At 41.2% G+C, this 109,072-nt stretch overlaps 8 protein-coding genes and 1 pseudogene across 13 annotated transcripts in view; 6 read left to right on the top strand and 3 right to left on the bottom strand.

Moving 5' to 3' along the window:
• Nucleotides 1–3,938: 3,938 nt before the first annotated feature.
• LOC147327993 (sialidase-4-like) lies at nt 3,939–14,566 on the top strand (annotated as a pseudogene).
• A 2,799-nt stretch (nt 14,567–17,365) lies between these two features.
• LOC147327992 (sialidase-3-like) lies at nt 17,366–23,311 on the top strand. Of its 2 annotated transcripts, XM_086297621.1 has the most exons (3): nt 17,366–17,435; nt 21,833–21,924; nt 22,027–23,311. In XM_086297621.1, the coding sequence occupies exons 2-3, from the start codon at nt 21,877–21,879 to the stop codon at nt 22,951–22,953; spliced, it is 975 nt and encodes a 324-aa protein (XP_086153747.1). In that variant the 5' UTR covers nt 17,366–17,435; nt 21,833–21,876; the 3' UTR covers nt 22,954–23,311. The 2 variants fall into 2 exon arrangements, with proteins under 2 accessions (XP_086153747.1, XP_086153746.1); XM_086297620.1 differs by lacking the exon at nt 17,366–17,435 and having other exon boundaries at nt 21,642–21,924.
• A 6,944-nt stretch (nt 23,312–30,255) lies between these two features.
• Nucleotides 30,256–31,742, top strand: LOC147327991 (sialidase-3-like). The gene is made up of 2 exons (XM_086297618.1): nt 30,256–30,538; nt 30,641–31,742. The coding sequence occupies exons 1-2, from the start codon at nt 30,311–30,313 to the stop codon at nt 31,565–31,567; spliced, it is 1,155 nt and encodes a 384-aa protein (XP_086153744.1). The 5' UTR covers nt 30,256–30,310; the 3' UTR covers nt 31,568–31,742.
• A 9,820-nt stretch (nt 31,743–41,562) lies between these two features.
• LOC147327990 (sialidase-3-like) lies at nt 41,563–44,027 on the top strand. 2 transcript variants are annotated; one of them, XM_086297617.1, is made up of 3 exons: nt 41,563–41,631; nt 42,622–42,710; nt 42,813–44,027. In XM_086297617.1, exons 2-3 carry the CDS (start codon nt 42,666–42,668, stop codon nt 43,773–43,775), a joined length of 1,008 nt encoding a protein of 335 aa, XP_086153743.1. In that variant the 5' UTR covers nt 41,563–41,631; nt 42,622–42,665; the 3' UTR covers nt 43,776–44,027. The 2 variants fall into 2 exon arrangements, with proteins under 2 accessions (XP_086153743.1, XP_086153742.1); XM_086297616.1 differs by lacking the exon at nt 41,563–41,631 and having other exon boundaries at nt 42,393–42,710.
• A 7,067-nt stretch (nt 44,028–51,094) lies between these two features.
• On the top strand, nt 51,095–52,045 carry LOC147327989 (sialidase-3-like). Its single transcript, XM_086297416.1, has 2 exons — nt 51,095–51,322; nt 51,425–52,045. The coding sequence occupies exons 1-2, from the start codon at nt 51,095–51,097 to the stop codon at nt 52,043–52,045; spliced, it is 849 nt and encodes a 282-aa protein (XP_086153542.1).
• A 3,194-nt stretch (nt 52,046–55,239) lies between these two features.
• LOC147327988 (forkhead box protein D2-like) lies at nt 55,240–56,351 on the bottom strand. Its single transcript, XM_086297615.1, has one exon. The coding sequence runs from the start codon at nt 56,270–56,272 to the stop codon at nt 55,358–55,360; it is 915 nt and encodes a 304-aa protein (XP_086153741.1). The 5' UTR covers nt 56,273–56,351; the 3' UTR covers nt 55,240–55,357.
• A 1,352-nt stretch (nt 56,352–57,703) lies between these two features.
• On the bottom strand, nt 57,704–65,043 carry zglp1 (zinc finger GATA like protein 1). 4 transcript variants are annotated; one of them, XM_086296057.1, is made up of 5 exons: nt 64,831–65,043; nt 61,413–62,888; nt 61,193–61,305; nt 59,445–59,538; nt 57,704–58,766 (listed from the first exon to the last, which is right to left on the bottom strand). In XM_086296057.1, the coding sequence occupies exons 2-5, from the start codon at nt 62,873–62,875 to the stop codon at nt 58,634–58,636; spliced, it is 1,803 nt and encodes a 600-aa protein (XP_086152183.1). In that variant the 5' UTR covers nt 62,876–62,888; nt 64,831–65,043; the 3' UTR covers nt 57,704–58,633. The 4 variants fall into 4 exon arrangements, with proteins under 4 accessions (XP_086152183.1, XP_086152181.1, XP_086152182.1 ...); XM_086296055.1 differs by having other exon boundaries at nt 64,795–65,042; XM_086296056.1 differs by lacking the exon at nt 64,831–65,043 and adding an exon at nt 64,229–64,351.
• Nucleotides 65,044–65,686: 643 nt separating this feature from the next.
• Nucleotides 65,687–68,422, bottom strand: fdx2 (ferredoxin 2). Its single transcript, XM_086297614.1, has 5 exons — nt 68,218–68,422; nt 67,831–67,882; nt 67,145–67,251; nt 66,971–67,058; nt 65,687–66,857 (listed from the first exon to the last, which is right to left on the bottom strand). Exons 1-5 carry the CDS (start codon nt 68,402–68,404, stop codon nt 66,701–66,703), a joined length of 591 nt encoding a protein of 196 aa, XP_086153740.1. The 5' UTR covers nt 68,405–68,422; the 3' UTR covers nt 65,687–66,700.
• Nucleotides 68,423–108,686: 40,264 nt separating this feature from the next.
• The window catches only part of s1pr5b (sphingosine-1-phosphate receptor 5b), a 4,291-nt gene continuing 3,905 nt past the window's right edge, over nt 108,687–109,072 (top strand). Inside the window, exon 1 of the mRNA XM_086296053.1 lies at nt 108,687–108,830. The gene's annotated coding sequence lies outside the window, so the exon portion shown is untranslated. The remainder of the gene's footprint in view (nt 108,831–109,072) is intronic.

Raw genomic sequence — 109,072 nt, 5'->3', positions numbered from 1 at the left:
ATGTATGGCTATCATTAACACTAATTTGCCAACTGTCTGGCACACTTTCACATGTGAAAACTTTTTTAGATAATTAGTTCACTTTGCAATCAGCCTAAGCACTATAATACAGGTAAGCTGTGTGTGCGGAGTACAATGGAGGGAGTAGAAAGAGTGAGAAGTAGAGGAGGCCGAGGAAGAGGACGTGGAGGTGAAGAAGTAGGACGAAGAGGACGACAAGGACAAGGAGGAGCAAGAGGAAGACGAGGAGGGGGGAGAGGAAGATGAGGAGGGGGGAGAGGAAGGGTAGGAAGAGTAAGAAATAGAATTGCTGATGACATCAGAGCTACAATAGTGGACCATGTAATCAACCGTGGAATGACCCTGAGGGTAGCTGGCCAACGGGTCCAGCCTAACTCGAGCCGCTACACTGTAGCAAGCACCATAAGGACATCTTGAAATGAGAATCGGTGAGTATAGTCACTTCGCACAAAGATTTGTAGCACTGCCATATGCCAATGAGAAACACACCAATACCATTGATGTAAAAATACTGAAATTGTTACTTTACAGAATTGCTAGATGACCAGATGCTGGGGGCAGAGGAAGCATGTTCACTGCAGACCAAGTAACCCATAGAGTCATTATGGCGATTGCAAATAATCCTATACTTGGAAATAAACACTTGTGTTTGTTTTGATGTGTTTGAATAAACACCAGTACTTGAAGTTTGGATCCCTCTATGCTTATGGATCTATGACAGAAGTATGAGCTCAAACTGACATAGCCTACCTTGTGCACAGAGAAAGCAAAAGCCAGATGTGTTTTGTATTCATACCATCAGTGTGCAGTTGGCGCATTGTGTGCTTAGTAGATGATGGCTTGTGTGTACTGTTTGATACGGAAACACCATTTTTACGAAGGTGTGAAGAGTTAATCTAGCTGTGTTTGCTTTTGCAAGAGAACTACAATGTTTTGATGATTGGGTGACAGGTTTTCTTATTTGTGTGAAGAGTTTTGCAAAATTAGCCAATAGTTACAAAAAATGTGCTTAAGCAATCAGAAAAAACTGTAATAGAGAGAAGGTCATTTAAAGCAGTCTTCCAAGAACGCATTGCTTAACTGTTCAGAGATTTTTATAGTTGGAACAAACACAGGAAAGCGTAAACTTGGGGTGTGGCATAAAGTCATGCTGGAGTCACAAAAAGCAGTGATCAGAATCATTTGGAGATCCAGTTGTCATCTATATAAGTTCCCCCAGTTTTGCAAGCTGTTCATTCTCGTTTACGTGCCCCACCCTCCCTCCCTTATTTTCAATTCTTTAACTTCTTCATTTCTACTTAGTCCATGGCGATCTGCCAGGCCCGGGAGCCGTCGCCAGTCCCCTTTGAGGCCTTCCCCAAACCGCGGCTCAATTCATGTCCAAGCATTCACCTTTACCTACTAAAACGCTGTCAAACCTAAAATGAGGACGTGGGCCCAACTAGTGAAATAAAGGTTATTGTATCTCATTTATAGTTTTAAAGTGTTACTGGGAGCATGGTAGGATGTCTTTGCAAGAGTCTTTTTAATTGAATTCACATCATGCAAAAAAACAAAGCAAACAAACCTAACTTGGGTGCTTTAAGGAGATGCAGTTGTGTTGCGTTGTATTTTTTTTTTTTGACTTAACATAAATTTTGGCAGTGTGAAGCATGAGGGAGGGATAGCAGAGTTCACTTTCTTTTTTTATCCCTTCCTTGTTATTTCCCTTTTCAGAAAAGGGAAGCAAAACTTGGCCTGATGGCTGTGAGATAGACAAAGGTCAAACCAGATGCCAGGGAGTTCTTCAACTTCACTTATGTTCATAAAGCAGATAAATATACGTGTATGTAAATATACCACAAGTGGGGACTTAAAAAAGGCAGATTTAAAAAAGGTTCAATAATAATAATTATTATTAATAACAATTAACAATCAATAATTGTTTATGAGCGCTGGAGGTAGGAACGGAAACGGAGCAGCGTGGAGAAAGGCAATGTGCAGAGGAGAGAAAAGCTGTGAATGTGGACATTTTATGGGCTTCAGGGCAGCACAGAGTTGTGCAGCTGGTACAGATTTGTCTTTCAGGTATTACAAACTACCGCAACTTCTTGTTAGTCTTTTTCATGTCACAATCTAGCTAGGATTGAGTTAATGACAGTTATTCATTGTCCTACATCAGTTTGTAGTCTGGACCACAAAACTCCAGCGTGAACAGCAGGATGGATTTTCTCCTTCTTTAAACACTTAGGTGGCCGGTTATTCGATTTAATCGATTTAACCTAGTCAACTAATTTTTACAAGGGGTTAGATTTGATGGTGGGACTGTTGTGGAAGGCTCTATTAATAAGTTTATAAAGATATACAACTGATATTGAGCAGAACTGAATTCCACTTCCACAAGAGTCCCACTTTCTCACATTGTCATCTGGCAAAAATTAATAGCCAACGCCTGCTATGAGTTTTGAGCTGAACAAGGTATTTTTCAAGTTATAAAAAACAGAACAAAAAAATCTGCTTGCCTCAGCATATTGCACAATATTCTATATATTATTGTGCAAGATGATGAGAGCCTTTTGTAAAAATATGCAGTGTTCAGGGTATAATGTAAACAGGTTCCATAGGCAAGCTTAATTTTTAGCATGATTAAAAACATATTTATAAATTTAAATGTATTTAATTTATTTAAGAAACCATGGGCTGAATCCATCGCTGAGCCAGGCCATGGGCTCCAAATAGAGGACACCAGATTGATAGCTTCACTTTATGCTTATGATGACGATAACGATTGTTGGCACACACTGGTGGAAAGCTTGCAGAAACAGGTCCAGAGCAGGAGGTCAGAGAAGTGTGTTTTCCTTTCCAGATCAAAATTAAACTGGAAATAAAAAGTGATCCACACATAAACAAGTGGCTGCATAAACAAGTCAAAGTGATATCTAGTTATCTGTCTGAACAATCCAAAATCATGGACCAAACCCTGGACCCAGTGGGTAGACTAGGTTTATATTGATGATGGTTGGTTTGCATGTTCATTGTGTGGGAAGCAAACTGAAATTAAACAGATAACCTGTGATGTTTTTAGCTGCAGTGAATTCAGGAAGGCTACTGGAGAGTTAACATCCAGTGATTTGGCCCAGCATTAATATTTTGTTCACAGCTTTCAGTGTGTGTTTCTCCAGAACACAGCTGTAGTGTACACAATAATTAAAGAGGGGTTTCATTGTTACTACTTAGGAAGGTACAGCACAAAGTCAATAAAAGTGTGTGTCTTCCTTGAGAAGGGAAGCTGGAGACTTTGGTGAAGGCTAATAAAAATACAAGTAATCTGACTTTCACTGTATATTTATTATTAATAAGGGACTTGTAAGTGTGAGCCTTTCTCCTCAGAAAGAAAAGGTTACCCTCAAAACTAATGATAAATTATTACTGTGTAATACACACTCTCCAAACTGTGCCCATTTTTTCCTTGCTTGAACACATCAGTACTGAGTTTGGTTACAGCACAATCAACTGACATGACAAACATCCTCATCCATCATCTTCACTACATGTTCTGTAACATTAAGACTTATAATCAGTGAGTTTTCTCCAGTTCCATAGATGCATAGGAAATTATATATTTACTTCTTTGTGCAGCTTTCAATAAACATCCAGATATCCATGCATTCATAATAACATGCCTGAAAGGCAAAGTTCACCTTTTGCACAAATTCAAACATGCAAAGCCTCGATCATTGGTGCTTTTTGCTTCAATATCAGTTTGAGTATTAACCACAAACAAGTAACTCTGTACAAGTGTGTACTGGAATGCTAGTACAAAAATATTTATATTAAAAGGGGAATTGGGAATTAGGACCCATTTAAGGGGAGAATGATCAGTAGATAATTCCAAAGCAACTATTATTTGTCCAACCAACAGCAATACCTGTGCAGTTATGCTTATAGTCCTGAAAAACAGTGCAGTTGTCAAAGGAGCCCGGAGGCCAGTACGTGAGTGTGGACCCAAGCGCAGACCAGACACAGAGACAACTGGTAGATTTAACACAAGCTTTATTTATAAGGCAAACGTGAACTTGAAAAATGCAAGGAAGGGATTCTTGGTGAGGTGTTTTGACATAGCATGACTGCAAACAGCTCATGAAGGCCTGTTACCAACTTGACTTAGCTGATAAACTGACAGAGAAGAGATTTACCATCTTAAATACTGTCTCACTGATTGCCAGGGATCAGGTTCAGGTGAGCTGTTCAGGTGAGATGAGGAGGACGGGGTGGATGCGAATGAGAACATGGGAACACTGGAAACCTACGGGCAGCTCACTCAGACCATCATAGCAGTAGATTGATTGTTTCAGTGAGTGTCTTTCTGAAGCTTGTGCTGTGTTTAGTGTTTTCATATGAAAGGTCTCTGATCCATATGTAATCTCTCAGAGCAGAGGAGGACTCCAGATGATGTCAGCGGGAAAAAGCTGGTTATGAGAACAGTAAAGATAAAGGAGGAATCATCGAAGATGATGGTTGAGGTAATAGTGATAATCACCCATTTCAGTTCTAAATTACTTGTTAATTACAGTCCTGTTTTGAACTGTTCTGTTTTATTTACTTATGAACATTTAATTATTTTTACTTATGAACTTATTTACTTATCTTTTTTAGTGGTCAAAGCTCAAACTGGTGGAAAAGGCACTTATTAAAGGACACCGTCCAATGAACCCCTGCCCGGTGTATGACAAGGCCAACAAGAAACTTTTCCTGTGTTGAACACAATATCACTGAAATGTACCAAAGAAAATGCTATGACAACAGGACCCGTCTCTGCTACATCACAAGGTACGATCTTGGAGAAACCTGGAGCAATGTGACCGATTTGACAGACAAACTGAGTGAAATAAAACACTGGTCCACATTTGCTGTTGGGCCAGGCCATGGTATTCCAGCAGAGAGTGATAGACTGATTATCCCAGTTTATGCTCAAACTTGTCGCAGTAGTGCTTCCCTCTCGCGTTGCTGTTGTAAACTAATTACATGTTTTGTTCAGTTCCCATTGTAAATCGTATGCACTCTCACTGTATAGTGGTAGTCATGGTGAAAACTGGAAATTTGGGGAACTGTTTAATACGGTATCAGTTGAGTGTGAAATGGCTGAACTTTCCAAAGACCACATCTACTGCAAAGCCTGTAATGAAAATGGCTATCGAGTGGAAGCAGTCAGTGATGATAATGGACATATCTTTACCATTCCCCAACCTGGAAACAAGCTGGACGGATCAATCGGTGGCCGCGTTACAGGACGCACTCGATGACGCAGACTGGGACATGTTCAGAAACAGCTCCGATGATGATGTCAACGTGTTTACGGAAGCGGTTGTGGGATTCATCGGGAAACTAGCGGATGATACCGTGGAGACAAAGACTATCACAACGTTTCCCAACCAGAAGCCGTGGGTGGATAAAACCATCCGCGACGCTCTGAGATCCCGCACCGCTGCCTACAACACGGGACTCACGACGGGGGACATGGACCCGTACAAAGCCACGTCATATAACGTGCGGAGGGCGGTGAAAGAGGCGAAGCAGCGCTACGGGAGGAAACTAGAGTCACAACTCCAACAGAGTGACTCTAGGAGCCTGTGGCGGGGACTAAGGACAATAACGGACTATAAAGCACCAACAACCGGTATGACAAACGCGGCCGTGACTCTGGCAGACGAGCTGAACACTTTCTATGCTCACTTCGAGGCTGCAGCTAAGGACTCCAACGATGCTAGTGCTAGCGGCGCTAACGGCTGCAGACAGGAAGATACTGCCAGCACCGGAAACGTGCTCGTCATCTCCGAGCATGAAGTAAGGAGAGCCTTCAAGAGAGTGAACACCAGGAAAGCAGCAGGACCAGACGGCATCCCAGGTCGTATCCTCAGAGACTGCGCATACCAGCTAGCTCCTGTGTTCACTGAGATATTCAACATCGCTTTATCTCAGTCGGTCATCCCCACATGCTTTAATCAATCAAACCTTTATTCGTCACATGCAGGTTGCCCTGCAGTGAAATGGGACCCCCCCCGACCTTACACATATAGCACAAACATTACATGGGGATACAGGTCGGAGATTGGTAGAATCAGAGAAAAAAACATTGAAATTTACACTACAGTGGGGAAAGTGCAAGAGGAAAAAAGAGACCCCTACTCATGCTGTGCTTCCATGGTAGGACAGCATGAGAACAGGAAACAAAAAAACTCCTTTGCACAAAAAGCACATAAATGTCCACAGCACAACATTGTGAAGACATGACAAGCCACAGGGGTGGGTGGGGGGTGAGGAGTAATCCGAAGCGAACACAGCAGCCACCCTGCACAGCGCTACCATTCCAGCACGGCACACAGCCCGCCGCATTCCCTCGCAGGAAACAAGCATCGAAGGCGTTGGAAGGGGAGGGGGGATGAGTGAGTGCCTATCAGTGTAAGTGTGTGTGTGTGTGCGCGTGTCCATAGTTCAGCTGAGACAGTGTCCTTCGGCCTATCAGGCTAAGTAAACAGTCCTCCAGCCAATCCAGGTGTCCTTGCATGGGATGGGAAGAATAGCCGTAACACAGTCGTTATCAGGGAGTGATTGTTTGGCTCCAGCCTTGGGCCTGCAGCTGGCGTGTTATGGGGGTCCGCAATGTTCATGTTGATTTTGTTAATTTCCATGCGAGCAGCCCAGGAGAATTTTCAGGCTGCTCTTTAACACTCTGACACTGGCCTCTCGATCTCCCGTTGGAGAGTCGCGAGCCTCCCCATGATGGTATCAAACTTCTGTTCCATGGTGTTATCATTCTTTTGATTCTGAGACCTCACAACTGCAATGATCCGTTCCGCGATGTTTTCCAACTGTCGCTCAAGGGTCTCATTTTGAGCAGGCCTCTCTCTGATGTTTCCCCTCATACGCTCAATGGTGTTGTTTTGAGCCTTCACAGCAGCTGCAAGCGTCTCCAAGGTGTTGACCATATTACGTTCGTTGTGAGAGGTCGCGCCTCGTTCCTTTCCGATTCCAGCGGGCAGCCTTGGGGGGGGTTTGAACAGCCGGTTCCGCTCTCTTATTTCTCCGATAAACCAGGGCTAAGCCAACTCCGATTAGCATGAACCCTGTTATCATGGTTCCGAATAGATAGATATCTTCAGCGTCCTCGATCGACAGTCCCGTCAGGCACATGATCCTCCAGTTCTGCCACCCGTCCATCGTGTATCCGGCAGGGAAAGTCCCTCCAGGGCACTCAGGCTCTCCCGAGCCCAGATTTCTCGTTGAGAAAAGGGTGTCAATAGCATTCAGAGACCAGTTGATCAAATCCATAGTTCTCTTTTAGGTTTTAGAGAACGACAGTGGGAGGCTATTCCAGGGAAAGTAAAGAGTCCATCATTGTTCCTGTCCCGAAGAAACCCCACCCTGCTTCTCTCAATGACTATCGCCCTGTAGCCCTCACCTCAGTAGTGATGAAGTGCTTTGAACGCCTGGTCAGAGACTTCATCATTTCTTCACTACCAGACACACTGGACCCACTACAGTTCGCTTACCGTCCAAATCGTTCCACAGACGATGCCATCTCTCATCTCCTCCACACATCACTCACTCACTTGGACACTAGAAGGGGGAATTATGTTAAAATGCTCTTCATAGACTACAGCTCTGCATTTAATACCATAATTCCCTCCACACTCACCACCAAGCTGGAGCATCTGGGACTCAGCTCATCTATGTGTCAGTGGATCTCCACCTTCCTAACTGGTAGACCACAGGCAGTAAGGATGGGGGGACATGTCTCAGCCTCCACCACTCTCAGCACTGGAGCCGCCCAGGGGTGTGTTCTGAGCCCCTGAGCCAAGACGGCCTACCTGAAGGAGATTAGGAATCTAGAGAACTGGTGCCAGAGGAACAACCTCCTTCTAAACGTCAGTAAGACAAAGGAGCTGATAGTGGACTTCAGCACTAAGCAGGAGAGGAACTACCAGACCCCTGTCATCAACGAGTGCCCAGTGGAGAGAGTGGACAGCTTCAAATACCTCGGAGTTCACATCACGCAGGACCTGTCATGGTCCTGTCACATCAACACCGTGGTGAAAAAGGCCCGTCAGCGTTTCTACCACCTCAGACGCTTGAGAGACTTCCAACTGCCCTCCAAGGTGCTCTGGAACTTTTACTCGTGCACCATAGAGAGCATCCTGACGGGAAACATCTTAACCTGGTTCGGGAACAGCACCATGCAGGACAGACGAGCTCTACAGAGGGTTGTGCGGTCAGCTGAGCGCACCATCCGCTCCGAGCTCCCTGACCTGCACTCAATCTACAGCAGGCGGTGCTGGACCAAGGCCAGGAAGATCGTGAAGGACCTCAGTCATCCCAACAACAGACTGTTCTCTCTGTTGAGGTCAGGAAAGCGATTCCGCTCCCTGAAGACCAACACAGAGAGACTGAGGAGGAGCTTCTTCCTGCAGGCGATACAGTCTCTCAATCACACCACCACACAGTACTGACCCACACATATAGTTCTTACACACACACTGGACATTCTGGACATTGTTTTCACTTCATCACTTAAATCACTTTAAGCATATTTGCACTGCACAAGACATAATGTGGATTGCACAACACTGGTCACTATATTCTTCATTTCCAGTTAATACTTGTACAGCTGCTGTTATTGTGTGTATATGTGTATATATATATATATATATATATATATATATAAACACCCAGCACGCCCCTGCGGGCGGTTTATCCTTCAAGCTCGGGTCCTCTACCAGAGGCCTGGGAGCTTGAGGGTCCTGCGCAGTATCTTAGCTGTTCCCAGGACTGCGCTCTTCTGGACAGAGATTTCCGATGTTGTTCCCGGGATCTGCTGGAGCCACTCGCCTAGCTTGGGAGTCACCGCACCTAGTGCTCCGATTACCACGGGGACCACCGTTACCTTCACCCTCCACATCCTCTCGAGCTCTTCTCTGAGCCCTTGGTATTTCTCCGGCTTCTCGTGTTCCTTCTTCCTGATATTGCTGTCATTCGGAACCGCTACATCGATCACTACGGCCGCCTTCTTCTGTTTGTCTACCACCACTATGTCCGGTTGGTTAGCCACCACCATTTTGTCCGTCTGTATCTGGAAGTCCCACAGGATCTTAGCTCGGTCATTCTCCACCACCCTTGGGGGCATCTCCCATTTTGACCTCGGGACTTCCAGGTTGTACTCAGCACAGATGTTCCTGTACACTATGCCGGCCACTTGGTTATGGCGTTCCATGTATGCCTTGCCTGCTAGCATCTTGCACCCTGCTGTTATGTGCTGGATTGTCTCTGGGGCATCTTTACACAGCCTGCACCTGGGGTCTTGCCTGGTGTGATAGACCCCAGCCTCTATGGATCTTGTGCTCAGAGCTTGTTCTTGTGCTGCCATGATTAGTGCCTCTGTGCTGTCTTTCAGTCCAGCTTTGTCCAGCCACTGGTAGGATTTCTGGATATCAGCCACCTCCTCTATCTGCCGGTGGTACATACCGTGCAGGGGCCTGTCCTTCCATGATGGTTCCTCGTCTCCCTCCTCTTTCTTGGGTTTCTGCTGCCTGAGGTATTCACTGAGCACTCGGTCAGTTGGGGCCATCTTCCCAATGTATTCTTGGATGTTCCTTGTCTCATCCTGGACTGTGGTGCTGACACTCACCAGTCCCCGGCCCCCTTCCTTCCGCTCAGCGTACAGCCTCAGGGTGCTGGACTTGGGGTGAAACCCTCCATGCATGGTAAGGAGCTTTCTTGTCTTTATGTCAGTGGTTTCTATCTCCTCCTTTGGCCAGCTTATTACCCCAGCAGGGTATCTGATCACGGGCAGGGCGTATGTGTTGATGGCCCGGATCTTGTTCTTACCATTCAGCTGACTCCTCAGGACTTGCCTGACCCTCTGCAGGTACTTGGTGGTTGCAGCCTTTCTAGCGGCCTCTTCATGGTTCCCATTTGCCTGCGGGATCCCCAGGTACTTGTAACTGTCCTCTATGTCTGCAATGTTGCCTTCTGGTAGTTCAATCCCCTCAGTTCTGACTACCTTCCCTCTCTTTGTTACCATCCGACTACACTTCTCCAGTCCGAACGACATTCCAATGTCATTGCTGTATAGCCTGGTAGTGTGGATCAGTGAATCGATGTCTCGTTCACTCTTGGCATACAGCTTGATGTCATCCATGTACAGGAGGTGGCTGACAACTGCTCCGTTCCGTAGTCGGTATCCGTAGCCAGTCTTGTTAATGATCTCACTGAGGGGGTTCAGGCCTATGCAGAACAGCAGTGGGGACAGAGCATCTCCTTGGTAGATCCCGCACTTGATGGTAACTTGTGCTATGGGCTTGGAGTTGGCCTCTAGTGTTGTACGCCACATCCCCATTGAGTTCCTGATGAAGGCTCTTAGGGTCCCATTGATCTTGTACAATTCTAGGCATTCCAGTATCCAGCTGTGGGGCATTGAGTCATAGGCCTTCTTGTAATCAATCCAGGCAGTGCACAGGTTGGTCAGTCTGGTCTTGCAGTCTCGGCTGATTGTTCTGTCTACCAGTAGCTGGTGTTTTGCACCTCTGGTATTCTTGCCAATTCCTTTCTGTGTCCCGCTCATGTATTGAGCCATGTGCCTGTTCATCTTAGCCGATATGATACCTGACAGGAGCTTCCATGTAGTACTGAGGCAGGTTATTGGTCGGTAGTTGGAGGGGACCGGTCCCTTCTTGGGGTCCTTGGGGATCAGGACCGTCCGGCCTTCGGTTAGCCATTCCGGGTGTCTTTCGTTAACTAGCAGCTGGTTCATTTGTGCTGCCAGACGCTCGTGGAGTGCAGTCAGCTTCTTCAGCCAGTAGGTGTGAACCATGTCGGGCCCTGGTGCTGTCCAACTCTTATATATATATATATCTATATATATATATATATATATATATATATTTATATTTCTTCATACATTCTTATATAGTTCTATACTGTGTATTGTGTATTTTGTTGTACAGTTATTTTATTTTCAACTTTAATTTATATATTTTATCTTATTCTTTCCCAGTTAAATTTACCCTTCATTCTAATTTGTGTTGTACAGTTATTTCATTTTTAACCTTAATTTTTTATATTTTATTCCTTCCTAGTTAAATTTACCCTTTTTAATTTTTCATATTTATTTCCTATCTTATTCATAGCCTTTTCCTTTTTTTTCTTTAGGTCACGAGCAGTTGTCTAAACATTTCACTGCATATCGTACTGTGTATGACTGTGTACATGACGAATAAAATTTGAAATTGAATTTGAATTTGTTCCTTCCCATTCCATGCAAGGCCACCTGGATTGGCTGGAAGACTGTTTACTTAGCCTGGCGGGGCGAAGGACACTGTCTCAGCTGAACTATGGACACGCACACACATACATATACTGATACTGATAAGCACTCACTGACGCATCACCCTCCCTATCCAACGCCACCTCCAACGCTTACCTCCCCCATGATGTGGACATCGGGTCAGCTGGAGGCGCAGTCGAAAGATTACAGCGGTCCCACATCAGATGTACACACTGGAACACTTTCCCATGTTGCTTGTGTTACACCACTCCAGGACAACTTGGTGTAAACAGCAGAACCGAGTTTATTTGGGGTACTTCAGAACCGTGGCTTTCACATACAGAGCCCAAGAATACACTCTTCTCTCTTTTCTTCTCTTTTCTTTTTTTTTTTTTTTAAATAGTTTTTCTTTTTCCGTGACTGCCCCCTACTGGTGGAAAAACATGTAGCAGCCAAAAATCCAAACATATAGTTGAATAACACAAATACCAACAGATTCGTGCAATGTTTTGGACATATTTTAGCTTTACACTTTACCAAGTGCTACATTCCTCCCCTGCTAAATAAATGTTGTCCCAACATTGAGAAAACATGACAATAAGAAACAGAAATAAACAAATATACTTCTCTCTTCCTTGTGACAATGTAGAGATGACGTAAGTCGGCATAGGGTTTAGCAGTGCTCTAAGATCACTTTTCTAAGATCACAAAACAAATTTCCCACGTGTGGGACTAATAAAGGTTATCTTATCAGAATCAGAATCAGAATCAGAAACTTTATTGTCATTGTCATGAGAACAACGAAATTAAGAATGGTCCCCGATCATTGCATCATCCCTAGCAATATCAAAATATAAATAAAACAATAAAATTCAATAAATAAAATAGATAGAATACTTAAAATACTAATAAGATATAACAGTAAAACATTCACATACATTCCCACACACATGCTTCAGACCGTGCATAGATTAACACAAGAGTGGCGTGATGGACATTTTTTTGTAGTATTCAGATGTGTTATTGCAGTTGGATAACAGCTGTGTTTGAGTCTATTAGTCCTTGCTCTGATTGCCCTGTACCGTCTGCCTGAGGGCAACAGTTCGAACAGGGAGTGGCCAGGATGTGAGGTGTCTTTTATGATGTTTTGGGCCTTTTTAAAACAGTGGGCGTTGTGTAGAACTTCCAGTGTGGGGAGAGGGCAGCCAGTGATCTTTTGGGCGGTGTTAATGATCCCTTGGAGTGCTTTCCTCTGAGCCCCTGTGCAGCTAGTGTACCAGATGCATATGCAGTAAGTTAGAACACTCTCAATGGTGGCTCTGTAGAAGGACACCAGCAGTCTCTGTGTGATGTTATTCCTCCTGAGAATTCTCAGGAAGTACAGTCTCTGTTGGGCCTTTTTCAGCAGCTCGGAGGTGTTCACACTCCAGGAAAGGTTCTCCTCTATATTGACTCCCAGGAAGCGGAAGCTTGCCACCCTTTCTACACAGTCCCCATTTATGAATAGTGGTTGGATCTCTGCCTTTTTCCTTCTGAAGTCTATTATGAGTTCTTTGGTTTTTGAAGTGTTGAGGAGGAGGTTATTGGCCTTACACCATGACGTCAGCTGCTCCACCTCGTCTCTGTACGTAGACTCGTCTCCCTTGGAAATGAGCCCCACCACTGTGGTGTCATCTGCAAATTTCACAAAGATGTTGCTGTGGTGGCGAGGAGTGCAGTCGTGTGTGTAGAGAGAGTAGAGCAGTGGACTGAGCACACAGCCCTGGGGTGAGCCAGTGCTGAGACTCAGGGCTGAGGATGTGTGATGGCCAACTCTGACTCTCTGTCTACGGCCCGAGAGGAAGCTATTGATCCACATGCAGGTGCTGTATGGAAGCCCCAGGTCTTGTAGCTTGGCCACCAGTTTGTGTGGAAGGATGGTGTTAAAAGCTGAGCAGTAATCCACGAAGAGCATCCGCACATAGCTACCATGCTCTTCCAGGTGAGTTAATGCAGCATGGAGTGCTGTGGCTACAGCGTCTTCCATGGATCGGTTTGCTCTGTAGGCAAACTGGTGTGGATCCAGGCTGCGGGGCAGGGCTGCTGTGATGTGTCTGCGGACCAGCTTCTCAAAGCATTTCATTACCACTGGGGTGAGTGCCACCGGTCTGTAGTCATTCAGGCCGGTGATGTGGGGCTTCTTAGGCAAGGGGACTATGGTGGAGGACTTCAGGCAGAGTGGGACAGTCGCCTGTGCGAGGGATATCTTATCTTATCTTACTTTCACGATGCACTATTGGACCTCAGGTGACAGAATCACATGTTACTCTCTTACCAGATAAGCATCGGCTTACAACAGTGCTGAGTTGTTTCCGACAGTCCACATACAAATATTACCCTCTAAGACGTTACTATCACTTTACCACGTGCTCCGGAGCTTGTCAACTTAGATAGTAACCATTTAATCACAATTTACCTCATCAAACATAATGATCCAATGTCTTACGCTACCATCCCCAAAAGTATCAAATATTTGTGTCACCATATTGGTAAGGCCTTGTAAGTCCCCATACATTTTTGAAAAATAACATCATTTAAATTCAGAAAAACTCTTTCACAGTTCAATAATAACTAACTGGTACATAAGCTGCATAGTAAGGCATTTGTAGAGCTGCCCAAGGTACTCCAAACTGGTCATAGAATGGCGGTGCTGCTGCAATGGCATACAATGGGTTAACACTGTGACCAATTGCTCTTTGAACTGGTTGGCCAAACGCATCATAAGTCAATATTTTCCGTGGACATCTCTTCCTCTGAGATCTTCTCGGCTGCGGTTCCGACAGTTCTGGGTTCATTTCACTGGGCTGACCTGACGAAGCAACAGTGTCTGGTGATGCTGAGGTGTCATGTTTAGCGTTACCTTGTCCATTCACCATATCTACTTGAAATTCTTCAGCATCCACTCTAAGCTCCGTGCTCTTTCGCTGAAGGTCCTGGTCCAGTTCAGTAGCAGGTGCAGACACCATTAAATCCCCTTGAGGCTGACAGTGGTGGTGCCTCACTCTCTGAGACCAATACTGCTCTTCATCATCTGAGCTCTCTATATGGTTCGATGCGTCTTGTAGGTCTCTTTGTTTTTGTGTCTGTGTAGTGTGGCTTCGTTCAGTTCTTGTTATTGTGGGAAGCGGTAATGCATTACAGGGCATTAACATGTTGCGGTGGAGGATACGGCCTCGCCCAGCACCACGCTCCGGCTTAACCTCATAGACAGGGCTGTTTTCCCCCTTTTGAGAGATCACTATGTGAACTTGATCCTCCCAATAGGAGTGTAAATTTCCCGGGCCTCCCCTCTCTGACATGTTCCTGACAAGTACCCTGTCCCCAGGTGAGAGTACAGCACTTTGTCTCTTCAGGTCATAATGTGATTTCCCTCTTGCCAGAGTCTTTTTAATGTTTCTGGATGCAATGTCATATGCTTCTTTCATTTGTTGTTGCCATTTGTGAGCATAATCCTCATATGATTTGCATTTGTTCGTCTCACTCAGTCCAAAAATTACATCAATAGGGAGATGTGGATGTCTAAGAGTAAATAAAAGGGCGAGTATCCTGTCGAGTCACTAGTTGTGCAATTATAGGCATGCACAACTTTGTTTACGTAGTCACTCCAGTTTCCTTTCTTTTCCTCATCCAGGGTCCGCAGCATTCACAGCAAAGTGCGATTAAACCTTTCCACCGGGTTCCCCTGTGGATGGTAGGGTGTAGTCTTTGAATTGGCTATTCCTGTGTACTTCTGCAGCTGTTTGAATAAATGGTTTTCAAATTCTCTGCCTTGATCGTGATGTAATTTACCAGGAAAACCAAATTTCAAGGAAAAGTCATTAAAAATTTTATCTGCTGCTGGTTTGCCAGCTTTGTTGCGTGTAGGGTAGGCTTGAGCAAACTTGGTGAAGTTGTCCTGTAACACTAAAATATACTCATACCCTCCCCTGCTCTTTTCGAGATGGACATAGTCTATTGAGACCATTTCAAAGGGTACAGTAGCTGGCACATGACACATGGGGGCCCTACACTGAACTGTAGGTTTTTTCTGAATATTACATTTGCACACCTGTGTAATGAAAAACTCAATATCTTTGTACATATTCGGCCAATAAAACCTACTCCTTGCCAAATTCATCACACGGTCCACCCCCAAGTGACCCATTTCGCAGTGAAGGTGTTTGTACACCAGTTCTTTGTGCGATTCCGGAATCACAATCTGAGTGTAAGTCACAGTCTTTCGTATCAGCAACCCGTCATCTGAGATAAACAGCTTTTTCCACTCGTGTAGTAGCTGTTTTCCTTTAGGGGTTGTGAGCGCTGATGTCTTGTCAAAACTCGCACCAGTACTCTTTAAGTTGAGAACATAAGCTATGGCAGGGTCCTGCTTTTGAGCTTGCAATAGCTCCTGCGTTGTGATCCTCACATCTGGCGGATTTTCTGTAAGTATTTTGTTTACTTCTGGATTGCATGTTATGGCTGATATCCAATCCAGTTGTTTGTCTTCCTGTGTTTCAATGGCATTCAGTACTGCGCTTAACACTTCAGGCGAACACAGCTCAGTACATTCTGACATGTATGAATCCATACTAGAAGGTGTTCTGGACAAAAAGTCTGCATCAACGTTACTTTTTCCGGGTCGGTATTTCAGTGTTATGTTAAAATCAGCCAGCTCGGAAACCCATCTGTGTCCTGTTGCATTCAGTTTAGCTGTGCCTAAAACATAGGTTAAAGGGTTGTTATCACTGTACACTGTCACTGAGGGAGCATAGAACAAATAGTCTCTAAAGCGCTCAGTCACAGCCCATTTTAGTGCCAAAAACTCAAGTTTCCCTGAGTGCCACCTGTAATTCCTCTCAGCTTGTGTTAATGTTCTTGACCCATATCCATTGACTCTTAATTTACTGTCCTGCCTCTGATACAAGACTGCACCAAGGCCTTCTTCTGAAGCATCGATGTGCAGAATGAAGGGTTCCTCAAACTTAGGATAAGCCATCACAGGTGGATTAGTCAAAACATCCACCAAATAGTCTAGAGTCTAGTGCTTTTTGGTGGCTGTCACTCCATATGATTTTTTGGGTGGGTGCAGCATGCCCCGCCTTGGCTGACCGCGCTGGTGTTTGCGTGTGGTCAACTGAGAGTAAATCATATAGGCACTTTGCATGTCTTGAAAAATCTTGTACATAGCTTCGGTAGTATCCTAAAAATCCTAAAAGCTTTCTCAGCTCTTTAATGTTTGTTGGTGGGTTGTCCTTCAAAGCTCGTACTGCTTGTACCTCTTTCTCATCCATTTTGTAGCCGTCTGCTGAAATGATTTTGCCCACATAGCGGACCTCATTTTTAAACAAGTCACATTTATCAGGTCTTAGTTTTACTCCCCAAGCCCGCTGACGTTTGAGAACTGATCTCAAATCTTCAATATGCTGTTCAAATGTTTGACTGTACACCAAAACATCATCTAAATATGGAGTGCATATTTTGTCCCTCAAGCCTTCCAAACTTTCCTCCATGCTCCGCTGGAAAGCTGCAGGTGCATTGGTGAGTCCAAATGGGATCCTATTCCATTCGTACAGCCCCCAGGGTGTTGTGAAGGCGGTATATTTTTTCGAGTCTTCGCTGATTTCACCTTGATAGTACGCTTTGCCTTGGTCATGCACACTAAACCACCTATTGCCGCCAAGTCCATCAAGGATTTCCTGTATTCGTGGAATAGGGTGTCTGTCTGGAATGGTCTTTTTATTGAGGCCCCTATAATCGACACACAGTCTCAGGCCTCCATCCTGCCTTCTCACACACACTATTGGAGAGGCATATGGTGAGGTTGATTTGTGAATAAAGTCTTTTTTTAACAAGTCCTGAATGTGACTTTTTACTTCATCGTAGAGAGCACGTAGGACCGCATTATAGGATTTGGCTACAGGAATCTGATCAGTGAGTTTGATATCCATTTTTAGATTTCTTATGTAACCAACTTCCTCTTTGTGTTTAGCAAATGCGCCTGACTCCTCCCTTAACATTTCCATGACGACCGCCTGTTGTTCTGTGTTAAGGTGGCCCAAATTGACAGGTGGTTCCCAAGGCTCTTCTGCCAAGCTAGGTGAGTTCTGATTGTCTTTTTCTACAATCGAGCCTATCTGAGCTTCTTTGAGATTTACAGGATAACTATGTGTTACCCTCTCTATGTTACCTAGAAGGGTTTTAGGTGGCAACACAATGTCATGTTTGGTAGCATTAGTAACATAGATATTGACTTTGCGGGTGCTGTCTGATATAGACAGCAACTGGCAGTTAGATTTCAGACCCTCATCTAAAGACAAGTTTTCATCTGGCTCGAAAAGCATTTCACTTTTTACCTTTAGGTCTGTTTTGATGGAACAACTAACGCCGTACATTTGCCCACCCGGTACGACAATAGCTTTGCGTCCTGATCTGATAGGATAAGTAACTATCTCGTTACTGGTGGTGTGGATAAGGTTCAACAGTGCTTCTGCTTTGCTTGATCCTACTCTTAGAGAGTTTCTGAGTAGAGACAAGCTTTCACTGGACTGAGTAGTGTCTTTTTTGATCAGTTCCTCAATAGCATTAAACCCTATTATTGGTTTTTGCATCACATCCTGACTTACTAGGATTGGAACCCGAACCTCATTCTGAGCTGCAGCTTTTCCTCTCGAATCACAAAGGCTAAGGCTAACTTCTACCCAACCCTGGAAAGGGACTTCAGATCCATTTACAGCTCTCAAGTCTAAAAGTTCATCCTTACTTAGTAAATCGCTGATGGGGTGAACTTCTAAGTGAGGTAAATTGTCTGATTTCCAGCATGCACTCATTATTGAAACTTGGGCTCCCGTGTCCCACAGTGCCTGTGTTTTGCAGTTATTCATTCTACACCATACTAGACACTTTCTGCCCACAAGCTGTGCTACTTTTCTTTTTTTGGTACTTAAATAGAACACGTTTGGGGGTTGGTTCCTTTTTTAGGATTTCCTGAGTCAGTTGGTGGTGCAAGGGATAAGCTTTGGGCCTTGGGAATGTTATCACATTGGGACATTGGTGCTGAAGCTGTGGCTTGTCCCGCAGTCACAGCCCCGCCCAGTTTTCCTGCTTCTGAGCTCCCCTTACTTTGCATCCCTTTGCCCAGTGAGAGTCACTGCCACATTTGAAACAATGGTCACAGTCCCTGTTTTCTTGTTGACATGCAGAGCATCGCCTTTTGGGTCTCTGAGCTGCCTTTCTGTATGCCCTGACTTGTCTATCACCATCACCACTTCTATGTCGTTGGACAGTTTGCACTAGTGAAGCTACCTGTCCTGTGAGTTCCCTGATTGCTGAGTTACTTTCCTCAATTTTTGCAAATAAGGAGTTATCTTTGAGGGTTTTAGCCGGTTTTGTGTCAGGCTGGCTTGTGCGGGGATCAGTAAGCGCTACATTCTGCTCAACTACATTTAGTCCTGTTCTAAATGACCTGTGGGCTTTTGCCTTTAACGCTCTCTCACTTTCATTGTACTGGGCTGTTTGCATTTTCATTAATAAGAGTTCATCGCTACAGTTTTCATCCTGCAAATATGCTCTCATTTCTGCTCTGACATTGTCATTTAGAAGACCCGTTCTAATGGACTGAAAACATTGACTTTGAACAAGTTCTTTGTTATACTTTAGGCTAGACTGGGTGCGCTCAGATGCGAAAAGGATTTTTTGACGCAAATCCAGCACTCTAATCAGGAACTCAAGTGGTGTTTCATTTGCCCCCTGTGTAGCTTTGGTTAATTGCTGGTACAGTACTGTTGCATCCGTTTCTGCATAATGGGCTTTTAGAACTTGTCTCAGGCTGGTCAATGTGAGATCTTCTTTCCCTTCCGAATAGCTCCTTAGTTTTAACCCAGGAATGATGGCACGTATGACAGCCTCCACAATCTCAGCTTCAGAGTAGCCCGTTTTTAAGCCGCTTTCCATCTGGTGCTCTAAGCTACTGAAACTCAGCGTGTCTTTAGCTGTAGACTCACCCACATGTCCACTTATACTGAAGTCTTTTCTGAATCCACCTGATGAAACATTACAGCAGCTGTTGCCAATACAGTCTCTCCCCCTGCGCTGTGTTTCGCCGTCCAGCGACGTCCTCTTGGCCACCTGCTGCTCCGCTGATGTCCCTTGAGCCGCCTGATGCTCCAGCGATGTCATCGGCCCTGTCCGCCGCTCCGGAGGTGCCTGCGCCGCTGCCAGTTGCTCCTCGTGCACAGCCTCCACCGTCATCTCCGCTCTGTCTGAAGATGAAGACCGGACCACCGCTCCTGCGCCGACAGCCGCTGACCGCGCCTCCACCAGCAAAACCAGCACATCATTTAGCTCCAGAAGCACCGACATGCCTTCATCCTCTCGCTGTAAAAACTCTTCTCGTTCACAAAACTGGCTAATAAGCTTAACGAGAGCTCTGCGGGATTTGCTTTGTATTTCTTCGCTGCCCTTTTCTGTAATATTACATAGTTCACATACTCTGAGCAGTTCTTCCAAAGAAAATCCACATAACTTCTGCTCCAATTCCAACAAAAAATCTTCACGGTTCACAGACATGCTTGAAAGATAACTAAGACGAATAAAACTCTCTCAGTGTATCCGACCGGAGAAAAAACAGTTTGCATGGCATTAGCTAGACTGTCGCAATCCGTTAGCATTAGCTCCTTTACCGTGTTCCTCTGTGTGAAGTAGTCCCAAAACTATCTCGGTGGAACCTCCAAAATGTTACACCACTCCAGGACAACTTGGTGTAAACAGCAGAACCGAGTTTATTTGGGGTACTTCAGAACTGTGGCTTTCACATACAGAGCCCAAGAATACACTCTTCTCTCTTTTCTTTTTTCTTTTTTTTTTTTTTTACATAGTTTTTCTTTTTCCGTGACTGCCCCCTACTGGTGGAAAAACATGTAGCAGCCAAAAATCCAAACATATAGTTGAATAACACAAATACCAACAGATTCGTGCAATGTTTTGGACATATTTTAGCTTTACACTTTACCAAGTGCTACATTCCTCCCCTGCTAAATAAATGTTGTCCCAACATTGAGAAAACATGACAATAAGAAACAGAAATAAATAAATATACTTCTCTCTTCCTTGTGACAATGTAGAGATGGCGTAAGTCGGCATAGGGTTTAGCAGTGCTCTAAGATCACTTTCACGATGCACTATTGGACCTCAGGTGACAGAATCACATGTTACTCTCTTACCAGATAAGCATCGGCTTACAACAGTGCTGAGTTGTTTCCGACAGTCCACATGCAAATTGAATAACACAAATACCAACAGATTCGTGGAATGTTTTGGACATATTTTAGCTTAACACTTTAGCAAGTGCTACACTTGTCTGTGTTTATTGTGTTATGGTGTGTTGATACCTGTGCATTCCTGTATTATCCTTTTGTGTTGCACATTTCGATGTTTTTTTTCCTCGCTACCTAGCCTGACCTGTCTCCCCAATGTGATGTTTGTGTATTGTATGTACGGTCGGCAAGGTCTGTCATCTCGGTTGTGGGTAAAAGACCTGCAACTGACAAATAAAGGCTATCTCATCATCATGCACATCAGTAATTCCACCTCATAATGGCTTAAGAGTACGAAAGTGAGGACTGGAGCAGCCTCATCAATGTCCTGGTCTGAATCTGATTAACATGCTGTGGAATGACCTTAAAAAGGTGGTTCATGGTTGAAAACCTTCAACGTGGCTGAATTGCAACAATTATGCAATGATGAGTGGACCAAAAAATCCTCCTCAGCACTGTGAAAGACTCATTGTTAATTATCAATAAAGCTTGATTGCAGTTGTTGCTGCTAAGGGTGGCCCAGGTTTAGAGGGCAATCACTTTTTTACACACAGCCATGTAGTTTGGATTTCTTTTCCCTTTATAATAAATACATTCATCCAGAGAATACATTTTATCTATATTTGTGTTATCTTTTTTTAATATTTAAATTTGTTTGATCAGAAACATTTAAGTGTGACAAATATGGAAATCAGGAAGGGGGCAAACATTGTTTTTTATACCGCTGTATGTACAAAATAATAAAATTCAGACATAACAGCTATTAAAGGTTTTCATTCTGGTTGTTTTCCTGACATGCATGATGAAAGACGGGTTTTGCCTATTTAATTTGTTAAGGGAATGAGGGGTGGAGTTCAATGAAATGTGAATCATTTCCTCAGAAATGACCATCGATCTGTGATAAAAACAAAGATCCCTCCCTCATCCACACTCTCTAAAAGCCAGCCTATAAAAGTCAAAGCAACATCAAATTCTAGGACCGCAGAGATAAACCCAGCAAGGCTTCTTTATAATTTAATATCCATTTTATACACAAGGAAAGCAAACATGGGCTGTGGATGTTCAACAACAGCTCAGCTGCAGAAACAACCTGTCTTTGAATCTAAGGAAGCTGCTCAATGTGTTTACAGGATCCCTGCTCTTCTGTATGAGGAAAAAAGTAAAACTTTACTTGCCTTTGCAGAGCAGAGGAAGACTTCAGATGATGCCAGCGGAGAAAAGCTGGTTATGAGAACAGGAAAGATCAAGCAGAAATGCTGTCAGAGGACGACTGAGGTAATAGTGATAATCAGCCATTTCAGTTCTAAATTACTTGTTAATTACAGTCCTGTTTTGAACTGTTCTGTTTTATTTACTCCTGAACAATCTCTCTTTTAGTGGTTAGAACTCAAAGAGGTGGAAAAGGCACTTATTGATGGACACCGTCCAATGAACCCCTGCCCGGTGTATGACAAGGTCAACAACAAACTTTTCCTGTTTTTCATCTGTGTTGAAGACGGCATCACTGAGCTTCACCAAATAAAAAAATGTGACAACCGGACCCGTCTCTGCTTCATCACAAGTGAGGATCTCGGAGAAACCTGGAGCGACGTGACCAATTTGACGGACGAACTAAGTGAAATAAAAAACTGGGCCACATTTGCTGTTGGGCCAGGCCATGGTATTCAAACAGAGAGTGGTAGACTGATTATCCCAGTTTATGCTTATACTGCGATCAAACCAAGTAAACCATATGCAATCTCACTGTATAGTGATAGTCATGGTGAAAACTGGAAATTTGGGGATTTCATACGGAAATTTAATGAGGAATCAGTGGTATCAGTTGAGTGTGAAATGGCTGAACTTTCCAAAGACCACATCTACTGCAACGCCCGTAATGTGGGTGGCCATCGAGTGGAAGCAGTCAGTGATGATAATGGACATAGCTTTACCATTCCTCAACCTGAAAACAAGCTTATGGAAACAGGTTCAGGCTGTCACGGAAGCGTGATCTCCTTCCCAGCTCAACAAGAAAGTGAAAACACAGAAAGTGACCCAAGCCAGAACCTTGAAAAGTGGCTGCTGTTCACGCACCCAACCAGTCCGAAACACAGGGTCAAGTTAGGTGTGTATCTGAACAAATCCCCACGTGATCCAAAGGCATGGAGCGAACCCTGCATCATTAATGATGGACCCAGTGGTTACTCAGACCTGGCTTACATTGATGATGGCTGCTTTGCATGTCTGTTTGAGTGTGGGCAGCAGGAAATACATGAGCAGATAGCCTCTGTTGTCTTTAGCTATAAGGACATCACCAAGAAATAAACTGAAGAAAAGAAAAGAAAAATATAAAAAGAATAATTTTTATTCAGGTGTGTAGATGAAAAGATTCATATGTATATGTGCACGACTTAAAGCAGTAAGTGTTGCTTTGTATGTAAAAATCTTTATTTGCTTGTTGCATGAAAAATGAATAAGAAAACTGAGAAGCTTGTAGGATTAACACTTTAAAAAATACTTTAATAAATTGAAGGAAACAAAACAGTTTCTCCTGTTTTCAGTGAGTATTAAACATGGATGCTCAGTTTAAACAAAAGTTTTAATCTAGTTATTCACTCCTTGAAGAAAACATACCTAATGTTGCAAATATCATATTAATGGTTGTGAATGCATTTGATTTTATTGCAGAAAATAATAAAAATAGTTAACATATGCTGTTTTATTGTAAAACTATCTGTTCTTTTGCTCATTTATTTCCCACCAACTCCAAACTGTGAGTTCAACATCCACAATGAATATTTTAATAAACAAATAACTGTAGTGAATTTAAGGTTAAAACAATATAAAACAAGCAAAAGGTTTAAACGTGCTTTGCATAACACATTAAAGTAGATCACAGATAATAATATTATTGATATTATTTGTTGTTACAGTAACAACAACAACCTGGACACTGCAAATAAAATAAAACTGTGAATAATGAAAAAAAAATATAGGAGTCAATAAAGAAATTTATAAAAGAAAATCAGGGTTCACAGGATTCCCGCTCTAATCTGTGAAAAAGTCGGAGAGACTCCTGTAGCCTTTGCAGAGCCGAGCTGTAAACCCGATCATGGAGTACAGACCTGCAGGTTACGAAAGAGGGATTATGAAGGAGCGTCCACCGGGAGAATCAGATATTTTGTTACTGAAGTACTTAGGAATGTAGCTCACAGTCTTGCTTTTAAAAATCAAAGCTGTTTTATAACATGACCATAAATGCAAATTTTATATGCAAAAGTCTGAAATTGCTTGACATATGAGAAATGAACAGTGGAGAAGAAGAGAACCGGCTCATGAAAGATACTGCCGTATCTGTAAAACAAAGTGGAGCCACTACATGGTATGATCATATATGACTGAGTAATAGTAGCATTGTTTAATAATGTAACTGCTTATAGAAGTAGCAGGGTAAATTCTCAAATTTCCAGTGATATACCCTCTGCTTAGATTCAGTTAATGCTGGAAAACTGATTGGCAGGTGCTTCAGAGTGCTACTGTGCAATTATATAGTTTTTCCCATTATCTCTGAACCTCTGAAAATGGAGGACTGCTTAGAAAAGGGTCAGAAGATTACTGCTACGAGAGATAAACTCGTACAATTTTCGCAGTGCAAAGGAGTAATCCAGATCATACTAGTACAAAACGGTTATAAATAAGGAATGTTGAGGGAGGGAGCCTCCACTGGGAAAATCAGCTATTTTGTTACTCAAGTACTTGGGAATGTAGCAAAAAAATATGTACAGTGGGGCAAAAAAGTATTTAGTCAGCCACCGATTGTGCAAGTTCCCCCACCTAAAATGATGACAGAGGTCAGTAATTTGCACCAGAGGTACACTTCAACTGTGAGAGACAGAATGTGAAAAAAAAATCCATGAACCCACATGGTAGGATTTGTAAAGAATTTATTCATAAATTAGGGTGGAAAATAAGTATTTGGTCAATAACAAAAATACAACTCAATACTTTGTAACATAACCTTTGTTGGCAATAACAGAGGTCAAACGTTTACTATAGGTCTTTACCAGGTTTGCACACACAGTAGCTGGTATTTTGGCCCATTCCTCCATGCAGATCTTCTCGAGAGCAGTGATGTTTTGGGGCTGTCGCCGAGCAACACGGACTTTCAACTCCCGCCACAGAGTTTCTATGGGGTTGAGGTCTGGAGACTGGCTAGGCCACTCCAGGACTTTCAAATGCTTCTTACGGAGCCACTCCTTTGTTGCCCGGGCGGTGTGTTTTGGATCATTGTCATGTTGGAAGACCCAGCCTCGTTTCATCTTCAAAGTTCTCACTGATGGAAGGAGGTTTTGGCTCAAAATCTCACGATACATGGCCCCATTCATCCTGTCCTTAACATGGATCAGTCGTCCTGTCCCCTTGGCAGAAAAACAGCCCCATAGCATGATGTTTCCACCCCCATGCTTCACAGTAGGTATGGTGTTCTTGGGATGCAACTCAGTATTCTTCTTCCTCCAAACACGACGAGTTGAGTTTATACCAAAAAGTTCTACTTTGGTTTCATCTGACCACATGACATTCTCCCAATCCTCTGCTGTATCATCCATGTGCTCTCTGGCAAACTTCAGACGGGCCTGGACATGCACTGGCTTCAGCAGCGGAACACGTCTGGCACTGTGGGATTTGATTCCCTGCCGTTGTAGTGTGTTACTGATGGTGACCTTTGTTACTTTGGTCCCAGCTCTCTGCAGGTCATTCACCAGGTCCCCCCGTGTGGTTCTGGGATCTTTGCTCACCGTTCTCATGATCATTTTGACCCCACGGGATGAGATCTTGCGTGGAGCCCCAGATCGAGGGAGATTATCAGTGGTCTTGTATGTCTTCCATTTTCTGATGATTGCTCCCACAGTTGATTTTTTCACACCAAGCTGCTTGCCTATTGTAGATTCACTCTTCCCAGTCTGGTGCAGGTCTACAATACTTTTCCTGGTGTCCTTCGAAAGCTCTTTGGTCTTGGCCATGGCGGAGTTTGGAGTCTGACTGTTTGAGGCTGTGGACAGGTGTCTTTTATACAGATGATGAGTTCAAACAGGTGCCATTCATACAGGTAACGAGTGGGGGACAGAAAAGCTTCTTACAGAAGACGTTACAGGTCTGTGAGAGCCAGAGATTTTCCTTGTTTGAGGTGACCAAATACTTATTTTCCACCCTAATTTACGAATAAATTCTTTACAAATCCTACCATGTGGATTCATGGATTTTTTTTCACATTCTGTCTCTAACAGTTGAAGTGTACCTCTGGTGCAAATTACTGACCTCTGTCATCATTTTAGGTGGGGGAACTTGCACAATCGGTGGCTGACTAAATACTTTTTTGCCCCACTGTAATTATACACACATCCCATTTAAAGGCAGACAGGGACTGACTGACCTACAGAGTCGCATTACAGCATTTCATATTCAGACTGCTCAGCATTTCTTATACTGCATTTACACTCAACAAAAATATAAACGCAACACCTTTGTTACTGCTCCCATTCCCCATGGGATGGACGTAGAGACCTAAAATTCATTCCAGATACACAATATAACCATCCCTCCCAAACAGTGGTCACAAATCAGTCCAATTGTGTGGTAGTGGGCACATCTGCTATATTGAGATAATCCATCCCACCTCACAGGTGTGCCACATCAGGATGCTGATCTGACATCATGAGTAGTGCACAGGTGTACCTCAGACTGCCCACAACAAAAGGCCACCCTGGAATGTGCAGTTTTTTGCGCTATTGGGGGTCTGGGGACCCAGAACTGGTCAGTATCTGGTGTGACCACCATTTGCCTCATGCAGTGCAACACATCGTCGCATGGAGTCTATCAGATTGTCAATTGTGGCCTGTGGAATGTTGGTCCACTCCACTTCAATGGCTGTGCGAGGTTGTTGGATATTCGTGGGAACTGGTACACGCTGTTGTATACGCCGGTCAAGCACATCCCGAACATGCTCAATGGGTGACATGTCCGGTGAGCATGCTGGCCATGCAAGAACTGGGACATTCTCAGCTGCCATCTGCCCTGAACAATGTGAACCATGATTCATCCGTGAAGCGCACACCTCTCCAACGTGCCAGACGCCATCGAATGTGAGCATTTGCCCACACAAGTCTGTCACGGCGACGAGCTGGAGTCAGGTCAAGACCCCGATGAGGACGACGGGCATGCAGTTGAGCGTCCCTGAGACGGTTTCTGACAGTTTGTGCAGAAATTGTTTGGTTGTGCAAACCAATTGTTCCAGCAGCTGTCTGGGTGGCTGGTCTCAGACGATCTTGGAGGTGAACCTGCTGGATGTGGAGGTCCTGGGCTGGTGTGGTTACACGAGGTCTGCGGTTGTGAGGCCGGTTGGATGTGCTGCCATATTCTCTGAAACGCCTGTGGAGACGGCTTATGGTTGAGAAATGAACATTCAATGCACGGGCGACAGATCTGGTTGACATTCCTGCTGTCAGCATGCCAATTGCACGCTCCCTCATTGCTTGTGGCATCTGTGGCATTTTGCTGTGAGACAAAACTGCACATTCCAGGGTGGCCTTTTGTTGTGGGCAGTCTGAGGTACACCTGTGCACTACTCATGATGTCAGATCAGCATCCTGATGTGGCACACCTGTGAGGTGGGATGGATTATCTCAATATAGCAGATGTGCCCACTACCACACATTTGGACTGATTTGTGACCACTGTTTGGGAGGGATGGTTATATTGTGTATCTGGAATGAATTTTAGGTCTCTACGTCCATCCCATGGGGAATGGGAGCAGTAACAAAGGTGTTGCGTTTATATTTTTGTTGAGTGTATAAGAAATGATTTTTTTATTTTTCTGTCTGACAGAAACTTCCAGTTCTGTTCTTGAAAACTATAAAAAATGTACAATATGGTGCTAATCTTTTTTTGCCTGTGTTTGTGCCAAAAACAAACAAAGCAATGGTCCTGGCTCAGCTTCGGCGCCTAATAAGCTCATCACTGGACCCACTTCAGTTTGCCTACCAGCCTGGCATTGGAGCGGATGATGCCGTCATTCACCTCCTACATCGTTCCCTCGCTCACCTGGAGACCGCTGGAAGCACTGTGAGAATCATGTTCTTTGATTTCTCCAGTGCCTTCAACACCATTCTTCCCTCGGTTCTAAAGGACAAGCTGGTGAACTCTGGAGTGGACCATCACCTCACTACCTGGATCCTGGACTACCTCACCGACCGACCACAGTATGTGAGGACTCAGGGCTGTGTGTCGGACAGGGTCGTCTGCAGTACGGGGGCCCCACAGGGAACGGTTCTGGCTCCGTTCCTCTTCACCATCTACACTGCAGACTTCTCCCACAATTCCACCCAGTGCTTCCTGCAGAAGTTCTCTGATGACTCTGCAATAGTCGGCCTCATCACTGATGGGGACGACAAGGAGTACAGAGGTCTGACCCAAGACTTTGTGGACTGGTGCCAGCTGAACTACCTCCAGATCAACGCCAGTAAAACCAAGGAACTGGTGGTAGACTTCCGCAGGCACAAGCATTCTCCACTGCAACCACTGAACATCCAAGGTATGGACATTGAGGCTGTGGACAGCTACAGGTACCTTGGTGTTCATCTGAACAATAGACTGGACTGGACTCATAACTCAGACGCCCTCTACAGGAAAGGGCAGAGCAGGCTGTACCTGCTGCGGAGACTCAGGTCGTTTGGAGTGGAGGGCCCACTCCTGAAGACCTTCTATGACTCTGTTGTGGCTTCTGCTATCTTTTATGGCGTGGTCTGCTGGGGCGGCAGCATCTCTGCTGGGGACAGGAAGAGACTGAACAGGGTGATCCGAAGGGCCAGCTCTGTTCTAGGATGCCCTCTGGACCCAGTGGAGGTGGTGAGTGACAGGAGAACGGCGGCTAAGCTGTCATCCCTGATGGACAACATCTCCCACCCCATGCAGCAGACTGTGACAGCACTGAGCAGCTCCTTCAGTGGGAGACTGCGGCACCCACGGTGTGGGACGGAGAGATTTCGCAGGTCTTTCCTCCCCACTGCTGTCAGACTCCATAATAAAGACTTTAACTGATCAAGCACACACATCCATACATATGCAATAATACTAAGTGCAATAATCCTTTCTGTCATCGTTGTATTTTTACTCAGTTGTATATAGTATTTGTATTTGTATTCTATTTTTATCTTATTGTATATTTATTTTATTTTATTCTACTGTATATAGTATTTTATTCTATTCTGTACAGTTGTGTACTGTATTTATTCTTATTGTATTCTAATTTTTGCCTCATAACTTTTGCACTGTCCACTTCCTGCTGTGACAAAACAAATTTCCCACGTGTGGGACTAATAAAGGTTATCTTATCTTATCTTAAAAAAACAACCAAACTTGGATTCAGAGATGTTTAGTCTGAACTTACTTTTGGGATATTTCTCCTGCATGGTGATTTAATTTCTGTTTCTCAGGAACAGGGAATGGTAAATGGACCTTTTCTTATTTAGCACTTTTCTACTCTGTCTGAGCACGCTTAACACAACCTGCCTCATTCACCCATTCACTGAAGCACATTTTGCTATGCTTTTTCTATGTAAGTGCATTACTAGAGCCACCCCTATAACAGGGGGGAAGGTTAGTTTACTGAGAAGGAAATGACTTTATCAGAAATGAACAATGATGTCTGGCTTCCAATGAAACCTGAAGACCAGCCAAGAGTCACATTCTCTAGCTCTCACTGTCATTAATCCCCCCCAGTTACCCATTGTGAGAATACAGGATCACATCCATGAAAAACAACTTTAAATGCCTCCTTCTCCAGAACACATCTGCAGAATCCCTGATAAGGAAAGAGACTCCATCTTCAAGCTCCCTTAAATGCAAAGTGTGCACAGCTCTAATTTATTTATTTATTCTATTGGTATTATATTTTATAGGTGATTTATTTTTGGGGGTAAAAGACACCAAAGAGGTATTCACTTAAAGCAGTAAGTGTTGCTTTGTATGTAAAAATCTTTATTTGCTTGTTGCATGAAAAATGAATAAGAAAACTGAGAAGCTTGTAGGATTAACACTTTAAAAAATACTTTAATAAATTGAAGGAAACAGAAAACAGTTTCTCCTGTTTTCAGTGAGTATTAAACATGGATGCTCAATTTAAATAAAAGTTTTAATCTAGTTATTCACTCCTTGAAGAAAACATACCTAATGTTGCAAATATCATATTAATGGTTGTGAATGCATTTGATTTTGTTGCAGAAAATAATAAAAATAGTTAACATATGCTGTTTTATTGTAAAACTATCTGTTCTTTTGCTCATTTATTTCCCACCAACTCCAAACTGTGAGTTCAACATCCACAATGAATATTTTAATAAACAAATAACTGTAGTGAATTTAAGGTTAAAACAATATAAAACAAGCAAAAGGTTTAAACGTGCTTTGCATAACACATTAAAGTAGATCACAGATAATAATATTATTGATATTATTTGTTGTTACAGTAACAACAACAACCTGGACACTGCAAATAAAATAAAACTGTGAATAATCTAAAAGCCAGCCTATAAAAGTCAAAGCAACATCAAATTCTAGGACCGCAGAGATAAACCCAGCAAGGCTTCTTTATAATTTAATATCCATTTTATACACAAGGAAAGCAAACATGGGCTGTGGATGTTCAACAACAGCTCAGCTGCAGAAACAACCTGTCTTTGAATCTAAGGAAGCTGCTCAATGTGTTTACAGGATCCCTGCTCTTCTGTATGAGGAAAAAAGTAAAACTTTACTTGCCTTTGCAGAGCAGAGGAAGACTTCAGATGATGCCAGCGGAGAAAAGCTGGTTATGAGAACAGGAAAGATCAAGCAGAAATGCTGTCAGAGGACGACTGAGGTAATAGTGATAATCAGCCATTTCAGTTCTAAATTACTTGTTAATTACAGTCCTGTTTTGAACTGTTCTGTTTTATTTACTCCTGAACAATCTCTCTTTTAGTGGTTAGAACTCAAAGAGGTGGAAAAGGCACTTATTGATGGACACCGTCCAATGAACCCCTGCCCGGTGTATGACAAGGTCAACAACAAACTTTTCCTGTTTTTCATCTGTGTTGAAGACGGCATCACTGAGCTTCACCAAATAAAAAAATGTGACAACCGGACCCGTCTCTGCTTCATCACAAGTGAGGATCTCGGAGAAACCTGGAGCGACGTGACCAATTTGACGGACGAACTAAGTGAAATAAAAAACTGGGCCACATTTGCTGTTGGGCCAGGCCATGGTATTCAAACAGAGAGTGGTAGACTGATTATCCCAGTTTATGCTTATACTGCGATCAAACCAAGTAAACCATATGCAATCTCACTGTATAGTGATAGTCATGGTGAAAACTGGAAATTTGGGGATTTCATACGGAAATTTAATGAGGAATCAGTGGTATCAGTTGAGTGTGAAATGGCTGAACTTTCCAAAGACCACATCTACTGCAACGCCCGTAATGTGGGTGGCCATCGAGTGGAAGCAGTCAGTGATGATAATGGACATAGCTTTACCATTCCTCAACCTGAAAACAAGCTTATGGAAACAGGTTCAGGCTGTCACGGAAGCGTGATCTCCTTCCCAGCTCAACAAGAAAGTGAAAACACAGAAAGTGACCCAAGCCAGAACCTTGAAAAGTGGCTGCTGTTCACGCACCCAACCAGTCCGAAACACAGGGTCAAGTTAGGTGTGTATCTGAACAAATCCCCACGTGATCCAAAGGCATGGAGCGAACCCTGCATCATTAATGATGGACCCAGTGGTTACTCAGACCTGGCTTACATTGATGATGGCTGCTTTGCATGTCTGTTTGAGTGTGGGCAGCAGGAAATACATGAGCAGATAGCCTCTGTTGTCTTTAGCTATAAGGACATCACCAAGAAATAAACTGAAGAAAAGAAAAGAAAAATATAAAAAGAATAATTTTTATTCAGGTGTGTAGATGAAAAGATTCATATGTATATGTGCACGACTTAAAGCAGTAAGTGTTGCTTTGTATGTAAAAATCTTTATTTGCTTGTTGCATGAAAAATGAATAAGAAAACTGAGAAGCTTGTAGGATTAACACTTTAAAAAATACTTTACAGTTTCTCCTGTTTTCAGTGAGTATTAAACATGGATGCTCAGTTTAAATAAAAGTTTCAATCTAGTTATTCACTCCTTGAAGAAAACATACCTAATGTTGCAAATATCATATTAATGGTTGTGAATGCATTTGATTTTATTGCAGAAAATAATAAAAATAGTTAACATATGCTGTTTTATTGTAAAACTATCTGTTCTTTTGCTCATTTATTTCCCACCAACTCCAAACTGTGAGTTCAACATCCACAATGAATATTTTAATAAACAAATAACTGTAGTGAATTTAAGGTTAAAACAATATAAAACAAGCAAAAGGTTTAAACGTGCTTTGCATAACACATTAAAGTAGATCACAGATAATAATATTATTGATATTATTTGTTGTTACAGTAACAACAACAACCTGGACACTGCAAATAAAATAAAACTGTGAATAATGAAAAAAAAATATAGGAGTCAATAAAGAAATTTATAAAAGAAAATCAGGGTTCACAGGATTCCCGCTCTAATCTGTGAAAAAGTCGGAGAGACTCCTGTAGCCTTTGCAGAGCCGAGCAGTAAACCCGATCATGGAGTACAGACCTGCAGGTTACGAAAGAGGGATTATGAAGGAGCGTCCACCGGGAGAATCAGATATTTTGTTACTGAAGTACTTAGGAATGTAGCTCACAGTCTTGCTTTTAAAAATCAAAGCTGTTTTATAACATGACCATAAATGCAAATTTTATATGCAAAAGTCTGAAATTGCTTGACATATGAGAAATGAACAGTGGAGAAGAAGAGAACCGGCTCATGAAAGATACTGCCGTATCTGTAAAACAAAGTGGAGCCACTACATGGTATGATCATATATGACTGAGTAATAGTAGCATTGTTTAATAATGTAACTGCTTATAGAAGTAGCAGGGTAAATTCTCAAATTTCCAGTGATATACCCTCTGCTTAGATTCAGTTAATGCTGGAAAACTGATTGGCAGGTGCTTCAGAGTGCTACTGTGCAGTTATATAGTTTTTCCCATTATCTCTGAACCTCTGAAAATGGAGGACTGCTTAGAAAAGGGTCAGAAGATTGCTGCTACGAGAGAGAAACTCGTACAATTTTCGCAGTGCAAAGGAGTAATCCAGATCATACTAGTACAAAACGGTTATAAATAAGGAATGTTGAGGGAGGGAGCCTCCACTGGGAAAATCAGCTATTTTGTTACTCAAGTACTTGGGAATGTAGCAAAAAATATGTACAGTGGGGCAAAAAAGTATTTAGTCAGCCACCGATTGTGCAAGTTCCCCCACCTAAAATGATGACAGAGGTCAGTAATTTGCACCAGAGGTACACTTCAACTGTGAGAGACAGAATGTGAAAAAAAAAATCCATGAATCCACATGGTAGGATTTGTAAAGAATTTATTCGTAAATCAGGGTGGAAAATAAGTATTTGGTCAATAACAAAAATACAACTCAATACTTTGTAACATAACCTTTGTTGGCAATAACAGAGGTCAAACGTTTACTATAGGTCTTTACCAGGTTTGCACACACAGTAGCTGGTATTTTGGCCCATTCCTCCATGCAGATCTTCTCGAGAGCAGTGATGTTTTGGGGCTGTCGCCGAGCAACACGGACTTTCAACTCCCGCCACAGATTTTCTATGGGGTTGAGGTCTGGAGACTGGCTAGGCCACTCCAGGACTTTCAAATGCTTCTTACGGAGCCACTCCTTTTGTTGCCCGGGCGGTGTGTTTTGGATCATTGTCATGTTGGAAGACCCAGCCTCGTTTCATCTTCAAAGTTCTCACTGATGGAAGGAGGTTTTGGCTCAAAATCTCACGATACATGGCCCCATTCATCCTGTCCTTAACATGGATCAGTCGTCCTGTCCCCTTGGCAGAAAAACAGCCCCATAGCATGATGTTTCCACCCCCATGCTTCACAGTAGGTATGGTGTTCTTGGGATGCAACTCAGTATTCTTCTTCCTCCAAACACGACGAGTTGAGTTTATACCAAAAAGTTCTACTTTGGTTTCATCTGACCACATGACATTCTCCCAATCCTCTGCTGTATCATCCATGTGCTCTCTGGCAAACTTCAGACGGGCCTGGACATGCACTGGCTTCAGCAGCGGAACACGTCTGGCACTGTGGGATTTGATTCCCTGCCGTTGTAGTGTGTTACTGATGGTGAGCTTTGTTACTTTGGTCCCAGCTCTCTGCAGGTCATTCACCAGGTCCCCCCGTGTGGTTCTGGGATCTTTGCTCACCGTTCTCATGATCATTTTGACCCCACGGGATGAGATCTTGCGTGGAGCCCCAGATCGAGGGAGATTATCAGTGGTCTTGTATGTCTTCCATTTTCTGATGATTGCTCCCACAGTTGATTTTTTCACACCAAGCTGCTTGCCTATTGTAGATTCACTCTTCCCAGTCTGGTGCAGGTCTACAATACTTTTCCTGGTGTCCTTCGAAAGCTCTTTGGTCTTGGCTATGGCGGAGTTTGGAGTCTGACTGTTTGAGGCTGTGGACAGGTGTCTTTTATACAGATGATGAGTTCAAACAGGTGCCATTCATACAGGTAACAAGTGGGGGACAGAAAAGCTTCTTACAGAAGACGTTACAGGTCTGTGAGAGCCAGAGATTTTCCTTGTTTGAGGTGACCAAATACTTATTTTCCACCCTAATTTAGGAATAAATTCTTTACAAATCCTACCATGTGAATTCATGGATTTTTTTTTCACATTCTGTCTCTCACAGTTGAAGTGTACCTCTGGTGCAAATTACTGACCTCTGTCATCATTTTAAGTGGGGGAACTTGCACAATCGGTGGCTGACTAAATACTTTTTTGCCCCACTGTAATTATACACACATCCTAATCAGCTGACTTGTATTGTTGACTCATGACAAATGATAAATTTATGAGTGTGATCCATTGTGATCATATCTTAGATTACCATGACCTGGATGACTGAGAACCACACAGATGCTTGGCAATGATGATTTCCAGTTGAAAAACTGGGAAGGTGTAGTGGAGAGAATTAGTGCCTGACTGTCTTGATGGACATGAATCCAGCCACAGCTCTGCTATAGGAGGAGATACCTGGTTGAGAATAATCTGGTTACCTCGATGCTCTGGCATCATTTTCTGGTTGTTGAGTCTCCACATCCACTGGTGCAGGAAATACAGAAGAAACTGGTTAATTTTTTGGGTGGAGGATACCATCGGCTCAAATTTAAGACTGTTTAAAGGCAGACAGGGACTGACTGACCTACAGAGTCGCATTACAGCATTTCATATTCAGACTGCTCAGCATTTCTTATACTGCATTTACACTCAACAAAAATATAAACGCAACACCTTTGTTACTGCTCCCATTCCCCATGGGATGGACGTAGAGACCTAAAATTCATTCCAGATACACAATATAACCATCCCTCCCAAACAGTGGTCACAAATCAGTCCAAATGTGTGGTAGTGGGCACATCTGCTATATTGAGATAATCCACCTCACAGGTGTGCCACATCAGGATGCTGATCTGACATCATGAGTAGTGCACAGGTGTACCTCAGACTGCCCACAACAAAAGGCCACCCTGGAATGTGCAGTTTTTTGCGCTATTGGGGGTCTGGGGACCCAGAACCGGTCAGTATCTGGTGTGACCACCATTTGCCTCATGCAGTGCAACACATCGTCGCATGGAGTCTATCAGATTGTCAATTGTGGCCTGTGGAATGTTGGTCCACTCCACTTCAATGGCTGTGCGAGGTTGTTGGATATTCGTGGGAACTGGTACACGCTGTTGTATACGCCGGTCAAGCACATCCCGAACATGCTCAATGGGTGACATGTCCGGTGAGCATGCTGGCCATGCAAGAACTGGGACATTCTCAGCTGCCATCTGCCCTGAACAATGTGAACCATGATTCATCCGTGAAGCGCACACCTCTCCAACGTGCCAGACGCCATCGAATGTGAGCATTTGCCCACACAAGTCTGTCACGGCGACGAGCTGGAGTCAGGTCAAGACCCCGATGAGGACGACGGGCATGCAGTTGAGCGTCCCTGAGACGGTTTCTGACAGTTTGTGCAGAAATTGTTTGGTTGTGCAAACCAATTGTTCCAGCAGCTGTCTGGGTGGCTGGTCTCAGACGATCTTGGAGGTGAACCTGCTGGATGTGGAGGTCCTGGGCTGGTGTGGTTACACGAGGTCTGCGGTTGTGAGGCCGGTTGGATGTGCTGCCATATTCTCTGAAACGCCTGTGGAGACGGCTTATGGTTGAGAAATGAACATTCAATGCACGGGCGACAGATCTGGTTGACATTCCTGCTGTCAGCATGCCAATTGCACGCTCCCTCATTGCTTGTGGCATCTGTGGCATTTTGCTGTGAGACAAAACTGCACATTCCAGGGTGGCCTTTTGTTGTGGGCAGTCTGAGGTACACCTGTGCACTACTCATGATGTCAGATCAGCATCCTGATGTGGCACACCTGTGAGGTGGGATGGATTATCTCAATATAGCAGATGTGCCCACTACCACACATTTGGACTGATTTGTGACCACTGTTTGGGAGGGATGGTTATATTGTGTATCTGGAATGAATTTTAGGTCTCTACGTCCATCCCATGGGGAATGGGAGCAGTAACAAAGGTGTTGCGTTTATATTTTTGTTGAGTGTATAAGAAATGATTTTTTTATTTTTCTGTCTGACAGAAACTTCCAGTTCTGTTCTTGAAAACTATAAAAAATGTACAATATGGTGCTAATCTTTTTTTGCCTGTGTTTGTGCCAAAAACAAACAAAGCAATGGTCCTGGCTCAGCTTCGGCGCCTAATAAGCTCATCACTGGACCCACTTCAGTTTGCCTACCAGCCTGGCATTGGAGCGGATGATGCCGTCATTCACCTCCTACATCGTTCCCTCGCTCACCTGGAGACCGCTGGAAGCACTGTGAGAATCATGTTCTTTGATTTCTCCAGTGCCTTCAACACCATTCTTCCCTCGGTTCTAAAGGACAAGCTGGTGAACTCTGGAGTGGACCATCACCTCACTACCTGGATCCTGGACTACCTCACCGACCGACCACAGTATGTGAGGACTCAGGGCTGTGTGTTGGACAGGGTCGTCTGCAGTACGGGGGCCCCACAGGGAACGGTTCTGGCTCCGTTCCTCTTCACCATCTACACTGCAGACTTCTCCCACAATTCCACCCAGTGCTTCCTGCAGAAGTTCTCTGATGACTCTGCAATAGTCGGCCTCATCACTGATGGGGACGACAAGGAGTACAGAGGTCTGACCCAAGACTTTGTGGACTGGTGCCAGCTGAACTACCTCCAGATCAACGCCAGTAAAACCAAGGAACTGGTGGTAGACTTCCGCAGGCACAAGCATTCTCCACTGCAACCACTGAACATCCAAGGTATGGACATTGAGGCTGTGGACAGCTACAGGTACCTTGGTGTTCATCTGAACAATAGACTGGACTGGACTCATAACTCAGACGCCCTCTACAGGAAAGGGCAGAGCAGGCTGTACCTGCTGCGGAGACTCAGGTCGTTTGGAGTGGAGGGCCCACTCCTGAAGACCTTCTATGACTCTGTTGTGGCTTCTGCTATCTTTTATGGTGTGGTCTGCTGGGGCGGCAGCATCTCTGCTGGGGACAGGAAGAGACTGAACAGGGTGATCCGAAGGGCCAGCTCTGTTCTAGGATGCCCTCTGGACCCAGTGGAGGTGGTGAGTGACAGGAGAACGGCGGCTAAGCTGTCATCCCTGTTGGACAACATCTCCCACCCCATGCAGCAGACTGTGACAGCACTGAGCAGCTCCTTCAGTGGGAGACTGCGGCACCCACGGTGTGGGACGGAGAGATTTCGCAGGTCTTTCCTCCCCACTGCTGTCAGACTCCATAATAAAGACTTTAACTGATCAAGCACACACATCCATACATATGCAATAATACTAAGTGCAATAATCCTTTCTGTCATCGTTGTATTTTTACTCAGTTGTATATAGTATTTGTATTTGTATTCTATTTTTATCTTATTGTATATTTATTTTATTTTATTCTACTGTATATAGTATTTTATTCTATTCTGTACAGTTGTGTACTGTATTTATTCTTATTGTATTCTAATTTTTGCCTCATAACTTTTGCACTGTCCACTTCCTGCTGTGACAAAACAAATTTCCCACGTGTGGGACTAATAAAGGTTATCTTATCTTATCTTAAAAAAACAACCAAACTTGGATTCAGAGATGTTTAGTCTGAACTTACTTTTGGGATATTTCTCCTGCATGGTGATTTAATTTCTGTTTCTCAGGAACAGGGAATGGTAAATGGACCTTTTCTTATTTAGCACTTTTCTACTCTGTCTGAGCACGCTTAACACAACCTGCCTCATTCACCCATTCACTGAAGCACATTTTGCTATGCTTTTTCTATGTAAGTGCATTACTAGAGCCACCCCTATAACAGGGGGGAAGGTTAGTTTACTGAGAAGGAAATGACTTTATCAGAAATGAACAATGATGTCTGGCTTCCAATGAAACCTGAAGACCAGCCAAGAGTCACATTCTCTAGCTCTCACTGTCATTAATCCCGCCCAGTTACCCATTGTGAGAATACAGGATCACATCCATGAAAAACAACTTTAAATGCCTCCTTCTCCAGAACACATCTGCAGAATCCCTGATAAGGAAAGAGACTCCATCTTCAAGCTCCCTTAAATGCAAAGTGTGCACAGCTCTAATTTATTTATTTATTCTATTGGTATTATATTTTATAGGTGATTTATTTTTGGGGGTAAAAGACACCAAAGAGGTATTCACTTAAAGCAGTAAGTGTTGCTTTGTATGTAAAAATCTTTATTTGCTTGTTGCATGAAAAATGAATAAGAAAACTGAGAAGCTTGTAGGATTAACACTTTAAAAAATACTTTAATAAATTGAAGGAAACAGAAAACAGTTTCTCCTGTTTTCAGTGAGTATTAAACATGGATGCTCAATTTAAATAAAAGTTTCAATCTAGTTATTCACTCCTTGAAGAAAACATACCTAATGTTGCAAATATCATATTAATGGTTGTGAATGCATTTGATTTTGTTGCAGAAAATAATAAAAATAGTTAACATATGCTGTTTTATTGTAAAACTATCTGTTCTTTTGCTCATTTATTTCCCACCAACTCCAAACTGTGAGTTCAACATCCACAATGAATATTTTAATAAACAAATAACTGTAGTGAATTTAAGGTTAAAACAATATAAAACAAGCAAAAGGTTTAAACGTGCTTTGCATAACACATTAAAGTAGATCACAGATAATAATATTATTGATATTATTTGTTGTTACAGTAACAACAACAACCTGGACACTGCAAATAAAATAAAACTGTGAATAATGAAAAAAAATATAGGAGTCAATAAAGAAATTTATAAAAGAAAATCAGGGTTCACAGGATTCCCGCTCTAATCTGTGAAAAAGTCGGAGAGACTCCTGTAGCCTTTGCAGAGCCGAGCAGTAAACCCGATCATGGAGTACAGACCTGCAGGTTACAAAAGAGGGATTATGAAGGAGCGTCCACCGGGAGAATCAGATATTTTGTTACTGAAGTACTTAGGAATGTAGCTCACAGTCTTGCTTTTAAAAATCAAAGCTGTTTTATAACATGACCATAAATGCAAATTTTATATGCAAAAGTCTGAAATTGCTTGACATATGAGAAATGAACAGTGGAGAAGAAGAGAACCGGCTCATGAAAGATACTGCCGTATCTGTAAAACAAAGTGGAGCCACTACATGGTATGATCATATATGACTGAGTAATAGTAGCATTGTTTAATAATGTAACTGCTTATAGAAGTAGCAGGGTAAATTCTCAAATTTCCAGTGATATACCCTCTGCTTAGATTCAGTTAATGCTGGAAAACTGATTGGCAGGTGCTTCAGAGTGCTACTGTGCAGTTATATAGTTTTTCCCATTATCTCTTGTTAAGATTCAAGAATTGAGAAAGGGTACAAGAGGTGATCGAAAAATAACCACACTGGTCCGGCCGGGTGAAGTCAAACGAAGATTTTAATTCACACGTGGGAAGATCACTGAAAACAGCAATTGATCTTCGACTTACTAAGGCACAAACAATTATTTTATAACATCAGGGTTTGTTTACGGACGCCCCTTCATGCGTCACCGGTACATTTTATACATAGATCAGATCAACATCATCATGACTTTTTACACAGAACATCATCGTCTATTTTCATGGCTGACACTTCCTGTGTACCTTTCAGTTCTTATCCTATTCCTCTTTCTTGCCGAGACACCAAGAAACGGTTCCTCTTTTACCAAGACAATTTTGCAGTTACAGCCAAACATAACTAACCTCTCCTCTAAATAAATCTAATTTAAAGTGTGTGTGTGTGTGTTGACCTCACATGCTCTTTGTGTCACCTCTTCACCTACTGTCTGTGTCTCGTCCTCAAATGCTCTTTCTCAATTCACCTGTTGCACTTCTGACCTTTTACCAGACCAGAAGCTCACTGAGACTATGTGTATGTCTTCTACTAAATAAATGTTTTAACCAAGAACCTCTACTAAAACCTTAATATAAGAATATGAACATATAAAAGATAATAAAATAAACTGATATAAGTGTTTTGTAAGCATGTATTGCAATTCCTTCTATGTTCTAGTTTTCCCTCAGCATGTATCACCTGAACAGTCACGTCAGTGAGGCTTACGACCTTTAAAGAACCTGAACATCAACTCAAATAAGCACAGATATGCAATATGTATAAAATAATTATAACTGCCCCTGAAATACAAAGTTAACATCATCATAAACATCTTAAGGCCATCTTAAAGCTATCTGTTACATTGTTAAAGCAATGATCATACTGCAGATTATATTATGCTGGTAAAATACTTTTCTGTTCATCCCTACACTCTGAACCTCTGAAAATGGAGGACTGCTTAGAAAAGGGTCAGAAGATTACTGCTACGAGAGATAAACTCGTACAATTTTCGCAGTGCAAAGGAGTAATCCAGATCATACTAGTACAAAACGGTTATAAATAAGGAATGTTGAGGGAGGGAGCCTCCACTGGGAAAATCAGCTATTTTGTTACTCAAGTACTTGGGAATGTAGCAAAAAATATGTAATTATACACACATCCTAATCAACTGACTTGTATTGTTGACTCATGACAAATGATAAATTTAGATTAGATTACCATGACCTGGATGACTGAGAACCACACAGATGCTTGGCAATGATGATTTCCAGTTGAAAAACTGGGAAGGTGTAGTGGAGAGAATTAGTGCCTGACTGTCTTGATGGACATGAATCCAGCCACAGCTCTGCTGCTATAGGAGGAGATACCTGGTTGAGAATAATCTGGTTACCTCGATGCTCTGGCATCATTTTCTGGTTGTTGAGTCTCCACATCCACTGGTGCAGGAAATACAGAAGAGACTGGTTAATTTTTTGGGTGCAGGATACCATCGGCTCAAATTTAAGACTGTTTAAAGGCAGACAGGGACTGACTGACCTACAGAGTCGCATTACAGCATTTCATATTCAGACTGCTTCCAATGAAACCTGAAGACCAGCCAAGAGTCACATCCTCTAGCTCTCACTGTCATTAATCCCGCCCAGTTACCCATTGTGGGGGCGACCGTGGCTCAGGGGGTTGGGAAGCGTATCTGTAACTGGAAAGTCGCCGGTTCGATCCCCGGGCTCTCTGTCCTGGTCGTTGTGTCCTTGGGCAAGACACTTTACCCTACCGCCAGAGGGGCCGATGGCGCGATATGGCAGCCTCGCTTCTGTCAGTCTGCCCCAGGGCAGCTGTGGCTACAACCGTAGCTCGCCTCCACCAGTGAGTGAATGTGAGAGTGAATGAATAGTGGCATTGTAAAGCGCTTTGGGTGCCTTGAAAAGCGCTATATAAATCCAATCCATTATTATTGTGAGAATACAGGATCACATCCATGAAAAACAACTGTAAACGCCTCCTTCTCCAGAACACATCTGCAGAATCCCTGATAAGGAAAGAGACTCCATCTTCAAGCTCCCTTAAATCCAAAGTGTGGACAGCTCTAATTTATTTATTTATTCTATTGGTATTATATTTTATAGGTGATTTATTTTTTGGGTTAAAAGACACCAAAGAGGTACTGCTTTAGTATTTAAATATTTACTACTTTGGTATCATAACTTAAGTAACTGAGGACTTTTCTGAGTTAGTGCACTTAGTGGTCTCTTCTCATTGGATTCCAGCTCAGTCTGAAGTCTGACCATCATTTTGACCTTCTATTAAATCTTCTATGCTTGATTTCTCTTTTCTATTCATCAAGACTTCAAAAACCATATAATATCAGGATTACTTTTTAATGTTTTGTGTTTGTGTTATGATGTTTTTTACTTCCTAAATCATGATTTTTATTGTAAATTTTCTGTGATATATGTTCTTCTTCTCCCATGCATGATGAAAGACGGATTTTGCCTATTTATTTTGTTAAGGGAACGGGGGTTGGAGCTCAGGGAAATGTGAATCATTTCCTCAGAAATGACCATCGGTCTGTGATAAAAACAAAGATCCCTCCCTCATCCACACTCTCTAACAGCCAGCCTATAAAAGTCAAAGCAACATCAAATTCTAGGACCGCAGAGATAAACCCAGCAAGGCTTCTTTATAATTTAATATCCATTTTATACACAAGGACAGCAAACATGGGCTGTGGATGTTCAACAACAGCTCAGCTGCAGAAACAACCTGTCTTTGAATCTAAGGAAGCTGCTCAATGTGTTTACAGGATCCCTGCTCTTCTGTATGAGAAAGAAAGTAAAACTTTACTTGCCTTTGCAGAGCAGAGGAAGACTTCAGATGATGCCAGCGGAGAAAAGCTGGTTATGAGAACAGGAAAGATCAAGGAGGATTCTGAGAAGACGGTTGAGGTAATAGTGATAATCAGCCATTTCAGTTCTAAATTACTTGTTAGTTACGCTCCTGTTCTGAACTGTTCTGCTTTATTTACTCCTGAACAATCTCTCTTTTAGTGGTCAGAGCTCAAACAGCTGGAAAAGGCACTTATTAAAGGATACCGTCCAATGAACCCCTGCCCGGTGTATGACAAGGTCAACAACAAACTTTTCCTGTTTTTCATCTGTGTTGAAGACGGCATCACTGAGCATGACCAAATAGAATACTATGACAACAGGACCCGTCTCTGCTACATCACAAGTGAGGATCTCGGAGAAACCTGGAGCGATGTGACCGATTTGACGGACAAACTGAGTGAAATAAAAAACTGGTCCACATTTGCTGTTGGGCCAGGCCATGGTATTCAAACAGAGAGTGGTAGACTGATTATCCCAGTTTATGCTTATTGCAGAAGTACTTGCCTCATGAATTGCTGTTGTAAACCAGTTGCATGTTCGTTCAGTTGCTGTTGTAAATCATATGCACTCTCACTGTATAGTGATGATCCTGATAAAAGTTGGAAATTTGGTCAAACGTTGCAATCAGAATCAGGCGAATGTCAAATGGCAGAGGTCTATGAAGACACCCGCTCCAGTTTCATTTATTGCAATGCTCGAAGTTTTTGCTCCTCTCGAGTGGAAGCTGTCAGTGTGAATAAAGGTTTTACCTTCAGAAAATTCAGATGCACTAAGCTTACAGAAACAAAGTGCTCAGGATGTCAGGGAAGTGTGGTCTCCTTTCCAGCTCAAGAACAAAGTGGAACTGCACAAAGTGAAACAAACCAAAACAAGTGGCTGCTGTTCACACACCCAACCAATAAATCGCGCAGGATTGATCTTGGTGTGTATCTGAACAAATCCCCACGTGACCCAAAGGCATGGAGCGAACCCTGCATCATTAATGAGGGAGCCAGTGGTTACTCAGACCTGGCTTACATTGATGATGGCTGGTTTGCATGTCTGTTTGAGTGTGGGCAGCAGGAAATACATGAGCAGATAGCCTCTGTTGTCTTTAGCTATAAAGACATCACCAAGAAATAAACTGAAGAAAAGAAAAGAAAAATATAAAAAGAATAATTTTTATTCAGGTGTGTAGATGAAAAGATTCATATGTATATGTGCACGACTTAAAGCGCTAAGTGTTGCTTTGTATGTAAAAATCTTTATTTGCTTGTTGCATGAAAAATGAATAAGAAAACTGAGAAGCTTGTAGGATTAACACTTTAAAAAATACTTTAATAAATTGAAGGAAACAAAACAGTTTCTCCTGTTTTCAGTGAGTATTAAACATGGATGCTCAGTTTAAACAAAAGTTTTATTCACTCCTTGAAGAAAACATACCTAATGTTGCAAATATCATATTACAGTTTTTGCCCGTTGCTTGAACACATTTTGCAAAACTTCGCTCATTGTGCCAAAACTCTAAACACAAGTGAACATGACACAACACTGGGAAATATACCATTCACATTTGTGCCAAATTGAAACTACTCTCAAAACCTAAACTCTGCTGTCAAAACCTAACATTTCTTTGTCAAAATGTAACTGTTGACAAAATGACACATACTTGCATCATATGCAAACACTTACAGATCAGGGGGAACACACTAGTCTACTTTATATAAAACACTGCAGTCTTTGATTTTCATCGTTTATTCAGAAGGCATATTTTCAGGAGACACATTTTCAAACAACCAAAAAAAAGCAAACAGGCCTACTCAATATTGTACATTGCAGCACCATGAATTCAGATAAAGCAAAAAAACAAAACCATAATACAGTAATAGCAAAAACACTATACTGTAAACACAAAAAAATCATGACAATTGTGCATACGTGGGCTCATGGATCCCGCCGTCTGTTGGGGTCTAGCCACAGGACATGCGTCTGATGGTGGTGATGCTCACATGGTTTATGCTGTTGAACACTTGCCTGTCTGCAAGTTTGTTTGTTTGTTTCTTTTTTTACAGCTGCTAGGACACATTTCACAATACTTAGGTCACTTTTGCAAAACTCTTCACACAATCCTCCTAACTGACCGTCAGCTTGGCAAAGCAGTTCATTTCACATTCAAAATGCACTACAACTACCAAAACACTTTATCCAGGTCTCAAATAAACTCATTCTTCCAGAACACTAGCAAAGGTTGACAGCCGACAAACACACTTTGTCACCCACAAAACAATGACCTAAAAAACACTAACAACATGTAGCATTACAGTGTTTTCTTGTGTAAAACAAGGACACATCTCTGTTTATAATTTCAATGTATGTCACTGGAATGAATCAGACATCATGCAGAATTCGTTAATATTTGTTTATGTATTTTTATTTTTTTGCACCAAGTAATCCCAAAATACAAGAATTTGTATACACACCATCCACTGATGCACATACAATAGTAATGCTAATCTACTCTGTCTTCTCCATTTGGCCACAGGTTCTCATCCACATCACATCTTGTGTCATCTAGAGCAATACACCTAGGCATCCCTGGCAATCTTCTGCTGATATGTCCAGGCATCCAGCATTCATTGCATCCAGGAGGGACATTTGATCATGTGGATGATGGTCGTAAACCTTCCACCGCCATGAGGAAAAGAATTCCTCTATGGGGTTGAGGAATGAGAGTAAGGTGGGAGGAAAAGAGACTCCATTCTGGGATGGGCTGCAAACCACTCTGACTGCACGGGAGTGATGAAATGCCACATTGTCCCATACAATCATAAATGTTGGCTGATTCCTTCTCTCCGCATCCCTTTCCTCACCTAGCACAACCCTTCCATAGAGATCATGCAGGAACGCAAGGAGCCGTTCAGTGTTGTATGGCCCAATCAGTGGTCTGTGTAGCAGCAGTCCATCAGTGGATATTGCTGCGCACATTGTGATGTTGGCACCCCTCTGGCCCGAGACATTCACTGTGGCTCTCTTCCCAATCACATTCCTCCCTCGTCGCCGTGCTTTGGCCAAGTTGAAACCTGCCTCATCCACAAAGATGAAAATGTGGTGTGTTTGCCTGCCTTCAATCTCCATGACTCTCTAACATAAATCCACATGGCAACATAAGCTGTTACAGTAGTAAATTTGTATAATTGTCTTTGTGTGTTTGGTTTTGTTCAAAAACAGATCTGTATTTTATTCTGATCTTACTTGGACATACTGGTTCCTGAGTTGCTTGACATGTTCAGAGTTCCTCTCAAAAGGCACAGTGTACAACTGTTTCATCCTGACCTGATGTTTTTTCAGGACTCTAGAAATTGTTGTTACGCTTACACTGTGAATATTTGCAAAAGTAACGTTGTCTGCCAAGACTCTGTCTAATTTCAGTGAGTTTTATCCCATTGTTTCTGATGACCATATCAACAATGGCAGTTTCCTGCACATCAGTGAACATCCGTCCTCTCCCTCCTGTGTGAGGTAACCGTTGAGTCCTAAGCAGAAATGCAACAACAATTACACAAAAGCTTATTTACTTCTGAAATGTGCAAATGCCCTTGCAGAATACAAGTTACCTGTTGGTTTGCCGGAAAACTCTAGCAATAGATGCCACTGTAGAGCATTGCAGATTTGGCTGCACTCTCTGACCAGCCTCTCTCATTGAGTGACCATGATTTACTACATGATCAATTACAGTAGCTCTGATTAGTGATGTGACGTTCTGTATTGAGGCTCCGAAGCTTGTGTCGAGTAATGGAGGGGGCGTTTCCGCGATGCGCGTATCGAGGCTTGCTTCATTTATGGGAGGAGCTGAAAATGATGACGTCCGAAGCCTCGCTGCCCGGCTGTACCACGTGACTGGTTCATGAAGTGGTTCGAACTTTGCCGCGAGATGTGACAGCGATACAAACCCCCCAGACTTCAATCAAAATGTGGGTGTTTGATGGAGAGCTGCGGTTAGTGAGAGTTTGGAGACAGTTTGGAGGTTTATGAGAGTGAGGAGAGAAAGTCAGGAGAGAATGGAGCCAGCTAAGAAGAGGAGGATGTCCTCCCCTGTGTGGGAACATTTTGATCTTATTCCTCCCAACAAGGTATTTCTACAGAAGATGGTTCAAGGTTCAAGGTTCTTTATTATTTGTCACATGCATAGTTATACAAGTATAACACACAGTGAAATGTAGCCTGACACGCTCCTCGACATGTGCAAAAATTGGGGGGTGGGGGGGTGGGGGGGGGGGGGGTGTAGAGGATTTTCATAACACTGATGGTGCAATACAATTTATGTTACGCGGCTTTACTTTTGTACAAGGTGAAGTGTTTGCTATGTGCCAGGGAGCTGGGATATAACAACAACACCTCATCCATGCTTAGGCACTACAGAGCTTTGCATGAGAATAAGGGGAACACCGATTGTGGAGCAAGACCAGGTGAGCCATCAAATGCCATGATAATAATAGCATGCCGTAATGTTACTAAATGATATAACAATATTATACAGCTGTAATAAGTTACATGTGTGGTTATTTATACCTGTGCTTTGTCTTTATTGTCTTTCCTCAGGAGAACAATCTCAAATAGATGAAGACCTGGTTAGCATGGTGATTGAGGACTCCCAGCCATTTAGCATTGTGGAGGAAAGGATTCAAAAGATTTGTTAAATCATTAAATCCTAGCTATGTTCTCCCCACTAAAGGTTATAAAAGCAGTGAATATTTAGTTTTTACTGAATAAAATATGGGCAGGACTGACGCCTCAGTGTGTAGCTGTCCATACCTCAACGTTAAAGAGCACAACCACTGTCCACACCCCAACCACACCTCACCTCACAGTAAATGATCATTTCCATTTTAAGCATTTCCAAATAATCATTTTCCATACTGCCAGTATAAATATACACAGTATACTGCATCACTACAATATACATGTTTTACACACTCCTTTTGTTGTTGACATTTACAGGCTGTGTGCAAAAGGCCACACTCTTCAAATTCATGCCAACTAATATTTTTACGTCCAGTAGATGTCCTACTAGAGCAAATGAAGCTTCAAGAAGCTTTGCGCTGGGGTGAACCAATTGGATGAAAAGCTTCAGTGCTTCATGAAGCTTCATCTGCCCATCACTAGTTCTTACAGTTTTTTCTGAATGCTTAAACCCTAACTGTGATTCCTGTAGCACAATCTCTAAAACTATTCAGACTTATAGCAAAACCACTCACTGAGTTTGCAAAACTAAAAGCACAAAAACTGCTTTGCACTCAGTTTGCAATTTTGTAACACACACTTTGCAAAACTGTAGGCACAATTCACTGCACAACACTCAATTACCAAATTTCCAACACACTCCTAGCAAAAGTATACACATGTATGGCTATCATTAACACTAACTTGCCAACTGTCTGGCACACTTTCACATGTGAAAACTTTTTTAGATAATTAGTTCACTTTGCAATCAGCCTAAGCACTATAATACAGGTAAGCTGTGTGTGCGGAGTACAATGGAGGGAGCAGAAAGAGTGAGAAGTAGAGGAGGCCGAGGAAGAGGACGTGGAGGTGAAGAAGTAGGATGAAGAGGACGACAAAGACAAGGAGGAGCAAGAGGAAGACGAGGAGGAGGGAGAGGAAGATGAGGAGGGGGGAGAGGAAGGGTAGGAAGAGTAAGAAATAGAATTGCTGATGACATCAGAGCTACAATAGTGGACCATGTAATCAACCGTGGAATGACCCTGAGGGTAGCTGGCCAACGGGTCCAGCCTAACTCGAGCCGCTACACTGTAGCAAGTACCATAAGGACATCTTGAAATGAGAATCGGTGAGTATAGTCACTTCGCACAAAGATTTGTAGCACTGCCATATGCCAATGAGAAACACACCAACACCATTGATGTAAAAATACGGAAATTGTTACTTTACAGAATTGCTAGATGACCAGATGCTGGGGGCAGAGGAAGCATGTTCACTGCAGACCAAGTAACCCATATAGTCATTATGGCGATTGCAAATAATCCTATACTTGGAAATAAACACTTGTGTTTGTTTTGATGTGTTTGAATAAACACCAGTACTTGAAGTTTGGATCCCTCTATGCTTATGGATCTATGACAGAAGTATGAGCTCAAACTGACATAGCCTACCTTGTGCACAGAGAAAGCAAAAGCCAGATGTGTTTTGTATTCATGCCATCAGTGTGCAGTTGGCGCATTGTGTGCTTAGGAGATGATGGCTTGTGTGTACTGTTTGATACGGAAACACCATTTTTACAAAGGTGTGACGAGTTAATCTAGCTGTGTTTGCTTTTGCAAGAGAACTACAATGTTTTGATTATTGGGTGACAGGTTTTCTTATTTGTGTGAAGAGTTTTGCAAAATTAGCCAATAGTTACAATAAATGTGCTTAAGCAATCAGAAAAAACTGTAAGCATTCAGAAAAAACTGTAAGACTTGGTTCTGCAACCAGAGGAGCCCCTGCTGGCCATTAGACAGAAGGCACATCGGGAACTTGGAGTATGTTTCTCTCCTGAGAGCTGGAGATGACATCCATGTTTTATAAATACAGTGAAAGGGCAAAAAAAAAAAAAAAAACAATGCTAAGGGAAATGTTAGATATTAAAAAAAGAAAAAGAAAAGGAAAGAAAATTTAAAGAACAAATTTAAAAGAAATGTCCTTCCTCACAGAATCTGTAACAGTACAGATATTTGGTGTCATCCTTCTGAAAGTGCTCCAAGGATCCTTTGTGCTGTTTATCGAGAAAGTGCAGCAGTTTGAAGGGAGACGTGCGAAACAAATAAAGCTATAAAAATCCTTCCTTGAACAGGATTTCCTGTTTCCTGTAATAAACGAGATGAAAGGTTAATCATATTCAAGACTGAATAAACAGTAAATTGAAATTATGAAATAAGTAAGATTTTGACTCACTAATTTCCACTCCTTCGATAAACTCTTCCACTTGCTGCACAGATGTATAAATGAAATATGAGTTTGTGGCCCTGCTGCTGTATATCATCTGTCTCTTGCAGGTTTTAATGGAAGGGGTCTCCTGCTTGAAATGCTGCAGCATATTTACTGTCACAGGACTCACATCTCAAAGGCTCCTCCTCAGACTTTACCAGCTGACTTTATTGGGCTACCATGAAATATACACACACTTTTTTTTTACAAGGGCTGAGAGTGTGTGTGTGAGCTGTAGCCGAATAAAACTTAGTAGAACTGAGTATGAAAAGCAGACTGTACTCTGAGGGTCATTTCGGTTGAAGACGAATGGTAAAAGACCATTTATGAGTCACATCAAACTTCCTAGTAGAGATTACCTGTCATGGATCAATATAGAAACATGGTTCCTAAGAGAAACTTGTGTATTACATCTTTTCATCTTAAAGATATGTAAACGTGTAAACAAAGCTTCAGTATTTGTATATTCTGATATATTGAAATACCATAAATAATTTGTGTAGCTTTAGAATTAAAGAGTTTAACACTGGGTACAATTTTAGAATAGAAGAACAGACGATTGCTGAGATTTTGGTGCAAAGTTTGGGTTCATTTACTATTTATAAAGACTGTATGGATTGGGACAAATTTGTTAAAATGTCCCACTGATGCATGGTGCTGCTTCTTTTATTTACGAACTGATGCCATCTCTTTTAAACTGATACCCCTACCATAGCCTAATACACATGGGTGTACATGATGTGTATGAGAAGACAAGCAAAAGCCTTTTGGTCTGTGTAGAGAGCACTGTAATCACTGGTATTCAAACAGATCGTGCCACTTTATACTGATTACTTGATATTCGTTGTAGTTCCAGTGATGAAGAGGGCAGTACACGTCAAATAATGCAGTATGATCATTGCAAGATCAGGTAAATGTGAAATGACAGAGGTTCATGGTGAAAAAGACCTCAGTTCAAATTACTGCAATGCTCACAGTGACAAAGGCTCTTGACTGGAAGCTGTCAGTAATTATAATTAATTTTAGCACACTTTAATCTGCTGGGAAGCTTGTGTAAACAAATTCAGACTGGCAAGGAAGTGTGGTGTCCTTTCCAACTCAAAATGAAAGTGCAAATACAAAAAATGACCCAAGCCAGAACTTGAACAAGTGGCTGCTTTTCACACATCCAACCGGTAATGCTTAATTTATGCTACCTGGGTTGTGTCTGTTTGCTGAGGTAGTTGCCTACACAGACGGGTTATGTTAATTCTGATCTAAGCTTGTTTTCCGGAACCACCTCTTTCCTTGGACTTGGCTTTCTCAACAAGGGGAGACTTCAGCTCACTGAAATGTTAATAATTTCTTCAGAAAATGAAAAGTCACACTGTGTACAAACCAGCCTTATAAAATCCCCATCAGACAAACTTTGACAGTCATAGAGATATAACCAGCAAGACCTTTATTACATGGTCATTTTGCATGCAAGGACGCCAACCATGTTCACCGTACCTTTACCAAAAGCTCAGCTGCAGAAGCAAACTCTTTTTACATCTAATGAAACTGCTGGAAACGTTTACAGGATCCCTGCTCTTCTGTATGAGAGAGAAAGTAAAACTTTATTTGCCTTTGCAGAGCAGAGGAAGACTTCAGATGATACCAGCGGAGAAAAGCTGGTTATGAGAACAGGAAAGATCAAGGAGCGATCCTCTAAGAAGACGGTTGGGGTAATAGTGATAATCAACCATTTCAGTTCTAAATTACTTGTTAGTTACGCTCCTGCTTTAAACTGTTCTGTTTTGTTTACTCCTGAACAATCTCTCTTTTAGTGGTCAGAGCTCAAAGAGGTGGAAAAGGCACTTATCAAAGGATACCGTCCAATGAACCCCTGCTCGGTGTATGGCAAGGTCAACAACAAACTTTTCCTGTTTTTCATCTGTGTTGAAGACGGCATCACTGAAATGTACCAGAAAGAAAACTGTGACAACCGGACCCGTCTCTGCTTCATCACAAGTGAGGACCTCGGAGAAACCTGGAGCGATGTGATCGATTTGACGGACGAACTGAGTGAAATAAAAAACTGGTCCACATTTGCTGTTGGGCCAGGCCATGGTATTCCAGCAGAGAGTGGTCGACTGATTATCCCAGTTTATGCTTATACTTCCTTTTGCTGCAAACCTTGTTTCTTACCAAACAGTAAATCGTATGCACTCTCACTGTATAGTGGTAGTCATGGCAAAAACTGGAAATTTGGTGAACTGTTTAATACGGTATCAGTTGAGTGTGAAATAGTTGAAATTTCCAAAGACCACATCTACTGCAACGCCCGTAATGTGGGCGGCTATCAAGTGGAAGCAGTCAGTGATGATAATGGAGTTAAGTTCAACAATCTCCAACCTGGAAACAAGCTTGTCTTCTTTATGCAGCATCCAATAAGAGTCCTGCTCTGAAGGCATCGACATGCTGCCCGTGAAGTTTCTCTCATGCACAATATCAAAGATGCAAAGTCTTCATAATTGCTGCTTTCAGCTTTAATTTCTTGGTAATTGGAACAAAGATATACTGCCTCAGTACTGCGGTATGTACTACAGTACTTTGGTATCAACATATTTATTATATGAAACATAATTAGTTGACTGGAGACATTATCTTATAGGTGATGCAGAAGTTTATGTTTAATAATAGATAAGTGGAAGGGTTGCAACACAAAGGGCATCCAGAAAAAAATCTGTGCCAAATCAAACAAAAAAGTGGCTAACCTCCTCCTCATTTTCATTCTTATCCTCCTCCTCCTTCTTCTTCTTCTTCTTCTTCTTCTTCTTCTTCTTCTTCTTCTTCTTCTTCTTCTTCTTCTTCTTCTTCACATAGACTACATATACACTTATGCCAAAGGTGTGTGAAGTACTGTGTGAATCCTCAGGCTGAACATTCACGTCGTGTTACCATTGTAGTGTTTTGAACCACATTTGACTAAAGAAAAACTCATGATAAATAAATTCATACCTTCATTTACTCAAAAGAACTTAAATTGCAAAAGCAACACTTGGGTAAGACTGGAAACAGGAGACTGAGAGCATAAACTGATCGGGAAAGTGCAGTAAGGTCATGCTCTCTTAAGACTTTTTGCAACCAGAGGAGCCCCTGCTGGCCGTTAGACAGAATGCCAAGGGAAATGTGCATCAGATCTGGAAGGAAGGAAGGAAGGAAGGAAGGAAGGAAGGAAAGAAAGAAAGAAAGAAAGAAAGAAAGAAAGAAAGAAAGAAAGAAAGAAAGAAAGAAAGAAAGAAAGAAAGAAAGAAAGAAAGAAAGAAAGAAAGAAAGAAAGAAAGAAAGAAAGAAAGAAAGAATTGAAACTAAATTTCCACTTATTGAAAGATGCCACAGAAGCTTTAGCAGTGCAGATATTTGCTGTCATCCTTCTGAAAGTGCCGGAAATATCCTCTCTGCTGTTTATCGAGGAAGTGCAGCAGTTTGAAAGGAGACGTGAAACAAATGGAGCCATAACAATCCTTCCTTGAACAGGGTTAGGAGTGACTGAGGGAGAGCAGCCAAAAACAGGACAACAAGGACTATTTCTGTGGTGTTCTCTCATCGCGTGCTGTTGCTGTGATCACATTTCATGTCCAAACCCACTTTGTCTCTTACTGGTAAAAAGAACTGAGGATTTATGGAGCATCACAAAGAGCCTAGATGATTATTCATTTATTTTTACTGCAAATATTAACATCACTTTCTTTGTCCTCAGCGAAAGCCTGTTGCAAGAAACAAAAGAGAAAAGGAGATGAAAGGTTAATCATATTCAAGAATGAATAAATAGTAAATTGAAATAAGTAAAATGTTGACTCATTAAATTCCACTCCTTCAATAAAGTCTTCCACTTGCTGCACAGCTGTAGCCGAATAAAACTCAGTAGAACTGAGTATGAAAAGCAGACTGTACCCTGAGGGTGATTTTAGTTAAAGACAGATGTTAAAACATGGTAAAAGACCATTTATGGGACATATCAAACTTCTTAGTAGAGATTACCTGTCATGGATTCAGAAACATGGTTCCTAAGAGCAACTTGTCCAGTCCATGTTGATCACATTCTTTCATCTTCAAGAATTTAAAATCATGAGCAAAACTCCTGAAATTTGTAAAACTATTATTTTATTTCACAAATACTGTAAATTATCTGTGCACCTTTAGAATTAAAGTGTTCAACCATGAGTACAATTACAAAAATAGAACAATAGATGATTGTTATAGATCTGAGTGTAGAGGTTAGGTTTATGCACTCTTTATAGAGACTATATGCATTACTAATATTGGCAGGATATGGAGGAAATTTGTTCTAATCTCTTACTGACGCATGGTGCTTTTTATATGTCAGTTTTATATGTCAGTTTAAGAACCAATGCCACCATTTTTCAAACACAGCATACACGCAAACATGCCTTTTCTTTTGATGAGTTGCACATTTGCAAATTAAATGGTTAACTCCTCTCAGACCTACAATAATGAAATGGTTTATACATATTTCTGCATTTCTCTAGAAAGAAAGTGCCAAAGGGCCTTTGATCTTGATAATTCTGCACATTTTAATCATAATTGTTCCTATTTTGCTCTGTGTGTGTGTGTGTGTGTGTGTGTGTGTGTGTGTGTGTGTGTGTGTGTGTGTGTGTGTGTGTGTGTGTGTGTGTGTGTGTGTGTGTGTGTGTGTGTGTGTGTGTGTTTGGATCCGAAGCTTTCTTCTGGGAAATCAGCCATCCTCCACAACTCATCTCTGCATATCAAACACCACGGAGAACTTCTAAATAAAGACGAGGCATAACTTGTAATAATACCCAGCAGCCCGTTGATTGAGTGAATCTAATATTCTTGCTGTGTACAGGCTGGAGTACACCACAAAGCAAAAACGTGACTATTAGCTCGCCTGACAGAAGTGTTTTGAAAAATGAAGACGTGGTTTTAATAAAGAAGGCCTGGTTTGCAGTAGGATGTGAGCGAATATATATGCACTCAAACCGGCCAAAGCTAAACAGAAAAGGGAAGGATAACACGTGTACATGCCCAGATGTCTTGTGTTCTTTCATTCTCTAGGTAGCAAACTAGTCACCCACCACAAAATAATCTAAATAATCAAAATAATCACGACACAACACCGGGAACTGATCATCCTGTTCTTCAGATAGATCGATAGTTGAACTGTGAACGCTGTAGGCGCAGACTGTGGGTGTTCAGAATAATCAGTGTATTTAAATTATTTAAACATACGTATTCTTTTATCTTAAAATGATACAAAATCAAATGGCCCATTTGCCACACAATGATGGATATTGTCATTAATATTTGTATAAGCCTAAACAGTCTCTTTATGATTTATCATCGTCAAGTAAAATTAAGAATATTAAACTTATTTTTTTTAATTTCTCGTTGTTTTCACAATTTTATTTAAAATCCTGCAAATTTGTCATTTAAGTCTAGACTTTAGTTGTATTCAGTCGTAAAAAAGATTTAAAATTAAGCAGTAATAATTAAAAACATAGCTGAATGCATTTATATGAACCGGGTTCATTTGATATGGTCTTTTTAATCTTGTACACATTCCGGTGTAACAAATAATTGTAATAAAAAGTGCACACACGAAATTAAAATGATCCATTTTATTCCAAACACACTGAAAGATTTTAAAAACATCCGTGTTGAAAGCATTTACTTCAGGGAATCAGATTCAGTATTTGGTAGCCTTGTCGGTCTCAGTGCAGGCGCACATCATTAGATTAAATTAAACTAGACGAAATCTTAAAGATCCCGTCGGGAAAAGCAGGCAGCTGCGAAAGAGTGAAGTTGGGTATCATTCCGTGGAGTGAAACGGGATGCAGGAGGCAGGAGGTCGGAGGCAAAGATCGCACAGCGGCGCAGCATCCGGCGTCCAAATGTTCCAAGTTTTGACAAGAAGGGAAATTTTTGGAGAGGATCGAGGAAAGCGCAGGTGTGACGTTGCTTACAGGTGGTCTGTTGGGGATAACCCGGGACTCGAAACCACTTTCTAGATCCTGATCTCGGTACAAATCGGGACTCTGGAGACTAGAGACCACCCTGCGCACTCCGAGGAGAGGAAAAACGGGCATCAAAGTGAGCTCCTGCGCCCTGGAGCCTTTCATCGGTGCCAAATATAAACTTTGCCGCTTAAAGCGTTTCCTGCGACGAAGAAAACTCCCATTTTCAAACATATCCGCCGACATGGGATCCAGAGTCCAGTAATTCCCCTTGCCTGGGTTCCCGGGTTCCCGGGGCATTTTGACAAAGCAGTCATTCAAAGACAAGTTGTGACGGATTGAGTTTTGCCACGAAGGGAACTTCTCCCGATAATAAACAAAGCGCTGGCTGATAAAATCGCATATCTCACTGAGAGTGAGCCTCTTTTTGGGGCTTTGGAGGATGGCCATGGTGATGAGAGCGATATAAGAGTACGGAGGCTTCACCGAGGCAATTCTCCTTCCGGGACCCTCCTGCAGTCGGACTTCAAAGTCGTCCTCTCCCTGCACGCCAGGAGAAAAGGATGAAGGCCGTCGCTCCAAGTCTACATTACTCTCCCCGAACACTGATACATCTGTCCTCACAACTTCTCTGCAGTCCGCCTGGCCCCCCACTTCAATGTCCGCCTCATCCATGGGCTTGTTGTCCAGCGTCATGATCCGGACTGTCCGGTAGGCCCCAGCGGGCGAGATTCAGTGCCTGTCTAGGACAGAAAGTGGAGACCCCCTCGTTTCCTTTCATTCACAAAAAAAGTCGCGCATCTGACTGCATCCTGACTTTTGAGCCTCCCACTCCGAACTTCCCCCTCCTCCTCACGCAGTCTGTTTTAACACAGCTGCAGGTATCCACAAACCTGAAGCTGTGGGGGGAAACACTTTATTTAATCAAAGATAGAGAAATTAAACGATGATACTGAAGGAGTGGTTACACTAATTACACTAACTCGTGCATATTTTCTCCAGTGTATACACGCTTTAACTATAGTTGTTTGTTTTTAAAAAAAATAAAATAAAGGTCTTATTTTTATTCTTTTCTTCCTTCTTTATATGTTGTTTTTTTACTGTTGTGTGTTGCTTTCAAGTACATTTAAACTGCACGTCCATGATGCATATTATTTATTTATTAAACTTTTTGGGGATCTACACAGTTTTCTGACTCAGTAATCTTTGCGTGTGTACCGATTAAGTTGTTCTTTTTCTTGGCTATTATGCCACTTCGTGTTCTTATTTATTGTACCCTTTTTGTGTACAGAACTTTGCGACTATAAAAAAAAGACTTAATACATTTCATTTGCTAGATTTGATGAATGGTATACATCAAGCAGTAAAACAATGCCTTCTAATTAAAGTGAAACTGCAAAAGCAAAACAGAAAAAGTATTTCGGCCTTAACATTGTACAATAGGGTTGGAGAGCCAGGCTTAGCCATTTTATCTACTATCTGCTAATTGAACAATTAGCCTTATTTTATGTACCCATAATGTTTCAGCAACAATTAAAATGAATAAATCTCCACAGAGGTCTTTAAGCAAACGTAACTGAGTAAATGCATAAGGCTCGCCTTTGAACTGCACTCCAGTATCAGAAGTACAAAGCTGGACAGGCTGCCAAGTACCATAAAATTTGATTTGTGTACATTCATTCATTATTGATTATAGCTGATGTTTAAATGACCGCAGCAGGTGAGACGTTTTGGAGCATGTGTAATGTAAAATAAGAGCAGGCATATGAATTTCATTGAGCTTGAGCTCTCTTTTATGTCCTTGGCTTACATAGCGCTCATTTCCTTCAGTATTGCTCTTTGCTGGATGGTTTAGCACAGGCAAGAGAGCCAACTCAAGAAGACGTAATCCATTTTGAAATAATAGCTGCACTGTATCAATCCGTGCGAGGCCACCCACTTGGCCAGCAGGCCTGTAGTGCATGGTGGGCTGAAGGAACTGTGGGAAGCCTCATTACTGAACCTTTCTTCCCTCTCACTGTACTTTAATTTGATATGTGCACCCATTTGAAACCAATTTATCATTTTACAGTCACTGCAATACTAAGCTAAATTCTTAAATGAAGAACGGGGAGACACAGGTTTGTTCATGAATTTAATACAAACAAAAACCCATGCAAACACACACAAAACCCCTTTTCCCCATCTCACAGAAACCAGCAATACTAAGGAAATCTACACACCGATTTAACAAGCCAAATAAAATAATGCTCAGAAACAATGGCCCAAATAAATACCAAAGAAAAGTGACCACTTATTACAACCACAATTAGAAAAAAACAACAAAGACAACAAAATAAATAGCTTGATTTAACTTGTTCAACTAAATGTATCTGATGAACTTAGTAACTGAACTGTCGCTGTCAGGATTAGGAGCAGTAGGAGTGTTTTACAGTTAATAACAGTGAAAAGCAGCACTGAGCTCAGGGCCTGTACAGAAATAACTTTCTATTACAGCTGTCGGGTACTACTGACCATTATATGTAAGCGACACTGAAGCTATTTCGATGAAAAATTTCACGACTAAACTTTCCACTGAATGCGTCACTTTCTGACAGTGGTCCTTCAGTATCCCATTTATTTGTATAAAGGATTCTCAGCTCTGCTACAAAGTCTGTGCGTCCTCAGTATATCCCTCTTGGTGAAAAAAAACAAAAAAAAACAAAAAGTAAACCTTCTAAGCTCCATCACACATGCTAAATACAAATTAAGGAGCAGAAATAGGATCAGTACAGAAAAGACTTTTTTCTCCATACAAATTTAAATGCTTTACAAGTTGTTTTATTATTACTTTTTTTGACGCACACAGTCATAGAGGTAAATGTGTACTATTGTCTGAGGTACAGTGCTATAACAGTAAAACGAATTTAAATACCTTGAGTCAGGTAAGAGGTAGTCATATCTGTAGTGAACTGTAAAGATTTACGAGAGCAGCGAGTATTGTTTCAAACTGTTGTGTGCGTCTGTGCAAAGCTCTGTCACATGTGGGCATAAAAACCTGTGATGTGTGCAAGTTCCCTAGTTGGTGTGTTTCCGCTGAGCTGAGGTCAGCCTCACAAAGTTTCCACACTTGAGGCAGCACGAGTTGGAGTTGCCCTCTTTCCGAGGGATATGCCAGCAGTTGACACAGCGCACCCTGTACTTCTTATACCTTCAAAAGTACGAGAAAAAAAATGCAGTGGTGGTTCAACTATTTGCCCTTTAATGCTCAGGTGCATAAATGCTATTTAGTCAAATTATCATAGGCAGATGACTGATTTATAATAATACTACAAGGCATTTTACAAGCATGGACATTTAATACTTTTCCAAAGTAGATTAGCTGCACATTCTTTTGAGCTCAGCACTACTCCTTATTTCCAAAGCTAACCTGTGTTTATTTCTGAAAGAGAAATTATGAGCCAGTGAGTACTAACATACCGTTTCATGCAATCATGAGATTAATGCATTAGTCTGGGAAGTCATGCATGAAGTAAAGTTTCTGTAAGGTGCAGTCAGACTCTTGTGAGAATGGAAAAAATAAGTTGATCGTTTCTGTTGTTTGTGAGGCCTGAACTTGTTTAACTGCACAGTGTTGTGGCAACTGACTGCTCAAAACATGATGAAAAATGCTGGCAAAATAAGTAAACATCAACACAAACTGATTTGGAACAGGTTTCCACAAAATACAAGTTAGAATATATTAATTCCTTTAAGCTATAATTCAACATCATCAATGAGGACTCAAAGAAAATTTTAGACTCTGTTAAAAATCACAATAATCCAACTGATTATTGTGATCAGCCCTAATGCACAGCTTCAGTGTTTAAGACATTGAATATCGAGCTACCTTATCCCACAGGCATTGCACAGTGGAGTCCCGTCCTCGGCATCTCTCCACATGGGGGTCTTCCTGGTGCAGCATGATGCACAAACTTTACCCTCTAGTGAAACAGAAATGAAAGATTAAGCAAATAGCAGTAAAACTGAACTGAGTGTGCTTAAATCACTTATTTCCAAGCATATTTTTAAAAAAATCTGAATTAAGGAAGTGTTTTAATGCAACCAAACATTGCGACTACATTTGCAATAATCATTTAACCTCCTAGGACCTGGTGTCCACATATGTGGACATCACATTTTGGGTTGTCTAGACCACAATACTAAATTTTGCTCTACAAGGTCCTGATATCCTCCTCTCGGAAACTACATCAGGTAAAAAGATGATTCTTTATTTTTACATTTATCAGCTCCCAATCAGCCCAAATAGCAAAGAGAAATTAAAAATGCATGCCATGAAAGAGTTCAGGTCTTAGGAGGTTAAAGATACATTTGTAATTTTACGCCTCAAAAACTTTATTGAATTATTAAACAATAACCGACTCCAGACAATAACCTCAATTGAGCGAAAGACATTTATTTTTTTAAAAATACAACTACAATCTAAAACTTCACTGGAACATTTATACTGCATTTTCTGTTAACTGACCAATATATGAGAACAAGGCTGCATATCTGTCGAGAAGATTGGCTCTTTGGTCTTTAAACGCTGGAAATACAGCGCACTGACATTCCCACTTTACCAAAAATGAAACATAAGCAAATGTCAAATAGTTATAGATTTGTAAAGAAACTTTGTATAGGAGAAGAAAAGATTTGAAAAATTATGAATGAAATTGAATGAAATTAAAGATATGAATGATGAAAAATTATTTAGAGTATTTTTTAATAGTGTTAGCACTCAGATCTTTACCTGATGATAAGTACATTTATTTAAAGTTGAGCTTATTTTTCTCTTGTCTTAGCTGACATTCACGTTCTGGTATTAAGTTATTTAAACCACAACTTTCCTAAACTTGTTTGAAACAGTCACACCTGTCTGACCCTGTTGAGTTACATATTTCTAAGGTGGTGGTGTCCTCTAGTGGAGATTATGGGTATCACACACACATGCACTTCTATAACACTGTAATGCTGCAGATACTTTTATTTATAACTCATAATTAATTAAACATTAAAATATTACAATTACTTAATATACTGTATTTTACATATTTTATTTGTTCTTACAAAAAGTTATATATTTTTATTTCCAATATTAATATATTGGGATGTTTTGCTGAGTGTTTCACCATCTGGGGTTAGTTTAGTGTTGTATTCTGGATAAAGTCTCCTAAGACAAAATTTTCTAAGACACACTTTTGGCAAGCACAAAAAAAAAAAATCTATTTCTTCCTCATATTAATTTAGTTAAAGTTGAAAAAATGCAGTGTGTCTGTATTAGATAACTAAATAAATTTTTTACAAATCCAGTCTCAAACTGTGTTAAGACTGAGATGCTAACATGACCTGTTACACTTGTTCAGAATGTCTTTAATTTAATGCACATTATTATATTTAAAAAAAAAACTAAATAACATTGAAATATGCTAAAAAAAAATAAATTGTACTTTGAGCTTAATATTTAACATTGAAAAATCTAATTAAAACAAGCAAAATACTCTGTAAACTCTTCTCTGCATCTTCTGTTAGATGATCCAGGAAAAACAGTAAAATAAACGAGCAGCTTGCTTGAGGACATAGTTAGGGGGTACTCACTTAAAACACTGGTTGTGTGGCCGTTCTCCTCGTCTGAGCTGCTAGTTTTAAATGATTTCTGTGATGACCGTGTCCTCAGCCTGGGTTTTCTCACACTCCTGCAGAGTTCCTTGCTGTTGTGGGTACACACAGATAAAACACCAATAATGTGAGAGGATTTCATGTAAGCTCCTACCACGTTTTGTAATGCATGGCGTGTACCGAAGATGTGTTTGTCTACCTGTATCGTGAAGTTATGAGAAGCCGACACTGTTCCCTGCTTTCGTCTAGCTCCGTGTCCATCCTGAATGTCACTCCCTGGAAGTCTGGGTCTTGAATATCAACACTACGACTGGGATGAGGCTGTTTTCTAGGAGTCTTAGTTCTCCACTGGTGCGAAGATGAACCGTGATCCTCCTTTTGCATTGTCCAAAGTTCTGCTTTGGATGGTGCAGAAGATTTTATCGGGGCAGTTGGAGGGGTGTCTCCATCTATGGGGGCATCTGCACATTCATCTGGTTTTGAACCGAAGAGAGAATTCTCTGGAGCGCTGAATGTAAGTGATGGTGATTGTGAACAAAGTTGGATGGGGCTCAGAGGAGGCAGCCTGCCGTCACATTGGGCTTCCACAGATAAAGTAAGATTTGCATTAATATCTAGTGACAGTACTGGCTTTGATAGAGTAGTACAAGTCTCATCATCTGAATTACAAGTTAGCTTAGTATTAAGACATGCATTGTGTGCTTGTGATAAAGCATATTCAAAAAAGGGTGCATTTAAAATATCCTGTTTGCTAGAAGAACAACCCTGCTCACACTCCTGGCTGCACCCAATTTGTGTGTTGACAGTGAAGTTAACTTCTGTTTTGTTCTTGTGTTGAGGATGCAGAGATGCTGTTGTACTGTCTCCTGGCAAGTCTGCTCTGTCAGTGTCTGTTGTCTCAGCAGTTTCAAGCTGAACACCCATCTCGGAGTCTTTCACACAGCACTGTAGTTTAAATCCATCTCCTGTGGGTCTTCCTGTCACTTTTTCATCAGCACTGACAGAGGGTGTGATTTCTTGTCTCTCAAAGAGACGAGGAGATGGGCCTAACATGCATTCACCACTTAGAGTGTCACTTTCAATTGCAGCTTCTGTAACATCTGGTGCTGCAGTGGATAATGTGACTGTTGAATAGCCTAATTTTGTGGCAGATGAGGCTGAACTTGGGTCTAACACCTCAAGATTTTCCAAATGAAGCAGCTTTTCACACTGCAAGTTGATCAAGCTCAGCACTTTCCAGGGACTATTGCGTTCACACTGTGATGTAGTTGTGACATTGCTGCTTTGACACTCCTCATTTACCGTTTCCAGCTCATTACATGGCAGCGAACAAGACAAACTATGGTGGCAGGAACCATTACAGGTATGAAATGAATGTGCATCGCCTTCCTTTTTCATTTCTAAAGTATCCTGGACAGAACTAGCAGAGGCTTCAAATGAATGTGGACCCTCTTCTTTTTTAATTACTAAAGGATCCTGGCTATATGTCTTAATCTGTGATTCACTGGGTAGATCTGAGTCTGGGAAACTGTTGTGGATAGGGGATACAAGCTTGGAAACTTCTTGGAAAAGGTAGAAGAGTGCAGACTGGGGTGAATCGTGTTCCACTTTGCTCTGGTTTCCCTGGATAAAGTCAGCTTGCATCCTTGATTTCGTACTCATACTGAGGCAGAGTCTGCAACATGAATAGGAACAAATAGCTTTAGGACTAGCAGAGGTAAATCTGTGCATGTTTTCCCTGTACTTTCCCTCTAGTCTTCATCTTTTCTCTATTACAAAATATTGTACCTTCAGCCCTTTACACCTCTGACATGACAAATATGCTTCCTACCACAGGTCATTGAAAGATATTAGTTTCTATCAATAGTCCACAAGCAACAAGTTGACTGCAAGCAGCTAAATATTTTATATAACGTAAAATAATAGCATAGTGTCATTTGGCCTAAATATGTGGGTCATATAACTGGAAGACAATTTAGGGTTCAGAAATGGTTAAATTGGACGCTATGTAATTTTCTGTTGCGTATTTAAGGAAAAACAATTTATTTTTAATAAATTATTGACCATTAATAAATACTCAATAAATTTCAAATAAACAACAGGTTGAAATCTACCTTGCCCAGCTTTTCAATAGTCACACTTTTTTGTAGTAATTTCACTATTTAATTTCAAATTTTTATTTTTATTTATTAATTTTTCTTACATATTTTTAAATACACAATTCATATAATAATTAAGTCTATTACAAGGAAAACAGATTAAAAAGATTTCTTGCGAGCTAAGAAAGTAATTTATAAACATGTTATTAAAAATGATACAGTAACCGTATAATATTACACAAGATTAATTATCAAGATAATTATTTATTTCTTTTATTTATACATTATGTAATACAAATGACAAACAAATGACATAAATACTCATGATCACAGAAATGCTGTTTTTTTATACACACATTCTGCTCAGAAAAAGATACTAGGAGTCAATTGTAAGACTCAAAGTCAAGGAGGTTCTTTTGGTAACACTGGGTAACAGGGTTTTATTAGAGCGACACATTAAATTTGGTCAGAAAAAAATGTAATGTAAAAATTATATTAAGAGGTCTGACATTTGTCTACCTTTGGTGTTAGCACCGGAGTCAATCATTCATCACATCTTCTTTACTGTCACTAACTGTTTTTCTCTTCCTTTTCCAGACAAGATAGGCGCAACACTATTTTAACTGTTATATTTGGATCAATAATTTTTTTTATAAATTACATTTTGTCGCAGAAAAAAAATTGTAATTTACACAGCAAACGTATGTTTTGGTATTTTGTGCATAGATTAATGCACATAGGTGAAACAGAAAATGTCATGCCATTGCAGAATGGTCCATGCATGCTACTTAAGGCTATCCTAAAACTGAGCTAATGCGGCCAATTATATGCATGCAGTTACAGCAGATAAGCTAATGCTATGTTTGTTTTTGTATCAAAAAACAACTTTAAAAAAAATGTAACTAGTTCAACTCACCGGAAAGACTGTAACAAAACTTTTCTGTGGCGTTTAAACGTGTTTGGGAACGTCAAATGTTGCACTTCCTGCCTTCTAGAACGTCGAGTAGCCTAAATTTTTCGCGGTCGTCGGGCCGTCGCGAGCGCAGCAGCAAATCCCACTAATATTACGTTAATGCGTTAACATGAATGCTTTTAAAATTAGTGACTTTTTTCCTCTTACAGGCCATGGATTAACTGATGCCTAAAAGTTTCATCAAAAATACATAATTCTGCAGCGCATGCAAGCAGATCTACAATTTAGCATTGTGATTATATTTAAATAAACTCTGTAGGCAATGACTCACTTCATGTAAACTCAGTATCAGATCTCAGTAAGCACCCGTCAAGTTAAATGATTGCATATTCCGAACCATTATCTTTAATCGTGCATCACCTTCACCTCCTGCCATAATCGATCTTTGTCTTCTATGTTTTTGACCTGTGATGGCCTCTAGCTAACAGTGTCTTTTATCATGAGGCATGAGATGAACACGTTTAAAACTCGTGGTGTAACTCTAACTACAAGCGTTCAGCCCACTTTACCTGACATTCATGTGGAGTACCAATCTCGACGCTCACCCGTGATCTTCAATCCGTTGTCAAATAAAAAATTAAGCGTGTCGATTTGCTGGGGAACTCGAACCACTGAAGCTGGTTGCTATGACTGGATCAGATTCTAGGGCCAGAAGAAGGTACGCGGGTGTTTTCCGTTTGCTAGATTACAGCCTGTCTGGGTATAAAAGCTTTGACACTCCTAACTCCTGTTCATTTTGTAGCTACTACTTGCCTGGATACGCGAGTGGAAAACCCTTTTTCTTTTCCCCGGCAATGACTGTTAGCTAGTCATGCAGCCAGTAATGATTATTTAACTGTTGGTGAGTCAGTGATAAGGTCAGTATCGTGGCCTTTGAGTTGTTATTGTAAGGTTGCTGGCTAAAGAGTTAAGGTCATCACCAGGTAACCAACTTTGACAGGGGGCTATCTGGTTGAAGTCGTCATTTCACTTTTAACAACCTATATTAAAACCTTTCACAGATGTGCATTTGCACTAGCAGTCACACACATGAGGTTATAAAATAAAATGTGCACAAAAGCAAGAGCCACATTTAAATTCACCACATGCGTGACGGTTGCGAGTTGAGTTTTTTTTTTTTTTTTGCACTTTGGTTCTTTTTAGCTCCAAATTCATAGGGATACTTCCTGAAGTCCGACTTGCATTTGGCTCAACCACTCCAACCTCACTATCCTTCCCAGTTATGCCATTTTCTGCAACTGCTGCAGAAGCACTGAGCTTTGGTTAACCAATTAACTTCAGCTTGGGCAGCAATGACCTGGGTGACTCAAGTGTTTCAAGTTGTTCATCAGTCGAATTCAGCTGAGGGGGCACAATGACCTTTTTGGGAAGGCCCAGGTAATGAGTGCACTACTCAAAATAGCTTTTTAAACTGATTTTATTGCACAACTTAAAACATTTGTATTTCATCAGACATAAAATACACAATTCACTTGTGCGTAAGTTGGACAAGTACAGTAGACTTGAGTAAAAGGTAGATGTGGTAAACTTAAACTATGGTAACATGAAGATCACCAGCTTCCAAGCAGACATGCTTCCACTTCCACCATCCTGTTGTGGATCCAGCTGGACCAGATCCTCTAATCAAGCCTTAATCACTGACAGTTGCAAAGAAAACACTTTATCTGAAATGCAATTCACATGAATGTTTCTGAAATGTTTGGAGCAAATACAAAATACGTTTCAACAGTATAAATTCTGCTTTGATTTCTTAGGAGCCCGTGTTTAAGAATCAGGCAAACATGACTGTTTATGGCTTTTTTCTGTCTTGCAGAATAGGATGATTATGGCAGTGAGCATGTACTTCTACATCATAGACACAAAAATGTATAAATGAGCATGGTGCATACAAAAGTAAATGCTATGCATATATTGATAATAATGGACTAGCCAAAACAATAACAATCTTGTGATACTTGTGCGCATTTGAGCTGTAACAAGGAATGTTCCATTAATCAGCACAAAAGATTTAACTCTGTTAAATAAAGTCTCCCCCTGCAGTTCTCTTTTTTTCCAAAAAAAAAAGAACAGTTTGATTGAATTGTGTCTTAAAGCTGGCCTGAGAAGACGCCACAAACCCCCCAAAACAAAAAAAACACAGGATTTGTTAAACATCTTTTCGTTTTTTAAAGTTTTTTTCCCCCCAAAGTAACATCACCTGTGAGATATAGTGTCTGACTCTGCCTAGGACTGTCCTGTCAGTGGTTAACTGTAGAATTAGTCAGTTGTTAAGACATCTTGGGAGTTGCTACGGACTTTTCTATCCTTGTCATGCTTTTCTTCATGGTTGCACCCCCCTCCCAAACTCAACCAGTACATATGGTGCTTAGCGCAAAGCTAAAAGCTCCAATTTTTCTGAACACCCCATCTCACTTGTCAGTGAGGTGCGGGAACATGGCCATCCACGTAGAAGTTCCTGGTGACTTTGGGCAAGGTGATTTCAATCCCATCAAGCTCCGGAGTGAGAATGATCTGACATCCCAGCCTGGAGTTCTCCTGCAGCATCGGTGCCATGTCAAGCATGTCATCCTCCCTATGAATGGATATATGTGTCAGTAATAATGATTTTCTTTCGAACTGCATCACATAGATTTGTCAAACTTAATGTGACATGGTTAAATAAGATGGCACTGGTAGCAGTCCTACCTCTCTTCAGGTTCTCGCAGTTTGTCAAAATGAGCAGCACTCACATAAACATGACATGTTGAGCAAGCAAGAGACGCCTCACAGGCTCCTAAATATTACAAGACACAAATATCTCAATGACAATGGTGCAAGGATAATGGTGTTCATCTACAGTTCATCTGTAACGACCCTCACCTTCCAGTTCAATGCCATGCTTGTGAGCCAGGTAGAGGACATTGTCTCCCACTTTAGCTTTCACAGGGATCCTCTGGCCTGACCGATCTATATACACCACGTTGACACTGAGCAGAAGACATCAAACTATTAAAAGCAACAAACAAACAGGTGACACAACATTTCATGTCTGTGATGCATTCAAGATTACATGAGCTATTAAAGTAAATTTGTTTTTCAAAGAAACGGACATTTATGTGTGTTTGGCCATAATTTAAGTGTTTATTCCACCATTCTCAACTTATAATATACAAAATATATATAAATAATGAAGTCTGAAAATCTATAAATGATTTTATCTATTAAGTATCAGAGGTCTATTTTTTAATCTTATCTGGCATTTTATTTATTTTTAAATAAGAATAACTTTAAATGCAACAAGAGGTCTGCTTATTTTTAAGTATGTGCTCTCAAATTAATAACTCACATAAGCACTCTTTAATGGTTTAGGGTGCTTTTAAACTGGATCCAGCCGCTGCCTTGGTTGTGAGTTTTAATTTTCCATTTACACTTACGTCTAACTTCGGCTTTAGTTTTTGACAGAAGTACCTGTGATAACAATTCTTATTAAAAGTATTACGATGTATCCATTTATGTGCAGTTCACCGTACCCTGTTGTTTCACAATAAAAGCCTCAGCTGACTTACACATCCTCAGGGTGCTCTGCATTGGAGCTCCCCTCCTCACTGTGGTAAAGACCTGGGGAAAGAGCAACACAGCCATCATTACTGTGAGAGTATTCAAAGGTGACATCAGCTCCTTCACTTTGATAATGGGACTGATTTACTTGTTGCACCCAAGTTTTACATCCCTAACTGGGATTGCCGAAACGAAGTTACGCAAGTGTTATTGAACCGATTTTCCAGGCAGATTACTGCTAATTTTACTGACCAAACTTGGCTGGCATCGCCGATGACTGAAACTTCATCAAGAAGAAAACTTATGAGCACTTATTCAGACTTATCGTAAACCAACAGTCCTGACAGGAAAGCCACCGGCTTTAGGCTAAATTGCTAGCAGGTTGCATCACTCACCTATACTCGTCTGTAAGTGTCGGTTTATCGTCCGGAGACTATCAAAGGACCCCCTCCTTTGTAAATTAGCCACATTCTTCGCATTACACTTTAACCTGAACAGTGGACACGTGCTACAGTCCGGGATAACTCGAGAAAGCCTCAAAGTGAGTCCCATGCTCGACCGGACTGCAGCAGAGGCCGCCATGACTCTGTTTTGGTCACATGACTGCACGCAGCCAATAGGAAACGGAGCGGTGACATTTCTGCTGTGTAGAGCTGCTCTGACAGCAGAGGGTGCCCCCGCGTCACCAGCTGCACGTGAGAGAAGGCCGATTATGTCTGTGTTACAAACGTTTACACGTGGACCTAAATGAACTTATACGATAAAATTTACTGAAAGTGCTAAAAGTGGCAGAGCGCATTATGTTGAAAGCAGCCTGTGAGAGGGACTGTCTATGGTAGTCATTAGTGTTGTTGTATTAATATGTGAATGCTGCATTTTTGAACTTTCTTTTCACTGCTTATCTGTTTAACAGGTTGCACATATGAATAATTTTATGATACAGCTTACTATAAAAAGTCAGCACATAAAGCTCTCATATATTTTAGAAATTGAAGTACGTATGTAATTAAGTATCACAGGAATTTGTATTGAAGTACAGCACCACGAAAAAGTCTCGAGCCATCCCTCATTTATTTATATTTTACTTTCACACAGGCAGATTTCCATGTAATTCCTTAAAATGAGGAAACTGCACAAGTGAATGACAAAAAAAAGTGGCAGGCCTAAAAGAAAACTACCCATAGCAGATGAACAGTATCGGAAAGTCATGTACTTAAGAAAGAGAAGAAGATCCAGCACAGTCCTGACACAGGACGCGAGAGGTGCATCTTGCCCCTCTGCATTTGCTGTTTGATTCAGCCTCAACAGAAATGGTCTCAGTGAAAGGGTGGATGTGAAGAAGGAACTGCTAAGGAAGGGAAACAGGGGGAAAAGGCTGAGACGGCAACAGGTCTTATGGAATGATGAATCTGAATTTGACATTTCTGGTTCAAATCGTCGTCATATATAGGATATAAAGTATCTACAGCCATCTGTAAACCACAGTGGAGACTGTCAGTTTGAGTCTAAATGATAGAATTCAGAATGCAAAAAATAATAATAATAATTTGATCCACCATGCAAAACCGTCTGGGAAGGATCTGAGAGCCAATATAATATTTTTTTTTTAATATGAAAATGATTCCAAACATTCTGTCAGTCCAGTAAAAGCAAACTGGGACAGAAAGCAAAACACACACGCTCACACAATGGAACATGGGAGAACAGTGGTGTGGTGGTTAGCACTGAGTCATCATAGCGAGGTCCTGGGTTTAAATCCACTGACCTGGCATGTTCTCCACATGTGTGCGTGGGTTCTCTTTGGGTACTCTGGCTTTTTCCCACAGTCTCAAGACATGCAGTCAGTGGGATTAGTTTAATTAGTGAATGTGAGTGTGAATGGACTGGAGACCCATCCAAGGTGTACCCTGCTTCTTACCTTGCTTCTCCCCAGAGGCTGGACCTCAACATTATTAAAGCAGCGTGAGCTCATCTTAACAGAGAACAGAACAAAAGGCAGCCAACATCCAGAGAAGAGCGTTGAATTTAATACAAGAAGCCTGGAGAACTATTCCTGAAGACTACTTAAAGAAAGTATAAGAAAGCTTGCCTATGAAAGTACAGGCCATGTTGAGAAATAAAGGTGATTATACCTAAAGCTGACTTTCAAGCTCCCTAGACTTTTACTATCTATGTTTTTGCATATATACTCTATTTCCATTTATGTCTTCAAATGTTTCAGTAGATATTCAACAAGTATTGTCTTTCCACTGAGTCATTGCTAAAGACTTTTATACAGTTGTATAAACTAGCATTGAAAGACAATACTGAAGAACTAATACCTTAAAAAGAAAACTGACAACGTGTTTCAAATTACATTTAACCACAGGAGACTCAGTATAAACTGAAATCAACTAACGGTTTAAAAAAAGAATCGATTGAACTCAGTACAAACAGCAAGATTAGTTTGCCTCCATTAGGCACTGGCACATCTAAGTTATTATAGACTATATAGGTTTTTTATTTTACCTTCTATTTAAACAAAATGTCTTGTAGAAATACATTTTCATACACTTAGGCGCTATAAGCACATATGCAAAACATACTTCAGTGTTATAATATAAATAACGTCCTAATGTGAAAAAAAATATGGCAGTCAATTTCAATCTGTTTAAAAGAAGACATTTTATATAACATACTTATGCAACACAGCTGCAGCTTTGACTAGTCTAAGCCTGTTAAAATTATATGGTTCTGATTAAGGAAGCAGGTTATATTTCAGAAGTATTAGACAGTTTTGCCCCAGTGCTTCCCTCTGTAAATGGCCTACAGTACACAACAATAAATTCATGTTTTGCCCTGTTCTGCATGTGCTGAAGGCAATCTTAGATAAGAAACGATGCAGGCTGGCAGCAGGACCCTGTATGACTGAGACCACTGCGTGTAAAGACAAAGACGTGATGTTATGACTAGAGGCAGGTTAAAGGCTCGGCCGCTCTGTTTCTCTCTTGCTCTGTCTCTTGTGCTCAACTTCCACTCGAGCAAAAAGTCAGCTGCTATTAAACATGTAACCCTTTTGCAGAAAAGCACTGCGTTGATACTTGAGGTGTAATTTATTGGCCTCAGGGACCCTATAATAAAAAACGATGAGCTCATTCTGCGTGATATCACTAGAAGTCTTGTTTCACTTCTTATCTTTCCTTCACTGTGTCATAATGAACTATGGTTTGGGGAAAAGCAGACACTTAAAGTGGGTTTAAGATGCACACTAAACCCCCCATCTGGTTCTGGCTGTGGAGGTTCCTCCCATGTGGATGGCAATAAAAAGTAAATGGGGACCTCTGTCTGCTTTTTTCCCTTTATTTTATAGTAAGCCCTTGCACTCAACTCGCTGGCATATAGATTATAACTTTTAATGTACTCTAAATCCACATAATGAAACACTGTTACACTTTATGTGTGCACGCACGCACGCACACACACACACACACACACACACACACACACACACACACACACACCTGCACAGTACTATCTTCAAGGGACAGTTTAGCTGTGTGTCTGAGAAGTCTGTGAATTTAAATCCCCTACTACATCTTTTGTCCTGAGGTCCTGCAGGATCGCTGTGGTGTGTGTGTGTGTGTTTGAGTGTGTATTGACATGTACTGGGTGGAGTTTCTTAACGCTTGACTTGGTTAGCTAGGTGGCCTGTAGCTGTTCCTTAAGATTACATTTTCTTTGGTTCCTGATGACTATGCTGTGCAAAAACCCAAACACCCCCACATTCATACTTTTTTAATCTACTCACAACTGTAATATTTAAACAAGGCACTTCTTAGAAATGATGTGGTCACACAGCACACACCCTTGGATTAAAAAAAAAACCCCTCTCTTAACAAATGTTGCTAACACAGAGTTAAGCGGAGACATTATGAATAGTGCAGAGACATTTTGCAGTTATGCAGTGACCTGGTGAATCTCCAGGAACTACAGCATGCATATATGTGTGCTGCTTATGTTTCCAGGGACATGGAAAAACAAATTTTTTGTCTGCAGTACTTTGGGTGCTTTCAATTACTCCTATCAGCACTCCCCCTGTTCTTTTTCCTTGTTAATGACACCCCACCCTCCCACCTCTCTCCAATGCACCACAATGCAGCTTTTCCCTCCTTCTTTTTAACTTTAAACAAGTCCTATTATATAACATACACTCACTGGACACTTTGTTAAGTACACACGAACAGCCTACTTAATCAAATCAAATCAAATCAAATCACTTTTATTGTCACATCACATGTGCAGGCACACTGGCACAGCACATGCGAGTGAAATTCTTGTGTGCGAGCCCCTCAAGCAACAGAGATGTGCAAACACAACAACACAAACGAGCAAAATACAAGAATGGCCAACCTGAAACTAATAAATATATGTACAATATATAATAGTGTATGCATTTCTGGATGTGTATACTAAATATTTTCCTACGTGTGTGTGTGTGTGTGTGTGTGTGTGTGTGTGTGTGTGTATACACATTTTTACAAATTAAATAGTAAAATAATAATAATAATAATAATAATAAAATATATAAAATATACAGAGTTGAATATGTGCAAATATGTGCACTTATTTGTTAAATGCAAATTTCGAATCATCCAATCACCTGCAACTCAGTGCCTTTAGGCATTTTGACATGATGAAGGCCACTCACTGAAGTTCAAACTGAGCATCAGTTAAGCGATTCTGAATGTGGCATGGTTGTTGTTGGTGCCAGACCGGCTGGTCTGAATGTTAAAAAAAAAAAACTGGGATTTTCCCGCATAATCGTCTCTGGGGTTTACAGAAAATGGTCAGGAAAAAAAAGGAAAATATCCAGTGAGCAACAGTTCTCTGGAAATGGCTTGTTGATGACTTGCCAGAGGTCAGAGCAAAATGGCTAGACTCTTTTGAGCTGACAGGAAGGTGACTCAAACAACTGCTTATTACAACCAACGTATGCAGAAGTGCATCTCTGAATACACAATGCAGCAAACCCTCAAGAAGATCGATTACAGCAGCAGAAGACTACACAGGAGCAATGAAACTGGACAACAGAAAATTGGAAAAGCATTGCCTGGTCCGAGGAGTCTCTTCTGCTACATTCAGGAGTCAAGGTTATAGTTTGGCATAAACATGAAAGCATGGGTCCCTCCTGCCTTGCAACAGTCGTTCAAGCTGGTGGTAGTGTAATGGTGTTTTTGTTGGCACACTTTGGGCCCTTTACTTGCTGACCATGTCCATCCCTGCATGATCACAGCATAACCATCTTCTGCTAGCTGCTTTTAGCAGGATAATCACAAAGCTCAAATCATGCCAAGAGAAGAAGAGAAGAGTCCCATCATGGATGTGCAGGTGACAAATATGCAGTAACTGTTTGATGCTGTCAAAATCTCGGGAATATTTCCAGTGCCTTGTTGAATCTATGCCATGAAGAATTAAAGACGTTTCAAAACCAAAAGGGGGTCCAACCCAGTACTAACAAGCTGTACCTAATAAAGTGGCCAGTGAATGTATATTTATGTATATTTATTCAGCCACTGCTAGAAAAAATAGCATAAAAGATTCACCCTTAACACAAAAATTTGGCGTGCAGGTAAATCCATACGGTATATCTTGCTTTCCACGTTGATCTCCAAGCTATTCAAAAGTGATCAATAACAGCCAAAGAGCTGGATGACGTCCCTTTATTTATTTATTTATTTATTTATTTCATAAGGGTCATGCATAAGTTACCCAATGAGTATTTAACCACAGGGGAAAATAGTCCCCCGAATTTCAGCACATAGGCTACTCATTTCCGAATAGCATTTGTAAAACTTAGTTTAGCCTTAATGAAAAAAAAAATGGAGCTATACATGTGGGTGTTGTTATGGAAGCAGTAACAAATGGAGTCGAGGATGAGCGCCACCGACTGTGTAAGTCAGAAAGAATTTAGATCACTGACAATAGGAAGATTATAGAATAACAAATTGGATTGTTTGTTTCCATTAAGAATAAAAGAAAGTGTAAGTTCTTGAATGTTTGCGAGTGTTGGAGGATTTCGCTTGAAAATGTCTGCTTTCTGTTCACATTTCATTTCCTGCATTTAATGTCGTTTCTGGCTTTATTGTCAGTATCATCAGTTGTGGTGTTGTTTATTGGGCCACTAAGTTGAATGACAGCAGCAATTTTGTTTGATTTCAGATGTTTTATTGCACTCCTTTGGGACCAGTCTGCCTAGAGTTAGATGGATGTCAGATGTGCGATTTTAAGGAAGTGAACAGTTTTAATGCTTTATGGAACAGCACTGGCTTTGAAGCAGCTTTGAATGATGCAGCCAAAGAATGCGTTTATTTCCTTCAACTTTTAGTGCCCGGCTAAATGAGACCTTTAAGTTAAAATGAAATGTCGAGATTAGTTTCATCATCACTGCTGAATCGCTGCTGACTATGTTTTGTAATTGAGTTGCATTTAATCTTATCTTCATTTTAAAGCTTGAAACCAGTGTGTGTTTGCATACTTCGTTTCAAGTGCATGCCTGCATATGAGCAGCACGGTTATTGTCCCATCCTCTCCGATGAGTCACACACACTAATTAGAAGCAGGTTAAAAAAGAAAGAAAGTGCCCTTATGCCCTTTCATGCTTCACGAGTGTGGGAAAGCTTGTTTCTCAGCCAGGCAAAAAGGAAACTTACCATAATCTGAGTAAACACGGCAACAGCCTGGGACCTGGCATCACAGCATGATGAATGCTTTCTTACTCAGTGTCTGGGAGAGCTTAATGCTTCCGGGACTCTTTCTTTATGAACTGTATGTCAAACATTTAAATGTGAGAAAACTTCAAGAGTCTCCCTAGGGCCTGACGCTGTGTTGCATTGTTTTTGATTAATGACCTTTTACGCGCAACACACAAAAGTTGTGCAGAGGACAGCAAATGTAACGTTTGCTTTAGTTTGATGTCTAGACGCAGTTTAGTGTTTTCGAACTCTGTTCGACTTCTGTCTGGCCTCTGATAGACAGCATTGACCACTGGCTGTTGACCTTTGACACCAGATAAAGAAAGGCTGCAGAGTTAGGTCAGAAGCTTGAGGTGATGGAGGTGTAACAAAGTGTGTCACCAAATCTGAATACACAAAGGAATTAGATCTGCTCTAATTTGGCTTGAATGTTATGAACATAAAATGGAGATTTAAAGAGAGAACAGCTGTGTCAACAGCATGATCACATGATCATGATCACATGCTTATCCTTTGTCATTGTCGACGAATCCAATAAAAAGAGCGTCACCAGAAATCTTTTAGTCCACACAGAAAAGTTTCTGACTTGCTTTCCTTGCATGTGACACCCATCTCCTGGCCCAAGACATCTGTATTTTGTTTCCTACTTTATCTGCTGTTACTGTCTAACATATTAACTTTTAGCAAACAATCAGAGTAGACGGTGGAGCTGCTGGGGATAGTTTGTTGTGGCTAATGAACACACATTTGGTACTCTTGCAACTGAAGAGTGGGAGGAGGTACATTTGACGTTCTTCTTTTGAGAAATAAAAGCACAGTTAATTTATACTGACAATGCAACTGGCAATGCAACATTCAGATTAAACATATTTTAGATTCCAGCTTTGGATAATGCAATTATGTGATTTTTCCAACATATTGTTTTCTCTGTCTGCTCCACTGCAAGGATGGCCGAGGCTCATGCCAACGTATTTTGCCAAAAATAATTTACATGGTCAAGGCTATCTTGATTCAAACTTTAGGCTTGTAGAGACACATTTCTGTGTAAAGTCTCACAGAGAATATTGTTTAAAGAGAACTTTATGCCACACAGAACTGTGGAAAACAAAACAACCAGCACCCTGTTCCTCTTTTTCGGCCTATTTACAGAAGCAGGACCGTGCAAGAGTGCGGTCACTGATGTGCTTCTTGTCACTGATTTTGCCGATTAAAAGAAAAACATCTCACAGGATTGAGTGTACCATCTCGTTCAGCTTCTTCTTCTGTCAGAGCTGCTAAAGCAAATTGAGCTGTCAATCACACAGTGGTCATCGTACAATTGTCATCAATCTCCAACTTGGAACATCAGACTGTGAACCAACAGACTGCTTCCTGTTGTCATGTAAGGACAGACGTGCTTCTAAAAGCAAGTCTCTCCACTGAAAAGCCGTTTTGATAAAGCCTCCAGCCACATATTTGGGCAGTTAATATGAAGCATTATCTAAATTAGCTTAAATTTCAGTGGTTAGTGGGATATAAAACTGCATGTTTGACAGTTATGTTGCCCCATTTCAGGACATTTGAACGTTACATCTGTTTAAAGTCTCTAGTAGGGAGTGTTCATCTGCATGTTTATAGGACTGCCACTTAACAAACAGCGCTAAAAATTGCCAACTTGTATTCCATTGCATCGCACTCTGATTTGGAAATTGTTATCCATGCCTTCATGTCATCACATCTGGATTGTTGTAATTCATTGTTCATTGGTTTTAACAAAGCATCCTTGGAACGTCTGAGGTTATTCGGGATGCCATTGCGAGGAGTACTCACATGTCACATCCTTGCTAATTCAGTTGCACTCTCTCCCCGCTGACTTAAGAGTCCACTTTAAGATTCTGGTTTTGACTTTTTCACATACATCAGTGAACCTTTGCATCCATTCGTTCCCATCCCATCGTACAAGGTTGAGAACTAAAGGTGACAGAGCTTTTGTAAAAGTGGCACCCAGACTCTCTCCCTCTGAGCCTGAGATCTGTGGACTCCATAGTCTTGTTTAAAAGGCAGCTAAAAATTCATCTTTTTAAAACTTGCTTTGTGGCAATTTTTTGATTTCATGTTCCAGCATTTTTGTTGTGAAGCACTTTTGGATATTTATCTTGAAAGATGGCACCGGTGGCATGGTGGTTAGCACTGTTGCTGCACAGCAAGAAGGTCCTGAGTTCAATTCCACCATCAGGCCGGGGTCTTTCTGTGTGGAGTTTGCATGTTCTCCCCGTGTCTGCGTGGGTTCCCTCCGGGTACTCCGGCTTCCTCCCACCGTCCAAAGACATGCAGCTTGTGGGGATAGGTTAATTGGATAATCCAAATTGCCACTAGGTGTGAATGTGAGTATGAATGGTTGTCTATCCTTGTGTGTTGGCCCTGCGACAGACTGGCGACCTGTCCATGGTGTACCCCGCCTCTCGCCCTATGACAGCTGGGATTGGCTCCAGCACCCCCCGCGACCCTGAAAAGGATAAGCGGTAGCGAATGGATGGATGGATCTTGAAAGACTCTATATAAATAAAATTTAACTATACTAGGTGCATATGAAACTAATCAGATCAACTCGCACATAAAGACATGCAGATAATTAAGTCCAAATGACAAAGACTGGCTATTTGTGTGTGATGTGTGTGTATGTCCATGGTGTTTAGTGTGCTGCTGTTGAGATATGGTTGTAACTGACCATAATTGACCCACCTGGAGTTCCAGACCTGGCCTCTATTAAACACTTTGTCAGAGAACGACGTCTCCTCGGGGAGTGAGAGGCGCTAACTCTGTGACAAACTGGACTCTGTTTCACTCCACACGTTCCAAGAATCCATTTTTACTGCAGCTGTAAATGTTTCCTCATTTCAACAGTATATTTCAAAATGAAGGATCAGCCTGTATCAAATATCATTCTTACATGTCACATTATAAATTTAGCTTCAGTTTTTTATTTAATAATAATAGAAAAAAGAAGGATAAAGGGGTGCTTGCCAGCACGTGCTCACTCTGTCCAACCTAATGCACGATCTATATGTGGTGAGTGTTTGACTTTGTTGAACATTAACATTTCTCAAACTGTCATGTCACACTGAATTCAAGACAGATGTTTTTTTTATTGGCTCAACCAGCATGAACAGGCTTTTGCCTGTTTTGCCCAGGCAAACATCAATGCATTACTAAGCCTCTTATTTGCATTCATCTGCTTTTGTGCGTCTTTTTAGTTCACACTCTTTAATAGTTAAACTGCATGCGTCAGCTTCTGCCTTAGGCTCAAAGCACAGACAGGTAAACAAATGATTTGGTTGAAGTAACTAAGGCTCAAATTTTACTTTTGTGATGATTAAACCTGGAAGTTGACTACAACATTTTCCCAGTATATCACTAAGGTAAACATTGTTCTGACTGTCTAAATGTTATTTATATTCCATAGATTATTTGAACACTTTCTCTTTTTAATCTCAGCAAATTTTTTACAAAACGTGTCAGTGAACTATGGGCACAAACTCTAGACATTATTTCTGCATGACCCAGCATACCTCACTTATATGTCATTCGCTTTCAAACTCTACGTATCTCCTTTCACCCTTTCTCAAATAAACCCCCATCTCTCACCGGCTCACCAGCAATGACCAAAAACAAACATGAGCACAACTTTTCTTCACGTCAGACACACATATCTGCAGAATAACCAGTCTAAACAGAGTTATCAGTGCAGCTGGCAGACTGGAACGACTCAGAGAATCACGAGACAGGAAACTTATTTTGTGTGTGGCTCTGCTATTGTTTTATAGTTGCGTGACTTGATATCAGACTATTTATACAAACAATGTATTTCTTAATTTTTAAGATTACACAGCGGCCGCTTTGGGAGACTTGAATGTATTAATACTTTATTTCCTTTAAAGGCCACAAAGTCTGCAGGAAAACATTTAAACCCCCATCGTGTCAGGCTGTTAATGAAATCTAGATTTGGTCAAGGTCAACAATGACTTGTTAAAAATTATTTGTAAGAAAGGATATTAAGTGATTGTTCTGATATGAAATAATAAGTTAAATCTTTTATGTCTGGAGTTTATCGTTGCACGTGTGAGGGTACGTGCCATTTGTGTGTGCAGTATACATCCTAACGTCAGCGTCTCCTGTCTGTGTGGTGTTGGTGTCTGGAGCTCGACGTGTTATCACTGCAGAGCAGGGATGATAAGAGATACACTGTGTAGGCCAAGCATGACTATGTCGCTGTCCTTACTATGACTGTTCATAGTGGCACTTGCTATCCCCAAGTAGCTGGTTTGAAGTAGGACCACATTTACTGATGAAAAGTTTTATATGATTTGCCACAAATTAAACTGCTATATTGGGGTTAAGCCAGAAAAAAATAAAAAATAAAAGTGCTGCTGAGTTAAGTAAATGGGCGAATTCGAACAGAGTCTAAAGAAGTTGTGTTAAATCAAGTTAAATTCTTTCTGACAACTTTTTTAAATAGTCAAACGCTTGTTTTCTGTATGCAGGCCATGTCTAGTCTAGAAAACTTGAAAAACTACTAAAAGAGAATAAAAGCACCTCCTGCAAAGAGATCTGTTTTGCAATGGTTTCAAGGATCTCAACATGTGTGAAATCAGTCAAAGTTCTGCCATACGAACAGCTCCTCAGTAAATTTGTTTTGCAGTCATGTAAGGAAATCTGCAACCACTGAGGGTGAGCGAGATGCAGACAAGTTTTTTTTCCCTTCTTCTTCTTCTAGTGCACTTCAGATTTAATCTGGTCTTTCTCTTATGTTGGCGTTAGGGCCCAAAGCTCAACGGTGGTTGAAGACATGTGAGAAGATTAGTCTCTCTGAGCGCTAAGAAAGCTGTGATGATTTAAGATTTAAGCTACGCTTAAGCAAACTTAAACAAAGCCTTCATTCTTTTTACATCTACATTGTTTGTGCAGCAGGCCGAAGGAAGATTATGAGGGGACAGATTTATGAGGAGATGGATCAAGGACTGTGCAAGAGAAACAACCCAGCTGCATCTAATCAAAATCAGGAAAAGTCATCTTGTTCAAATTGGCACCGAATTTTTATTATAATATGAATTCAGAAAACACATATCCAATTACATGAAGTGTATTCCAAAGAAGAGTTGAGGGTTTATATCACATATTTTGTTAAGTAAATGAACTTCAGGTCACTTTTCATATTCTAAAAATTTGTCTACTGTGTGGAGATGTTATTATTTGCATGACTTTCGTTATGGAAATTAACACATATGCATATGAGCATATGTGTGGTTTTTTTTCTCACCACTTGCAATGTTGATGGTTTGATCTCCAGCCCACTCGTACACATTTAGTAGAAACTGTCGTTACAGTGAAGAGATGCTATGTTAGTCATGTCTTCACTTTCCCTTTACCAGTTGATACATTTCAGCACCCCTCACCCGGCATGTCCATCACACTCTCTCTGTCCCACACACAACAACACACGCACAATGTTACATGTAGGCCAGTGAGGCGATGATAAAGGCCTGGCAGGTGGCAGTTGAACGGTCCGGTCGGATTGTTCCTGGAAATGACGCAGCTGTTAGCGGCACCCTCTCAGTCGAGATCGTGTATCTGCACTGGGCATTGCAGAGCTTCTGTCACCCACTGTGTGAATTATTAGTCTGTGGTTTCCTGTTGTCACGGTCAAAAGCACATACATCAAAGCACATATGCAGCCATGCTGCCACATGCATGATGTATGTATACACTGCAATGTAAATGCGGAGGAAAGGAGGGTTTTTTTTAGTCACCTCTTTTAACACTTTATAGTGTAGAATTCATGCAGACTTAGATAATAGCCGTCTTGTACCCTGATAAGAGACCAGACCAAAAAAATCAGACACTTCGTGAGGTGATGTGGTGTGAACAGGTGTGTCTGATGCTACTGTGTGTGTGTGTGTCACCGTGGCATCAAGCGATCGCATAATGCAGGTTTAGTCATACGCATTCCAGGACATGAACACTCATAGCTGACACTGTACACATCAAAACAAGCCATCAGAAGCAGACAGACAGAGAAATGATCATACAAACTCACACAAAGGGTGCTATAATTATCCTCATACACTTATCTTCGTCATCGTTGTATTTTTACTCAGTTGTATATAGTATTTGTATTTGTATTCTATTTTTATCTTATTGTATATTTATTTTATTTTATTCTACTGTATATAGTATTTTATTTTATTCTATTCTGTACAGTTGTGTACTGTATTTATTCTTATTGTATTCTAATTTTTGCCTCATAACTTTTGCACTGTCCACTTCCTGCTGTGACAAAACAAATTTCCCACGTGTGGGACTAATAAAGGTTATCTTATCTTATCTTATCTCATCCATTTTCTCAAGTCTGTACCGAAGGCAGCGAGTCGTCATATCACTTCATAGAGACAAGAAGTAAATCTGCAAACACATTCAAACAACCAGTCAGACTCTTTGCCAGTGCAAGTTATCACTTTATAAAAAATGAAAAACAAGTTGCAGAGAATTTTGAAATACGATAACTACACAGGGAAAATTAGAAGATAAATACATAACTTTGACGCGTAAAGTTTGCAGTGCAAACCTACAAGCGTCAAAAAGTGAAAAAAATGTGTTGATAACAGTCTGGTGACGGCATCTTTACTGGAAGCCACAATGCCACAGAGAGCATCTGCCAAGTTTATGGTCACATAGTCATTTGCCCCTAATCCATTAGCATGTGATTTTTAATTACCATTGCTGCATAGCTGTGGATTTGTCATCGTCAAGACTGTAAGGAAGGGCAATTCAGATGTGTGTGTGTGTGTGTGTGTGTGTGTGTGTGTGTGTGTGTGTGTGTGTGTGTGTGAGTGTGTGTTGTGGTGGTGGGGGGGGGGGGGGGGGGGGCGCTACTGACACAGAAGATATACAATTTAGACAAGTCTAATACTAACCTACATGCATGTGGAAATTCCCTCCATGGAAAGAATTCATTACATACTGCTCATTCACTTTCCTCCAGGCATTTCCTCTCCTACTTTGGTAGAAGTTTCTTCTCTTAATCTTCTCGTGTGTCACTTACCAATTTCTTTGCCATTTGATCGTTATCTGTTTGTGTTATGATTGCACATAACCTTCTGTGCAGTTTTTATTTTTTTACTGCAATGTTTGTGTGCAGCGGCAGGAACGGGCAGAGCAAAGCCAATTTTAACCTATACTCCATATACTACTGTCATAGCACTGGGCCAACGCTGACATTTTGCTGAAAAAGTTTAGCAAACAGGATGAGACCCACAAAGTTAGTTGCTTTGTTGGTCTCAGGATTCCATAATAACATTGTCTTTATACATCTCAGACCACAGCTGGCCTGTTAAATAACATAATTATCAGCTGATGTGTTTGGTTCAACTTTTAAAATGGATTTAATACATTTTTGAGTGTCTCTGAGTGCAAATGTTTGCAGACTGTCACGATTGCTGGCAAAGTATTTGAAGGAGCCTGCTGCATGGCATCTGTTGGTGGTGGGCTCTCAATCAAAAGCCATCGAGCTTAGCATGAAGTGAAATAAACAGATGTTTCTTTAATGCTGCATTCACCGAATAAAACAAACAACTTTGTGCTCGTTGGCTTGACTTGGCTCAGTGCAAGAGGTCAGCTTTGCCATATGTGCAAAATATGGAGCTATGGTTGATGAGAAGCCACAGTGCCAGGAATTAAAAGTCGAGGAGGAGACAGGAGGAAAAGCACAGTGTGCCGTTTTTGCAGGTTCGCTCTTTGTGACTGTACAGCAGCTACAATAAAAAAAAAACTTGTTCTGCAAACTCTTCCTAATGATTCACATTAAACCGCAGAATGGGAGGATTTACACAGAGTGTACTCCCTGCTGACTCTGAGACTCCTTCGTGTTAATGATTACTCTTGTTCTCTTCCCAACTCCCATTTCCACAATTTGTTTCATGTTGCTATGTTGAAAGGCCTTTGGTGGAAAGCCCCATGTAAGGATCAGAACACACAGTAAATAGTTATGGTCAAACACTGGTATATCTCCCTTGCCTCCATGCTTCTTTCTTCTGTTCCTCGCTTTGATAAATGGAGTGTGGCCAGCTCCCCCCACACTCATTTTTAGATCTCTATAACCAGATACCATCAACAACTAAATGAGCTAAAGAGGATCATTCTCAAGTGGTATCTACAAAGGCTCAATTGACCCTCCTTTGTAGATGTCTGGATGAGTTAATCCACCCTCACACACCCCCACAAACACTGATTATAAAATGCATGTCTGATTCCCATACTTGTTTCTTTTCTGGATTTTTCTGCGTGGTATCCTGATCTGCCTCATGCTGAAGTTAAAGACGTTTGGAAAAAAACAGGAATTTTCTGGACCATTTATGATGAGCTGCTTTCTTGAAGTTCAGTTGGAAAATAAAAGGAAGTAGAGGATTTGGAATGCCAGTATGTGTGTATTATTGTTCTGGCAAGTGTCTGGGTGAACTTTACTGTGTGTGTTCAGTTCAGTGGGTTCTCCCTGTGTGAGGTAAATCACCCGCTGGGTCGTACCAACAAACCGCACTCTGGCTGGCACAGGCCTGCTGGAGTCCATACATCTTGACTTCCTGTGTTTTCTCTCAAACCAACTCTCATTGTTTCAGTGTGACCTGAGCTTTGGCAAAGTCTCCGTTTCAAAAAATGTGAACGCCTAGTCCCGAGAAAGGGAAAGAGGGGAGGAAGTAAGGAGAGAAGATGGAGAAGAAGCAGAGGGAGTACTAAGAAAAGGAAAATTTGAGAGATGGGGGAGAAAGAGCTGGCTTCCATCTCTGTGACGCCAACCCCAAACCCACAAAGAATGAGGTTGGAGGGAGAAGGGAGGAAGGGACGGAGAGGAAGGGGTAGAGGGGCTTATGAAGCTGACTGTGGATTAAGGCAGTCTTTAATAAGCAGAGAGCCTTGGGTTTTTGCGGTGGCTGGTAACGGCTCCAGTTGTCTAGGAGCAGGACTGAACAACACAGTTTGTTTACACAAAGTAGTAAGACACGCTCACTTTGCAGCTTGCTTCACAAGAATCTCTGATGACAGCATGGATTGGCTCACTGGTCATTTAACTTCTGGTTTTTGATTGGATCCAAAATTACCAGCAAGACAAGCTGGAAGAAAGAAAGAAAAAAAAATCCAAGAATGTTGCTCAGTGAAGTTCTGGTGCTTTAAGCTTGGACTAAACAGAAGGAATTTGTATGTCAGATTTCATCATGATTGCAAAAGCAGTGGGCAGAGTTTAAAAAAATAAATCCTGAGGTCGAAGCCATAAGTGGCACAAACAACTTGTTGCTTAATAATAAACTAAATATTAAATTTCTGAATTTATGAGAATTAATTAAGGACACTTGGAGATGCTTCAAGTTTGAATGCAGCAAATCTGTTTCCCTCTTCTTCTTCTTTTAACAAAATAAAAACATATGGCTTGAGGACTTTTGAACCACAGTACTGTACAATTCTAATCTCCTCATATTAGTTTCATAGATAAAAACATAAAATGTGATTGTCTGTGATCAGAATTATGTTATGCTCCTACCTGAGAGGTAAGGATGCAGCCTAGGATTCACAGGGATTTAAGGATTCTGGATCTAATGGTCCAATAATAAAGTGCAGTGAGATATGCAAATTAACCCCCAAAACAAGATCGAAGATCAGAAGATACTTCAGTAGCAAAGCTTGGAAAGCTCACCTCAGCCTGACAGCTGAAGCTTAACTTTACTAGTGAGAAGTTTTGTTTGCCTAACTAAGAAAATACAATAAAAATGCAAAAACTATGACAGGCGTGCATGCAAGCAAAAGAAAAAGTGCTGCTCAGCTGAAGGTCTGCTTGTCATGGACAAACCAAAACAATGAAACACAAGTGGAGTACAGGTTGGCCAGGTAATTTTGAAAGAGCATGAGACAAGCGTGTGGCTGCTTCCTGGCTATGCATTACCTGAGCATATCATCACAAGGGTCGGGATAATGAGAGGAAAAAAGGGAGAATGGCTTGTCTGCAGGGGGCTCCGCTACAGATGGGTGAGATAACAGCAAGATAAAATACAAGTGGTTCCTCTTCCGGCCCAGAATTGAAAATAATTCAGTGGGTAACTCTACACACAAAAACAACAAAAAGTAACTTCATTACTTTGAAATGTGAACATACTCACAGCTGCTGCAGAATGTAAACAAGATGTATAATTACTCTACTCCACTGACGAGAATGCAAGGAATGCCTGTGCTGTGTCTCTAAAGGGCACATTAGCAGCAGGATGTGACATCACCTAAAGACCATGTAGTCCTTGTCTGTCGTCTAACATGTTACATTCCTGACATTAATTCCATGTTGTTAAAACATCATCACACAGATCTGGGTCACTTGAAGGGCTCTTAATCTAAACAGTAGACTCTTTGATGCAATCACAACCAGCGTCATTCCCTTGTTTAGTGTCAGTCACGGTCAAAGGTCTTCAGTGGCCAACTTTCACTCCCAGCATACACTCTGTCTTGAAAACGTCTGAACTGGTGCAGAGAGTAAGAAACGGGGATTTGAAGCAGTGATGGAGGCTTATCGTCAGTCTCACTCAGTTTCTGCACTTCTCTGGGCAACAAAGTCTCTGCCACCTAGTCTACTAGTATTCAGTTTTACCGTCTTTAAAGAAGTGTGTAATAGATGTTTCTAAGCAGATGAAAATGTGTTGAAGCAATTTTAGAAGTAGAAGGATGATTATCTTAGAAAGCTGCGCTGTTTTCCTGTTTCACTTCTTGTTTAAGGCAGCGCAGTTAGTTCCATTTAACCGGTGCTACGCTCTATGCAAACTGACGTCAACCACATTAGTATCATTAGGAGCATAAGCAACCTTAATGACTGTCTCATTAAAACTCTACAGACACCAATTACTCTTTGCTCAAGCCGTGATGTGGCAAAATTCTCCTCTAGATTCAAGATCCACTTAAAATGTGAGATTTATAGTTGAGTTGGCTGCTCAAGGAGCATTTAGCTGAAGAGATCAGAGCCACATAAACCAATACCACAGAAGAACACAACCAGCATTAACTAAGCGCAGATGAAGAGATGAGCTTGTAAAACCCACATTGTTTGACGCAGAAGAAACCACCGCACCAGCGCTCAGTAAAAAAAAGGCTCACTGACCTACTTTAGGTTTAGATTTTAAATTTGTGTTAGGGCCTTCAGTATTTAAAGTTTAAGGGTTTAAATCTCAATTTTAAGCTGTTCTCACTCGTTTTTTGTTCTAAGCCTGACAAAATAATTATTTTGTGTTGAAATGCTATTTTCTACACATTTTCTTTTTATCTGCCATCAACAGGAAACTACTGACAATTAATCACACCACAGTTTTCAAAATTACTACAATAAAGTCCTACTTAAATATTGAAAAACCATATTCTTGTGTTCTGAGGGCCTCTGGATGTCTGGAGTTTTGATCTCCTCCATACCTGCTTCATGCCCTGGAGGACGGGGCTGTGGCCCCCCCACACCCTCTAGCACATGAAGGAACCTTCTAAATACAAGCGCGCTCATGCTCATGTGTACACACAGGGACTTACACACACAAACTACACCCTTATTGGCTCCTACCTCAAAGCACACAGTGCGCTGTCGATCTTACGTGCTGCACTATAATGTTTAATATTTAGTATTTACTGTTATATTCCCATAGATCATCGTGATGTTGTTTATTATGTTGCTCTTTTTTTTTCTTCTTCTGCTTGTTTTCTCTTTTTTCTTTCTCAACAGGCATAGCTGGACTGGCCATCGGGCATACCGGTGGGCCGCTGGCGATTTTTAGTTTTTATGCGCCAATCGATTTTTTTTTTTTTTTTTTTTTTTGGAAGGGTATAAATAATGAAAGGTGTTGGATTGGCCAATTGGTCATGATCGACTCTGGGCTGGACCAATTACAGCCGAGGAGGTCGGATGCACCCTCCCTCTTGTTTAGCAATCTTAATAGATGAACTAAAGAAAATGGAGAACAAAAAAAGGAAAGGAGGTGCAGAAAAAATTAGGGCCAAAAAGAAACAAGCCCTTCAGGCAGACGCTGCCAAATGTGTAAAAATAACTGAATTGTTTGGCGGTAGCTATGGCATAGCTTCCACAGATTTAGCAACATCAGCAAGTGGTGGAGGCCAGCAGGTGGATAAGGGAAAGGGGAGGCAAGAGGAGTAGAGACCCGAGGCGGCCGCCGGTCATAGTGGCAGAGGAACTGAACTTCAGGTAAGAAGTTATGACCTGCTGTCTATCTGTGTCAGATATAAACCAAGTTTAGTTGGAGTTTGTTTTCGTTGTGCTGACTTTTTACAGTCGCTTAGAATAACTGGTACTGCGTACTAGCTAGCATGACGGAGTTTATATACTGCTGGGCGGGTGCTATGAAGTTACTGATAGTAAATTTTATTTTATGCTTAAGGTTAGTTTCTCAAACTCCTCAAAAATCTTAACAATTGTGCCAATCCTTACAGGTTGCACCAGGCTGATTTATCATCAAAAGTGGAGAAGTCTGTGACAGAGGAGACAGAAGAGCAGCAGAGAGAGATGGAGAGATGACTTTATGTCATCCATGAGGGATGCATTTGACATATGTTTCACATATTATAGTCCAACAAGTTACTTATAGCAATTTAAATACGAGCAATCAGTTTTTGGCAGACAATCGCTTTTTGGCACAACACCGGCTATTTTTTGTTTCTTTTTATCGCTGTGTAACTGAGTTCAATTGAAAGCCTGCATGCGCTAGTACCTCTTGCCACAAGTTCCCAGAATCCTTTGCGGTTTTACCCCTGAATGACATCACATTTTTGGTGGGCCGGTCTCTAGTCAAAATGCCCGGGCCGATTTTTTTGTCCCAGTCCAGCCCTGTCAACAGGTGATCCAGGTGATTGATAGATGTATTTTTTGTCTGCTTATTTTGTTGGTTTTTGTTTTTTGCCCTTTATCCCCGTCCCTCTTCTTTCTCCCCTTTCTTTTCCCCAGTCTGTCCCGTATTTAACAAGTAAAAATAAAATAAAATAAACAATAAAAGGTGAATCAAATAGACCATTACAGAGAGGCTGGGATGGTCCATTTGGTAAAGTAAATCCGTTGGGCATCTTTCTTCGCCTTTAGACAATAATTCTGATGGCAAAAGAGCCAAACGGGACAGGAAAAAAGAAAAGATAAACCATATTCTGTTTTATTTGATCCCAGCATGAAATAGTACAGATAACCTTACTTCCTTTTTCCTGAGAAAAAGTATGAATACATGAGTTTTGCTTCCAATGAAGTTTCTCTGTAGGCAGGTACAAAAATAAGGGACTAAAGTTTTCATTCCCATACATGACTTCCAAACAGGCTCTTTTTTATGGGAATTTCCTCCTCCGTGTATCGATTGTATAATTAATATCAATAGATTATAGATGTAAAACTGAACTTTAACAAAGAAAAATGAACTCCCCCTTGTATATCTAACAATAGGTTGGTCCACTTTCTTTACTTCTTTACTTTGCAAAGGTGAACTTAAAACAAAATGAGCATTGTGACTGCTCATTTACACAAACAAAACCAGACTACATTTTGTCCTGAGCATTGAGTCAGGAGCTCTCGCCACAATTAAAATAACTGCAGAGGTTCCAACCCATTTTTAAGCGGTTTAGTATTTAGATCAAATTTTCAGATTTCCCGTGCCTCTTGGAGACCTACCGGAAAGCAATTACTGATGTAAGCAATTTACTGAAAATGCAGACCACTGAAAGCAATGACAAGAGTTTAAACGACATGAATTCAATCGCTATGGCTTTAAAATCGCGATGTTTCCGATAACCTGTGTTTCTTAAATCACAATCTCAGCTGCCATGATAAAGTGAGTAAAATAAGAGTTTAATTAATTGATCATATTTAATATGCATAAATTATCTTGGCTGGAGGCTTAGATTTAATGAGCTCGAATATGAAATGCTTGACAGACGAAAAGGCGAAATCCTGAATGATGACAGAAAAGTTAAAAAAAAAAAAAAGCTCCCAAACGTCTGTGTAAACTGACAGAGGAGAGCAACAACAATAATAACTTTCCCTTGAGAACGCAGCTGTCTGGTCTTGGAAAGGTTTCCTGGCAGCAAACCTTGAAACAGTAGTTTATATAGATGGTGCTAATAAGATGCCAATTTCTCTGCACGAAACAATAGAAATCTTTCTCACTGGCAGAAACAAACACCGTCATAAACACCTCAGGACACATCTGTGAAACAAGTACAAACAAAGATCCGCTTAACAATGAAGCAATAGAGAAACATAAGCAGAATTTTCCCAAATCTGCTCTGTTCTCGATATGTGACTCAATCGTTGCCTTTTTCCGAGCCAAAAATATGATAACAGAATCTCTGTGTCCTTATCATTTGGACAGCTAATGGGGCCACAATCTATTTTATGCCAAAGAAAGGCTGCATGATTAAATGAAGCCCTATAAGCTCAGAGCTGGTAAAAATAGATATCCTTTTAGGGTATTTAAAAATCAACAGGGAAGATTCTCATTTTTCTATTGCGACAGAAAACACATCTCCTCATCTCCTCTGTTGTGTCCTGGGAGGCTTTTTTCAGCACTCTGAGGAACATCTGGAGCCAGTCACTCCGCCGCTGGCTTGCAAGTGCAGCTCCTAATGGAACATGTGAATGTGTTATAAGATCCGGTTTGAACAGCTGCTATTAGCTCAATTACATATTTGGCTTGAGAGCAGCAACGTGCTAAGTCTTCACGCATTCTGGTTTAATTGGGTAAATTGATGTTATTGCCGCCCTTAAAGAGCCAAATCGGCCAGATACAGAGGAAAACAAAGGCGGCACGGCGAGTGGAACAGGAATGGGTGGGAATGTGATTAATGTACAAAGTGGAAACACATTGTCACAGAATGCTGTTCAAAGGTGTAAGGTGAAAGCTGACAGACACTGTTGCTAAATTGTGAATTCCAGAGAATTTGCTAGGGTTTTTTGAGCCATTAACTCTAGCTGTCTCTCTAGCTCTAGGCAGTATTATAGCTACTCTCACTCAGAGAAAAACATGCCTTAACATATTCAAACACACATGCCCATAAGTGTGCCAAAGGTTTCAGTAAACCCCCAACTTCCCCCAGCTCCACAATGACTTGTAAGGTCAGCAGTGGTAAAGTATAGAACTTTAAAAACCAGTTAAGAGCCATCGGAAAATCGCATCTGTACTTAGGGAGTAGTTGAACCCGAACCAAAGCAAACAAGTAGTCCCAATTGGAAAAATATACAAACACTGCCTGGAGAAGTCATCTGCTTTAATCGCTTAATTGCCCTTCTATGTTCTTCTGGTATGATATTTATGTGCAGAATAAAAGTAAGTAGTAATGCCTCATTAATGCATGCTGAGTCTATGTTTTTAACACAGTATATTGCGTCTCTCAAAGTCAACGGCTGCATAATCCAGCGTTTGAAGTGAGAAAGAAGAATAAACAGAGAGGCCAAAAGAGAAGACCAGAAATGGGCATGAAATTTCCAGCTGCCCTGAAAGAACTGAAGTTTTGGGCAAAAGCCTGGAAGGAGATTTGGCCTTCGTCTGCTCTCTGTTTCCATAAGAGTCACATCCACCCATTCACCCAATGGCATTTTCAGCTGAACTGGACAGAGTAGCATTAATCATGGAAAACTGGAATCCCTTCCTTTGAAAATTAATGAAACAGATAGCTCATAATGTTACTGAATTTCCTTTCATAAGGCTTCAGTTCCACAGAACATATCCAGTCTAGCTTTATCCCTAAATCTATTTATTTTATTGATGCATCCAATTCATTATGAATGACAGCTAATCTAAACTCCTGCGTTATCTCTGTCTGCAAAATAACACACTGACATAAGAAAAACAGAGAGAAGTGGATACAGTGATAAGGTGAAGTGAAGATGTGGAGCAAAGGTTAAAGCTTAAAATCAACTAGTCTGTCTTATCATGTGTGACTGTATCTGTAAGCAAAGGTGATGTTGATATTATAAAGAGCCATGCAGACAGGGTGAAAATTTCCTTGTCATAAAGATAGGAAAGACAAAATAAACAGTCACCCTCCGATTAGAAGCACTGAAAGCAACATCCTTGTCGGTACACAACAAAATAAAAACAGTTAAAATCATGCACCCATCAATTCAGTAACTTCTAGAACCACCATGAGCAGTGGTAAAGCGACCCAATAGTTTTGTGTGTGACTTTATCAGTCTCTGTTTTTGTTGTGGAGTAATTTTTCCCACTCTTCTTTAGGATTCTGCTTCGGTTTGGAGGCATTTGTTTATGCACAGATCTAAATGTCCCATCACAACGTTTCAATCAGTTGTGGACTGTTCTTTGACTGGGCCATTGCAACAACTCAATTCTTTTTTCTTTTTTCCCAGTCATTCTGTTGTAGATTTGCTGGTGTGCTTGATCCATTTCACAATCAAGCTTTAGCTGTTGGCCACACAGTCTCATATTTGACTCTAGAATTATTTGATGTACAGAGGAATTCACGATCAAGTCAATGATTGCAAGGTGTCCTTGTCCTGTGGCTTCAAAACAAGGCTAGATCATCTGCCCTCCACCATGGATGCTTGATGGTTGGTATGAAGTGTTTGTGCTGATATGCTGTGCTTGGTTTTCCCCAGATTTGTGACTTTGCAAAACAAAGCCATGCAGCCATGTTATTGCTAGAGAGATGAGGCTTTTGACAGGCAAACCCTCCAAAGAAGCAATTTAATATGCTGACTGGGGCCTGTAGATTCTTGGATGTGGCTCTGGGGTTTTTTGCTATTTCTCTAACCTTGGAATAAATTTTCTGGGAACTCTTTTCATATCCTGCATCCATGCTGCAGACCAGTAAGCTTGTGCTTTTATTCTGCTTTCATAGAGGTGCTCACACTTGCTGACGATCAGTTAATCAAGTGCCTTTGATTAAAAGTATGTGGCTGCTAGTTACCCTCTACACTCCAATGGAAAAGTAAAGTGTTCTGCACACAGTCCTGTAAAAAAGGTATTTTTCACATGATCGCACCTGGTTAAACACTGCATGAGATGATCATGTAGTCCCCACACTCCTTTTTTGCTTTTGCAATGTACAATGTACAAAGTGCTGATGCTGGCATGAGAACTCGTGACTAAACTGATGAGAAAGAATTTGTAAAGGGAAAAGATGAGCCTGATCTGACATCTGAAAGGAAAGGGGAAGCTGCAGGAAAGAGTGGGCTGAGGGGAAGGAGACGCAGGAGAGAAGGGGGCGAATTGGGTAAAGTGAGAGAGAAAGTGGGAGGAAAGGTTTAGTGAGAACGGAAGCACAAAATAGTGGACTCTACAGTAAATAAACATCCCCCACTCCTGGTGGGGAAATAGCCCTCCGGCATGTACAACCGAAGGGACGCACACAGTTTGTATTTCATACCGCATCTCCATCTTGTATGCTCCTCCTCCTCCTCAAAGTTTCAACGATAATGTCCCTCTGAACTAGCAGCAAAACAAACTGCTGCAGAACAAGTAAATACAGACTAAATCTCCTGATTTAAATCAAACAAAAAGCTCTTGTAAGAGCCTGCTCTGCACACAGTCTTTGTCGCCTCAGTGTTGCAGGGGATTTTGTGTTTTCCAGATTAAACAGGCGCACATGTGAAAAAACACACAATTCGCTCCTAAACTCTGTAGAGAGCAGCAGTCAGAGAAGAGGATGATCAGAAAGGTTCAGGTTGTAGAGGGAGACACCAGATGACAGCATGAGAAATTATGGACGATCTTTTTGCTCTCCAGTCTAAACAAGCTTTAAAGAAGAGTGCCATTTCTCTTCAGGCACTGGCATATTCCTGGCTTTTCACCGAGAGACACGATCACAGCTCTTTCCCATGTTTTCATTAAAGCCGCTTTATGGGTGACTCGGGGAAAAAAAGTAATGTGCTTCTGGCTTATGTTTAAATTTTTATGCCTTCATCTCTGTATGTGTTTACCTTTTCTTTCTTTTTCCAGATTTGTCTCCCTCTCTTCTTCAAAGTGACTTTCTTTTTAATTATCCCCCCCCCCCCCCTTGCCCTCGTAACCCCGTAAATGCCTCCTGACATCCTACTTTTAGGAGGAAGGTCCCTCATGACAAATCCCAGTGGGAATGTCAGAGGCCCATCAGGAAACTTGTGAAATCCATCTCAACTGGCAGGTTTTGCAGCTAAAATGCTAAAATACCTCTGGCTCTATGAATCCTTTTCGATGCACACATTAAACACGGAGGACTTTGCAATGGCAGACTTAGCACTAAACAGTAAAATGGTTTATAGCAGCTAGCAACTTCCTTTTCACCAAGCCTCGAGCAGTTATATGGGGACCATAGGGACCTATTTGGGAACAGCATGTTGGGCAGTGACTCGAATAATTATGCTTCTCTAAACAGCAAGGCCTATCAGTCACTGGGAAAACTAAAATACCCTCCCTCCTGTAAAGCACCCAAACAAAACACCAAAATAAGACATGGGTCTGAAACTCACAGTGACCCTCTGATCTCTGCAGTCCCACAGAGCTGACTGGTACTGAAGCCCAACTATGTGCAGACAAAATAATAAATACGGGATTTCAACGGTATTGTTCCCAACATAACTGTCAAAATCTCCCTTGAACTGGTTGCAAGTGAGATAAGACAGATTTTTTTTTTTTTTTTTGCATCTTCTGGATCATGTTCTACTCATTCCTCTGTAATTCACCATGGCTTATTTCATAGGTTTGGAAACTTTGGAATCCTGACAGGAATTTATACGTTCTGTGGGTTTGAGCAAAACTTTTGACAGTCTTGCCAAAGTGTTTGAGTCATCTTTTCAAAGCCAGCAATGTTTAGTTCAGGCATGTGAACCCCAGGACTGATGCTTGATTTGAAACCCCTGCTCTGACCCAGCTTGACAACTTTGATTGCAGCTGACGAACTGCAAGAAACTGATTTATCTGGAGACAAAGCAGCAAGTAACTTGATAGGGTTCAGAAATAAATAAAAAACAGTTCAATAAGAAGTCAGAATAAGAAGTATTTATGGGTTAAAAGCAGTTAAATCCACAATGAATTCTCAGCAGAAGGAAGTTGGACAGGAAACTTTTTTCTCTAGAGATTTCTTCTGTCCCCTCTGAATGTCAGCGGAGTCTATTTCTGATCTACTAAAACATAAGCAAAGGAGATGAGTTGCCTAAAAGATGCAAAGTCAAACATGGCTATAGAAGAAGAAATTATGTATGTGCATGGCTATATATGTGAATGTGCTGGCCAGAGTAGGTATGGTTGTGTTGTTGCAATCACTCAAAGTGAAAAAGGAAAAACTGCAGTTCACATTTAGAGCTTTTCTAATAAATTCAAATTCCCTCACTTTTCACCGTAGAGCAATTTAGCTGCAGAGGCCAGCTGGTTTGTATTCGTGTGCAATCTGGGGTTTTACTCATGGCACCCCATTTACTGAAAGCTGTACTGAACTTGCACTGCACTGAAACAGGACCCAGCTGCTAGTGTGCTTGTGACCTGACATCTAATTGGTTGCAATGGAACAAGCAGCTTGGAAATGTGGTTTCTGGGGGGGAGTGAGAGTGGTTTAAAGGGGGTAAGGACACAAATGACTGGCACATAGACGTGGAGGCTCAGAAACCGAACAAGTTTTAGTATTTGAATTGATCTAAACCGCAGGTAATTGTTTGCAGGAGCCGAACGACATCAGAACATCGAATTTTACTAATGGGCTTACTGAAAGAGCCGTGATGTCTTTTAAAAGATGCCAGGCAATAAGAGAGCTCACATGAAGCTTTACGTACGATGCAATACAGCCTTCATGTGCATGAATATGAATTTGAGTTCTTTTATTATTATTTTCCCTTCACACTTTTATCTGACTAAAAGTCACGAGTGTAAGATGTGACAGATATATCAGAGGGGGAAATGTGTGCTGCTCCTCTGATAACACCTCCCGCTATATATCTGAACAAGCCAAACTGTTGTGTGTGTGCAAAACAACACAATCAGAGGGCAAAATGCCAAATACATTAACAGCATCAGGCCTGGGACAAGCCTTAGGCTTGCTACTGCTTTTTGATGTTTTGCTTCCAGCAAATATGTCATACAACAATGCTTTGAATGAATATTTTGGCACAAGCACTTCAAGATGCGGACGCGTTTTTTGTTTTTGTTTGGTTTTTTTGGGGGTTTTTTTGTTTTAAGTTCAAAGTTACATAACGTGTAACTGTTGTTCTGTTTTAAACAGAAACATGACCGTGTGAATAACCGGGAATCAAACTCTTATACAAATCCCATCAGCAACTTAAATTTGTTAGTGAAAAAACAACTGGGCCAATGGACATGTTGTAAGTTGCCCTCTTAAGGAGAGTCCACAGATATAATGACAGAGAATGACATTTAGCAGTTAAGAAGAGGGTCAAACTTTGAGGGGGATGATTCATAGAACTACCAAAAAAAATAAAGAGTAGTGACTGATATTTGACAGGGTGGAAAGGAAAAGGTTGTTACGTATAGGAGCCTGAATGATCTGTTAACAATAATGTGTCAGCTACAATGCACTGCACAGTTATTTTTCTTAAAGTAGGGATATGATTTGAAAGAACTGAACACATCAATTGTGTTCAGTTCTTTCAAAAGTAAAGAATTTGAGCAGTCATTTTCTGGCAGTTAGACACAAATGATGTTACAGAGCAAAGTAAAGAATAACAATAGTAGGAAATAAGACAGGACTAGCCTTAGAGGGCTAAGGCTAAGGCTAGACACTGATGGTGGTAGAAATGAAGCAGCAGGAGACTTGGATAAAGTGAAAATGTGAAGGAGGTGAGTGTAGAAAGCAAAATGACAGATAAGCACTAAGATTTAAACACACAGAACAGAGGCGGATTGTTTAGCAGAAGTTGAAAATGGATTAGCCAGAGAGATGACACAAAAAGTAAGCTTAGCAGTGTGGGATGTGATAGACTAGCAGAAATTTAAGTAGATATTTAAACAAAGATCCTCTTGAACTTAAAGCACAACCGTCATCATTAGTTTCACTATTAGCTAATATTTTTCAGTCATTAAAAGATGCAGGGTGAATTATAATAATGCATTTTTTCCACTTCTTTGTGCGTTTCATCATGTCCATTCCAAGAAATGTATTAATAATCATAACATCCTTGTATTGAAGTTATGATTATTCATCTTTCTATTTAGGCGGTTATTGTTATTCTCTCACTGATATATTCAAAACCTGTGCCAAACAATTAACCAGAAATACAGAGGAGGAATGGATACAACATTGACGGGTTTCAGAGAAGTTTGCAGTTATTCCGTACCGACAGCATAGAATTCTTGTTGAAGCATAAATTAAATTCATTAATAATAATGAATTATATACTTTTTTTTTTTTTTGGCCTGTCCCGTTTGGCTCTTTTACCATCAGAATTGTTGTCTAAAGGCAAAGAAAGATGCCCAACGGATTTACTTTACCAAACTGACCATCCCAGCCTTGCCGTAATGGTCCATTTGATTCACCTTTTATTGTTTATTTTATTTTCACTTACTGAATACGGGACAGACTTGACTGGGGGAAAGAAGGGGATAAAGAAAGAGGGAAAGAGAAACAGCTGAGAAGAGGGACGGGGGAGAAGGGCAAAAGACAAAAACCAACAGAACGGGCAGAGAAAAAAAAAATGCATATATCAATCACCTGGATCACCTGCTGAGAAAGAAAAAAGAAAGCAAGCAGAAGAGAACAAGAGTAATAGAATAAACAACATCACAATGATATATGGGAATATGACAGTAAATACTAAATGTTAAACATTATTGTGCAGCACATAAGATCAACAGAACACAGTGTGCTTTGAGGTAGGAGCCAAAAAGGGTGTAGTTTGTGGGTGTGATCACCCGTGTGTACACCTGTGAGCATGGACGCGCTTGTTTTTTGTTTTTTTAAAAGGTTCCTTCATGTAATGATCTGCTAGAGGGTGTGGGGGGGCCACAGCCCCGTCCTCCAGGGCATGAAGCAGGTGTGGAGGAGATCAAAACTCCAGACATCCAGAGGCCCCCAGAACACAAGAGACCAAGGAAGACCAACAGAGGGGCAGCCGCGCCACTGTCCCAGAAAGAGCTGAGCAGAGTCCCAGATGAGGGCTCACTCAGCAGCCGCGGAGCAGAAGCCAGGGGGAGTTGCAGTGACGCGCCCGTGAGCTCCGCCGGCAGCCAGCCGTGCCTGAGTGACCGAGCCCCAGGCCGAGAGGCCGGGGGCACCCCACCTCCGAAGTGGCCCGAGCGAGCCCCAGGCTCCAGGCCCCGATAAGCGGCCGCCAAGGAGTGAGCCGGTGTGTACCTGGACGCCCATCCCCGGACACAAAGAACCACCAATGCACCGATGTCTGAGGGGGTCCGCCACTGGCAGGGGAAGTGGTGGTAGGGGGAGATAGGCCTCCAAACCTTGGAGGGCCTGAGATGTCCCCAGAGAGGTGGCGTCTGACACCCAACCTGACATATAGACACAGACATACAGGCACACACAGATACAAACATCCATTCCCACCCTCATGCTCTCATATGCACTTACTCCACACTCAACCAACGTGGAGACAGACATAAAGAGACGTTGTACACACGATCACACTCCCCAAGCGTACTCTACAAACCGGGTCTAGGTGCCCCCGCCCCTGGAGGGGGGAACTGCACCCAGACCCAGGTGGTGTTTCCCTTTTCCCTGCGGTGGGGGGAGGCAGACCGCCCCGACTCCGCAGCAGCAGGAAGGCCCCACACTCCAGACTGCAGTCGGACGGCCAACTCCTCCTCCTAGTCCTAGCCCCCCTGCTCCAGCAGGTCGCAGAGAATGGGGGTGAGAGAAGACTCCAAACCTCCCTCCACCCGCTCATTGTAGTGTTGATGCATGTGTGTTCTAAGGTGCATTTAAAACCCAGGAGGGCATGGAGCTACCTGCCAGAGAGCAGCAGGTAAGCGCATGGTCCCTCCTGCTAGCCCTCAATGTCTACGTGTATTTAAAATTGAGAGGTGGGCAACAATGCCAGGGGTGGGGTGTACACCCTGATGGTACTTTGGACTCCGTGTATCGTGCCCACCCCCAAGATCCTATATGTATGTGTAATGAGAGTGTGAGTAATGTGAATGTCTAAGTTGTGGGATAAAATTGAGGCAGAGGCAGCCAGAAGGGGACAGAGGGGGGGGGGGGGGGGGGGTTAGCCTCCTCTGCACCCTGGTGACATACCCCTACTCCAAGGCCCTGCATGTGTGGGTGGTTGTGGTGGAGCGGGAAGAGGGAGGCAGCTGGAGATGGGGAGGGAAGGAAGGGAGGGGCAGGTGACCCCTCCCTGGGGCCAGCTCCCCCGCTGACCCCAGTAGGCACCCCCATACTCCGCGACCCGCCAGGGAAAGGGGGCCCAGGTCCATCCAGACCGGGGCCCAGTGCAGCAGCGCCGCCCGGCCCCACAGAGCCCGGGACAGTCCACCCAACCCCACCACAGAGAAAACTGCACCCACCCCACCATCCACTCATCTTCCAGACTACATAAGACAATAAACACCCAGGCTGAGATCTTCCTCCACCTCTCCTGTATCTCCCCCTCCTGCAGAGAGAGCTCCTGAGGAGAGGAAAGCTCCTGCAAGATGTGACAATCTCCCCCACCAGTTGAAGAGCCCCCCAGGTGGCTCGACGCACCGGCGGCACCCTGCTCCAGGGCTGGGCCCCCATGCACCCACCCGCCCACAACCCCGGCAACACACCAACCAGGACCCAAGCCCCCGAGGCCCGGTCCGGGTCCCAGCCCAGAGACGGAGCGCCCCCAGAACCTCACGCCCATCCCGGACCCACCCAGGGGCAGCCAGGCTACCAGGTCAGTAACCCACGTCCGTCAGCACAGACCCTCCCCTAGCCCCGCTGCACGCAGCCGCGAGGAAACAGTCACCTGAGAGCCAACAGAGCCCCTAACCGGACATGACCGCTACCCCGGGTTGAGCCCCCCAAGGAAGATGCCTCCGGGGAACCCCCCGACGCCCTAAGCCTGTCCCTACCCCCACACCAATCACAACAGTGAAGGCGGGACCAAACTATGACCCCCCACCCCCACTAGGTGATGGAGCTGATCAAAGGAGCCCAGAGCAATTGATCTGATGTGGTGGCAGAGGCTGTATCAAGACTAATGTAATCTAATAGATAATTTCTATATTGGTTAGAATTAAGATTATTTTTATTTTTCCAGTTCATGAGGACTGTTTTCTTGGCTATGCATAGGGCAGTGAAAACCATATGGGCGATATTCTTTTCTGAAGTGACATTATCTAAGCTGCCCAACAAACACACTAAGGGGGAGGTTGGAATGTTACATTTCAGACACGTCGATAAGTCTTCACATATCTCGCGCCAAAATGTCTGAACTGGTGGACAGAACCAAAGAGCGTGGATATAATTGTCCGGTGAATTTGTTTGGCAGTGTGAGCAGTTGTTGGTAGACGTAAAGCCCATCTTGAACATCCGATGACCTGTATAGTGCACTCTATGTAATATTTTGTATTGAATTAATTGAAGACTGGGATTTCTAATTAGATGAAAGGTTTTTAAGCAAACCTGAGACCAGAAGTTTAGGTCTAAGTTAACTGATAAATCCGCTTCCCATTTTGCAATAGGAAGTGATATTGAGTCATCTGTTTTAGAAAGCATTCTGTATATTTTGGATAGTAATTTGGGGGGTTTAAGAGTAAGAAATTGAACCACACTTGGTGGTGTTTGTAGTTCAACTTGACCCGGTTTAAATTTCTTTTTTACTATGGATTTAATTTGTTGATATTCTAAAAATCTTTTCTTGTTGATCCCATATTGTGTAACTAGTCCATCAAATGAAATAAATTCTGTTCCTTCTAGTATATGTTCTAAATATTTGATTCCTTTACCACTCCAATCTGAAAAGTTTATCATATTATTGTTTTGTAATATGTCAGGGTTGTTCCAGATAGGTGTACGTTTGCATGGGATTAATGAAGACGCCATCAATTTTAGAAACTCCCACCATGCTGTCAGAGAAGAGCTGATGTTGATGCTTTTAAAGCATTCATGTCGTTGGATGTCTGAGCTGATAAATGGTAGGTCTGAGATCTCTAGATTATTGCAGAGTGCTTGTTCTACATCTAGCCAAGGTTCATCTAAGAGGGTATGTTTTAGCCATCCTGAGATAAACTGAAGCCTGTTGGCTAAGAAGTAGTGCTGAAAGTTAGGCAGTTCTAGTCCTCCTTTATCCTTGGTCTTTTGTAGTGTTTTTAAGCTTATACGTGGGGGTTTATTTTTCCAAAGGAATTTGGACATACATGAATCTAGAGATCTGAACCAATCTTGTGGCGGTTTAGTTGGGATCATTGAGAATAAATAATTTATTTTTGGTAAGACCATCATTTTTATAGCGGCAACCCTTCCCATGAGTGATATGGGAAGACATTTCCATCTAGCCAGATCATCTTCTACCTTCTTTAAAAGTGGGATATGGTTTAATTTAGTTAGATCTGCAAGCTTGGGAGAAACATTAATACCTAAATATTTTATATTTCCCGATTGCAGTGGTGTAGAAGAGGAATTATGGAAGGAGCAATTAATCGGTAGGACTGTAGATTTTGACCAGTTAATTGAGTAATCTGATATTCTTGCAAAAGAGTTTATCAATTCAATCACCCCAGAGATATTGGTTTGTGAATTTTGGAGAAAGAGTAACACATCATCCGCATAAAGGCTGATTTTATGTTCCATGTTCTTGCATTTTATGCCCTTAATTACTGAATTCTGTCTAATTGCTGCTGCTAGTGGTTCAATAAAAATTGCAAATAGTGAAGGGGAGAGTGGGCATCCCTGCCTGGTGCCCCTCAAGAGACAGAAGCTGGAGGATGTCTGGTCATTTGTTCTAACACAAGCTGTTGGGGAATTATATAATATTTTTAACCAGTTTATGAAAGAGGATCCAAAACCAAATTTGTGTAAAGTTGCAAATAGAAATTTACAGTTAACTCTGTCAAATGCTTTTTCTGCGTCTAAAGAGAATATTGTAGTTTCTAGGTTTTTACTGTATGAGTAGTCTATCAAATTAAGTAATCTACGTGTATTTGTTGATGAGTGCCTACCTTTTATGAAACCAGTTTGGTCAGGATGAATTAAGAGGGGGGTTATTTTCTCCAGTCTCTTTGAGAGAGCTTTGCAGATTATTTTAAGGTCTACGTTTATAAGGGATATTGGACGATAGCTTGAGGGATATACAGGGTCTTTGCCTGGTTTTAGCAGGAGATTAATGTTTGCAGAATTCATATTTGATGGAAGTCTGCCCTTTTCTTTAATTTCCAACAACGTTCTGTAGAAAACTGGTGCTAGAATCGACCAGAATTCTTTGTAGAATTCTGCAGGAAAGCCGTCTGGACCTGGAGCCTTATTATTGGGCATACTTATCAGGGCTTCCTGGAGTTCACCTGGTGTCAGTGGTGAATCCAGTGCCATTGCTTGAGTGTCCAATAATTTTGGAAGAGTTATGTTGTCCAAAAACTGATCAATTTCTTTTTTAGATGGGTTTATTTGTGGTGAATACAACGTTTTATAGAAATCCCTGAAAATGTTGTTTATTTGTATCGGATCATATATTGTGTTCCCAGATGAATCTTGAACAGCACATATAGTTGTTTTTTATTTATTTATTTTTAGCTGGTTTGCTAGAAATTGACCGGATTTATTACCATGTTCATAATTTTGTAGGCGTAGTCTTTGTACTAAGAATTTTGTTTTTTTAATCAATTATCTCATTTAATTCTAGTTTTGTTTTGCGTATTTTGTTCAATGTTTCCTGATCTTGGTGGGACGCGTAGGCTTCTTCTAGTGATTTGATGTTTTTTTCTAATTCCTGAATATTTTTGTTTTCTTTTTTCTTTTTATGTGATGAGAAAGAAATTATTTTACCTCTCATCACAGCTTTCCCTGCTTCCCATAGAACAGAAGCTGATGTTTCGGGAGTGTCATTATAGTCCAAATATGAAGTCCACTCTTTTTTAAAATATTTAATAAAGTCTTCATCTTTAAGTAGTGATATATTAAATCTCCAGTTTTTTCTTGGCGTAGTATTATTCTTGTGCATTAGTGTTAAAGATACAGGACCATGATCGCTGACAGCTATAGGGTGAATCTCAGTGTCTGAAATGTCGTTCAGCAGTGAGCTGCTGACCAAAAAATAATCCAGACGAGAGTAGGAGTGATGGACATGTGAGAAAAAAGTATATTCCTTACTGGTGGGGTGAAGGGAGCGCCATGCATCGCAAAGACCAAAGTCGCTCATATACTGTTTGATTATATTTGTGGACTGCCAATTACGCTGAGTTCCCGCTGTATTGAGCCTATCCATGTCTTCATTTAGTCCAAAGAATTATATACTGACGCTTCATATTAGGTATCCAGAACAGAGAACGCAGACTTCACAAAGTGCAAAGTTATGAAAATGCAGATGCAAAAGTTCTCAAAGTTGTTTCATGGCACATAAATGTGGCTAGGCTATGATTAGATTAGCATAGCTAATGCTAAACAGGAGAAATCTATTAGTGTGGCTCAATCCCTGTTAAAAGTTTAAAATCACATTGATCTTTTTCTTTATTACAACAACAACAACAACAACAACAACAACAATCTTTATTTATAGAGCACATTTAAAAGCCAAGGGCATGCCAAAGTGCTTTACATAAAAGAATAAAAATTACATATTGTATGTTTACTATTTAAATGAAAATATGTTATTTTTAAAAATTATTTCTTAGTGCCTAGTAAAAGCAGGCCTTCCGGCCTTATTGGTAAGCTAAGCTAATGACTACCTGGTTCTAGCTTAGTTTTAGTGCACGGATTGTCATCACATTTATCACAAGCTTCTTTCTGATGATGAAAAAAAATATCCAGCAGAGGTAAGTTGAAATTTTTAGTTCCCCAAATTTTAAATTACTTCCGAGTAAGTAGAAATTTTGAGAATTTAACACAGATTTTTAACCCTTGTATGGTGTTCGGGTCTGTGAGACCCGTGTTCAGTTTTTTTCAAAAGAAAAATTAAACAATTAATTATTTTTTCACGTGTAAATGTGTTGTGTCTTTCCACTCACTCCACTTGATTATAACTGATTTATTTATAACATTTTATATAAAAGAAAAACGAGAAGCACATTAATTCATAAATGTGATCTAACAAAGGGAAAGGGAAAAAATTAACCATGTTTGCTGTTCATATGTCTTGTAATTGGGATGAAGTAAACATCTGTTGAGTAATTTAACATAAAATTGTTTGATAGTGTTAATTTGGAAAGCCAAAACTCTAGCGGGTCCACCAGACCCATGAACACTGGCTGAGTAACAAAAATACGAACACCACACAAGGGTTAAGTTATTTTATTGAAATTGCCTGCTGCTAAAACCATAAAACATTTCTTATTAGTGAATTTCATTTGTTTGAAGCCTGGTTGAAAGTTACTGTCATTGCCTGCACTGAACTTAATCAAAAACAAATATTTAACACTATTAATGCCGTCACCATAACTTTAGTTTGGTTTAGAGTTAGGGTTTAGTTTGGTTTTATGAACATATGAGGAGCTAGTTCTTTAGGTGAGCTGAATAGTATGTACTTTAGGAATAAACACAGGAGGGGGAAAAAAAGAAGAGGAAGGGAAATTTAATTTTAAATCACTTCCAGTCACACTAACTTTACATCTGGTTGACTTAGTTGGTACTGTGCCCATTTTGCCCGAGTCCTTCTCTTTGTAAAACACTTTTTGAATGGAGATTTTAAAAGAGCAGAAAGAGAACTGGTGTGAAAAGAATGTGTGTTGAAGTCAAGATCACTAAATAAAAAAGCAGATTAAAAGAGGAAGAAAGAAATAAAAAGGAAAAGCTTTCAGGTCCGAGCTTGTCTCTGAGCCCTTCTTGTTCTCACCTTATCTGCGCCTTGGCTCGGCATTCTTACAAATGATTTCAGGATAAAGAGAGAGGCCAAAGCTTGGATATCTGGGATTCATTTACATTCTTACTGGTTTGTGCTTTCCCTGCTTTCTTTCTTTTTTTCCAAGAAGATGGAATTTCAAGGGGCCTAAAAGAAACAGAGCAGGAATCATTCAAGCAAAAAAAACCTAAGCGTGAGCGTCCCACAGGGATCCGTATGGCTGCCGTGCGGTTGTAATGTCTTTGTCCGCCCATCTCCTCTGATTACCATCAAGTCTCTGGAGATATCCATGAGGGCAGAATTCGTGTGCATTCATGTGTGTTTGGAAAGATGAGTTTGAGCGTGTTTCAAAAAAATGTTTGGAAGATAATTCCGCTGCAGTTTCAATATGTCAGGATACATTTTGCAAATTCAGTATGAACTTTAAAAACTTTCTGTGAAATACAAGGTGTTAAATGATGACCAGAAAGGCTGATATAGTTAGCACACAGCAGTACTTTATTTCCACATTTTTCAGGAAACTGAATATTTGTAGTATTTGAATTTTTTATCACATAGTGTATGTAAATCCAAAATTCAGTATCTTTCCAACTTTGCTTTAGTCTCTACCAACTCTGAAGGGAAATTTCCGTTTTTTTTATCAGCTAAATGCTCTACTATGACTATGCCTTCATGCATCTTGAGCAGGTCCAGCAGCTCCTCAGTTTCATAAGTGTGCAATGAATCCAAGAAGCTCTCAAAGCTGATATAGTCCTCCTCTAGCCTCCTTGTTTACTGAATTGTCTGTATGGAAATCAAATCAATAACAGAAACAGCATGAGTCACTTGAACTATACAGTAAATAAGCATTAAGGTCATAGTTGCATTTAATGGGAACTACACACATAGCTGTATTGTAACTACCACTTAGGCAGTGTGAAAAATATTTGAAACAACTGGAAAATGTTGGCTATTTATCTTCATTTAAAAAAATCACATTGTACAATGATCTTAGGTATTAACTTGTTTGTTACACTTTTCTTCCTCTTTTTGGTCTCTATCACTTATCATAATCTGAGCTTGTTAAAAGATTTCACACAAATGTATCTCGGTAGTTTCCGCTTTGGTTGAATACACATAATACCAGAAAGCTACGCAAACAAATAGAACACAGGCTCTTTAGTATGTCTGCTTTGATGCAGGGCAGATGGTCCAAAGGGATTTCTAAACTATTCCACTGAGAACAGCTGCTTAAGGGAAATAGAGCTGATCCGAGGAGTGACAGTGAACCCAAACAAAAGCTGATGATAACACACTCCCAGTGCTTAGTCAAACTGCAGAGGTGGATGACTTGACTGGTTTTGTCATGGTGAGCACCTTCTTTTACATTACATGTTGTAATCATAATTTATGATTATTGCCACCTGAAGTTTAAGGTTTTATGTATATCTATCTATTGATCGATCGATCGATCGATGTATAAATATATATATATATGAGTAAAAACTGTGAATAAGCCAAGTTTATAATTTAACTGAGGGTTTGACAGTTACCACAAAACCTTTTATTTTATTTTCGTCAAATAAGACATGGGCGAATGAATGCGTGAAAGTGTGATCATGCAAAGTCTAACTGACACAAGGCTGAAACATTTCCATGTCGGGAAACAAACCACAGTTTGAACATTAACTCTGGCATTGCAGGAATTAACAAAGCATCTTGATGGTTGAGTGGTATGGTTGCAACCCTTTGGAGCCAAAAGGGTGTCAGTATCTCACTCTAAACCCGGAAAGCTCTCAAATCTGGATCTCATTAGGCCTGTAGTCGGCTGGTGCTGGACTGAATGCAACCAGAAAGCAGCCACACTCACCCAACAAAACTTCAGCACTGAAACACAGCCAAGCCGAGAGAAAAAATAATGGATCACCAAAAGAGCGCTCAGTGACCTGAACCACCCCTGTAGTCGAGGATGGAAACTGCTGTATAAAACCTGCAGATTGGTTTGGATGTCTGTTTCTGAAAACAGAAGTTTACTTGCATGCATTCACAAACACGTGCAGGGATCTGCACTGGTTTCTTTTTGTCTTTGAGATGTTATCTGGTGTTATCACTGTAATTGGAGCACTAGGTGGTCATTTCCTGCAAGACAGGATCGTAATTGTGATGACTCATTGTTCCTCACTGCTGCTGTCAGAAGATGACCAGATCGCTTGCACTGTCTTTCCCACAGCCTCCCCCATTCCTCAACAAATCCCTCCTTCTTAAGCAACTGGGCCCTGCTGCCACTTCAAAAGAGCAGAGATCTTCCTCACCCTTCACTGGCCCCTTAACCACAGCAAGTTGGCTGGAAAATCCAAATAAACAATGCAGTGATGAGAAAGCTGAACTGTCTTATGTCATGCAATGAGGGCATCTTTTGACTGGGTATGGAAGTGTATTGGAAAATATATTGAACTGGAAATGGGGAAAGAAGAGAGACAGAGTGCTGCTGTGTACATCAGTATTGCAGGGACATAAAAGAGAAAGGGGCACAATAGCAACTAATGAGGAATGTTTTCCTAGGATTACAGACCTGATCTGGTTTGCCTGATTTGAAAAACTTATCAGTCGATTAGGACTGAGGCCTGAGTGGTGATAGATTGCAGGAGGGTCAGTTGTGCGATAGCCTCAGAGAGACCCTAGCTTCTTGGCAGGCAAAGACCATTTAGATAGTCCTCTAAAGCCCAGTATGCCATGCTCATATCTTTTCCTCTTAGGTAATCAAAACCCCAGCCGTTCTGAATGCCTGACAAGCAAAAGCTGAAGCAGTGAAATAACGTCTGGGATATTTTAAAGTTTTATTGCACTGCAAAGAAGTAGGGCTTAGGTTCATGTGTAGGCCAAATTTCACCTTTACAAAGTGAAATATGTACTATGGTGCCATAAGAGTTACAGCATTTTCCTAGCTCTCAGACTGTAGGTGGTCCTTGTTTCCTCGATTTTCCAAGTGTTCATTAACTTTTGACAGAGATGTCTGTCCACACAGGCTGCAAAACATCAGGGATTTTAGAATATTAACACTACAGCTGAAACGTCATGCAGACAGCTTAGAGAAGCCATTACTCCTTCGATAGAATCAAATCAGCCGGTTGGCTGCGGCCCAGTGAAATAAACCTCCTTTACAGATCCTTGTGGTCACATAAGTCAACATTAAATCCACACCCAAGTAGACCTGGTTTAGCTGAAAGTGTGTGCGTTGTGTGTGTCGTGTGTGTCGTGTGTGTGTGTGTGTGTGTGTGTGTGTGTGTGGCCAGACATATATGTCAAAAATACATGTCAAGAGGAAGAGGCATGCAGTGTATGTTTCAGTTGTTTAAAAACCACAGCATATATAAAATAAAAGATCTCAAAAAATATGTATGTCAGCATTCAAAACGAAATGAGACATGAGCATAAGTGTCCTACACCCACACCTCTCTTTGATGTGTTTTCACCCACATAGGATATTACCCTTAATGATCTCCTGATAGGAATCCCCCCCTACATGCAGCGGTGCAGACAGCAGGAAGTGTGAGTAAAGCATGTAACTTATACACCAACGCATAAAAACATTAAGACCAGATAAAGTTTTGTGTGTTACTTGCCCTACAAATAGATAAAAGGTGCAAACACACTGGAAATAATATCAACATTAACTGGATGGAACAGAGGAATGGAAACCTGCTGATTTTGCAGTAACTCAGATAGCTCACAGTCATCTTTGTGAAGAAGAAAGAAGTTTATGCTATACCTGGAATAAAGTCATGTTTCTACTGCTGAGTATGCTGCCCCCTTTTTTAACGGCTGCATTTGAGTGACCACTGGTTCATTAATGCGTGTCAGCGTGTGAGCAGTCACATTTAACGGCCTTTATCAGGTGAGGCAACCCTTAATGCTATCAGTACACAAACACATATTGTTGTGTTATGCACTGCCCACATGCTGACACAGATATACACAAAGAAGCTTGCAAATCCTTTAGCTAAACCAGTTATATTTGCCACACCAAACAGGTTCGGTAGAAGGTAGCCTCTGTTTGAATACAGTGGTGTAACGAATCAGAGGAACAGACGGATAAAGAGCAGGAATCTGAACTGTCAGAACCTGTGGGCAGAGAAAGTTATTTGAGTTACACAGCTTTTTCACATGCATTCAATCACTTTCAGTGTTTCTCCTTCTACAGAGCAGTGTGTGCATTTGCACAACTCCAAGTGTCAGCTTTGAAACCCACAACAAACCAACAAAAGTTTTGTTTAACTTGCATTGCTTCACACTTACCTCTCCCCTGCTTTGTTTAGCTCTGATAAACGGTCTGCAAGCCCTGCAGGGGAGGTTTCACAGGTAACCTGCTGAAGCGTGTCAAAGCATGCTACAATCAGGTTCTGAGAACTGGGATGTCACTGTGGGCTTGAACCATGTGAATTAGATTCCTTTCACTTCCCTCACTGTAAAAGTAGAGTTTTTAGAACAGATAACATGAGACGGCTAAATCGAATTTCTGTGGAACTTGACAGAAAAAAAAGCTCGATGTCCTTATTTCACTTGGCCCAGAGTGGGACTGTTGCTGCAGTGTTCAAAACTGGTTCTTCCAGTTTTTTTCCAAGTAGTTGCAAAGTTTCAGTGTACGAAATGTATCTGAAGAGTTGTAGCATAACAGTTATTCATGGGAACACATAAATACTTAAAAATGATTCTAATTATGATTATGTATGTGTTAAGTCAGTGTTCTCCCTAGTTTTGGATTTTTTTCCCTTTATTTAACAGCACCTGTAATAATAGCGGTAACACTTAAAGGGAAATGAGGGCAGTTTAGATTTTAATCAGAGACCCAGAAACATTTCCTATGTTGTCATTATGTTTTCTATATTTAATGAGAGGGCAAGGCTTTGTGATGAAATAAGAAAAATTCAGTTGATATCATCCGTTTATATTTGTTGGTTCATCACTAACACAACATGAACCTTGAACTATAATCACGACTACCGATGTCGTATATTGAGATTCACAGAATACAATGAAATGTGATAAAGATCTCTGCACCAGCTAATCTGAAGCAGCACACATCTGTATGTATTCTGTATGTGTTCACGCGCACACACTATCTGTGCAAATGTGCAAGAGTGAGCAAGAGAGAAGAAGAGAGAGGGAATGTAAGGGGGAGAGACAGTTCAGGCTAAGACCAACCCCCGAAGCTGATGCATGTTTCAGCTAAGGTCGCACTTCACTCCTCTGCCTCGTCAGTTTGACTGTGACTTACTTGGTGTGCTTGTCTGGATTCTGATGACTGAACAGCAAATGAAGTGCAGGATAAAAGTAATACTGCAACATTTCCCAGGTAATTTCTTTCGTTCTTTCTTTGTGTTTCCCATGTCTGATTCAAAATTTGACAATATTGTTACCATTTTTTCTTTAGACACTTTGTTTTAGTTGAAGTTGAAGTTAAGGCTTGTTTATACAGTTTAGAACACAGGCTTTATATTTTCCTGATTTGCGTAAAAATGTATTTGTAACATCTTAACCTTGCTTTTTTTTTTTTTTTTTGTATTTTTTATCACTGTCATACCAGGGATAAGCAAG

The sequence above is a fragment of the Aulonocara sp. 'chitande type north' Nkhata Bay genome, linkage group LG6 (assembly GCF_057382095.1).
Source record: "Aulonocara sp. 'chitande type north' Nkhata Bay isolate Kocher_YH1m ecotype deep benthic linkage group LG6, A_spYH_male_GT1.1, whole genome shotgun sequence".
Taxonomy (NCBI): Eukaryota; Metazoa; Chordata; class Actinopteri; order Cichliformes; family Cichlidae; genus Aulonocara; species Aulonocara sp. 'chitande type north' Nkhata Bay.
The sequence above is the reverse complement of the archived record's forward strand: the minus strand, read 5'-3'. Positions and strand labels throughout refer to the sequence as shown.

Excerpts from the sequence above, each read along its gene's own strand:
- LOC147327992 (XM_086297620.1), top strand. The coding sequence starts at position 21,697 with ATGGGCTGTGGATGTTCAACAACAGCTCAGCTGCAGAAACAACCTGTC. Across the intron at positions 21,925-22,026 it reads GCTGTCAGAGGACGACTGAG|TGGTTAGAACTCAAAGAGGT; the intron begins GTAATAGTGATA and ends TCTCTCTTTTAG.
- LOC147327991 (XM_086297618.1), top strand. The coding sequence starts at position 30,311 with ATGGGCTGTGGATGTTCAACAACAGCTCAGCTGCAGAAACAACCTGTC. Across the intron at positions 30,539-30,640 it reads GCTGTCAGAGGACGACTGAG|TGGTTAGAACTCAAAGAGGT; the intron begins GTAATAGTGATA and ends TCTCTCTTTTAG.
- LOC147327990 (XM_086297616.1), top strand. The coding sequence starts at position 42,486 with ATGGGCTGTGGATGTTCAACAACAGCTCAGCTGCAGAAACAACCTGTC. Across the intron at positions 42,711-42,812 it reads ATTCTGAGAAGACGGTTGAG|TGGTCAGAGCTCAAACAGCT; the intron begins GTAATAGTGATA and ends TCTCTCTTTTAG.
- LOC147327989 (XM_086297416.1), top strand. The coding sequence starts at position 51,095 with ATGTTCACCGTACCTTTACCAAAAGCTCAGCTGCAGAAGCAAACTCTT. Across the intron at positions 51,323-51,424 it reads CCTCTAAGAAGACGGTTGGG|TGGTCAGAGCTCAAAGAGGT; the intron begins GTAATAGTGATA and ends TCTCTCTTTTAG.
- LOC147327988 (XM_086297615.1), bottom strand. The coding sequence starts at position 56,272 with ATGACGCTGGACAACAAGCCCATGGATGAGGCGGACATTGAAGTGGGG.
- zglp1 (XM_086296055.1), bottom strand. Across the intron at positions 61,306-61,412 it reads CTCATAACTTCACGATACAG|CAAGGAACTCTGCAGGAGTG; the intron begins GTAGACAAACAC and ends TACCCACAACAG. Across the intron at positions 58,767-59,444 it reads TGCAATGCCTGTGGGATAAG|GTATAAGAAGTACAGGGTGC; the intron begins GTAGCTCGATAT and ends GTACTTTTGAAG.
- fdx2 (XM_086297614.1), bottom strand. The coding sequence starts at position 68,404 with ATGGCGGCCTCTGCTGCAGTCCGGTCGAGCATGGGACTCACTTTGAGG. Across the intron at positions 67,252-67,830 it reads GCAGAGCACCCTGAGGATGT|TGTCAACGTGGTGTATATAG; the intron begins GTAAGTCAGCTG and ends TCTTCTGCTCAG. Across the intron at positions 67,059-67,144 it reads GCATGGCATTGAACTGGAAG|GAGCCTGTGAGGCGTCTCTT; the intron begins GTGAGGGTCGTT and ends TGTAATATTTAG.